Source organism: Eubalaena glacialis, chromosome 4 (assembly GCF_028564815.1).
Source record: "Eubalaena glacialis isolate mEubGla1 chromosome 4, mEubGla1.1.hap2.+ XY, whole genome shotgun sequence".
NCBI lineage: Eukaryota > Metazoa > Chordata > Mammalia > Artiodactyla > Balaenidae > Eubalaena > Eubalaena glacialis.
In genome coordinates, this window is record NC_083719.1 from 71302254 (window position 1) to 71446432 (window position 144179).

The following is a 144179-nucleotide window of genomic DNA, read 5'->3' on the forward strand; positions in this document are numbered from 1 at the left end:
CAAATGTGCCATGAAATGTCTTTGCTAAATAGGCAATTCCTTCCGTAGCAAGGTTTATTTGCAGTGATATAATTTAGAAGTGTCCCCGATGACAACCTTTTGAGCCATATTAGTTAAATGATAGAACATCTACAGTGTTAAATCTACAGCAATATATTATAATGGGAAAAAAATGCCTAAGCAGCAGGGAGCCTTTAATACAGAACTCCATAGGCCACTTAAATAGTGTAATCTGGCTTTCAAGTGGAGCATTCTAAAGAATCTCTATGAACCTTGCTTTGGGGTTTCAGAGGATTGGAATGATATTGAGGACAAAGCTCTGTTCTGGATCTACCTGTCATTGAAACGCTCATGCTGCTCTTCTACAAAGCCAGGTGGGATCATTTTTCTAGGAAACATCAATTACTTCTGCTTTTGCTCAGAAATGGCACAGTTATTTTTAGATATATTTTCCACTGGTCTACAAAGTATTACAATTGCCATAAAATATTGGGTAGTATCATAATGGTGTAAGGATCCCTGAGCAAAATATGCCTCCCCATGATATTACCTTACTTATCTTTGAAAAACAGCAGGATTATATGTTTTATAACTCCCTGTGCAACTAGCAAGGCGTCAATATGGATGGCAAATGAATGAGTTAGAATTTTACAGATTTCCAATGTACTTAATTCAAAGATATTTTCTTCTCTGAGGGTCAGTTTGTGGAATTTATGATTTGAAATAGCCTTATATGAATAAAATGAACCAGGTTCTTCTAGGGGCTAATCAAATTCTGGATAGTAAATGAGCTACCTTCAGAAGTTGCATTAACACAGCAGTAGCTTAATAAATTATACTCTGCTGATTTGACTTCCACTGGTACTTAATTTACAAGTGGAGATGATCCTGGTGTATGGAGAATCTAGCTTATCATGAACTAGTTACTTGTTCTGATGCACAGCATATATCCAGCCAAGGGATTTGAAATCTAGTTTTGTAAAAAATATAAACAGAGTTTTGTGAGGGTAAACTCTTGACTGAAAAATTAATACCTAGAATCATGACATCTTTTCTTTCTTGGAATTTCTTCAGTTTACCTTCCATGATAATGTCTATGATATACAGAAAATGAATTGTGTCATTATAGCCTCTTTTTTTTTTTTAATTAATTAAATTATTTATGGCTGTGTTGGGTCTTCGTTTCTGTGCGAGGGCTTTCTCTAGTTGTGGCAAGCGGGGGCCACTCTTCATCGCGGTGCGCGGGCCTCTCACTATCGCGGCCTCTCTTGTTGCGGAGCACAGGCTCCAGACGCGCAGGCTCAGTAGTTGTGGCTCACGGGCCTAGCCGCTCCGCGGCATGTGGGATCTTCCCAGACCAGGGCTCGAACCCGTGTCCCCTGCATTGGCAGGCAGATTCTCAACCACTGCGCCACCAGGGAAGCCCTATAGCCTCTTTTTTTTAAAAAAATTATTTATTTATCTATTTATTTTTGGCCGCGTTGGGTCTTCATTGCTGCGTGTGGGCTTTCTCTGGTTGCGGCGAGCGGGGGCTACTCTTTGTTGCGGGGCGCAGGTTTCTCATCGCAGTGGCTTCTCTTGTTGCGGAGCACGCGCTGTAGACGTGCGGGCTTCATGTGGCACACGGGCTCAGTAGTTGTGGGTGGTGGGCTCTAGAGCGCAGGCTCAGTAGTTGTGGCTCATGGGCTTAGTTGCTCCGCGGCATGTGGGATCTTCCCGGACCAGGGCTCGAACCCATGTCCCCTGCACTGGCAGGCAGATTCTTAACCACTGCACCACCAGGGAAGTCCCATGTCATTATAGCCTCTTAAGGAAAAGTTTCCCCAGTTGCTCCCTGAGCCGTCTTCCATATACTGGGTACAGTTTAAGACCATATACTATAATAAGAAGTAAAACATTTTGGTCTTTTATTTAAATAAAAACTATATTATAAATTACAGTCTTTGAAAGTTCATCTTATTCATCCATCTATACATTCAGTCTCCACCAATCTATTAATCAATTTATTGTTTTATTCATTAAATCAATAAAGAACTCTCACTTTAATATTTCTGTAGTCTCCTAGGCTTTGAAAATATTCAAACCAAAAGAGACATAGACCATAAAAACTACTAAATCTCATCTTCAACAGACATATTTGCTAATAGTAACTTGCCTCAGTCAGCTAGACTTGGCCAGCTGTCCCTGCTGAATGCCTAGCTAAGGTGGGTTACTATTCTTCCCTAAAGATTCCTGTTGGCAAGCTCATGTAGGTACTCTACATTTGTATGGTGGCTGAGTGCACTGTCCCTAACCTTTGGATAAACAGAGGATTTTGGTTTCCAAGGCTGTCAGTGTTTCACCTGTTAAGTACACACATATCCTCTCTTTCTGAAAACTGTAGAATTTATGTTTAGAATTCAACACCAACAAACAAGGATAGAGTTCTCATGTCAAACTGAAAATATCGCTAACACACTTTGGCAGAGAGATGGTGACATTTAAGTCACTTTTTATTAGTCTTTTTAATAAGGCCTTCTAACCTCTATCCCTAAATCACTCTGACTCTCTTGGTGTCTCCATTTTTAATAGGAAAAGACATTGCAAGAAATGTAAAATTAATTCTAATTCTCCAACTTAGGTTGTGAATTGCATTTAAGTGTATGGATGCAATTTACTATATCAATTCACTTATATACTTCAGTTCACTGAGTGGGGGATTTTAAAGTCCTTTTAGTTCTATTTAAGTGCACCAGGATACATGAGTCAAAAGTCTGAATCCAAGATTCTAAAGATGGTACTAGGAGAAAGCAGATGTTGATATCAATTGCTCTTTAATTTCAGGAGACAGTTTTCCTTTCAGCTGATGTGAAGCAGCTCATGTTCACTAATGGGTCTGGTTTAGACCCTTCAAGAGATGTTTATTATCATTGTCTGGGCTTAGGAAATGATTTGAGACAGTTGATTTCAAAGCTCCATCAAGTTCTCATGCTGCAGAGTAACATCTGATCATTTGATGTGGTCCTTTCAGGCAAAGGACAAATAAAGTGAAAAAAAGAGATTTTATTTCATCTACCCATATGATGTGTGAACTTCAACTTGCTATCATACTGAATTGTGTTCCTTCAGTATGAAGGAACTTGACAAAAGCTTTTAAATTCAGGTGACCTGAGGGGGGGATATGCCTTAATTTGCAAATTGGTTGAACAGATAGTGAATGAGAATCATGGAAGTGTTCTGGATATTTTATATGTTTTTAATTAAGGGGAATTCTTCATAGATGTAGATGTTACAAGCCAGCTGGTATAGTGTAGAATGGTGGATTTCTGTATTCGGCCTGGAACTTCATGTGTCAGTTTGTGCAAAACTCCAGGATATCCACCAGAAATGTTTAGCAATTCACTGCTTCTGGAGGCCAAATAATTTTCCAGAGGATTAATACCTCAAACATCTTGAATTGATGACTTGGACTTTTTAGAGATGAAGATCTTATTTCTTTTAGCTGTTGATTTTCAAAAGCACGTTCTTTCTGGCTCTGGATAATTTTTCAATAACAAGGAAGACTTACATATATGGAAGTCTATAGAAGACTTACACATAATCTTTAAAAAGTTGGGCCATTTAGAAACATGATCATTTGCATTTTTTCTTTTTTGAACGCTTAACCCCTAAATTATTGTTCTTCACAGAGAAGGGCTTTGGGATTTATGATTTTTTTCTTTTCCTTCGAAACTGAAACACACTCTTGTTTTTAGCATATAGCTTCTAAGGTAATGAAGAACACACCAGTACATTAAAGCAAATGTGTGTCAAACCCCAGGGAAAACAGATGTCATGCATGCAGTATTTCCTCGAGACATCTGAAATCCAGCATAATTGTTCTTCAGTCTGTTTTCTAAGTAAATGAAACAATGGGGAGTATACATAAATCCTTCTATATTAGAATTTAAGAAATATTTCAACTGGAGAAGTTCAAAGTTTGCATTTGATAAATCAAGATACCAAGAGCTTAAAATTAGGAAACCCAGAATTGTAAATGTGTATATTCCCACTGGTTATTCCACAACTCTACATTCCCCCACTGATTTTCATAATCTGTGATGAAGTATAAGCCTGAAGCTCATTTGTAAGTCAAGTCCATCATTTTGTGAACATTTTAAACAGTATGCTCAAATGTGAAAGATCATAAACTTAATGCAGCTTTTCTAATCTTAAGTAAAATTTATTAGCTGTTATCATAAATTAAGAAGGCTTGGCAGTCAGCAATAAATCTGGACCTGTGAAAGGTCCAAATATGAGAAAATCATTCATAGTATATTTACAAAAGTATGTTAGCATGTGTGCATATGTGTCAGTCCTTCTGTGTGTGTGTGTAGAATTTAGCATTTGTTGGATAGAAAAAAATATAAATGACCACGTGGAGGTAGATTCACAACTTCTCTAGCCTCATTTAAATTTAGATATTGAAAACCTTTAACTTGTAGGCTCATTTCTGTCCAGGTTTGAGCAGAGAGAACTAAGACTGAAAGAGAAATATGAGCTAGCTCTCTGCCATCAGGGGAACTTGACACTAGCCTTACTGTCCTGAGTCAGTCCCGTGCACTACCTACCAAGCTGCAGCCACATCTCCTGGTCTGGTTGTGCTGTTTCCATGACTGTGCTTACTTTCCCAGGTGTCACTCAGTTCTGTTTGCTGGAATAGGGGCCTGCCACAAACCCCAGGCCAATTGGCTGTAGGCTTACCTCTTGGATAGCTCTTACCATTCCTCTTCCTGTCTCTCCTGTTGAGCATAAGCTACGGCATGCTTCCCATGCATGGCCTCCTGTATATAAACACCAGTCCCGAATACATCTGAGATCGTGATGCTCTCCTAGGCATAACATTTTGGTTCCTCAAGGGCTTACAGCTAAATGAATCTTCGTAAGCTTGGCTCAACACAGTTCCCGTTTACATAACTTTTCATGTGAACCCATCATTGAGCTCCCAGCATGCCTTGTGGCAAGGCTGCACAGGTGTGACAAAACCCACATTAAATAGGAAAGCTTACAAACATTTGGCTTCCAAAGCAAAATTATTACTAGGGTTATTGGGATCAATATTCCTCTATCAAGCCTTTGTTCTGTGTATAAAATTTAGTTGAGATATACTACTCAGAAAGCCTTTTAGTAATGAACATTTGCTCTCCGCTCTTTGGGCACTGAAAAGATCAGATAATGGGTGAGAAGCAGGTGTTTTTCTAGCATCTGGAAAAAAAGCAAATAGTAAGTATTTCATGATGCAACGTCTCTAATTAAAACAGCAGAGATTTTAACAAGGTTTTGCTCTTTTTCTCTCTCAAGGTAAGTCAGGTGTTATCTAGTCTAAAATGCCTAGACCTGCATGTCTTCTACACGTCTCTTGTCTGGCCAAATACCAACTAGATAACTAATTATTTTTCATTATTAACCTGCTTACATTGTACCAGATTGACTTACATTTTAAGGTGCTAATAATGCTTAATACTTATAACTGGTTCATTTTTGTTTTGCATATATATATGAAAGAATGAATCATCTGATGCTGTAAAATTAGTTCCTTTTAATATAAGCTGCTAGTAATCAGTACATTTATTTAAATGGAGATACATCCCTTTCACTGTAGACATTTATGATATTTTATATGTAAAAATGAAAATCCAGCAAAAATGAAAAAGCATATCCTATGGTATTATAAGTGAAAGATACTTTTTGAAACCCATTTATATGGTTCTTTACCAGAAAAAAAAAAAGGGAAATACAAGTTTGAGGGATAATACTTTTATTTCAGTAAAACTGATTACTTTTTTTGTGGAAATAAAGCTGTAAAATAATTCTTCTAATTTAGGGTCATGTATTTGACACCTCTCAAATACTCTACTGGACAGTATTCAATTAACTTGGGTCCTCAAACTTGCTGTCTGATGAACATTGAGAACAAGTAATTTAATACTTTTTTTTTTCCCTGCAGAGGTTTTAGAAATTTATCACTAATGCTGGAGAGTGGGAATATATGCTCTTCGAAAGCAATGTCTTCTTTTTAAGTGTGGACAAAATTGGCTCAGGTAACATAAGAGCCCAAAGAGCAATACCCTAGAATTCAGAAGTTGGCCTGTGCTTGAAAAGTCCCAAGACATAAGTTTATGCTTCTTTTTACAAGCGTTCAGTGTTGCAATTTCGTCGTGAAATTGTGTATGTTCCCCCTGTCACTGACTGATGTTGAGGATCTGACTTACTGCAGAGAGATGCAATTTATGGATTCTCTTGGTATTCTGATGGTTTTCGATTCTTACTTATTATTTGTGAATTTTATCTTCCTTTAACTTGTCTGTAAACTCTGTTACTCTCTGTATAGTCCTGTTGCCAGTGTAGGGTAGAGAACATCATGTGTGAGTTGGCATTATGATTCTCCACACTGATGGTGTAAGTGATTTTCATATTCTAGGAGAATCGGATCAGAAAACGTGAATTCATTTGATCAAAGCAACAGACTTCCTTTCTCCTAAGTGTCCATCCCCTCCTTACTCCCCAGTCCCACACCAGAAGTTGAATGGCCTTAAGCAAAGTGGCGAGGAAGGTGGGAAGAGTGCCTTCTCAGTATCCAGTTATTACTCTCTTATATGTGACCTCTAGTTCTACTCAGTTTTCCACAGTTCTTTATACAGAAGTATATTTTACTTTATTTAAATTTTTTAAAAACTGTCAACATTGCTTAGCTTAATTCTTTCCTGAAGGACACCCTAGACAAATAGGACAATGGAAACCCCCTTTAATTTTCTTCTGAGGTTGCTATATTTGTATACAGTGACCTTGGAGGATGGCCCAGTTTGACTGAGGAAAGCTTTCTAAGAGGACTTTGTATGGAGAGGTGGCTGGCATAAAGAGTGGGGAGGGCAAAAGCAACATCGAACTCCCTATTTTCCCTTTTCTCCATTCTTGTGCCCCCTTGATGGTCTTTCCTGCCTGCAGAGCAGCCAGACACCTACAGATGTGTTCACGTTTGGGATTGGGCTTGGAGGAGGATGGGAGGTATGACATGAGAGAAGGTGAGTGAAAGGAGCACTTTTTTGAAAAATAAATTTATTTATTTATTTATTTTTGGGTGTGTTGGGTCTTCGTTTCTGTGCGAGGGCTTTCTCTAGTTGCGGCGAGCGGGGGCCACTCTTCATCGCGGTGCGCGGGCCTCTCACTATCGCGGCCTCTCTTGTTGCGGAGCACAGGCTCCAGACGCGCAGGCTCAGTAGTTGTGGCTCACGGGCCTAGCCGCTCCGCGGCATGTGGGATCTTCCCAGACCAGGGCTCGAACCCGTGTCCCCTGCATTGGCAGGCAGATTCTCAACCACTGCGCCACCAGGGAAGCCCAGGAGCACTTTTTAATATGCAGATTGCTTGAACGCCGTCATGCTAGCCTTTTTTACTGGCCTCTACCAAGTTTTCTGGTCAGCAAGTATATCGAGGAAAGCAGTTTAACAAATTAATCTGCAGAACATTTTTTTTTTTTTTTTTTGGTCACTGCCTCTAGATCAAGCCACACTCTAGCCTAGAAGCAAGAACGTGGAGTTACTTCTGATGAGGCCTGGAGATACCCTGGTGGGCTTTCTCTAGTTGCGGCGAGTGGGGGGCCACTCTTCGTTGCGGTGCGTGGGCTTCTCATTGCAGTGGCTTCTCTTGTTGTGGAGCACGGGCTCTAGGCACGCGGGCTTCATTAGTTGTGGCACGTGGGCTCAGCAGTTGTGGCTCGCGTGCTCCAGAGTACAGGCTCAGCAGTTGTGGCGCACGGGCTTAGTTGCTCCACGGCCCGTGGGATCTTCTCGGACCAGGGCTCGAACCCGTGTCTCCCGCATTGGCAGGTGGATTCCTAACCACTGCGCCACCAGAGAAGCCCCCCTGGTGGTCTCTTAACTCAGGCTGAATCTACATGAAGCCAGTGAATTAGCTATATAATGTGGTTGCCTTTCTTTCATATTTGTTATTTAAACATAGAGCAAAAACCATCCTGGGTAACATATATTTTAGTATCTGTGAAGAGCATATAGATATTTCAATCCATGCTCTAAAGACACTCACTCTTACAGTATTGCTGTCCTCTAAAATGAGGCCAAAAGTTACCCCAATAACAAGTTGCAGAGCACATATTCCTCTCATACTTATTCAGTTAGATTTTTGTTGGGGGTCATTTAAGGCAACCACAAAATTAGGCAAAGAAGAAAGAGGACCGTAGACAGAACAAGTGTTAGGAATTTTACGGTGACTTCAAAAGCCAGGAATCTTGGATGTTTGATTTTTAATTTGTTGAACATTTTATCACTTTGATTTAATGTGCCAATGCTTTGTATTATTTTCATTTAATAGTTTAGTGTGATTTCATAGTATAATTCTCTCAATGCATCTATTATAAGTTCTCATTCCTAATACAGAATTAAGTCTTTGTCATTAGTGTGGCTGTACACTTGGAGAGGGTCTCCTGATTCACTCACTGTGTAGGAAAGGTTTTGTTTTCAGTCTATTGGCTGCTTACAGGAACTGTCCAGGCTCATTGATATCCTAGCAAAACACACCCTGTTGGTTCTTATTGCTTAAATATTCCCACTTCTAAAATTACCACTACACCACTGGGGGGTGAATGAATACACGATTACAATTTCAATTTGACAGTTTTAAAGGAAATGGCATAGGGATTTAATTAGACCCTCCCCATGTGCTTCATTGATTCTCAGGTGGGTTTTCATTCTAGCATAAGCAGATGTGGGTTCTAACGTAGAACTTAGATTCTCTTGTACCTTATGGGTTATTCAAACCAGTAAAACAGCCAACAGTTAGTTGCCTGAATATGCAAAATCCAAAAGCAAACTGGTTTGGGAATGTTGAGGGGTAGTTTTCTTTCACTTCCTTTCCTTTATGAAATAGGAAGATTGAAGTCATCAGGAAAATAATGATTTTTGTGGCTCCTGATCTTTATGCTATATAATGAAGAAGGAAATTAGGCTACGGTGAAATATTTTCACTTGGGCAATAACAGAAACTTCTTGATATTATTAGAAAAGAAATACTATAATTATTTCTTTTTTTTTGAGCTAAACAAAATGCCCAACTGGAGAAAGATATGAAAGCCATTGTTAAAATTAGTTACTGGAGATTTTAAGAGGGAAACTTATTATAACCCTTTGAAGATTTTCTTTGAAATGTATTTTTTCTTAAAATGAGTATAATATGCATTCTCAGTTTAGAAATCCCAATGTTTCTCCCAACAGATGCATTGTTAAATTTTCTAAAAATTCAGTTTGGATAGAAATTTACAGTAGCAAGAAAATAATTGAAGTCGACCACAGATGTCTGAGAGGGCATGCCACCACCCATTGGCATGGCTGTATAGTAGAGAGTGCCATCATAGACTCCATGGTGTATCAGTTGAGAAATACATGTCGGTAACTGTCTAGTTTCCTATGTCATCAGGCACGCCACACCAGGACCCTCATAGAGGCAGGGCTGTGACTCCTTTGTGTAGTCTTGAACCTATTTTCACCAAGCCTTCCAGTCTTCATCCTTCCAGCCTCTGACCTTATGTTTAGTCTTCCTCATGTGGACCCCATTATCATTTTGTCTGCCTTTTCAAATCACTCCTCTTGCATCAACTTTTCTTCTCCATTTCCTTTGGCCTCACTGTGTTAGGTAACCCTGGGTCCTGTCAAGCTCTAGGCTACTACCAACCATGTATAATTCCTCACCCATGGTGCCCCACAGAGTTTGTCCATTAGTTTTATTCCCTGAGGGGAACCTAGTGAGAAAGTGGTGTCATTTATTTTCATATAGAAAGTGTCATGTCATATTGTGCTGAGGTGGAAGACACAGAGAGGAGAGAGAAAATTATCAGGCAGAAATGATATATACCTACTAGCAAGTTGTATATGTAGATATATGTTATATTTATTTAAATGTTTACAGCATTTAATGCTTAAACTTTTCTCTCTGTTTTTATTTTTTATTTATTTTTTAAAGTCTCTGTTGAATTTGTTACAATATTGCTTCTGTTTTATGTCTTGGTTTTTTGGCCGCAAGCCATGTGGGATCTTAGCTCCCCGACCAGAGATCGAACCAGCACCCCCTGCATTGGAAGGTGAAGTCTTAACCACTGGACCGCCAGGGAAGTCCCTTCTCTCTCTTTTTAAATTTCACTGGCATGCATGCAGTAATTGAGTTTTATAGAAAAAGTTTAAAATTATAATACTTATAGTAAGATCTCCAAATTTTAACTATTTGCTTCTTAATCTATCCATTAAAGCTTATGGTGTGCTTTCTGAAAACTATTAAAGAAATTTTGTCTCTTTGTATTCTATTTTCTAAAAAGTTGGACAACAATTAACAATTAAAAATGAACCTCTTGATTATAACTTGCGATCTGTGTTACATTTATTACCTTTAGATTAAATATATACATGTAAGGATGGGATAAAGTATATATGAATGAATATATGAAATGGGTATGTGAAACATTTCACTTGTTATCTGGAAGTCCTGTTTTTCTTTTTCTTTTTTTTTTATGAGTATTGGTTTTTATCACATCAAAAAAGTTGACATGCAGGTCAGAGTTGTTTCCCCATAGAAAGTGGGAAGCCATGTGTTAAAAGCCACAGAACTGGCTGCTCCTGCCAGGTGTCTCTGAAAAGGGTCTGCTGCATGAGAACACGTTTAAGTTAAAACAACCCTTCACGTATCAAAGAAATGTGTCAAAATAACCTCAAACAATTAAAATATAATATATATTTATAATTCCAGGCCCTCAGAAGCAATCATGGTAGTTAAGAACAAAGTTTTGAGTCATTATGCTAGAGGCCAACTCAACACATCTCTAGTGAGATGAAATTCGGAAACTGGCATTACAGCCCTGAGTTACTGCAGAATCTCTTCCACGTGCCGGACTGACGGGCGAGCATCCTCCGTGTGGCCGGCGGGGCCAGGCTAGCGTCCTGGGAGGCGGCAGCTGGGCGTCCTGGCTCCTTCCACGGGCCTGGCCCTGCCGACTCCGCCCCCGCCCCGGCCCCCGAGCCCACCTGGCTGTCCGCCCGGCCTTCGCCCTGCAAGGCCAGCGTCTGGATGCCTGACCGGCACTGGAAAATAAATCAACGCGATTCTGTTTAAATGTAAGTTTCTTCAAGAACCTGATATCTCAGTTACAAATAATTGAAGCTCCTTTTTAAAAAGAATAACTCCCTTGTAATCAACTACTTTATGTGAGGAAAGAAGGCGCCGTCACAGCAACTCGTGGCCGTCCAGGGCCCGCGGAGGGCGGCCGCGTCTAGCTGGCAAACGTCTTGCCCGTGTCCTCCTTCCCTTTGTGTGTCTTCTTGCCGTGCGTGAACGGGATGTACCGGTACTCGATCATGTGCTTTATTTGCCTCTTCATCGTGATAATGGAAGAGCATGATGAAGTACATCACCAGGATGGGCCAGAACACCCGGACGTTGAATGCCTCAAAGAAGGTGCAGACCATGGCCACCAGGATGCCCTTGGTCACCGCGTGCCAGGATCTAAACTCTGGGAAACTTCGAATGGAGGACTGGAACTCCTCATTCTGTTTGGTTGGTAACGAGGGGCCATCGTCTGAATCTTCCATTAAGGAAGGATCCACTTTTGGAGAAAGGAAAGCTATAAGGAGATTTAGATGGTGGATTCCCAAGGCGTAGGTCACGATGTACCAACCTGGCAGCAGGTAAACTCGGATCATGTAGATGAAGCTCAGGCCCAGCGTCACCACCCATCGCACAGCCGTGTATGGAGTAGACTTGTCCAGCCAGGCCTGATAGACCTGTCCAAGACTTGTGAAAAATCTGTACACCACGGAAGGTTTCCCATGGACGGAATCTGCCACACTGCCACCTTCGGACCTGCTGGCGGTCCACTGCCGCCAAGCGCGGTCTCCTGAGGGCTGCGGGAAGGAGGACGCGGGTGGCGGCCACGCGGGCGCTTCGCTCGGTCCGGGAAGAGGCAGCCGAGCACCTGGAAGTCCTGTTTTTCTTTTTTTAATAAATTTATTTATTTTATTTATTTATTTTTGGCCGTGTTGGGTCTTCATTGCTGGGCGTGGGCTTTCTCTAGTTGCGGCGAGCAGGGGCTACTCTCCGTTGCGGTGCCCGGGCTTCTCACTGCGGTGGCCTCTCCTGTTGCGGAGCACGGGCTCTAGGCACGCGGGCTTCAGTAGTTACGGCTCGCGGGCTCTAGAGCGCAGGCTCAGTAGTTGTGGCGCACGGGCTTAGTTGCTCCGCGGCATGTGGGATCTTCCCGGACCAGGGCTCGAACCCGTGTTCCCCGCATTGGCGGGCGGATTCTTAACCACTGTGCCACCAAAGAAGCCCCTGTTTTTCTTAATCCTTGATATATCTTATATATTGAGTAGTTCTAAGGTAGAAATTGCTGACATTATGTATTCTACTGTTTTAAACTTTTTTTCCTAGAAAATATTTTATTAAAAAATATATGTTATGTCCTATCGTGAGGTTTTCAGACTTATGCATTCATGTGTAGGTATGTTCTACCTTTGTTTGGTGGCATCTACTTGAAGTAGGTAGAAGGTATGATTCTATTTATATAGCAGTGGTCTTTGCAACTAATGTTAAACATAAGGAGGCATTAGGATATGTCACTGGGATAAGCCACTCTGACTTGTCACTTGTAAGGTGTGCCCTCCAAGTATCACAGTTTAGGGGAAAAAAAAGGAAAGAAGTAACAAAGGCCAAACAGTACAGTAGCACATTCATATTATAAAGCAATGATAACAATCACAGCTACAGAATATTTTACAATATAAAAGGCTTTTTTTTCTTTACATCCATCAAGTGAGGTGGGTCACACAACTATTAATCGTCATCAATATAAGTGAAAAGTTGAGGTACAAATATAGTGATTTGTCCAAGACCATTTGATCAGTAGTTAAATTCTGCAGAGCCTTGAACCTGGCTCTTTGACTCTTAGATGATGGACCATAGGTAATCTAAGAAGATGCAGAAAATGACATTAGAATGATCTAGAAGGCCTTCAGACCTTTGGATCCTTGAATGACTCACTTGAATTAACTTAAAAGAATGTGCCAGTCCTCCTCCTTTTCCCTCCCCTGTGAGCTTCTGTATTCTGGTCCTACCTCTCCCACCCCTCCTCTGCCACCTCACATAGACAGAACCACAGACGGGGAAGAACTTGATGAAGTCTTCAGGAACAGGGCTTGACTCCATGGCTAGGCCTCCCTGGAAATGCTTCGTAGAACCTAAAAGCCTTAGCCAAATCTAGGGAATTAACCCAAAGATATTGCAAATGAAATCTCTAAAACCTGCATTCTGGCTCTAGGTTTGCCCGCCCTGGTCTCCACTGGGCAACCACTGACCAGGACATTTTAAACCAACTTTTGTGACTATCCACCTCTGGCATTTGATGCTCTCTGAACTAACTGTTTGGAAACTGAGGGAAGGAACCACCCCTGGACTTCATGGAATATTCTGCCTGTGGTATTTGGGCAGAAACAGGGTTGATAATTTTCCTGCATCATGAAAAGTCCTCTCTGAAATAATCATAGAACTATTTTATCATGAGTTTGTAACTGCTAAGCTCTGAAAAGGCCAACATGGAATTTTAGGGCACCTTTATCTTCTTCTGCCAAATTTCTCACCCTGCTGGAAGATGCCTAAAATTCCAATTTATTTCTTCAGTTTAAGATTTTGTTTCCCGTTCACATGCAAACAGAAAGATAGCAAGTTCAAATGCTATTCATCACAACTTAGTCTTAATAGGTCTCTTCTCCCTCCCTCCCTCCCTCCCTCCCTCCTTCCTTCCTTCCTTCCTTCCTTCTTTCCTTCCTTCCTCCTTTATTTTCGTGTAGCTCACATTTATTGTACACATACTGTGTTCTAGATACAGTGCTGAATTAGCAATGTTTAAAGAAAAGTGCTAAAATCCTGACACTTCTGGGCTTGAATCCTTGCTTGCCACTTACAAAACTGTAGAGCCACGGAGAAGTAACTCAATCCTCAGGCACCTTTCACTTTCACATCTTAAAATGGCAATGTTAATACTAATGCCTACCAAATACAGTTGCTAAGAATATATAAGATAGCTTGTGAAACCTTTCCTAAAAAGTATATTTTGATAGCAAGAGAGGGGAGAACCCGTGAGGGAGGCCACTGACCACTGAGAGGGACAAGGATAGAGAATTAGCCAGGCCTGAGGACGAATATCACCAATTTCATCATTTGCTTGAGAAATCTCTCATAGAAAGCTGTCTTTGGTTATTTCACCTTTGCATCTTTCTATTTCCTGGGCATAATTCATGGTAAAGCTGTGTGGTGTCATGAAAAAGCAGTGAACAAGGAAATTTGTGTTCCAGTCCTGACCTTGCACACATCAGCATGGGATAGGCCATGTTACTTTCCCAGACGTTATCTTCCTCCTCTATAAATTGAGGGAATAGAATGAAATGTATTGCACAGAGCTCTTCCAATTCTCAAAATGATGTATGATTCTAACTTATTAAAGACTTCCTCGACCACTTAAAATACTGTTTGAATGCAAGCATTCCCAGGTCCACTACAAAAATCCTATAGACCTTATATCTCTGCATAGTGGCCAGAGAAGTACAGAGAACCACTTGAAATATTGTGATAGAATTGAGCTGTGCTTTCTCAAAACTTCTCTGAGACCTGGGCTCAATTTGTAGGTTCTGGCAGAGCCTCCCAGAACCACAGTATTCTATCATGTTTATGGAAGGAGATACTCTTCTCCACTGAAAAAAAGCATTACACTGGCAAAAAGAAGTACTGGGTTCTACCCATGGTTTTGGCACTAATTAATTAGGCAACCTTGGGCAAAGCAAATGACTCTGGACTTCATTTTTCTTGTTTGTGAAATGAGCTAAGTGTTCTAGATAATCTGTAAGTCTCCTTGTATTGACAAAATGCTCAATGACAGTCTCAGAACTACTTGATTGACTCATGAGTTAAGAAAAAATTTCAGATTGGAAGGCTCCCCTTAATGTGTCAAAACAGGTCAAACTACAACTTTTCAATGAAAACAATTTCTTTTGCTAACACCACTCTTAAATGTAATCATTTATCTTTCATGAAAACAATAATTGTCATTTTGTAGATAGGGTGTTAAGGTCTCTAGTGTGCTTTGAATTACTTGGAAACCACACACACACACACACACACACACACACAGTGCACTTATAAATAACAAGTAAATTCTCTCCCCCACAAGGATACTAAATTTAGGCTGGAGAAGCATTCCACATGCTTTTAAACATAGATCTGGTGTCTAATAGCAAAGATCCCTACCACAGTACAGAATTTTTCCTTTTCTGTTTTTCTTCATTTGCTGAGGTTTAACATATCAGGGCAAATATTGGTCCTCTCATAAGGTTTTACTCTTCTTATTCTTGATCTTGTATCTATTTGTTGGAATACCTATTTTCTTGAGTTTAAAGAACCACTGATCATTAGATTCACCATTGATTAAATAATGTTTCCAAAAAAGGAAAAAAATCACAATATTAAAAGTGTACCTTGATTAAAAGTTGCTTCCTGATTTTGAAAGCCATAGTTGTGAAAAATGGGTATCTTGAATCAAGGAAATATGATCAGTCATTCAAGTAAGGAGTAGGCATATTTGAACTATTATCCAGAAGTCCCTGACTTTTCTGGGAAGCCTTTTCTAGTGGATCTTCCCTTTGAACTCTCGATATCCTGGATACTAACAGGCAACACTGCATCATATGCAATGTCTTGACATTTGTATCCCAAGCTTCTGTGATAAGTTCTTCTGATTAAATACAGTTGTATGATCCTACCCTCTGAAAACTACTGGTGGATATATTGAAACAATTGCTCAGTTTCTCATGTTACAGATCCCCAGATCTTGTTGCATTGTGCAAACAAATTTCTCTTCTCCCCCAAGAAGTAAAAGCAGAGCTCCTAGAAACAGAGCTGGGTTGCAAAATTATTGAGAGGCAAAAAATAAATTAAGAAGAGTCATGATTTTGCCAATTCACTGGCAGAAACTTATTGATACCCTGTTGGAGAAAAATAAATGCTAATGGTTGTAAGTATAAAATTAAACTTTGGAATCTATGTTATCTTGGGTAAAAGGACCAGACAGTGAAACTAAAGATACATTCTGCCATTAGGACCATATTACAGATTTGAATTCACTGAAAAATGCAAAATTGGCTTAATCTTATACTTGGTGGTGATTGTTCAAGTTGCTAACCAATAGCTCTATTTTTTAGCTAAAGCCAATAGCTAAATTGTCCCATGGATTCATGATACAAAAGGGAAATTTTGTTATTCTGTTTTATTTAAATGATATGAAAGTTACACTTACAAGCTACCTAGATATGTGAAAAAATTTCTGTAAAGAATTCTAGATGTCAGTTTAACCTTCATGGGTTTCTAAAATGAATTATCAGCTATATAACAAGATTGAATTTTATACTTGTGGAAGGAGAGGCATATCTCTGGGTAGTACTTATACAACATCTCCTGTTTCCTCACCTCTACTTTGTTTCAAGTATCCAAACATGGATATGGGTACTCTCCTTACGTCTTTTTGCAGCCTCTGTTCATTTCCTTTCCCCTGGGCCTCAAACTTTCCCTTGAGTTTCAGCTACAAAGCGTTACCCTTTGACAGGGTCCCAGAGGTAAAGTCTGTTGCTCTCTGTTCAAGTTGATTCAACTCCACAGATATTCACTGGATTATTATTATGGCTGGGGTGTTTTAGTAGATGACTTTTCTTTTTCCTATCCTCTTTAAATCCAACTGCTCTGGCTCCTATTTTGCTAGGGACTCATTAGAAGGCCACAATTTATCTTTCAGAACTAATCTTATATGATAATGACTTTACTCATTACCCCTGCTGGATAACTTCTGCCTTTAAATGGTGGTTGCCAATGCCTTTAAAGTTAAGTCTTGAAGTCTTAGTCACCGGGATTAAGCAAGGCCAGTTGAAGGTGCTCAGTGCTTCTCAAATTACACCATGTAGAAATTTCTCTATTCACTCAATAGGAATGCAGAGGTAGGTCAGGAGCTAAAGCTGGCTTTGCTTTTATGTTTAAATATAATAAAAATCAATAAGAATGTGCTTTTAAAATGAGCTTTTTTTCCTATTAATAATTCTACCTTTTCTCTAGTCTGTTGAAATTATTATTTTTACCAAATGACCACAATAAACTTATCACAAATTTTTCAAAAATCACCCTTGGCACAATCAAAAAGTGTCTGGAAATGTTGCTTATCACGTCAAACTTCCAAATTAGACTTACATTTGTATAACCATATTAATCTTCTCAAGCTGGAAACAATATATACAGAAACATTTTTCTATAAGTATTTACCAACATGCTGTGTTGAAAATCAGATAGGGTGAAATATTGGCATTTGGTTGAATTGATCTAGTTAATATATGTACTCTAAAAAGTATGTCAATCCACTTACAGGCATTTAGTTGACACAACAAATTTTAAAATTGAGAATGAGAGATTCATCAATAAGAATTGGAGAAGTATAAAATACTTCTCTTTTAAACAACGTTGTCATTTAACTGATTGAAGATTTGTTTAAGGGGAAGAGTTTGAAGAATTCTCTTCCATGCATGAAGTGAGCTGATTGTTTGTTTCAACTGCTACTCTTAAAAAAGACTAGCTAGATAACCCAACAGTTCTTTTCTAAACCATGAATTATTGTATAGATTTGTAAAGTCTAAAATAATACAACTGCTCTCAAAAATCCCAATGTCTTGCTCTTTAGTGTTCAAACAACAAATGAGACAACCAGAGCTGATTTGTTTTTATTTATTTTCAAAAAGTACCTGGGGAAATCACTGACTTTGTTTATAGGATTGTTTACCTGTTTTTAAAATTAAATTTGAATTCCTATAGATGGATTTCTTCTCTGAACATAAATATTGCTTATAGCTTGCCCTTAAAAATGATATAAAATATTTTTATAGGCAAAGAAGCAAGTAAGCTGAAAGGAAACCCCAGAAAACTTATCAAAGCATTTTCCTTTCATTGTGAGAACTGAGTTTACCTTACAATTGCCTCAGTAAATCCTTGAAGATTTTCCTAAATCAACATGGTTATGAGTTGTCTTGCTGAGAATAATAACACTTTTTAGTACCCTTATTTTTTTTTAAGTCCCTTTACATTTTGTGAGAAATCTTAGCTTCTTGGTAAAAGATATTTTCATTAGAATAAAAATGGGACTTTCAGATACCTGTCATTTTCTAAAATGCTTTGAAGTTTGAATTTTTTATGTATATCAAGAGAGTAACTCTCTCTGAATAGAGTGTACTAATGATAAATTTAGGATTTCAAGAATCAACCTACATTACAGTTACAAAAACTATACCTGCTATTGACATCACAGTCAGCTTTTGTGCAAATTTCATGTGTGACAACTATTTATTATGCTTATCAAATGGCAGGAAAAAGCTCCAACACTGAAATTTTAAAACTAGAGACAGGCACTGAATATAGATGGGCATTGGACCAATCAGATAATGTGATAAGATAGTGCCAAGAGGTCAAAGCAGTTGTAGAAAATGAAAGGAAGTTAAAGTATTCATGACTATTCAGCAGCTCATTTTTTAAGAGTGCTATATTTCTGTGGGAAGCTTGAGAGAAGGGTAGGGTAGGCAGAATTCCAAGATGGCCACCAAGATCCCCCTCCCCCTTTTGCATTAATCCCCTCCAACTTGAGTAGGAAGGAGACTTGGGAAAGAGATGTATGTTACTCTGATGAGTATGTTACATTATGGGGCAGAAAGGATTATGCAGATGTAGTTAAGGTCACTAATCATTTCACTTTGACCTAATCAAGAGGGAGGTAGATAATCCTGGATGAACCTGACCTACTCAGCTGAGCTTCTAAAAGAGGTAAGAGAGATTTGAAGCATTAGATTCTCCTGCTAAGCTTGAAGAAGTAAGCTTTCTATGTGGTGAGAGGGTCTGTGGAGGAGGCTACAGGGCCAGGATGCGAGGGTAGCCTCTAGAAGCTGAGAATAGTCCCTAACAGCCAGCAAGAAAATAGGGTTGTTGGTCATACAACCACAAGAAAACAAATTGTACCATCGGTCAGTGAGTTTGGAAGAGGACTCTAGAGTCACAGATGTGATTATAGCGCCTGCCAACACCTCGAGTTTTGCCAGGTGACACCTGAGCACAGGACCCAGCCAACTCCAGTTCAACCTCCTGAGTTAAGAGAACAGTGAGGTAATGAATTTGTATTGTTTTAGGCTACTAAATTTGTGGTAATCTTTCATGTAACACTAGAAAATGAATATAGTTAAGAATGAAGCTTTTAAACTTCACTTAAAAATTTGGAAGAGCTCTCAGCATGGCAGTGGTGGGCCGGAGTTGAGAATCTCACTGAGATGGGATGTGAGCCTTCCAGCTGGCCAGTCCTGTCTCTCCCAATGTCCACCTGACACTGAGATGGAGTATCCTCTGCAATCATTGCTCTACTCTCATTCTCACAGAATGTTACAAATGTTATTATTAAATTTTTTTTTTTTCTGAACTCACTTCTCTATCAAAGTGGAAAATGAAAGATGGAGCTCTGAGGGCTCCTTGTTTCTCAAGCCCGATCTGTTCTCTTCATTTTTGAACTTGTTGGCATTTACGATTGTGACCCCTGGAGACTAAAGCAATAATTGATTGAAAGCACCTTGTATAACCCAGACCAGATGCTTAGCAAATGTTAGTTTCCCTCCATCCAGGCTTTCAGGTAGTTGTTTTGAAACGTTTGGACACAGAATAAAGTGACTGTAATATTCCTGGTGATTGTAAGTGGAGTACCACAACAAAATGTTGGAATCAAGCAGGAAAGACTAAGATTATATTTTGAGTAAGGTCGAGAATATAAAGAGGGAAGGCAGTATGATAACCATGTAGGTGACCCCAATTTTTCCTTTCCATCTCTACTAAAATCAATGAAATTTCTCCCCAGAGCCAGGAAGGGGAGAATATCATCCCCTGTTGCAGTGTTCGCTTTCAGTTGCCTATATATTCCTGGCCTCTGGGTGAGGTTAGCTGTGCAAAGGAAAGTCACACTTTCAGAACAGTTAGATATTTTTTCTCGCTAAACTACACTGAAGACACTAATTCCTTTTTTTCCCTGGCTGTGGATAGGTGAATTAGCAGGAAACCACTCCTGCATTGTCTTCTAGTCTTCAAATGAAGCCTAATTAAAGAAATATATAGTTTTTATTGAGCTGCAAGAAAAAGGGACATGGGGCACAATTAAGTTTGCATCAATAATTAAAGCCATAAAATTATTAATGTAGCAAATATTACACATTAGTAAGAAATATATTTTGTCACCAACTGCTGCATAAAATCCCTTTCATAATCTATAATCCAAAAGGAGAAATAGAGAAGGAATATACAAAAAACATTAGGCTTCAGCGTCAAGTTTATTGCTGCTGCAAGTAAGATGTTTGCCATATTTCAACACTACCATTTCTAAGATGCAATTGTTCTGAATCGATGTTTAAAAAGTGAGAAAAAGATATAATTGTGATAATAATAGCTTGTATGTAACATGAAGTTTTATTAGGGTAATGGAAATATTTATCAATCTTCCCAATATTTTCCTCTGATAAGGACTACAAGTTCAATATGCAGAGAGGGAAGGGTCTTCTTCTTGTCTTTGCCCCGTGTCTCTTGTCTGGCTGAACTTGAATCATTCTGCTCCCACCCTCTTTGGAGAGAGAGGGTTGGTGTCAAAGCCAGCTTTCTGATGCATGGATCACCTATTGAGAAAACTCTTTTTTTTAGTCATTAAATGTCCACTGGAGAGCATTAAGGAATGAGTTTGTATCTCCTCCCCGCCCCCAGGCGTCCCATCCTGTACTTCTTCTAGGAAAGCCCTATCATCTGCTTCCACAATCAGCTGTTTCCCTGCACGTATCCCATAGGCTTACATATCATAGGCGCCAATACCTATTTAAGGAGTAAGTGAACGAGGTAGCATGGAGTTGTTTTGTTCAAATCAAGATTAAGATTGCATGATTTATAAGCATCTCAATCAGGTTCCATTAGTAAATATAATTTTCAAAAAGTGAGTTAATACCTACTATGAACAAGTTGTTGGTGATACAAGGTGAAGGAGGTTAAGTTTTCTCTCTTATAATCCAAGAGGGAAAAGATAATGTGTAAGTAGACTGTACAGACTGCCACTAACAAAATGAAATGGGGGTTTCAAAAGTGGAAAATGAATATGTAGTTAATTTGAAGACTTAGGAAAGCTTCATGGAGAAAGTGACCATTAGGATGTGTGGTAATGAATGGAAGAGATTTAAAAAGGGGGAAAGATCCTGGGTAGCCGAGTGATTAGATGTGCAAAGAAAGAGCATGAGCAAACACAGGGAAAGTTCAGCACATGTTTGGGGATAGCTTGTGTTTCAACTTGGCTGAAGCAGTTCCCAAGCAAGACTTGAGAAATGAGGCTTTCCGAGGTGGCTTGGAGCTCTGTTGAGGTGGCCTTTGAGTGATAGCCCTGGGAGGTTAATGATCAAACTCTGTGTATCATCGCTCTGTACAGAATGTTCTGTGTTTTCACAGTTGGCACTATGTTCATTTAGTTTTGTGCCCTGTTTAAGTGAATTGCAGTCTCATTGGTGACTAGTTCTTCTTGATTGGGTTCTCTGGCTCCGATTTCTTTTGTGTCTTTCATGGTTCTTTGCTTATGGTAAACAACAAGTACCAATGCAGTATCCACTGATTTTTTTTTATTTGATTACTGAATTGTTTGGCTGATCAACTCCAAGGTATTGATGTTTTATAAACCATCTTGATTTTCTCAAGAGCATTGGGGAGTAGGTATGCCCATTTTACATTGGATCAAAACAAGGTGCAGAGGTTAAGATATTTGCTTACTTTCTTCCAATGAGACCAGAACCCACATATGCTTGTTTCAAATCCTGGGATCTTTCCTTTGTACCACATTGTTGTAATTTCTAGAACATGGAAGCTTTAATGCTTTATAAGATGTTAAAGGAAGGAAAAAAGATGCATTTCTGGGATAAGAGAGAAGTCAAAGAGTAGTCCTCTTCCTACACTGATCCAAATTTCACTTGGAGCCAAGTGCTCAGTGGGACCCAGTTAATCTTTCTCACAAATTTTAATTTTGCCTACAATTTTTTATGTCTCATTTCATCCAGTATTTGCAGGCAAAAATATATTAGAAGTCTTTTTTTTCAAGCAATACTGGGCCATCATAATAACAGCTATTATTTGCCAAGCACTTACTGTATGCTAGTCACTGTATAGCTGCTTTACACATATTACATTTATTCCTATTGGAATTCTGTGAGCCCATTTTACAGAGGAGTGATTGAACTAACTTCCAAATCTAGCTCTGCCTTCAGATTCTGAGATCTTTCCTCCTGTCTCTAAAATTACTGGTTTCTAACCAGGAATATGCTTAGTGGGTCTAGTCTGCTATTTCTTTCTGAATACATGATTCAGGTCAAGCTCTAGCCCTAGGCAAGAGGTCTTCTCCAAAAGTAGTTCCATTTGTTGCCTGATTCTAGTCTAACTACTTAGAAGCTATTAAGAGACAACAATGTAAGGTATGTTTTTTATCTTGAAGGGACTTATACTTCAGTTAAATCAATCAAATACAAAAACAGAGAGATGACAAGTCAATGGTACATATACATCAAAAACTATGCATTCTAGAAGGCTGGTAGAGGGAGAAAGGAGATGAGGGTAGAGTTCAGCCCTGAAAATTGGGTAAAATGTGAATAGAAAGAAGAAATGTATACTTGGTGGGGGTGATAGAAAGCACCATGAAAAAAGGTGCTGGCTTTTGAATGTGTTTGTTTATTAAAATGCTTCCCATTCATCTCTGAATTCTCTCTTGGTTCTTCCTAATGACCTATCACAGAACTATTTTTGAGCCACTTCACATGGCCATGGTATGGAAAACTGTATAGCTCAGAGTAAGACTTAGAACCATTTAAATGCAGTTTAATGTCAGAAATCAAGCAAACCACGAATAAGCCTAAAGGTAAAAGTGATAGTTATGGGCAATGCAAGGAAAGACTTTCTCCAGATAGTCATTATAACCTAAAACGCTAACCTCCATCTGGTTTGGACTACTAATTTAATATGTGGGTGGAGGTGTGAAATTTAAAATCTTTTGAAGAGTGTAGGGCAGTATTTAACCTCAAGAGAGTGTGATTTCTGTTGCATAATTTGAAAAAAATGTGGTAACACCACAAACACATACATCACCTCTGATTCGAATGTTGCTTGATGATGTTATCATGGATTTGTTTTCTGCCCTGATACAGATATCTAATGCTAAATCACCTGGGATAAATCTGCTATGAAAGTGTTGAATTGCTTTAAAATTTTTCGCTTCTATCAAGTGGTTTTCTCTAAGGCAGTGGAGCATCCAGAGACATTAGACTCACCAATCCTGAAAAACCCCAGCCTGCCCCCTTTTCTTAGCAGCTTGTATATTGTGCCTCTGAATCCTTTCTACTAATTTGTCTTACATTATTTACTTCAGCATTTAAAACAATGCCAGCAGGGTTAGGATTTCAACTTATTGTTCATTCAGGGTTGAGAACCATTGATTTAGAGTCTTCATATTCAAAAAGATGGATGTAGTGGGTTTTAGTCATAATATAAATATCATAATGGAAAACCTCATCAAGTTGAACCAGGCTCAACCCTTTTAGGGAGAATGAGAGATGTCCCCAGTGGGATACCAATTCTGTGCTAAAAGGTAGAAGGCTTTCAGGAACTTGCCTAAAGACTTTTAAGAAATTAGAACTTGAGTCTTCTGTCTCCAAATCCTGTGTCCTTTCTACTAGGTTATTTAGTATCTGTAATTGTGTATGATTTGCTCAAATATCACAGCCTTGAGAGAGGTTTTCTTTGACTGTTCAATCAAAAATAATCTTTCTCTAGCAAATTACCCTGTTTCATAATAATACACTATTTGAAATCATAGAAAGTAGTTCAATGGGAGCAGGGACCTTCGCCATCTTGTTCACTGCCACATCTCCAGCATCTAGAACAGTGATTTGTATACAGTTGTTGAATGAATGAATCAGTGAGAATTTTGCATTCCTACAAATATGTCAATTTCATCATGTGCCCTATGTCTAGATAGAGGTGGAACAAGGACACTTTTAATAGGATAGGAGGTTTCTCAGAGCAGCAGCTGCATTTGAGGCAGAAAATCAATTTCTACCCTGGATGACATTTTCAAAAGAGGTGTATCTGGTAGCATGGAATCTTCTATCTGACAGGGCTTATGTCAAAATACTAGGATGTCTGGATGAGTGGCCCACATTCTGTAGAGAGGGTGTGCCATTCAAAGATGCCCTGAACTGTGCATGCAGTTTAGCCCTTGTTCTAACAGACTTTCTGGCTGCACAAATAAGAGAGTGACAGCGACTTTGTGAGTATACTTACGTTCAGCAAGAAAGTTTGCATGCAAATGCAAATATGCACAGACATTTTATAAGCTTTGTGGGGAACAAATATGGGATGCAGATTCCCCAAGTTAGCTAGTATTTGTAATATTTTTGGTAACAGGGTGGAGGGTACCTGTCTGGTATGTTCTCAAATATTTAAAACACATCCATTGTTTAAGACTTGAAATTCACAATAAGATGGAGACAATATCAGGAAAAATGTAGACTATTTATCACAATTTATGCAAAGCATGTTAAGTAAATGAACCCAACCTGTTGTCATGTACACACCACTGTGCTAAGGAATGCTTTTCCTCCTGGTATTTGTTAGTGAGGAAAATCATTACCAAAGCGATTTAGCTAATTCATTCCCATGTTTGGAATTAAGCATTTTTAACAGTTATCTACTTCCCATTGTCTGCCTGGGACAAGCCTTGTCTTGTCAGTAAAGTACTTAGCTCTCTGCTGCCAGAATTGAGATAGGGTCATCAGAATCCTCTTGTAAACTCAGGAAGATAAAGACAGGGAAGCTGGCTCCTGCCCAGGAGTCAGGTTGGTGAGGGGTTGGAGGGGCTGGGGGCTGGGGGTCATGGAGGAGGGAGTGGGGAGAACAAAAGGGCAGGTTTGGTTTTATTTGGAGGCAGAATGAGGCAACTGCTTACTTTGTGCCATTCAGCATCCTAGGAAGTATTTGTATTTCTTTCATTCCACTTCTTCCTCTCCCACTTCTCATGCAAACACACACACACACACACACACACACACACACACACACACACTCCTTCTTTAATAAGGAGACATGGCTTTTATTTTATAACTAGAGAAGAGACAATACTGCAGGTAGAAGAAAATTATTGATTAGTGTTCTCAGGCATTTGGAAATAACTTTTAATAGGTCTTTCCCTGAGCTGGAAAAAGAAGGTGGCTATAAATTTGGGGCTTCTACTATGTACCTGGTTTCATCTTAGAAGAATTAAATACACTTTCAAAATTTCATTTAATGTAAAACTTAGATGAGACTTTGGTAGGAGGAAGATCTTAGGCTCTTAAAATTAGGTAAGCAATAGGAAACCTTCCTAAATGGGAAGCCAGCTTTTTTGCAGACAAGTGTGTCCACTTCAGAATTTTCCTTGGGGCTGGATTTTTTTTTAAATGGGAACACAGGAGTAAAAAGGGTATGGGTTTTTATCCTTGACTCCCAAGAAAGTTTACAGTTTAAAAACATTTAAAAAACTAAAACTGATAAAAATAAGCTAAAGTAATGAGAAGGCCATCAATAAGTTGACTATTGCAATTATAAATTAATAGAGGTGGCTCCTTTTGACCTGCCCCAGATGTCATGTCAATTGATTAAATGTTCTGAGACAACGAAATGGAAAAAGACAACTTTATTATAATGCTTCAGGCAGGGAATATTTTTATTTTGCTATTAGGAGCACATCCACATGTCAGTGACCAATTCCATTTGGAAAAAAGACACTTTGGGGGATATGCACGATTAGAAAAAATCTCCAAGGTGAATCTTAGGTCTGAACTAACCACCTCTGTTATTTTTAGTTGACATTAGGAATCATAAAAGATAGCATTTTAGGCTTTATTTTGACTCAGGGCAGAAGAATTGTTGGTTCCATCTCTCCTAGGTATCATGGGCTGGCAAGGCCCTGCTGGGCTGGTAACCTCAGCAGACATTGCCAGGGGCATGGCCTGCATTGGGGTCTCTGCATGGCCTGCACTGGGGTCTCTGCACATCTATGACAGGGACTACATTGGAAAAGGTGTCAAGGAACTAACAGATTTTCAGCTGCATTCTCCTACTAGCCATTCTGAATGTGCTGAGGATGCTATCTTTTTGTGGGTGATTTGGCAGCTATGGGTTTGCCTTCTGAGACATCTGTTTGAGCCTCAGCTTCTCTGTAGTGATAGGGTGAATCTGAGAGGAAAAAAGATCATTTCCCTTTTTTTTTTCTACTAGAAAAATGTCTTGCTGTAAAAAATAATAGAACCTATCTTTATAACTTCTCAATAGGAGATGAGAAACCCTGGTTGAAAGAGAGGTATATTTCATATTTGGGAATAGTTGATAAACTAAGATTGACCATGTGCCTGTAATTTGATCAGCTATACAAAAACTGGTTGTCTGGCAGGCAGAACTAAATCCCTAATCATTTGAAAAATGGTCTGTTGAGTGGACCCATAGACACATAATCTCACATCTCCTAGCCTCTTAGGTCAGGAAGCTGTTGCTTATGGGGGCCTAAACACCTTTGCAATGGGCCCTGGCTCTGTCCCTTCAAGAAACAGGCAGCAGTTCCTTTGTGTCCCCAGAGACCTTGATTAATGTAATATTTAGCACATCTGTTTCAGGTCAAACAATCATATGTCTCCGACCTTCTCCCCTGGATTTCTATTCTAGTCATTTCTTATTTTTACTGTTTTCGCTATTACGTTTTTTTATTGTAACATGTCCCTTTTAAAATGTGGAACATCTAAACAGAGCATAATGTTTAAAAGTACTTATAATGCTGGTCATAAGAAAGGAGTAGAGAAAGTCATGACTTTTGACTCTTCAACTTTTTAAAATACACACTTATTCACAGTCAATTTTAGTGACCAAATTTATTGCTGATTCATACAACTTGAATGATTTATTCTCGCTTACATTAACAACAGTCTCTGGAAACCAAGAACATCATTCAGTTACAAATACAATATGTCCCAGGCATTGTGTTCAACTCCAGAGTGAGAAAATGGTGGTCCTCACTGTGCTGGAGCTCATGGTCAATGAGGGGATGGAACGCTAATTAGGCAGTAGAATTTGTTACAACCCAGCAGTATTTGTTTTTGTGGTAAGAGGAAGAATAGGATGGTAAGAAGGCATATAAAAGGGATACCAGTGATCAGGGGAGCCTTCCTGGAGGAAGTGTTATCTAATTTGAGGACTTCAGGAACCCCTCTGTAGATCAATGGGTAAATGAAATGTAGCTGATCTGATGGCAGTATATATACAGTCACCCAGTTCTGTCCACCCAGTGTGCTGTATTTTGCTATAACTTGAAAGCAGAAACAGCAGTAAGACACCAAGTGGGAAGAGACAATATGATTTCCTGGGTCTCACCTGCTTTAAATTCTGTTCTTTAAGAAATTACATTTGGATATTAGCTTTTTTATCTTACTTGTAATTTTGAAAAAGTATTACTCTTTCAAAACTCATTACAATAGCTGCATTGTTCTTTTAGGGATAAATCAGTTTCTTTTCAACAAATACTTAGGATGGTTAATAAACAATTTGCTATTTTTTTATTCTCATTTGTGCTAGTATGAAGAATCCTTAGGAGATCTTTGAAAAATTATTTTTATCTAGAGATAACAATGCAGAAGAGTAAATTGTTTGGCAAAGAATATGAAGCATATGGGCAGAGATACAAGAATTTACTGCATTTATAAGTCTCATTATGACTCTATAAAATGCAGCATCATTTGTCAGTAAATCAAAGCTTATAAAAGTAGCAATTGTGAATGCAGTTGGTTGTAGTATCAAGAGAATGAGGATTAAGAGTGTAACTGAGATTCCTTTTATGATAAATTATCTAGCTCCTGGCTACCGTGTATGAGCTCTATTAACTGCCTATAAATTGTTCATCATAAAATCTAGTTCATTCTCGTTAATTAGGCCAAGGCTTTTATGAAGATTTTTCCTCTTCTCTCTGAAAGCCTAGGCTGACAGGAGAGTAGCTACACCAGAATACTGAGGAAGAAAAGGACCCTCTGCTAAGTATAATGCTGTGTTCTTTAAAAACTAATAATTAAAAGAGAAATTCCTGAATTAAAATTACTTTGGCTTCTTACTAGTGAAAATGGAATCGTTCTTTGTCGTCACAGAAGGTTAAATACAGCCAAAATAATTGCGTCTTCCAACTTTAAATTCTCTCAATCAATAATGCAAGAAAGGAAGGGTGTATGTATAACAAAGACTGGATATACCCATTACAAATGATTAATACCAAGCAAGTTCCAGAAAAACAAATAGACATAACAAATGTTTCTGGCATATCATTCCACGTCATTTTATTATGCATTTTTTCCCATGAAACTGAACTTTTATGCAAAATTATCTTGGAGGAAATCTTGTATTTGTTACTCATCTCCAATTTTTTTTCTGTTGTATTTTGCTTTTCATGGTGCTCACATAAGTGATCAACTGGCAGTGAATGTTATGTTTATATTATCTCATATTTTGCATTGCTAACTGGGTCCCTTGATACCATTTAAGGTGCATCCCTAATCAGCTCTCGCGTTTCACAATTCCCTTGCAATCTCTGGATTTTATGAAGAGTAGACACGCCGTGCCCCAGTTCTGGACGCCAAAGTGGTTGTGACTTAAGGAAGTCCCAATAGTCAGAGCCACAGGCTGAGTCAAGCCGTGTGATTGCTCCCCTGAGATGCAGTTAGCAAGCCTCTCTGACAGAGGCCAGAGGCAAGGAACAGTCAAAGACTAGAAAAGTCAAGTCTGTTTGCACACTCTCCTGTGCTTAACACCCATTATGGTGCAATTAAGAATGGTCAGAAGCACTGTTATATTTGGAAACCCCAAATAACAGCCTAACTTGGGGGGAAATGGGAAAATCAGTTCAAAGCAAAGAAAAGTAGTTCTTACATTTTTTTTTTTTTTTAAATGGGATTTTTGCTTAAGCTACTTCTCATTTAACTTTGTAAATGCTAATTAGCTAACAGTGAAAGAAATTGTAGGACTGTTAGGTAAACTGTGTTTCATTTCTAAGATCTTATGGACACTTAGGGTTTGTCTCACGCCTTTGCACTTCACAGGACCCTACTTTCTATTTTTCCTGGTCCAGCTTCTGGGTAGTGTTGCTGGCTCCACAAGACAACAGTGCAGATAAGAGCTCGTCTAAGTTCATTCTAAATTAGATGGTTAGGAAGACAATGTAGTTCCTTGCACTGAGTAATAGTAGGGGCTCTGCAGGGGGCTTACTTGGATGGACTGTGGTTTGAATCAGCTAACTTTAACACTACGGCTATAGTAATGCCCTAGAGGTCTTACCAATGAATACCTTGGGGGCAATAAATTGCAACAGGCTTAAACATAATTATAGAGAGACTTCTTAAGCTTTGACTAGGTCAGTTTTAATTGAAAGAAATTATTTTTCCCTTGAAAAGAAAAGCCTTTAGAACATGATATTTATTTTAACAAATTGTTGTAAAGAATCTTTTTTTTAAAAACAAACAAAAAACTGTTCACTTTTTATTATCATCATCACCATCATTATTTTTATTATAATCAAATATTGAATTATAATGCATGGACAGTGGTCCCAGTTTTCCCCAAATAATTGGGCTCTTTTCTGAACCTCTTTTCAAGCTTTGAATAGGTAAATAGAAATGAATAAATATCAGATTTGGGTGTAGAAATCTTACTCTTATGGACTGAATGTTTGTGTCCCCCCACCAACCCCGCAAATTCATATGTTGAAGTCCTAACCCCCAATGTGATGGTAGTAGGAGGTATTATTAGGGGTTTTTGGGAGGTGAGTTGGTTGAGATGAAGTCATGAGGGTGGAGCCCCTGTGATGGGATTAGTGTCCTTATAACAGGAGGAAGAGACATTAGAGCTTCCTCTCTCCACCATGTGAGGATACAGCAAGATGGTCGACTTCTGCAAGCCAGGAAGAAGACCTTTGCCAAGAGTTAAATCTGTGAGCACCTTGATCTTGGACTTCCTAACCTCCAGAACTGTGAAAAATAAATGTCTTTGTTTAACCCACCCAGTCTATGGTATTTTTTTGTTATAGCAGCCTGAGCTGACTAATACTCTTAGCTTATGGCAAATTTCTCCCAACCACAAGGACCAATATGTAGCAATGGTGAAAGCATGCAAAGAAGTGCGTGGGCAGATAGGGGAAGAGGAATCATGGTGAAGGCACAAATAGATTTTAGGAAATCATCCCCCAAATAGCCCATACCACTTAGGCTTTTTTTTTTTTTTTTGATGAGAACTAGTCAGATGGTTTCACCTAAATGCAAGGGGGCTGGGAAATGGAGTTTCTGGCAGAATAGGCACTTTCCAGTAACAACTCTACACTATGGAGAGGAGCACATGTCTTTGGCGGACAGCTGATGGTCTGCGACACCACATTTTGTATGTTACTTTAACCTTAGAAGATGCTTTTTACAGCTATATACTCTTTGAATTTTAAGGCCACTTTAGATACAAGCAAAGTTTTTTAATGCCTGCACATTCGATCAGTTCAGTTGACTGGCCAATTAACTGAGTGAAGTCAATCCACTTCGTTGTCTGACTGAATTTCCAATTGTTTGGCTGAATGGAATGGTTACTTTGGCATACAGTTTGTGCAGTAGTCCTATATAGATATAATCACACTGCAGCTGGTGTAAAATTTGTCTTTGTCACTACATTTATTTTTCTAGACACTGTCACCTTTCCTAATTTCCTTTCCCAAGTTCTTTTTAGAATGCTCCATTGTCCTAGCTTATTCAGAAGAGTGCTTCTTTCAGAGCTTAGCTGAGAGTATACAGACCAAGTTTGTCTCAGTATTTTCAACACAATCTAGTTTGTATGTTTTATTTTTGCTGTCAGTACCCGATGGGGTCGATCCTACAGACCTCTTGTTTTTGGAAAAAAAAACTCTCTTGTAGTACTGTGTTGATGGTCAGACTATTAGCTATGTTGAAAAGATATCTTAAAAACCAGAGCACGGGGGCTTCCCTGGTGGCGCAGTGGTTGAGAATCTGCCTGCCAATGCAGGGGACACGGGTTCGAGCCCTGGTCTGGGAAGATCCCACATGCCGCGGAGCAACTGGGCCCATGAGCCACAACTACTGAGCCTGCGCGCCTGGAGCCTGTGCTCCGCAACAAGAGAGGCCGCGATAGAGGCCCGCGCACCGCGATGAAGAGCGGCCCCTGCTTGCCGCAACTAGAGAAAGCCCTCGCACAGAAACGAAGACCCAACACAGCCAAAAATAAATAAAATAAATAAATAAATTTATAAAAAAAAAAACAAAAAACAAAACCAGAGCACGTTACTGCAGATTTTTAAAGGAAATTTTTTATTTTATCTTTACTTTACTTCTTAGGCTTTCAATCTGTATTTTTCTATCTTTGATTTTAGGGTGTTATCTCAGGCTTACATTAATGCCTAGCAATATGCTTTTATAAAGCCAGCCTCAACATGGCAAAAGTCTCTACAGTTGGAGAAATTTGGAGTCAAACACTTAACATCGATTATGCACTTATATTTAAAATGCAGGAATTCAATAAAATGATCCATTGACAAATCGTGAGTGCCTTTTCTAAGCCCTATGAAGGCTGCACATAGAAATGAGTGATTGCCTCCAAGGAACTTACACTCTGGGACTTAATCACAGCACCTGGCACAGAAGAATTTGGTGGAGAGGACAGGGCATGTGAAAAAAATGTTAACTAGTAACCAACGATAGCCTACAATAAAAGCCTAATGAGGATTGTGAGAGATCAGTTCTCTGGATGATCAGCAGAGAGAGGGAATCATCATGGTCTAGAGCAACTGGGAAGAGAACACAGCATGAGCCTTTAGGATGGATGTAAAGGGAGGATGTTGTTCAGATAAACTGAGAAGTGAGGCAGCCGTCTCAAAAAGGGATACGTGTAAACGAAATTGCAGCCCCTGGAATCCATACAATGTTTTTAAGTAACAGCGAATAGATTTTTCTACAGGGAACTGAGGGTTAGTGAATGAAAATAGCAGCTTAAATGTTGGAAAGATAGGTTGCTATCAGATTGTGGAGAGCTCTAAATGTCAGTTTGATAAGTGTGGCCTTTATTTTATATTCAGTTGGGAACCATTGGAGATTTGGGGATGATCTATTTATTGACAGCAACCTGGAGCCTAAATTTGTCCCTAGCTTCAGATTTATCTCCCAAGCCTGGATTTCGAAAGTTATTACAATTTAAAGCACAGTGATGTTGGTCACTCCCTGGACTCCACCTCCTGTTTCACCTCCAACACACAGAGTGAAGAAGAAATAAGCTGCCACAGGGACATTGCTTCCTCTACTTTATCAAGACAGAGTGATGTACATTCATTCACTTTTTCTTTTGGGGCATCTGTCTAAGAAGAAGCTGTGTCCTATTGCAAAATTGAGTCTGAGGGGTGTGAGGAGTATACATATATCTCTCCTTTGAACTTTGAAGGAGATTGTTTACTGTTAACATAAAAATAAGACTCCTCACAAGTCATTAGCTTTCAAGCAGAATGACCTACACGTTGTGAAGTACTCTGCCTCTTGGACAAAGACAGAAAGAATTGATTGTGGCATAGCCCTTGACTACAGAGCATCAACGAATAACCACCTGCATAGCTTTTTATACTTCTGAGTTTTGTATGTAATGGTTTGCAGTTGCGACCATGTGGCAAATGCAACAAGTTGACCATACTAGTACCGAGTTTATCTACACCATCTGCTGTCATATTGACATCTGCTTCCTTCAACATAGCACCCTCCTTTTTCTTAGATATGTTCTGTTATTTCTTCTTTTCCTTCTTTATTTCAAGTCATATTCACTGATATCTGTACCATTTCATGATATCAAAAAAGGAGGCTTTCAGTGAGGGAGTAGTGGAAGGCAGGGGCAGACAAGTGGTCAAAGGGCTCAGTAGGAAAAGAGTCATAATTCCTGGGCCCTGAAAACCGTGTAAAAAGGTGAGAAAGTATCCGGAGGAAGCATGAGAGAGAAATGAGGGTTTAATTTGGGATTAACAGAAGCACCAGAAATAGCTGAGGGGAGACAGGAGAATGAGGACCATGGGTGTACGGGGTGATGGCAGAGCATCTCACAGAGATTAAGGTGGAATTAATCTGTTCATTGGAAAGATACTTCAAATTTTTGACAACACATTCCAACAGCAGTAACTCCAAGTAGCCTTCTGAAATCAGGGATCAACAGGTGAAGGTTTCCTTTAACTTTATTCTTAAAATACAGTCAAGATTAACTTGTACAAGCCACTTTTTTTTTTTTTTTGGTGTTTTAGTTTGTTTCCAACACACTGCTCCACTTCATTTTTTCACTTATCCTCACAAGGTAGCTGTGAGTTAGCTTAGCATCATCAGGCAAATCTCCTGGCTCCCAACTCTTAGCTAATTCTATTAGAAAATACTGACTTTAATTGTGTATAGAAGGTGAAAATTTTTTCTATTAAACAGTCACCAGATTTTTAGAACGAAAGCTAAATTTCAGGAAGCGCTTGGAATTCCAAAGAATAGAAAGGTATAGAAAAGAGCAAGTGTGTAGTCAGTCTGAATCAACGGATTCACCTGGGCATTATTTGAGTTTTTGGCCCCTGAAGCCATGGGTCAATGGTACAAAAATAGACTCTCACCTCTGACAAAGAAAAGCATGGATGCTGGCATGGGAGGACATAGCTCCTTTTCTTTCAATCCCAGATCAAATTTAAACCTGCGATTTTGGAGCTTACTCATCAGAGGAGAAATATCATGAGCTATTTGCTCTCTCTGCTGTAACACAGCTCTGGCAAGCCTGGAAGTTATGTTGAGATCGTCAAATCTATAGTCAAGGACCATCTTTGTGAATCATGAAACCATATGCCACTGGTTGTCTGAATCGAAAAAAAAAAAAAAACAAAAAACCCAACAACAAAAACAAAAAACCCAACTCTACACCAAGGAAATCAGTGATGTGATCAGACAGTGCCAGCGCCCTTTGACCATCTTACACCTTCTCAATCTATACATTAAAAAAAAAAAAAAAAAATCTTTGCTACTGCCTGAACCATGTAAAATACCAGAACTCCTGTAGTGTTAACAAGGAATAAAGATCTTGCACCAGATGGTGCCTCTTGTCTCCATCTATCTCTAGCCCAAACAATCTGCCAGAGTTTTGAAGAAAAATGCAATGTGATCATGTTGCAAAGTATATGAAGAAACAGTATGAAAAGTAATCTGGCTCAAGCAATGGAACCCAGAAGGAAGGGGATTATTATGACTCTTTGAGCCTAGGAATCAGGGTACCGCTAGCTCTGCATTTTAGTCCATAATACAAATGGTATGCCCAGGCACAGCTGGAGGGCGAACATCGCACCTGAGATATCTCTGCATCTCTGCAACATATTGATATCAGTCAATATGGTTGAAATTTCAGGAATTCATCTGGATATTTTGTTTCTATAAAACAGAATAAACTGTTTGATGACTTTTAAAAAACTAACAAGCTAGGAAGGGAGAGTTCACAGGAGAACTTATTATTTAATGTTTATTTCTGTATTTGCCCTGCAGTTCTGAATTTGGCCATCTTGGTGATGAGATCTTGGGTACAGTTTGTGCATCTCCTTTGCAGAACATTCTTAAAAATGTTTAAAATAAGCTTGGATAGTTTTTCTTGGTTATTTCTCTGCTTCTCCATATGACTTTTGTGGCCACAATATTTTCAGGTATCTTCCTGCCCTCTTGTACTTTGATCGTGGTATTGTTACCTCTTTGCCATAAGATCTTTGATCTTTTATTATCTTTAGATTTTATCTAACACCTATAGAGTTCTAAAGTGTTTTATGATCAGAGATTATTTAATGGGAAAGAAAATAGCTTTTCAGGTCTTTTCTAGATACAACTCATTTGAACAGATAACTTTGTTTTTTTTTAAATAAATTTATTTTATTTATTTATTTTTGGCTGCGTTGGGTCTTCGTTGCTGCACGTGAGTTTTCTCTAGTTGCGGTCAGGGGGGCTGCTCTTCCTTGCGGTTCACGGGTTTCTCACTGCAGTGGCTTCTCTTGTTGCAGAGCATGGGCTCTAGGCACGCAGGCTTCAGTAGTTGTGGCTCACGGGCTCTAGAGCGCAGGCTCAGTAGTTGTGGCGCATGGGCTTAGTTGCTCCACAGCATGTGGCATCTTCCCGGTCCAGGGCTTGAACCTGTGTCCCCTGCATTGGCAGGTGGATTCTTAACCACTGCGCCACCAGGGAAGCCCTGAACAGATAACTTAGTTTTATATTTACTTTTGGTGCTTGGACTGGAAGTATCTAAATGGCAAGCCTAGAAAATAATGGTGATGTGATAGAAGGTAGCTCATTGTTGCTACTCAGAGTGTGGTCTGAAGACTGACTTAGATGAGCAAACTGGTAAAGGTCTATGATGAGACATACAGAAATTGAGTCATCATTTAGAAACTTCCATAGCAATTTGACATAGCTGTGACATCCAAGCATGTGATCACTTTTCCAGAAATTCCTTTTATTTTAGCTTACCAAAGTTTCAGTCCATTATGGATTGGAGGAAATAAGAACTGTGTTCACTACCACAGATAGTTTAAGAAGCACCACTTTTTTTTTTTTAATAAGTATTTTAATTAATTAATTTTATTTTTGGCTGTGTTGGGTCTTCGTTTCTGTGCTAGGGCTTTCCCTAGTTGCGGCAAGCGGGGACCACCCTTCACCGCGGTGCGCGGGCCTCTCACCATCGCGACCTCTCCTGCTACGGAGCACAGGCTCCAGACGCGCACGCTCAGCAGTTGTGGCCCACGGGCCCAGTTGCTCCGCGGCATGTGGGATCCTCCCAGACCAGGGCTCGAACCCGTGTCCCCTGCATTGGCAGGCAGACTCTCAACCACTGCCCCACCAGGGAAGCCCGAAGCACCACTTTTTTATTTATTTATTTTTTAATTGAAGTATAGTTGATTTACAATGTTGTGTAAGTTTCTGGTGTACAGCAAAGTGATTCAGTATCTATCTATCTATCTATTCTTTCTCATATTCTTTTCCATTATGGTTTATTACAGGATATTGAATATAGTTCCCTGTGCTATACAGTAGGTCCTAGTTGTTTATCTATTTTATATATAGTAGTTTGTATCTGCTAATCCCAAACTCCTAATATATCCCTCCCCCACTCCCTTTTCCGCTTTGGTAACCATAGTTTGTTTTCTATGTCTGTGAGAAGCACCACTTTAGAGTCTGTAATTCCATCATTTTATGTAAGATGGATCAAAATAGAGACAATGGATCCACCCACGACAAGGAGTTTAGAGCAGTCATCTAGTTATGTGTTAACCATTACTCAGGAGCTTTAATGGTAGTTGTGGAAGGAAAGGAATACATGCATCTTGGAAATACTATCCAGGAGAAGGAACAGGATGAAGTCCTGAATTGAACCGGCCGTGTGACAAGGAGGCACGTGCTGCCCCAATATTAGCCTGCATGGTGTTGCTCCCAATAGATATGGAAAAGCTTCATTGGCAATAGAGCCTTGAAAACACCAGGAATTCTGACTTTTTAGTTTTAAGTTAGTGATGGCAAAACATCTATTTAGAAATTTATAGTGAACCATGAAAGACTGTGGACCACAGCTGAAGAGTTCAATGTTAGAAACTTAGAACAGATGGGAAATTCTTCCTGATAGTTTTACTGAGAAAGAGAGGTTCCCACTTCACATTTTCTGATGTTTGAAATAACATTATTTGCAACTTTCCTTCTTTTTCCTTACAAGGTAGATGCAATACATGGGAGTGGATGAAGGACACATGCTCAGACCACTCCTGCCTTTGCAGGACGTGTTGGCATATTCCAAGCACTGAAAAATGCCATAGCTGATAGCTCATAATAAAAGTAGCAAAGCCTGCTTAATGATGATGTATCTCAATGATGTTCTAAGGAAAATATTTTTTGGTATCTCAGATTTGAATTTTGTCAAAGAAATAATATTAGAAATAAGTAATGGTTAACTCTCTCCAGGTTATTTCCATAAAACCTGTTCTTTTTTTCTTTAACCCTTGAATAGAGTTGAAATAATGTTATTAGTGCTAACAACAGTATTACTATGATTTCTGATTTCTAATTGTACTATTATTAATGATGTTAATTTATTTAAAACTTTTTGTAAGTTTATAGGGTTTTTATAGACTGTAATAATGATCCATATGGACAACCATTTATATTGTTTCTTCTGTGGAAATTCTATTTCAGAGTTGTGGCTAGAGGAATGAGTGGCACTTCATCTGATTCACAGTACACACACACACACACACACACACACACAACCCCAGACACACATAACTACCAGATAGTCTCTTTTGACTTTTTGGTGCTGGTAGCGAAGGAAATGTTGGGACTCATTTAAAGATTCATCCCTCTAGGTTTAGGAAATATAGGAGTTCACCCAAAATGTAATGTGGATTGTTTGTTTTTAAGGTATATATTATAGCTGTATTGGCTTCACATTTGGAAAGAAGTTCATGTCATTTTATGTTCTTTTATCAAATACCTAACCCACTCCCATTTCAGCTCTGCTACCCAAAGAAGAGGCACAATTCCACTTGCTACTGGGCTCCTAGGGGAATGAGGAGTAGAATGATATCTCTCCCTAAGCTTTGGGAGGCTTGCTGAGTGTGAACCTGACACTGAACAAATGGCAGAGGCCAAGACAGTGTCAGCTAAATAATCTCCCTTTCAGGTTATTAACGCATAGAAAATGTATAGGCAAAGTTATAATTTCTGTTTTTTCTGTTTTTCTTTCTTGACCATCCTTCTAAAACTTGCCATTACCTCTCCTTTTCATGTGTGTGTGTTCTCCCCTCTGTGTGGGCATCTTTGATGAGCAAGGAGGGCCTGCTTACACATCGCACATCATTCGGGCTGTCGTCTGGTGTGCCGGGTATTTCAATGCGATTGCATCTCTATTCATCTCCTGACAGAAGTGGCAATGGTGCAGACAGGGGTATTTGTTATTGAAACAAACAAAGCGTGTGGTGTTAGAGATTTGTATGCAAAACCTTCACAACAAAACTAAGTAGCTATTTACTTTAAATATGCCAATTAACTGTTACTAATGTACAGTGCACTTCTAGGTTAAGGATGATTGATAGTAACACGCAGTGAAATGTTCTTCAACTACAGTCAGGAAATGTAAATGTACAAAATGGAAAGAACCAGCGGGCTGACAGCACTAGTTACATGTTTCAAAACAACACTTTCAAATTGTTCCCTTATTGTTCTTTCATCCTTTCTGCACTTCCACAGCCTGGTAGCCAACAGTGTACTAAGAAAGTTTCGGGACAAAAAATGTTTTAGTGTGAAGTAAACATCACGGGCCTAATCTCATTTGTTTCACTCAGGCAGAACTCGTAGGAACCATGGTGGGAGTTTTGCTTGACTGAAGAGAATAGTCTTGTCTCTTTTAAATGTCTGACATTGAATCTGTTGCTATTACCAAACTAATTAAAAGGAGAGATGACTTCTCCTTTAGTTGCTATGTCCTGTCTCAGCAGTCACTTCTTCATTTGCTCTAGACCAGCACCACCCAAAAGTAATACAATGAAAGGCACAAATGCTAGCCACATATATATTTTTAAATTTTCGAGGGGCCAAATTTTAAAAAGTAAAAAGAAACAGGTGACATTAATTTTAATAACATTTTATTGAATGCAATCTATCTAGATTATCATTTTAACATGAAATTGATATAAAATAAGGTATTTTGCATTTTTTTTCTTCACACTAAGTCTTTGAAATTTGGTATATTTTATGCTTATTCAGAAGAATTGGCTTTTGCCATTTCAGAAGAACCACATCTCACGTTTCTGGTAGCTTTCCATGGTCAGTGTCTACTATATGGAAGAGCACAGCTCTAAATGTCACCATTTGAAGATCAGTGTAGTGTCCTTTATTAAAATGTTTACTTTGGACAGTCAGGAAAAGCTGGATATGCATCCTGAATCAACACAACGATGCAATTACTGTTCAATTCTGCCAATTACTGTTAAAGCCCATTGTTTTGTCGTGGAAAGATTAGTGAAATTCATAAATTCAGTCAGCTGACTGACGATTTTATAAAGCTACCTGGCTGTTAAAATGCTAAAATGTTTGTGCCATGGATACTGTGTATATATTTTTTTAGTAAAATTTCAAAAGAAAAAAGGGGATTACTTTAAAAATGAAAATATAATATCAAAGACCTTTTGATGTACATCATTTAAATGTCAGTTGAACACTTTTATGATACATTTTATGTTCCTCATAACAATGAAAGTTGGGTGTGTATTGTTAGAAAAACAATCAGTAAGTGCAGATGTTTTCAAGTGAGCCCTCCAAGAAAGAAAAATTAGATCGACTTAATTCCAGTTAGTTAGTTATTAATACCAGTTATAAACTAAAAAACGTAATGCAAACCTGATTAAGCAGAAATTGAACATCAAGCAAGAGACAAGATAATAAATGAGGAGCTATTTTGAGGGAATAATCGATTTTTCCAAAATCAGACAAATTGTATTAATTTCGTGTCTCCTGTGTGCTACACACTGGTAAATGCTGTGGAGGTAAATGACAACAACAATAACAACAATAGCAACACAGTTATGTCATACTTATTCAAAAGTACGGGAATATTCTTTAAGTATGTAGTTTTTGAAAAATCATGGAGAATGGTGGAAAGGCACCCATTTCTGCCCCTCCCCTGCTCGCTGCATTTCCCAGATTTCCATGTCAGCTGACTCCCCAGTGGGTTCAGCCAGTGGGAAACCCCAATGGGAGAGTAAAGGGCTGGAGGAAGGGGAAAGCCAGGTTATTTTCTCTGTGCCTCAGGTGATACTCCGGAAATGTCCCGTGGCTTCTCTGTATCTGCAACTCCGCTCTACCTTCCTGTCCCAGTTCCATCTTCCTCTGGGTGACCCTAAGTCCTGGCCCTGGTCTCATAGGCTCCTCCCTTTTCTCCTCTAGCCTAGAAGTCCCAGTGACTTCCTGCTATTTCTAATCTCTGGGCTGCCTCACCAATCCCTGTTCAGTGAGCCTTTCTGGTTCTCTGTAACCAGTTCCCTGTGTTAAATCTATCCCCTTCCTCCATTTCAAATACTTAGAGTCTACCCCTGCCTCCACCCCATGCCCACCAGTTGAATTGTGACAGAATGAAATAGAGATTCTGGAAACAAAATGAGCCAATTTCCAAATGATTTACTAAGCATATTGCTATGTGCACCCAAAAGTAGACAGTGATCATTAAGAGCCACCACGAGTTTCTTAAGAGCAATCGTGACCAATTCACTTTGCTTATTTAATTGGTGGTTGAAAAAAATACTGGCATTGGTACATGAGCAAGGCCTTTGAAGTGATCTCTCATGATGTCCTTGTGGTTAATAGACACATGTGTGCTGGATGATACAGATTTATTCAGATTTATAAGTTGTACTGGAAAATACCTAGAGGGAAGCATGGCTGCCTTTCAATATTTGAAGAGGGATTAGATTAGATCTTTGAAACACTAGAGGCTAGAGCCAGGATCAGTGTTTGAAGTTCAGGGAATCTGATTTTGGCTCAGTAAAGGGAAGTGCATTCTAAGAATCAGAGTTCTTCAGAAATGGAATAGCCTGTCGATGTGGAAGACAATTTCTGCCCCTGGTTATAGCCACAGATTTTAGTGGTGTGGAAGTGGGGGGAAGGGATTCTTGCATTGAACTTGAAACAGAGTATTCCTGAAGTCTCTTTCAACTGTGAAAGCTTAAGAAGTTATGGTATGGTCATCTATGCTTGATACTAACATGGCACCAAATGTAATTTTGTCACTTGATGAGACTACAGAAGGAGCCCCAAAACTTGCACTGCCTCTGGGTGACCATTGTTAATGTAAGTGATCACTGTTCTGGTGAAGAACCAATTAATCAAATTCCTGGTTTATAAAAGCATAAAAATATTAGTTTTTAGTTCAAAGAGAAAATGTTTTTCTCTAATTCTGAGAAAATCAGCATATTAAAAAAGGGCACCAAGTATCAGCAAATACTGTATAAGTATAATCATGATGATATATATTTAGAGTATAAAGATATACAAACAAGAAATATTAAAGGTTTTAGTAAGGAATGGCATCAGTCTTGTGTGGGTTAATAGTTAGGACAAAACTTTATAAGAAAGTTTTTGTAGAAGATGAGATTTTTAGCAGATGTTATTATCGCCTGTTTGGACAGAAAACAGTTGAACCTCAACTGTAATCAATTAATCCATCATTCAAAAAGCCTTCACCAAGCACATGCTATATGTTTAGTATCAGAGATAGCCATAAGCAAAATTGTTAATCAGAAGAGGTTGTATTCTTGTCTCTTTTTCTCTGCACTTGTCCACTGCATGATGTCATCCATTTGAAAGATTTCCAGGGACCTCCAGTTCTCTACCCTCTACTTTTCAGGAATGGATCTGAAAATATTTTGCAGTAAGACACAAAGTGTGTTCTAAGTAACACTACTTGTTGAATAGAGGTATGAATGAGTGAAAGCATGAGTATACTTCTATTAAGAGAATTTCATTCACTTGTTCTGATGAATATCTTTTGGGTACCTATTATAAACAAAGCACTAAATGAATAACATATTGTCCCCACTTTCAAAAATCTCCAGGATGGTGATGATAGATCCATGCACACAGAGCTAATTATAATACAACATGATAAGTGCTGTGCTACAGGTATTAACACAATGCTATGGTAACACAGAGGAGCACGTGATTGATCTATTAATTCAGCTGCAGTGGTGGTTGGGTGAAAGGAAGGAGCTGATGGGGAAAAAGCTTCAGATAAGGAATGTCCTTGAAATTGAGACTAAAGGAAAAAATATTTCTTCCCAAAGAAAGGAGTAAGGGGAAGGATCCTGTAAGCAGCAGAAAGAGTTTGCATGGAGCCTTAAAGGTGTTTGCTTTTTGACAGCTACAGGTTTCCATTTGCATTAACCAGGGACTGAAGCACCACTGTGGGAATTAAGGGAGACATTGTCTCTAACAGGCTTTTCACGGGAAGTTGCTTACTCTCCCGTGGGGGCCAGCCTGGTCCATTACTCTGCTATATACTTGTATATTAACAGGGCTTAATAATTACTCCTAATAAGTAATGCACATTGAGTTTTTAGGTTTCAAAAAGAAGTATTCAGTTGAAGCCTTCTGCATTAATTCTTCCTATCAAAAGTAATCTCTGCTGGCTCATTTTTTCAGCAAGGGGTTCACTTTGTAGAAGTAAACTCATCTACAGCATGACATACAATACTAATAATGTACTACTCACAAGATTTTTTTAAAACATGTATTTATAACTTTAGTGGTCTCCTAGCACTCCAGTCTCTTAGCACCTGCCAACTTTTATGGCAGCTCACAAAGCAGTGGTACCTCCCACCTCTCTAGATTTTCCTTTCCTCTCGTGGGGCAGGAAATATTGAAAGGAAAAACTTTTAGGCCAAAAGAAACAAGGCCAACAGACTGGATAGTCAGGCCCATGGGGATTTGCTACCCAAAATCTACTTGAAGGATCAACTGCAGATTTCAATAGCTATAGCCTGAAGAATTTCTCTAATAAACTAGAAACAATCAGTGAAAGCAAACACTTAGGAAAAGATCAGTTTCAGCTAGGAAGATGTTATAGTCAGAATCTTCCTAGGATTATTACGTTTGCAAATAATGTACACAAAGTTTTAATTTAGCTTTCAATTTTACTAGTGTTGAAATCTTGTTCTACTTTGGATTTACTGATTTTTCCATTCCAGAGTCAATGCCATTTTTAAAGCGTGGTTTAAAAACCAATAATTTAATCCACATTCTGCTAAAACTTTTAGTATAAGTTTCTTACTCATATGTATTTTTTTCTTGCTTAAAAAAATCTGATTTTAATTGTCAAACTCATTTAAAAAAATCAATTCAATGAAAAAATGCTATGATTTTCCACTGTTTTTTTTTCTTTCTTAAACCCAGGGGAAAACATGGATGAACAAAAGAAAAAGTGCCCTGTATAGAGTATTCTTTAATGTCTCACTTTGGTGATGTATGAAATCAAAACCAAATTGTTTGAGCCAGCTAAAAGGCTTCATTTGAATTATCCAGAGTGCTTGTGTTTTGCAGTCATTTCTTGTGATGATTTTATTTTGTTCCTCTGGTATGCACCATCATATTAACACATGCTAAGTAAGGGGCAGTTTTTAAATATACATGCTTTGGTTTCTAAATCTGCTTCTACTTTCGTCTGGGCCAAAAATTATTCTGGAGTTTCCAGTAAGAATGGTTAAGACAGGATGAGTAGGAGCTAAGTGAGATGAATAGGTGTTTGTTTGATAAATGAAGGCTTTTTTTTTTTTTTTTTTTGTGGTTTTGGGAAGAATGTGATATTTTCTCATTTGAATGTCTTTATGATGCAAAAATATTTAGACAATTTAATGAAACCCATCAAAGAACTTGAGTCAGTTATGTGCATATTGAGTGTATACATTACAATTTGGTTTAAATGGACTGGCTTCTAGAACTAACTGAAATCATCTCTAATATGGTCACTACCAGTAAATGATCAGAAGAAACTGAATGGTTCAAGGTTACTCAAAGGAAAATTTTTAAGGAGAAATTTCTTTCCAACATTGCGACTATATTACTTAACACCCTTTTGGTTATAATAACAGAGATCCATGTCAGACTAGCTTAATTGAAACATAAGAATTTATTGTAAGGATACTTCACAGAGCACAAGGGCAGGAGGGGCTCATGAGGGACTCACACTCCTTGAAATACTCTTCTTCATTCAAAATTTTCTAGCTAGAGGCCAAGTGTTAAATTTTCTGTTGTGTAATGTAGTCTCTTTCTCTGTCTCTCTCTCTCTCTCATCTCAAGGCCTTGTTCTCCAGTTCTAGGTACACCTCTGCTTCAGTCTTCCCTCTCTGCTTCTCTACACCCTCTACTGTTCACAGCTCCCCAATTTACATGTCCTCTGTTTAGCAAAGTAGTCCTCAGTCCAGATTTGCAGGAAAGAAAATCAATCAGAGCAACTTTGACTTAGGAAAGGTGTTGATTCCTAGCGGGCCAGGAACAGCTAGGGTCTCATATACGAATACAGTTGCCAGGTTTTGATCTCCATGGGAAGAACGGAGTGTTGGATTCATTGAAAAGGAGATACAATAAGGTGGCCGGCACTTTGGAAGTAACCCATTTACAAATATAATCAATTCAGTTCACTTAAAGACACATACAGATATAGCCTATAGTTCTTCTACAACTTCAGTATTCTCCCTGCAACTTTACTATGTAAGACATTTAAAATTATTTGGATGTATAGTTTAGGGGAAATTTAGTACAGAGAGGCAATGTGTATTAGGGAAAGAACAAAGACTTAAGGGAATGACAGATTTGAGTTCCATTTTTGCTTCCTACATTTAGCATGTTAGGGGGCTATAGGTAATTATTCACTTTCACAGTTTGCACACCTATAAATTGGGGATAATGATACCTACCCCACAGGAGTTCTGATAATTAACAACACTATATGTACAGTGACTAAACCAGTGTATAATTCTTGCTAATAGTCAATAAATGAAGCTATTATTACTATTTGTATTTAGTGTGATTTGGAATCACATAATCAGCTGCATAATTTCAAGTGAAGTACAGATATGTTGTTGGTTCAAGAGGGACTACTTTGAGGCAGCTGCTGAAGAACTTGAGAATAGAGAAACGAATATTTTTTCTTAAAGTTAAATTATAAAAGCAACTCAAAATGAAACAGAGAGGTATGCAAAGTCAATTTAAACCAGTCTTCTCCAAACTGCCCTTATTACTCCTTTCACAAGTTGGTGATATCTGCACAATACCTAAACTATTATTTAATGTTTTTCATTAAATTAACTTTATATCAACTCACCATTTAAAATTATTTAACCTCATCTTTGTAATACTATTTTTGAAATTAGGATTGGTATACTGGTTATACATTTTTTTCTAATAACCATATCATAAATACATAATTATTCATATAAAAAAGTGCTCATCTTTTTACCACATAATATGAACTTGTGGAAACACTGACTTTACAAGACGAAATAACTCCAAGGCTATAAAACTGACTTAAACCTGAATGAAGACTTTACCATATTTAAAGAAATAAATATCTCAATCAAAAAAAAAAAAAAATGGAGTTGGTCAGCCATAGAACAGAGCACAAGGCAGTCAGTTACTCAGTGACTGTTGGCAGCAGATTCATGGCTCTCTGGGTGCAGGATGCCCTGTCAGGCCCACGTGATCAGCCCAACCCTTTGATGGGTCTTTTCCTCTTGTGGAGACAGACAAATCAGGCTGTGATTTAGTTTATTCATTTGTAAAGTAGGGATATAATATAGTACTAAACGTATTGACATGAGAAAGCATTAAAATAATGTCCACAATAAAAGTTCTCTCTTTTTTTTTAAATTAAAACAAAATCTCCTTACTCTTAACTCTGATCCATTTTGGGTAGTCAGCCTGACTTGTCAGGCTACCTGAGTTATTTTTCTCTTGGAAAATTGAATAAATAGACAAGGAGGCCTTAAATGTCCACCTTAATAAGCTTTGTTAGACAGCAAACAACAGTTTAATTAATCAACTCTGATAGTTGATTAACCTTCAAATCCTAGGGACGACCCTGGTCCAAGGTAAATTCTACATTGATGTGGACTCCTCTTGGCTAATTAACTTCCTCTAAGTATCAGGGTGCAAATGCTTCCGAGTCTTGTGCTGTATAGTACATTAAACAACTATTTACTGAAATCCAGCTATAAATATGACATTACCAATAAGGAAAGTACAGTAAAGAGATTCCTGGGTCTCAAAGATTTTATCATCTAACTAGGGAATTCACAAGTACACGTGTGAATAATTTTTTATATCTATGAGTACTTTTGCATATACTATTTCACAATAATCCTATGTTACAGTTGAAAAAACTTGAGTCCAGAGATTAAATGACTGGCTGAAAGTCTACAGTGAATGGTGAATAGTGGAACTAAGACTATAGTTGGAGTCCAGGATTCTTTACACTGTGGATCCAAACCACAGGATTTTCTCTAACATTGCAGATACCCAGGCCTTTCGCATAGATGTTCCACATTCCAGGCAGGGGCTCAGGAATCTGCATTTTAAAAAAACGCCAGGTGGACTTCCCTGGTGGCACAGTGGTTAAGAATCTGCCTGCCAATGCAGGGGACACGGGTTTGAGCCCTGGTCCGAGAAGATCCCACATGCAGCAGAGCAACTAAGCCCACGAGCCACAACTACTGAGCCTGCGTGCCACAACTACTGAGCCTGCGTGCCACAACTACTGAAGCCCGTGCACCTAGAGCCCGTGCTCCACAACAAGAGAAGCCACCACAATAAGAAGCCCGCACACTGCAACAAATAATAGCCCCCCCACCACTGCAACTAGAGAAAGCCTGTGCGCAGCAAAGAAGACACAATGCAGTCAAAAATAAATAAATTTATTTAAAAAAATTAAAAATGCCAGGTCATTCTGTTGCAGATCATCTGCTTTGATAAGCATTGCATTCGATTATTAAATGTTCCCACGAAATAATGTGAGAGCAATTTCAAAATAACACACCAACATGTTTGAAGTGCTAGGGTACTGAAATATGTCAGAGTTCAAGGAGTGTGGATGCAGCTGGGGAAGGGGTGAGATCTTGTTTGCAGGCTGGGCACACAGAGGGAACATTTAGTTTATCTAGGGTTCCTGCAATGACTTAGACAATGTCTGCTCATCACTACGTTCAGCTCACGCAAGAAATCCCAGGAGCATTTGTCCTGGAATTTGTCTTATTCCTTTAAAAAAAAAATAAATAAAAACTGGACTCAAAATGTCTTAAATTAGGAAAGAATTCAGCATCAAATGTTTCTTTTTGTCCTTATATAGAGTTTTCTGAAAGCTCTGTCTAAAATATCATGTTCTTTCTATGTCATATTCATTGTGAACAACAGGCAACAGGATTCTGCCCTTGGATGGCTTTCAGGGGAAGAGACAGAACAAAACAACAAAACACTTTATGTTTCTTTTCAACGGCACAGATTTTTATCACGTTAGGGTCAGGGTTGAGTTCAAAATGTTGCTTATTTGGGAGTGAGGAATTTCTGTTTCTTAGATGGTATGAAAAATCATAGGGTCAACGAAGTATAGAAAAACACTCACGGCTACTTTGCAATGGTTGTGAATTGAAAATTGTACAGATTGCATTATGTTTGAGTGGACATTTAAGCATGAATACTTATCTTTAATTCATCTCTAAACCCCAAAGTAGAGGCCAGTGACTCTGGCAGGCAGGCATTTGTTCAGAAGCCTGGCTTTCAACATAGCCATCCCTGTGTACCAGAGCCAGCATGGGATTTCCCCTCAGGGATATGGAAAGTGGCAGGAAGTGACCTTTCAATCAGACCATTGTCTAAGGAAATGTTCCAACCATCTTTCCCTCAGCCTAGTTGGAGTCACATAATCAACACATTTGTGCAGGAAGGCGGGATCCCCAGTCAGGGCCCATTCTTCTCCAAACAGCATCTCTTCATTTGTTATTCCCTCTTGCCTAGCACTTGCCCAAGCTTGGGGAAATCTCTGTGATTCAGCACTTATGTGAATGGTTATTCCTGTCCTCCAAGTCATACTTTTATTCACCCGACTGGCAGCATATATAAGACTATTACTGGCTTGGTACAAGGCAGGGATATTTGCTATGTAGGGTCTATGCCATCTCTTGCTGTATTCCTTGATTTTAATAAACATGTGTTTTTTCTTCTAGGAAGGGTATATGGTTTTGGAGGCTATATGTCATTCCTATACTTTTGAAATTGTTTTTAATTCAGAGCTTCATATAGAGTGGTCCCTCAGTAAAATAACAAATAAATACATTTTTCAGTGTCAGTGATTATAAACAGTATTCCTTCTTTCCCTCTGCCCTATCCTCCAGGAGGCTTTAAGAGACTTGTCCTTAAAATGAGATCTGGCTTTACTTCTGGCATAACTGCCATGATGTAACCTTGTACAAGTGCACACAAGATGGAGAGACAAAAGTGGGTGACTAAGGCAGGGCCAGAGCTGCTGGTCAAAATTCTGAAGAAGGCTAGATTATGTTTAGTATCTTCCAACACCTCTGCCCAAGGTCATTGACTCCCTCTAGGTGGCCTCTGCTTCACCAGGAAAAAGCTTTTACCATATTTACCAAAATACTCACTGATGTTAGAAATACACCTCATCCAAATTTTTCCTTAGCTATTATTTGTCAGAATTCACCTGTACTGTATTTCAAATACCCTCTTACTTTGCTGTCTGCTAGGTGACAATGCTTGGTAATGGATGAATGAAATAAACAAATCTTTGCTATTGGAAGAACTAGACAAAAAATGATACCCTTCTCAAGAATCAAAACGCCTTAACTCTGCTCCACATCATATGTCATCAGGGAAATGCAAATTAAAACAACAATGAGAAACCACTACATGCCTATTAGAATGGCCAAAATCCAGAATACTGACCACAAATGCTGGAGAAGATGTGAAACAATAGGAACTTGCATTCATTACTGGTTGGAATGCAAAATGGTAGTCACTTTGGAAGATAAGTTGTCAGTTTCTTGCATAACTAAACATACTCTTACCATATAATCCAGCAATTGGGCTCCTTCATAATTTACCCCAAAGAGTTAAAAACTTATGTCCACACAAAAAATTGCACATGGATGTTTATAGCAGCTTTATTCATAACTGCCAAAACTTGGAAGCAACCAAGGTGTCCTTTAGTAAATGGATAAATAAATTTTTGTACACCCAGACAATGGATATTATTCAGCACTAAAAAAGAAATGAGCTATCAAGCTCATTCTAATGGAGAAAAATTAAGTGCATATTACTAAGTGAAAGAAGCCGACCTGAAAATCTATGTACTATATGACTGAAACTATATGACATTCTGGAAAAGGTGAAGCTGTGGAGACAGTGAAAAGATCAATGGTTGCCAGGGGCTAGTGGGGAGGGAATAGGCAGAGCACAGAGGAGTTTTAGGGCAGTGAAACTACACTGTATGATACTATAATGGTGGATACATGTCATTAAACATTTGTGCAAACGCATGGAATGTGTAGCTCCAAGAGTGAACCCTAATGTGCACTGTGGACTTTGGGTGACTGTGATGTGTCAGTGTAGGTTCATCAACTGTAACAAATGTGCCACTGTGGTAGGGGAAGTTGATAATGGGGAGGCTTATGCATGTGTTGGGGTCAAGAGGTGTGGGAAATCTCTGTACCTTCTGCGCCATATTACTGTGAACCCAAAACTGCTCTAAAACATCAAGTCTATTAAAAAATGCCCTCACTCAGTTTAAAGGCTCTGTAGAAGTCAGGCTAAGTATATCGATTTGTTCTTAAAGTCTCTTAAATGTATTCCTTCTTTTATGTTTGCACGGTTGCTGTCCTGGTTTCGGGAGAAGTTTCCAAAGTGGTTTCCTTGCCTCCTCTCTTCTCTCAGCAGCCTGTCCTATGATCTGTTGCCAAATTAATCTCTTTAAAACCTCTCTTTTATCATGTCACTCTTTGGCTAAAATCGCCCTCCTTGACCTCGATTGTTTACATTGCCTGGATGGCAGACATAAAGCATGCAGGCTAACTCTTTCTCCTTCCTCATGGCAGACATTAATAATCAGTCATGCTTTGTTTCCCTAAGAGCCAGTGGCCTCAGAATCCCCAACACAGAGTCCTAATGAACCATTGTCAATTGCTAGGAGACAGTTCTCCAGATGAAACTTCGTTGTTACACAGGGACCAAAACAGCAGATTCAAAGTGAAAGCCCACACCGTGGGAACCCAACGTAAGCTGATCCCGCTCTGTCTTCCATTAGGTGTAGGTATGAAATGTTCCTGCTCTGCTCTGGCAGAATTCAGAACCTAACTGTCTGCTGAATGTGCTCTAGTCTGTCCAGACTCTGGAGCCTCTGTTTCTGAAACTTCCCTGCTAGTTATGTTCACCTTACTTCTTTTATTTGGTCCCAATAGGCCCATGTTTCAAGGTTCAGCTTTAATTCTCCTCACTCCCTGCATCCTTCCTAGACCTTGTCAGGCAGGAGTTGTCTTAACTCTCAAAGAACTGTCTGTGCCACTCATTTAATCAATGACTAATATAGGTTTGTGACATGGCTCTTGTGTGGCTGTTAGTTTCTTGTAGAGTGTGTGTCCTCTCCTCCAGCTGGATTTCAGAGGGCAGGAACTATGTTTCCTACCTCTTCCTAGCTTTCACAGTGCTGGTTGACGGCATGTCATGAAAAGTAGGCATTTACTGCATGAGGCAGGTCAGTAAAAGAGAAGTTTAAAGAATACATGTACAAATATGTACATATATATGTGTATATATATACACACATACATATATGCATACCTTTCCATGTTCCTCATACTACAGAATAAAACGTTCCTGCAAATAGGGTGGTACAATAGGATAATAATTCTCAAACTGCAATTGGGGACTGATGTAACCTTCAGTTAAAACAATGTTGTATGTTTTTGTTTTGTAGTTAACATTTATGAAGAATTTATTTTCCACCCGGCACTGTGCTAAGGGTTTACACACAGGATCTCGTTTAATCTCTACAACTACCCTGTGAAGTAGAGACAATTCTACCTTCAGTTTGCAGGTGGGAAAAAAGGAGGCACCGAGAGCTTATACAATGTGCCCAAGGACACCCAGGTGGTACACAGCAGAACTGAGATTTCTACCTGGCTGTCTGCTGCTGACTTTGGGGCCTTTATTCCTCATCACCACAAGCATAGCCTTCTGCCTGGAAATGCTTTTTCTCCCCCCCCAAGACTGATTTGGTGACTGCTTTTAGACTTTCAGGAAGTAACATGAAACTGAAAGAAAGTGATAAATGTCAGGATGCTTCAGAAGAAGAAATGTGATTGTTTGTTTGTCATAAGCGAGCAGATCATGCTCAGTGATTGGATCGGTATTTTATCGCAGAAATATGAAGTAATAGCAACAGACTGAAGGGGTCCAGTATAGAAAGGAAGAGAGAGTCTTGGAGGCTCCAGTGTGGTAGATCTGAGGAAAATAAGGGGAAGGGGCTCAAAGCCTTCTAGAATATGCTATCAGAGAGAAAAAAAAGGAAGAAAGATAGAGTATATAGCCTGTTTTGAGTGAGAACATGCTAAAGAGAGCCCATGATGAGAAAATGGGTGATGTGAAGTGACCTCAGGTAGCTTACCTAAACAGAGTGTAGTTTATACCCCATGTCTCTTACACTAATAAAACTGCTATTCCCTAAACTGTGTTTGCTAAATGGCAATGACTAAGAAGCCAGGGAGAGTTGGGGGAAAATTGGAAGCCATGAGTACTTTCTTTGTGGGAGAGAGCCTTTCAGTTTTGATTTTTAGGCGTTTGCACTTATGAGAGAAACTTGAGATGAACCAGCCGTTGTCAAATGAGTGAGAGCTGGGTTGAACTTCCAAGTTTTGTCTCATACCATAAGCCCTCAAAAGTCCTCCTATATAGGATTGGTCCTGGAAACAGATCTTACTGGGGAGGAAAAGGTGAGGACATGCCTCTTCTTCTCTGTGCCCCGTAGTTTTAATTGAGCCTCAAGTGAATTTCCTTAGAAGTCAATGGCGGCTCCGTGTCCCAGAAGGGACAGGGGAAGTGTGTGAAACAAGATGAGAGGTGGGACCATTATTCCCAGAACTCTTCTGAGTTCTTTTTAGACCCTGGTCAAGGATAGAGCTGTTTGTTGTAATAAAATATCCAGTAGCAGGAAGTTGAAATGGAGGTTATACTAAAAAAAAACCCCAAAACAACAACAAAAATGCTAATTTTAGCTCCATTCAAAACCCAGGGAAAAAAATCAATGTTTACAAAATTAAGATTAATAGGCTGCCAAAATTCAGCTCATTAGTTAGCAACACTACAAAGTAGTGATGAAGTTTGTGCTGGTTGGACTTATAGGGAATTAAAACTATATAATTGGGAATGCGTGTCCCCTTGTATTTAGCTTAATGATTACGGACTTTTCCACTGAAATAGCTAGTAGGCAAGGAGTGAGTCTAAAAATCCCTACCTAAGAATTTACCCACTTCACTTGACATAGAGGGTGGTCTTGTCGGAATATATTGAGTGCTGAAGATCATGGTTTTTATAGCTTAAAAGCTTTTACAGATATTGATCCAGACACTAGAGTGTTCCTCCTTGCGTAGATAAAATACTCCCAGAAACTTGAAGGAAGTGCACCTGGAAAAGGCAGACAAACACCGAGACTTTTGTTTTTGACAAATATGGAGCTCTTTTCCTCCCACTAGGAAGTAATGCATTGAGATTAGGGCTGTGGAAGTTCTCAGGGTGGATTTGGACTGGTCTGGTGTGCTTGTGTATAAAGGTCTTGCCTTATTCCACATCTCTGTGCAGGAGGTGGGCATATGGCAGGCCGGCCTGGGGGGATAATTGGAGAACAGAATGAGCGGACAGAGCGTGTTTATAATGCTCAGCTGAGATAACACATGCAGAAATCCCTAGCTCAGTGTCTGGCAGAAAATAGGGACTAAAACGTTCATTTGGTGTTTCTATTGTTGTAGTCATATTTATTCATTTTAGTTCAACTTTTAGAGCTGTTTTCTTGCTTTACCAGGAAATCTCAGTTTAACCTTCTGACTGGTGATCAATGTATCAGAAAAAATGATATTTTGTTTCATGTAGGTCTTATAACCAGCATTGGCCTGTGAGCTCTCTGGATTTTAGAAAAGAGTGGTAAACATGTATCTTTAAAAATTCCCCTTAAGGTCCTATGATAAGTAAATCTGGGTTTCCTTGAGGCTGATTCCTCCACCTTGTATCTGCACAGAAGCTAGCAGTTGGCCTTCAAAAGGGCAGGTGGGAGCACACATCACAGAACCTTTACAGATGGAAGGCTTAAGATTCTGGGGAGCAAAGTGCGAGTTCTGGCAATACTCTTCCCTTTCTTTGCCTATCTTCTGTCTGCCCTTGCTTCTGAGATGCTAAATTCAGGATGTGAAAGAAAGATTATTCCCTACATGTACCCCCTCTGTGTATGTTTGCACATGTGTGGGGAGCAGAGGGGGTGATGCTGGTTTCATGAAATTCCTATGTTTTAAGCAGAGATTGGAGGATTTAAATGGGAGAAAGTGAAGAATACAAAAATGGAAGAATAAATAAGAACTAGAGCTAAAAATAACTTCGGGTTGTTAATCATTATAAAGCTGATTAATTTAAAAGAAGTTAAAAGAGCAGATAAGATCCTGAGTGGCTACATCATCACAGAATATTTGCGACCACAGTTTCTAGTCACTAGATGTTACCAGAAGAGTTAATTAGCCCAAACTGTGGTTTCTGGTTGCTTTAGCTGTCTTCGACTTGAAGTTTTTCTAAAATAAGTTTTAAAGCTAATTAGAAAGCACCTGGGATTCATGGATGAAGCCAATAGAGTTTCCCCCAGGGGATTATTTTTTTATATATCAAAATTTTAAAAAAGGAAAAATGTCAGAGGAAAAACATAATCTTTAGATTCAGAGAAAAAAAAAAAAATAGCATAACCATTTCAACTCAGCAGACCACAGGCCAAACAAGCTTTGGCTAGAATTGAATGCTGTGTGCTTCTGTTCAGAGAAGAGGATGCTTCCCAGATGTGTCTGGGGGACTACCTGCCTCACTCTTATTTATCATCAGCTCCAACACAGGATGTGGTGTCGCTGGCTGGTAATCTGGAAATGGCCTGTTTATTTTTACAGATCTGTAGAAGAGATTCAATAGTTGTAAAGGATGGAAAGGTGTAAAGCAGCTTGGAACTCACAACAAAGGAAACCAGGAGGGAAAAAATTAGATAAAATAACTTATGATCACGGGATCTTTTCCTTGTGTCTGTTGGACAAAGGTGGCAAATGGATTTTCTAGTTTCAAAGAAAAGCCAGTTCTTCCTCCCTACTCTGTAGCCCGTGGTCTTGGAACATCCAGAGGCCATTTTTTTTTTTTTTTAGTTTAAAAAACCTTAGTATTCTTTCAGATCCTAGGACTGATTCCTTTGTGAGTTTCATAAAGAAAAGAAACTCCCCCCAGAGCTGCATAGGCTCGTGGTTCTCTGTTTCTCCCAGGCTTTTCCAGATAATGTCCCTCAGATTAAAGCCCCATAACAGGCTGGAGAAAGAGGATTCTCCAATGCACGGCAGGGATAATGTCACTGCTCAGTTCCTGATTCCCCTGAAAAGTCATCCCAAGTGTAAAAACCTTCTGTTCTCTCTCCACAGAAGAGATATGCCTGAGGTGAGCTTAGGTCCTCCCTGAAACCTCCTGTCTGCTCTCTGAACGATGCGAAAGCTGATTTCCAGCTGAATTCTCTTGAGGACTGAAACTTGCTTGCTGCAAATCAGTGCTTTCCAGTAGAGTCAGGGGCTGAGGAAATTTGGGAGAAATATTTTGTATTTTTCCCATCGTCAGGAAACAAACTAATAAGCCCCACTGCCCAATACCCGGAGGAGTATCAGATGTGGGCATAGAACGCTGGGAATCTGGGCTTGTGAATGATAGCTGGAGTCAGAACTTGGGCCTCTTTGCTTCCAGTTTTATGATCTTCCCACCAATGAGTGCCACGTGGCCTCCCGTGTCGCCGCACGGTAGTCAGGAAGCAACACCCGGGGAGTGCGGGACAGTGCTGTACTGTGGAAAAGCTTTGCCTTGTGTGAGCACAGTCGGCTTGTATATAGTTGACCTTCCCCAAGGGGGAGTTGGGGGGAAGGCAGAGTGTATTTATCAGCTCTGTCTTTTTCTCCCCTGCCTTCCCCACCCCAGAACGACGCATGTGGTTGCTCTGCAGCTCGGCTTGGGGAATGCTTGGGTTGGGGGGACCACCCAGGCTGCGCGGCCTGTGACCACTGCAGAGTCACCGCAGCGGCAGCGGCAGTGGCGGCAGCAAGGAGAAGGGGCTGGCTTTGAAGTTCAGGGATGGGAGGACCAGGGCAATTTTGGGTTTGGCCTGAGGTAACTCACACAGTGTGTAACCCCTCCCCCAGTATTTGCATACAGGAGACCTCATACTCCATTGACTACATTAAAAAAGAAATTAAAAAATCACTAATCACAAAAAATAATCCGCAGTGTGGGTGTGCAGCAGTCCTAATTTTTTCTTGCTGCTGATGGAGGTGCTGGTGGCAGAGGGAGGGGGGTTAGTAACTGATTGCATGTTTGTGAACATTAGACCTCTGTACTAACTGAAGGTGAGCAGTTTATTTCCCAGACTCCCCAGGAAATGCTGGCCAGTCTTCACATGATGCAGCAATGTGAGGCTTTCCAAATTTCCAGAAGTGGCAATCCTAATTTGTCAGGAAATTTGCCTCAAAGTATAGCGGAACAACAGCCTGTGAACCTGCAGCAATTTGAATGTAATGGACGGAATCAAGGTCCCACCATTTGCGAACTCTGTGACCTTGGCAAAGTCTTAACCTCCCAGCCTCAATTCCCTTATCTGTTAAATGGGGCTAATGCTACCTACCTCAGCATCTTGTGAGGGTTAAGTGACACACTGTGGTAAGGCTCCATGCACGGTGCCTGGCTCACAGGACTAATTGGGAAATGCTGATTCTTATTAGTTGTTGGGTAGGTGGCTTCATTATTATATTAAGCCTTTTGTGAGAGTGGGCTCTTAATATGTGGAAGTCATTGAAAGTTCAGCCAAGCTTAAGACCAACCAAAGGGATATGGTTTGGCTCCACTATCTACGCTCTGAGCCAAGCCGTCAAAAAGGATTGAACACATTTTAGGAGAAAAAATATATTAAGTGATGAGGTGGGTGTGACTGAGACCATAAAGAATCAATGCCACAATATTATTATTGGTTTGGCTCTTCCTCATTTATAAACATTGAGCCTGGTTTGAGTGGTTCAATTTCAGCCTCATTGACAGGTTCTTCATTTTACTTTTAAAATCTTGAGCATATTAGGGAAAAGATATACATGTTTTGTGCTCTATTTTTGTCACTCTGCACTATGCTCATACATACTCTGTGTATCTTTGTCCTGTATTTTATGAATCATCCCCAGGTTTTTGATCTAATAAGCATTGTGTTTTTCAAATCAGATACAGCTTGAAATTGAATTAGACGACAAATAATGAAGTGGCTTTATCACCAAGTCTCGGGAACTCAGAGAATGGAAGCTTTGCCCTGTTCTTCTTTCTTTTCTCTAGATCTGCTCCCTGAGGTTAGTGGTGGCCACAAGCAAAGCTGTCCTCTGCACTCTTCTTTGAGAAAGCATAATATTCTGATGAAAGAAATCCCAAAACATTCCTTAGGGAAGAAGCACTGTGATTGTGTTATTCTAGGCTGTCTTCTTTGGGTCAATAGTTAGGAAGAAGAGAAGTAACAATGATCCTGACCTTGTAGGAAACTGAGGCAGTGTCTCTGACCAATGAAGCAATCTGACAAGGTGGAGAGCAGCAAGAAAGTGAAGACCCAGTATCACACTGAGAAATTTGAAAAAAATTTTTGAATGTTTCTCTAGGATATTTATTTTTCTTTTTTAATGCCTATAGTTTTTCTAATTTTCTTTAGTTTTTAGTGCTTATCTGTTGCTATCCAGAGGGTTTATACCTTATATCTGTGAATAGAGTTTTGTGGGGGCAGTCTCTTTTTATATTTGTGTTTGTTTAGTGCCTATGGTCTGTACCTGATATTTACTGAACTCTGTAATAAATTACTGGATAAGAGAAATTTTTGATTGGTTACAGATAAATGCTCTCTGGATTATTGTGGGAGTTTGTCCAGACCCCTCGGTCCTTGAATTCTAAACACACTAGAACACCTTAGGTGTTCACAATTCTATATTTTAGTCTCCTCTACTCGTGTGTCTCTCAACACGCTTTAAAATTATTTTTTTTTAATAGGCAAAGAGCTTGTCTAACCATCCTTCTCCTTTCATATGATTCACACCTTTCTTCAAATCTTTTGTTTTTATTTTTAGAGGTGATTTAACGTGTCATATAACTTGTAAGTATCAGGCCAAATCATCAGTCTTCTTTCAGTTTAGAAAAATGTTAGCACCAAGCTCCCTTGCCGCCAAAGCATAGATTTCATGCTGTTCCATAGTTGTTGCTACCAAGGGGAGAATATGCGCTCAATTGCCAACACTCCACCGGGACTCTTGATAAAGGAATTTTATTGTGCCCACTTCCAACTGGATGCAGTGACACTCTTGCCATGAGCATGGCAGTGGCTACTGCTCATGCTCCAGAGTTGCTGTGTGGTCAGCTCAGGACTTCTTTCTTAATACTTGCTGGGTCAGACTTTCTTGTGGGTTTGTGTGTGGGAGGCAAGGCAGACACCGTGTGTCAAGGAGAGGCCCTCTGCCTCTTGTGTAGGGAAATTACTGCCACATGAAGGTAGGGCAGGAAGCCAGGGGCTGTCCCCGGAGCCTTCACCATCAGATAACTTGCCCCCTCTCCTGTGTGCAGGTATGCTTGTGCTAGAGCAAGAGAATTGTGTTTCTGGAACACACGCTCCCAACTGCCCATTATATATTCACAAGTTCAAAGTCAGGCATCTTTGGATGCGGCATTAAGTCATGTATTGTAACCAGATTGCCTGAAGGAACCCAAACAGCGAAAAGACTGCTTAACTTACCTGTGTATTAAAGGTTACCAATTTAAGTTAGGAGTGAATGTTCCACCAAATCTACTCATCCTTTCATGGGCATACAGAATCATTTTAGTAGGAATTTTAATTAATACTACTAATTCAGTGTGAATTGCATGTTCCTGTCAAAACTGAAAAGAATCCAGTGCTACTGTTAGTGTCCTTCAAGGGATGGTAAAAGTGCAAATTCATGACAGAAATACCCCATACATGTGGTGAAGACTGACCAGATCAGAGGTCTTTGACTCCAATTTCGAAGGGCTAGCCATGTTAAATATAGGCTTAATACCTGAAAGTAGATTAAATACAGAGATAATTATACATAATAATTATAGCTGAGGGTTACATTTTACAGAATAGCTAGTTAATAAACTAAGCAGTTTAATTGGATCAAACTCGCCAACTATTTATATGTGAAAATAATTGCCTTCCTGGTTGGAAAATCAAAACTTTTAGTTTGGGAATTTATTTCTTCAGCAAAGAAATCAGACAATTCTCACTGTCCTTGTGACCAGTGCTTCCATCCTTAGGTGATTTGATTTTTAAAAGATAGAGTACTAATAATCAGACAGACTCTGCTTCACGAGAAGAATCTTGAAATTAAGAGGGAGCTGTGTAGAGGATTTCTGCTGCTAGTAGAGAATAATTTCCTCTGCCTTTGCATTATTCATTTCATGTAAATTTTGATAAAGTTCATCACTGTGATTATTATTTCATTTACCACATTTTAGGTGTTTATAGCACAATTTCCACAGTAGGATCTTTTTTTCTTTTCCATATTAACATAAATGTATGTATTCTTGATGGAAAAAGGAGCCTTTTAAGAAGTAGGTAATTGACACACATCACGCTAGCTCACTGCCTTCAGAACTTATTGCCATATGAGCATCCTCCCCCATGATGTCTAGAAGTGGGCTTTTTAGGCCACAATATTTATGTACCATATAATTATGCACCTGCAGCAATTAACACCTACTACATACACCAGGCAGTATACAGATGATTTTCTATTCTCACAACTACCCTTTGAGATGGGAATAATAATCCTCAGTTTTATGACTGAGATTCTTAGGTTCATTGCCTTCCTCCAATGTACACAACTAGTATAATGGAAGAGTCAAGATTCTCAATCAGGGAATCTCTGATTGTAGAACCCATGTTCTTTTTACAGTCACATTCACTGCAGGGAATTCATCCTCCTTGAAAGAAATCCTGGGCTTAGAAAAGACCAAAACAAGGACATGCCTAGTTGGTATGTGTTGGGCTGCACCCCACAGACCTGCAAGCCCTGTGCTTGCCCAGCCTTGAGAGCAAAGAAAGAGCCCAGAGACAGTGACAGAGACGTCAATGGTTTACTGGATAGGGTATCTGACACATCTGAAACAATGCGTCCTGGAGCAACACCCCACCGTGCACGGCAGACGGCAGGCAGGACATGACAATAACCTTCGCCACTCAAGAAAGGAGGAGACTACCATTTATAGTGGGAATTGACATCAGGTTGGCTCATCAGTTACCAGGAAACCAGCAGCTGGGGCACAGCCCATCAGATTAATGACCATCATGAGGGCAGATGTTTCCCTTTAATAAACTAGCAGGTGGAAGCGTTCTGGCCTAAGCATTAGAACAAGCACTAAGTGGGGCAGGTTGTAGGTGAAGCAGGTGCTGGTCGACTAGGGGATGACAATGAGCAAGAGGACAGCCATCTTGAATGGCCTGACCGTATCGCCTGACTCTCACATTATCCTCAAACTGCCCCATGAGCACCTTTGGACCTCCCACAAGTGGTTTGGTTTTGTAGATTCATACAACTTCAGCACTGGAAAGAGGCTGAAAGGTCAGTACCCAAATTTCCAAGGGGCCATCTAGCCTGTGCCTGGATGCTGCCTAAATTCTGCTGAGGCAGTGAGTCTTCCTTTTTGGGACAGGGCAACTCGTAGAAACTTCTATATATTCAGCCAGACTCTATCCCATGATGCTTCCATACAGAATAAGCCTAATGCACCTTCTGCATAGCAGAGATATTTGAAGGGGATTTCAAATTCCCTCTATTTTTTTCTAAGCAGTCCCAGTGTTTTTAGCTGAGCTCTATAAGATATGGTTGTATTTCCCCTATGAAGCTATATTCTCTTCCCTGAATGCTGTGCTGTCTTACAAGGTAGCATTAAGTTCTAAGCACAGTACATCCAGGACTGATTCAACAGTACAGACTAGAGCGGGACTGCCACCTAGGAATTTTAAAGACTGTATGTCTAAGATTACATTTGGCAGCCACGTGAAGCCTTGTGATTTAATTCTAGCTGAGCCCCCTTCACACTCTCCCTTCACCTCAACAAATGCTGGTCTCAGTTTCCAGCAAAACTTAAGAATTCTGAAATCTTGTCACAGTTTCAGGAAAGAACCCTCAGGGAAGAGAGTCAAAGTGCACATCTTTGTTTCCAGGAAAGCAGGCAAGGAGATGGGGCAATTTTTAGCATAGCAGGTGTTTGTCCTTCCTCTGGCACTCCATACTTGTGCCTGAGTCTTAGTGGGGATAAGGTGTAGAGTGACTGGTCAGAAGTAAATGAATAGAAGTCGTATTTCCCAAATGTCTGTGAGATATTAAGAGACAGAAGGCAGTGCTTCTTCTAACAGACTCAGATTCGAATGCGAGGGTCAGTGATTTTGCTCATCTGTTAGTTCTTGCAGTACCCTGGAACATCATTCACCATGGCCAGGATGAATTTGCTGTACACAGGAGTGATCCTTCTCACCTGCCATGTCCCTAGGTGTGTGAGGATCTACAGTGGAGCCGAAAGAATTACATCTTCCTGGTTCATACTCAGAAGGTGGGGAATATATTGTGTCCTTTGGAACATATGTGTGGGCATTATTCGCGTGACAGTGGATTTATTATTCCTTTTGTGAAAATGTAAGATGATAAAGAATAATTTTCAAAAGTGTAAACTGAATACACAAATAGTATGTTATGCTCCGTTTCAATTAGCAGAGTAGGTATAAAATTTGTATGGAAATATAATCAGATATTTATTTGTTGCATTCATTTTAGATACTCATAATAGACAGCTGTAGGGTATGCAGTATTCTCTGGATCACATCTGAATTCGTGACCTAGTTGCAAAACCCCTCGTTCCGTGTTCATCAAGCATATCATTGTATTTAAATTTCTAGTACATTCAAAGGTAAAACAAATCATAATTTTATTTTTAAAAGATTGTTTTAATCTTTTATAACAGGATGCATCTTTCAACATTTTGAGAATAAATGGAAGAAAAAGACTTAAAAGTAAAGTACCTTAAAACATCTGAATTTAAGAGGTAAACGTTTTCACACCTATTTTAAAAATATGTATATTATGTATATAAACTTTATCTCTTCCGAGCTGCATTTAGAGATGAGATAGGAAGGCATGTAAGCACCTGTTTTGCACTGACAAATTTCAACAGGCATTTTATGTGGGGGTAAAATAATTGGGCCCATTAAAAAATTTGTATGTTTCTATCCTGAAAAAAGCCTGCAATGTTTCCATATCTGAACTTGCCCAAAATGCCCACATTTCCCACCTCCTCAACATGAATCAAACTCATACATTCTGTGCACAGGCACCCATACACAGAAAGATCCTGAAAGAGAAAATTTTTGAAACATGTAGAACAAAGAGGAGTCTCCTTTAAATGCAAGGCTGTAATTTATTAAGTGTCTTTAGAATTCATATAAGGGGCTTCTCTCCTTTTGTTCTTCTCTTGTAGGTCTCTGAGTCCACTGATGACAGGAAAATCTTTAGTGGTTCCAGAGGCAAGCTGCTGGAAATCCTGCACATTTATTTTCTAGAAGGAAGTGAGCTGATGAGGAGAGTGATCTCTTCTGAGAGATCCTCCCTTTAAAAATCTGTAAAGGATTTCAAATTAAGCCATATCCATTTCTGGGACCCTAAAATGGCTCACAAAAGGTAATGTCAGTTGCGCAATGTTAGGTAATTTCAAAAGCCTTAATAAGGGGAGAGCAAATGTGGGGAGAAGGATAGTGAATAAATTGTGAGAACCTACCAAGTAACGAGACATCTCTTTAATTCCAAGCATCATGTGTTATTTCACTTGGTATTTCAATTAAAAAAGAAAAAAAGAAAAATGTGTCTTTTTAAAAAAGATATATTTTTGCTATTAATATTCAGTACTTAGTATCTGAGTACAGATCCATCCTTCATTAGGTCTAGGGTAGATCACAACCTAATTTACAAATTCAGAATCATAAGTCAGATCAACTCAATTGCTCAAGGCCATGTATTTGCAAGTTAGAGTATGCACTGAAAATTTCCTGTCCTTGAACTGGTGTACTGGGCAATGCTGTTTTTCTATAAGAATTTGATCATATCTTAGATTTAACACAGTTTTGCTTATGAGTTGAAAAATGTTTAACCTACATCCACTCATGTAATATAAAGTGTAAATTTAAGCAGTGAGCTAGAAAATTCAGGGCAAAGTAGTTTAAATCATTTGGATCTTCCTAGAGGTTCTGTTTTTGTTGGTTTTTTTTTTAACCTGAAAAAATAGGTAATTACTCGATAGCCTTAGCTCTAAAATATATCTGACAGGTTATTTTTATTTGTCTGGTTTTCAGAAATCATATCCATGTTTTCTACTCTCTGTAGTCTTTAGCAAAATGAATCAAAGCCACTCTGTACCCGAAGCTAACACCAGTGTTGTCTTTTTTTTTTTTTAACATCGCAAGGCTTTACCTCAAGTGCTATGCAGTAAATTTACAGGGAAAGGAAAATTTTATTAAATTATAACTGAGAGGAGATGATTTTTTTTACATAGCAAACAAAAAAATCCTTCATGAAAGGCTATAAAACCCATATTATTTACCAGAGAGACCGTTCCTGTCTCCCAGGTAAACACTTACAGTGTGTAGACTTGTGTAAATACATATTTAGGAGTGGCTAAATATGGCGAGGTATTTTTAAAGGCATATTTACAAAGCTGAATACATATATGGGCATTTTGGTATGTGTAAGCTGTGTCTGCTGCTCTGCTGTCTATTCAGAATCCTAGCAGGACACTGGTAGATACACCTCTGATATAGGGACCGAGTGTTAGAACATTCACCTTTAATCAAAATTACTAAGGACAGGTCCTTAAATCATTTAAAAAGGGTGAAATTTTTCAACTGATGGAGTTCAAGTCTTTCTCACCAGTTTGACTTGAGGAAAATTGTTTCAGAAATACAGGCATCATTCACGAAAGTAAATCTCCTTTCTGAACATCTTTGTGTATAATCTAATCATCATTTCACGTTCAGCTCAGAATATTAGAAAATATTCAAAGATACAGTCCATTCGATGAATGGATCAACTAGAAAATTTTAGTTAAGGCAGAAAATGCCATTAAGATATTTTAAAAAGTACTTTAGAAACACATGTGAATGTAAGTGATAAAATCTTTTGCTAATTCAATGGCCGGAAGCTTCCTATGATAATGTGGTGAAACTCCGCCTAGAGGATTACGATGTCTATGTGCTGCTTGGCTTCTTGGGAATGTGTTCTCTATGAGGAAAAGAATGAGATCGGAACAGAGAGGTTGTAGATGCATGAAAGAACACTAACTGTGCCTCCACTGTCTGCTGTCCCTCAGAGTGAATAAGGATCCCATTTGTGTAAAACCCCTTTTTAGGATGGAGAAGTTGAGAGTCTAAATAACTCCAGAGCTTGGGCTGTCTCGGGGGCCTTTTGCTAAGAAGTCTAAACAATGCTTCTATTTCATTTCTAATGCAATATGCAGCTATTTCTAAATACTCTCACCATCCTGCAGTGGGATTATTGAAAATCTTATTATGGCAAACCATATGGGGGACAAAGACTATTTATTCAGGAAAATCATTTCTCCAATGAAATTTGCACTGAGCTGAGTTTTTTAACTTTACAAAAATATACATCACATGTACATATTTTTTCCCAAGGTACAAACACCACAGAATTTTATTAAACATTCTGGGTTCTAAAACTTTAAATATCATTTTAATGTAAAATATTATCCCAGTGCTATAAGGCCTCTGCAATGTAGAAGCTTTTAATATAAGTGCTGACACAATTTTAGCTTTAACTCTATTCGTATTACTTATACCAGAATTTTAGACATGGAAAACAAGCTTTCCCGGCTAAAGACAATCCTCATTTAAAGATACGAGCAGGCACAAACACCTTTGCATTACAATTTTTATTAGTTTTATCCCATCTTTAATTTTATTCTGTGGCTAAGTATCTCATTTCCATGTAAACTTCCATTAGGAACACAAATTGCTGACACCACATCTACTGACAGAAATGCCACAACATAAATTATACCCAGAAAATGCCGCTTTGGGTGGGGGGGCATGGCAGAGGGAACTAAGCTAGATAAAAAGCCACTGTGCTTCTGCCCAGCCTGCAGTCCCGTCCCGCTGACCACTGATAAAATTTATCACAGGGCCACATACGGGAAGGCAGCTTAAAGAAGAGTCGTCTGTGGTAAAACGTGTAACAGCAAAACAGCTAATGGAGCATTATTACTTGATTGGAAAGCAATATCTCTGGATGCTTCACTTTTCTAGCTTTAGCAAGAGTATGAATTGTTCCTCCATACGCAGAAGAGCTGATATGAAAAAGAGGTTGACAGAACTCTGAATGTTGGCAACAGGCACCTCCTAGACTCTCCACTTCACCACTCTCTGCCCAGGACGCGTAACTAGCAGAGGGGCGAATGAGTTCCAACAAAGTTAAAACCAATCTGAATCTTCCTTCTTAAAAAAATGATGAGCTATAATGTTAACGGTCTCCTTGTAAAGACACAGTCTTGTAAATTCGGGCTAATTATTGTTGTCATAATTCAGTTCTGGCATTAGTAGAAGGTAGAAATACCCAAATTCCACCAATAAAGGGAATCTCATTTACCAAGAAATTTTAAAACTCTGTCATTGGATAGGGCTTATTTTGTAGGGGCTGAAAGGAAAGCAGCTGGGTAAAACTTGCACAAGCACTGGACAGCCACAGTCCATTGGATAGAATGGTTACAAATAAAAATGACCAGGTGGTGTGGTGTCTTAAATGCCAATGAAGACAGCATTTCAAACAAACGAAGGCGCTCGGTGTATCACCTGCAGCTGGGAGAGCCAGAGAGTGACGTCATCAAGATGGCGACGAGGTGGTTCCTGACTTGGCGTTCTGTCGCCGTAAGAGCTAACTATCCGTGAACAGGACATCGCTGAGAGAGTCCTAGAACACGGGGGTGAGGCTGAAGAACCCGCTGCACCACAGGCACCAAGACAGACTGCATTAGAAGGTAAGAGAAACGGCTCCGCGTCGCCGGGTTGCCCCTCCCCTGAGCCTCTGGGGCCTTCAGTGGGAACAATGATTAGCATACGGAGGATTTTGTTGTTCTTATCATCTTTGCTATCCATAAGCCGCGTCTTAAAACATATATAATTGGACATGCATGGTGCAGCTGTGTTCTGCCCCTGCTCCACCACATCATCCAGGTCTCTGAGCTCTGTCCCTTCCTACCTGTTCCTTAAAGAAGTCAGGGATTTTGAACCGGCGGCTTCTAGTTTATGGAAGAAAAACTGCATTGCTATCTAATGGAGTCACTTTAGGCTCAATCTGATAACTGCAAAGGACCTTATAAGAGAGTAAAGTTCTCATTTCTAACGCTCAATCTCAGAAGCCAGCTATTCCTCATCAACCTTCTTTCCTATTTGTCCGAACCAATTGTTAATGCCATATTATATAACACCTTTATGAAGCTGCTTGTGTACCTAGTCTCTACTATTCCTTAGGTTAGTATTTCATGTTTATTACCTGCAGTTTAAAGCGGTACCTTATCTTGTTTTTCCTAAATATATCTCATTCAAGCTGTTGGGGAAATTTAAATATCTAACTCACCAGGATTTAATGAATAATAATAGCTACTGTTTATATATGCTAGGCTGATTTCTATATGTTACCTTATTTAGTCCTCAAAGAACTCTATGAAAACGGTTATGATTTTCTTCATTTTATGAAAACAGAGCTTGAGGTTTAAAGAATTTGGTACAATTTAATCCAGGTCAGGTAGCTGGTAGATTTGTTCACTGGAATATAATATTTTGGGTTTTATGTGTAGATGATGGATTTTTTTTCAAGATTGGAAACTTACGGACAGTATGAAACAGGCCTTTTTACTTTGTCCTTCCTGGGCATAATGAACAGCATACAGTACCATGCATGAGAGTGCATGGAGGTGTGGGCTATATAGTGCCTTTTATTAACAGACATATTCAGCAAGTCCCTTAACCTCTTTGAGCCTCAATTACCTCAAATACAAATGTGAAAAATAATCCTTTAACAGTGTGAAGACAGGGGGATGGATCAGTTGGTCTTTACGGATTCCTTCTAGGTTTTAAGATGCTGCTGATACAATAACAGAAGAAAAAAAAGTCATATCTGTGTCAGGATGCAGAGCCAACCCACCAGAAATCTCCCTGTCTCTGGCATTGATCTTGGTACTGTAGTCAACAATATAATGTAATTGGTTGAAAAACAGCTGTTTTATATAAATTGACAAAGCAGCCTGGCCGGGGGCAGTGGGGGAAGAAACAGGTAATGAGCCTGCAAAGAACACCCATTAAGATAGAGTCAACATCAGCTGATTCTGGAGTCAGTCAGTGTGCTCACCAAGTATCTTTAAGAGTGTTTAAAAAATGGAAGAAGAAATTGTTGATGGAAGATTTAGCTTCTGTGAGCCAAAATGGATTATTGTCTTTAATGAGTGAAAAATGTAGACATCGGGGTACCTCGTTTCTAGTTGCGTATATCGTTCTGGGAAAAAAAAAAGAGTCTTCATGCCAACTTTTATTGCAAAAACTGAAGCTAATTTGGGACTCTGAAGAAAGGTTCTGATAGATAAGATTGATAGTTTTTACTGAGAAAGCAAAAAGGAGATAGCTCCTTCACTAACATAAAAAGAGGCAGATGAGACTAGAAGGCAAGAAAGCTAGATAGCAATTACTCATTCATCAAAAACTAACATGTACACATGTTTTTCCTTCTTTTTTCCCCATTCTCATATTCATTGTGTTCTTTTACATTCCTTGGCCTGAGACCCAGAACTTCAGTCTTTCTTTTATCAGCCACAAGAGAAAGAGAATGGGAGTAGAGTGGAAACATGTGTGTTCAGTGAGGATTCCTGATTGTAGAATGAAAATGATGTAGGAGGTAATTTTTCTCTAGTCCTAGTAATAACCCAGGAAGGGCAGTACGAGTAGATTCTCTGTGTGTCCTACGTAGGTGAGTGGTAGGAGTGATAGTTCAGATAAGGCAGATGTCCACTGGATCATTATGCTTGAATATAATGGTAATTGTTTGAATCAGAGTATTTATTACAGATATCACTGGATCATATAACCACAGTGGCAATTAGGAGTATTTTACATTTAAGAGGAGATAGATTAAGACAAATAGGAAGGCGGTTAAAAGCAACGAAAAAAGTACAAAAAAATACTTAGTAGTAGCAAAATAAAAAGAAATCACAGAGGTGTTTCCCAGTTGTTATATTCACACTTTTCTAATACTTCATGGCTTTATTTCTTTCTTTAGACCAGAATCTTGTGGGTATCCCAGTTATACTACATTCTGGAAATAGAAAGAAAGCAAGCCTCCCTCTCTCCCAACCTCCCTCCCACACTTTCAATATTCTGTGAATTTGACCCATTTATCACCTGGAAGTATGGTTTCTTATTGAGAAACTTAAAGGATCTTATGTAAGCAAACTGCAGTCAGCACAGGGGTGCCCTCACATTATCTGTCTCATTCTACCTTTAATTTGGGAAAGGTAACCTTTGAAAATCAGGTGTCCACTGCTAAAATAAGACCTGCAGCCAAGCGCAGGGCTCCAGCCCCTAATGTGTCTCTTGTCAGTTGAGGAGGGCACCATAACCTCTCTCTTAGGGGAATAACAGACCAGGTTTAGTAGAATGTGAGGTTTGGGGGGTGACTCTCAGGAATATCAGGGTTGTCCTAGGGACAAAGTAACCTCATTTTGACATGGCCAATGTAACATTTCAGAATATTGGAAAAGAACTTATTTTCTTCCAAAATTTTGGCCCAACTAAGTATTATTATGCCTTTCTGTGGTTAAAAACAAGTCATTGTCTTTCCCAATTTCATGTTAGTTGTGTTTAACATCCCTTAAATTCTTCATCTTGGGAGGGGAGAAGAGAGTGTTTTTGGCTAGTCAACCTGACAATAAAGTTCATGGGACTGTCATTGGGAAATTCAATTACGGAAAATAGGCAATTGTGGCCAAAGAAAAATCTTGAGGCAACTGAAAACGTTATTGATATTCCTTTTTGGAAATGAAACTTTCTTTTTTCAAATGAAGAGACAGAAAACAGACTACCAAATTGAAAATTGGAATTATAAGTATAATTGAATAGATGGTTTCCTAAATTTTCAAAAAATCGATGATCTGTCATAATTTTAACAATTTTACCTAAGTATCCTTTTTTGTATTTTCTTTACTACAGAGATGACTTCGTGTTTCTAAATCTGTTTAAAAATAGATTTTCTAATTATAAACATGCTCTCACTCATACCATTTAGAACTTACATACACTAGAGCAGTAAATCATGTAAATAGCAAATACTTTAGTATGGTTTCTCATCCAACAGTGGTTTATAATGAGGTACTAGTAGATGATGAGTGTGGTTACACAATAGTCTCAAAGTTTTTGGAAATGAAAAGAAAATTATTGAGGAATTTCTTCTTTTCTTCCTCACAAATCAGTGGTGTTTCACCCATACTAAAAAAACTCTCCTTGTTTGACAATTTATCAACTCATTTCTCATGGTGGAGCAGATTGGCCAGTCAGTTTAACATATCCTGGCTTCATAAAGATGTTTCTGGATGGACAGTGCTCTAAACAGACAATGCATACACATGGTAGATACTTCATAAAGACATACTAAGAATTGAAAACTCAGTGTTCAAGATTCTAGTTACTTTGGTGGATCCTTTTGGAGAACTTTGTTGGAATGATTCTTGAAGTAGCTTCAGGCAGGGTTACACTTAAATTTTTGGTTTAAGGAGCAACAATAGTGCATTGTTTTCATGGTACATTGGGAAAAAAATTCTGTGTTGTTACCACTGCCATTTGAACACACTGGATTTTTAAAAGGATTTCTCCATTTGCTACCCTTTAAGAGTTAGTCTGCTATTTGGGTAGTATTTACCAGATATGCAGACAGTCTTCCCAGGTGAAGCTGTATGAGAAAATCACAGTGATACTGCTGGAAAGAGTTATGTGCACTCCCAAATCTTTACTTCTTCCCCTCCCACTCAAGCCCTCAACCTATTTCAATTTCTGGCTCTACTGCTTACTGGCTGTGTGACCTTAGACAAATTGTCACTTCTTTGTGCCTCCGTTTTCTCATCTTGAAAAGAGCATAATAATAGTACGTACCCTATAATGTTGTTATGATGATCGAATGAGTGTGTGTATGTATGTGAAGACACACATACCTACATATATATGTATATACACATATATGTATTTGTGTATACACTAATAACGATAGTCCATCTTCTGTGTCACCCAGTGGCCTGTACAAGGAGAATGGACACCTCTTAGTCTTTGTATTGCTTGACTTCTCAGCCATAGTGGACACTGTTGAGTCTCTTTCTGAAACTCTCCCTACTCTTATTTTCATCAGGTTTTCTCTGTCATCTCTTCCACAGTTCTTTTTGACTGCTCCTCTTCCTCTTATTCCTTAAATAGTAGACTTTGTCAGAGCTCAGCCTTTGGCACTTTGCTCTTCTCACTCCATCCAGTCCCCTTGGCTAATCTCATTTAGTTTCAGAATTTGAATCACTGTTGTAAAATCTATAAGCTGATGACTTCCAGATTTCTATTCATAGCCTAGACCTCACTACTGAGCATCAGACCTCTATATCTGCTGGTCTGCTAGGCATTCCCTATCTGATGGCCCAAATGTACTCATGCTCAACACATTCGAAATTGTCCGCTTCCCTGTCCCACACCCCCCACTCCCATTAAATGGTACCACCATTTACCTAGTTTCTCATCAAACTGAGGTTTATATTTGTTTCTTCCATTCCTCTCCCTGACTCACCCACATGCAGTATGAATCCTGTATATTCTTCATCTTAAACATTTCCTTAATCTCATTTTATCCTAACTGTCCCTACTCTAATCGCCTCTTGCCTGATCTATTACAACAACCTTATAGTTGGTCTCCCCACCTCTAGTCCTGTCTTCGATTCTCTATATAGAAGATAAAAGATGGTTCTACAAAGCAAATCTAATTATGTTCTTCCCTAGCTTAAAAATATTCAGTCTTCTTGATGCAGCGTATAAGGCCCTGTGTGAACTGATCTTTGCTTATCTCTCCAATTTCCCCATCTGCACAGAATCCCTGCTTTCCTACCTCTGGCATTTTGCACATGCTGTTTCCTCTGGCTAAAACACTTCCCTGATTTCCCCACCCTTCTCTGGCTCAGTTGACAATTATACTTTAGGTCTCAGCTTAGACTTCACTTCCTCTAGGAAACCTTCCTAGGCATTGATTCCTCCAAGTCATCCCTCTTGACATTTCTCATGACCCCTTTAGTTTTTCCTTCATAAAATGTGTTATGTCGCTTTGCAATTGTCCACTTACCTCTTTGTCCTTATTAGACTTAAATTCCAACAGAGAAAAGTTCATGTCTGTATTTTTCAAGGTTAGATTCTCTGCATCTAGCTTAATGTTGATCATTTAGAATGTACAGGATAAAAATATTTTATATGAGCACATATATTGCTTTGGCCAAAAAGTTTGTTCGGGTTTTTCTATACCATCTTATGGAAAAACCCGAACGAACCTTTTGGCCAACCCAATATATTAGGCTGTGACTTTCAAACAAGAATAACTGAGAAATGGGCCAAAGCTCATAATTTGCTTTTTTTTTTATCCAAGGAAATACAGAATTTTATTAAAACATCAGTACAAATAAACTGAGGGTACTCTACTAGGAGTAAGATTTTAAAGCACAGAATTATGTGGCCTTGGGGTGATGTTCCATTTAACGACATACAACATAACTTAATCCTGGTGTCATTCTCAGCACAAATATCTAGACATTGGGAAGCAACCCAAGTCTTGTCTGGCCACAGTTATGCGTGTTGTGTTTTATTCAGCAAATTTATTTTAGTAAACATAGGTCTAAAGACTTCACATCATTATAGTTTGAAAAGGAGAGTTTTTCTCAGTTCTCTGTGCCTTTTTTCATATTAATTTTTTTGTACGTTATGGCTGAACTTTTTTCAGCCTGTATTTTAAAATACCTGTTCATCCTTTTTTTCTACTGCTTCATAAGGTGAACTCATTTATATGATAAACTCCCAATTCCATAATATTTCATTTCCATTTAGACCAAGAGTTCTCAGATGACAAAGCTTTGAACTAGTGATACCATTGTTCTGTTTGGTTGGTTTACCATTTTAGTTGGTTTAATTCTCAGTACCCCCGTTTCTAACCACTAACTAATGTAGAACAGCATCTTCATTTGAGCATTTTAAAAGATACTTAATTCAGAGACCCCTCTACCTAGCTATTTGTTTTATCTTCCCCTTCTATCAAACTAAGTTATTAAAGGAGACGGACTATTTTTAACACGGTAAATATTTTGAAGCGAACTACTTAAAAACAGTTACAGGGTAAATTCGCTCCCCCCCCCACTTTTATGGATTGTTTCACCTTCAAAGCTTTCTATTTAATCTTAAAAGCATTTTTTGGTCAAATTTTTGTCCAAATTTTTAAATGGAAAATATAGAATTTGGTCATTTTTTTGGTGGACATTTTCCACAATCTCAGAAGAAATTTTAAGGTTATGGACATAAAGTATGTATATAATCCCTGATTTCTTGGTTATATATATATGTATATATATATTTTGTTTAATTTATGCATATAATATATACGCACATCTACATACACAGAAATATACTCTGTATTAATATTTTTGTCTGTACTATATTTATGGTATATATACTATGCATACGTTATATAATGAATATTTGTACTGTATGTATCATATAAACTATAAATACTGTGTTTATATGTGCATATATATAGTATAGTCCTAAATAATTGATAAATACTTGTTGATGTTTTAATATTCTGAATTAAAGAGTGTAGTTAGTTCCTTTAGGAAAATTGGCAATAAAAATAGTGTCTGAAAAAAGAATATTAATTATCATTTGAATTATGCTTTAGGAAAAAACCAAGCCGTTATGTTCAGTAAATAAACAGAAACAGTATAATATATATTAAAATTGCCTTCAGATAAGGGAAAACATGTACCTTGAAAAGACATTGAATTGTAAGTAGTCTCCATCCTTATCTTCTTATCATGCTGCCAAAATATGCTTCCTAAGTCACACAATACTACTTGACAGTTCTTGGACATCACACATTTTTGTGGCTCAATAGCTTTGTAAATGATGGTTTTGTTACCTGGTGAGATCCTGCTTCTATCCCAAGGTTTTCCTCAAATTTCCTTTGTTCTGTGAAGTGATAACCTTTGGCTCCCATAACACTTTGCACATATCTCTATTATTACCACACTGTGTCACTTTCCTAGTTTTCTATCTTCCCCATTAGGCCCAATGTACTTTTAGGCATTATTGGCAGAGAACTTGGGCAAAAATATCTGAAACTCTGACAAATACATATTGGCTGTAAGTTATGAAAAAAATACATCAGTATCAATGAATATTAAAATGCCTATAAAATAATCACAAGCAAATGTAACTCAGCTTATATGTAGTTGTGTGAATTCTATTTAATGTGAGATGTGAGTGTATTTTAATGTTTTATATGACATCAGGTGGATCTAGAAAACTGAGTGACTAGAGCCTGATAAGGTCTTAAGTTGGCTCTGTGACCCCACTACATTTTGAGAGCAAGAATTGTGTTTTACTCACTTTTATAGTTCCAAAGGTCAATGGCAGTGACTGGGATATAGCATGTATGTAAATATGGTGATGAAATTCCTGGAAGTTATAAATAATCTGTAAGTATTACCTAGCTGAATAAAAGTCTGTATTAAATAAATATAATCCAAGAGGCAGTATATCATAGTGGTTAAGAGTGTGACTTTGAAGACCTGGATTTGAGATGCACTTCTGTCTCTTATTGGAGGGGTGACTCAAGGTGTCATGTATCTCCCTAAACATTAATTCTCTCCTCCATCAAAGGGTAATAGTAGTAACTATCTCTTAGGATTGTCATGAGGATTAAATGAGATAATACATGTTGAACACTTAGAATAGCATGGCATGAGGAAAGGTTCCAATAAAATTTGACTTATTGTTATTATTATTACCATAAACTAGGCAGAGGTAGCTTTAACATAAATGACTACATCTATAATATTTAAATCTTGAAATAGCTTTCAGTCTTAGCCAAATTTAAGGAGAGTAGAGATAAAAGAGGTCACAGTGTACAACTTTCTCTAAATTCTCAATTCTTAGAAGCAACAGATTGTAAAAAAATAAAAAATGCTGGAATAAGTCAGATTTTGAGGCTCTATGTAAATTTTAAAAAAGTGATGGTGATAAAAGCTTTCTTATTCTCAAGATAACATGCATGAAAACAATTTGTGATTCAGGATAGCAATACGGGTATGTCTTTAAGCCAACTAACTCTTTGTGACACATTGTCCTTGCTTTCTAAAGTAGGCCTCATCTCACTTTTAATGTGTGAAAGGAGAGATTATTCAACACAGTGGTAGACACATTTTTGTTCTCAAGAACACTGCGATATCATTAATCTTCTGGCACGCCTGCAAAGGCGGGTTATGTGAATGCTAGTCTTTTGCAAGGCTATAAATAAAGTTTAAAGACAGAAAGAGACAGAAAGAAAAGATGTTTTCCTGAAGCCTCTATTGCCACAGTACGGACCACATTAAGGGTGCAATAACTTACCAGTAATAACACTTTTAAAATTCTCTTTATGGGTTTTCAACATCTATCTAGAAAAATCCAACCTAAAAATAGAATCTGATCTTGTAACACAGCCTTCTCAAATTGGGTTATCCTAAACACTGTCCTCACAGAATAGTCACATATCATTATGTTAGAGCCATATTTCTGGGTATATCAATGCTTTATCATGTATATCACATGCTTAGCCCTCCTGGGGGATACTGCTACACACATTCATGTAATAGGGTGTGTGTGTGTGAATGAAATGTTTCCTCATAGATGGAAATGCTTCAGTAAAAATAATGGTTTTTGCCTCTTTGGCTTTTGAAATGTAAAGTAAAACAAAGAAAAATTTCCTTCATTTTTAATGTTAGGAATTTTATTCTACTCGATAGTCTAAATAGACCCAAGTTTCATAATTATCCATGTTTAAAAGTTGAGTCACATTTGTTTTTATTTGAAAGTACTCTCAGTAATAATGTTTGCATGCTAAATGATGGTAGAGCATCATGGATTATTATTACACATAATATGAACTTAATTTTCCCATCAAATTGGAATAGGTAGTAGCATTTTTTGGTCCTAGCAAAGGCCTCTTTCTGATGGTTCTTAAAACTCCTACTGGCTTCATGAGAACGTCAGGTAGAAATCAATTAACTTGCCAAAGATTGTTGTTTAGAGCTGTTTTTATTCTAACCTATAGAGCTAAAAGGAAAAAAACCTAATAAAAAATCCCAATTTGCTTGTACCCTAATTATCTCTTGCCATACACACTTGGAAGATTTTTTTTTCATAATGTTTTGGAACTTGGGCCTTCCAAACAGTTTGTATGTGACAAACTAAAGACACACACTTAGAACCTCTTTGCTATTCAGTTTTCAAGAGATATGTGTTGCTAATTAAGAATCAACATCTCTGGCAGTTTTTCAGGTTGAGTAAACCTTTAGATTCAGGACAGCCAGCTGACTCTGCACACTCATAACTGGGCTTCTTGTGGCTCTTTGCTCAGCCCTCTGAATTTTAGAGGCCTCATCTGGGGACTGGTGCTGGGAGTCATTTCTCTACTGGTCTTTGCATGTGGTTCCACTCTCACAGAACTCACATCTGGGGAGCTCATTACATTCTGTAACAGATTAGTATGTTCCGTGTTCCAGGAAGTTGGAATTAGTCATCCAAGAAGCATATAAGTGGAGTGTCCATGCCATTTTCTCAGAGAGCTAGAAAACAGAACTGGATCTTCTCAAGACAGAAAATAGAATCCTCAGGAACCAGCATGGCCTTTGGGGACCAAGTTTCGAACATCATGAGGGCAATGATGTTGTTAACTATCTTCAATAAGGTTTCAAAACTCATTGCAAATTTGGATTTAGGGGATGGTAATCAAATATTTTTTTATCGAAGTATAGTTGACTTACAATATTGTGTTAGTTTCAGGTGTACAGCAAAGTGATTCAGTTTTATACATATATTTTTTCAGATTATTTTCCATTATATGTTATTATAAGATATTGAATGTACTTCCCTGTGCTATACAGTAAATCCTTGTTTCTTATCTATTTTATGTAGAGTAGTTTGTATCTGTTAATCCCATACTCCTAATTTATCCCTCCCTTCCCCTTTTTCCCTTTGGTAATCATGAATTTCTTTTTTTTTTAAATTAATTTTTTATTGGAGTGTAGTTGCTTTACAATGTTGTGTTAGTTTCTACTGTGCAGCAAAACGAATCAGCTATGCATATACATATATCCCCTCTTTTGGATTTCCTTCCCACTTAGGTCACCACAGTGCATTAAGTAGGGTTCCCTGTGCTATATAGTATGTTCTCATTAGTTGCCTATTTTATACATAGTATCAATAGTGTATATGTGTCAATCCCAATCTCCCAGTTCCTCCCACCTCTCCCTCTTTCGCCCTTGGTATCCATACATTTGTTCTCTACGTCTGTGTATCTTTTTCTGCTTTGCAAATGAGATCATCTATACCATTTTTCTAGATTCCACATATATCCGTTAATATATGATATTTGTTTTTCTCTTTCTGACTTACTTCACTTTGTATGACACTCTCTAGGTCCATCAATGTCTCTGCAAATGACCCAATTTCATTCCTTTTTATGGCTGAGAAATATTCCATTGTATGTATGTATCACTTCTCCTTTATCCATTCCTCTGTTGATGGACATTTAGGTTGCTTCCATGTCCTGGCTATTGTAAATAGTCCTGCAATGAAGCTTGGGGTGCATGTGTTTTTTGAATTACGATTTTCTCTGGGTATTTGCCCAGTAGTGGGATTGCTGGGTCATATGGTAGTTCTATTTTTAGTTTTTTAAGGAACCTCCATACTGTTTTCAATAGTGGCTGTATCAATTTACATTCCCACCAACAGTGCATGAGGGTTTCCTTTTATGCACACCCTCTCCAGCATTTATTGTTTGTAGATTTTTTGGTGATTGCCATTCTGACTGGTTTGAGGTGATGCCTCATTGCAGATTTTTAAAAATAAATTTATTTATTTATATTTTATTTTTGGCTGCGTTGGGTCTTCATTGCTGTGCACAGGCTTTCTCTAGTTGCAGCGAGTGGGGGGCTACTCTTCGTTGCGGTGCACGGGCTTCTCACTGCAGTGGCATCTCTTGTTGTGGAACATGTGTTCTAGGCATGCGGGCTTCAGTAGTTGCAACATGCAGGCTCAGTAGTTGTGGCTTGCAGGCTCTAGAGTTCAGGCTTAGTAATTGTGGCGCACGGGCTTAGTTGCTCCGCGGCATGTGGGATCTTCCTGGACCAGGGCTCGAACCCGTGTCCCCTGCATTGGCAGGCGGATTCCTAACCACTGTGCCACCAGGGAAGTCCTCATTGTAGTTTTGATTTGCATTTCTGTAATAATTAGTGATGTTGAGCATCTTTTCATGTGTTTGTTGGCCCTATGTGTGTCTTCTTTGGAGAAATGTCTATTTAGGTCTTCCTCTCATTTTTTGATTGGGTTGTTTGTTCTTTTTGTTATTGAGCTGCATGAGCTGCTTGTATATTTTGGAGGTTAATCCTTTGTCAGTTGCTTCCTTTGCAAATATTTTCTGCTATTCTGAGGGCTGCCTTTTCATCTTCTTTATGGTTTCCTTTGCTGTGCAAAAACTTTTAAGTTTAATTAGCTCCCATTTGTTTATTTCTGTTTTTGTTTTCATTACTTTAGGTGGTGGGTCAAAAAAGATCTTGCTGCGATTTATGTCAAAGAGTGTTCTGCCTATGTTTTCCTCTAAGAGTTTTATAGTGTCTGGCCTTACATTTAGGTCTTTAATCCATTTTGAGTTTATTTTTGTGTATGGTGTTAGGGAGTGTTCTAATTTCATTCTTTTACATGTAGTGGTTCAGTTTTCGCAGCACCACTTAATGAAGACGCTGTCTTTTCTCCATTGTATATTTTTGCCTCTTTTGTCATAGATTAGGTGGCCATAGGTGCATGGGTTTATCTCTGGGCTTTTTATCCTGTTCCATTGATCTATATTTCTGTTTTTGTGTCAGTACCATACTGTCTTGATTACTGTAGATTTGTAGTATAGCCTGATTTCTCCAGCTCAGTTTTTCTTTCTGAAGATTGCTTTGGCTGTTCGGGGTCTTTTGTGTTTCCTTATACAAAATGTAAAATTTTTTGTTCTAGTTCTGTGAAAAATGCCATTGATAATTTGATAGGGATTGCATTGAATCTGTAGATTGCTTTGGGTAGTATAGTCATTTTCACAATGTTGATTCTTCCAATCCAAGAACGTGGTATATCTCTCCATCTGTTTGTGTCATCTTTGATTTCTTGCATCAGTATCTTATAGTTTTCTGCTTACAGGTCTTTTGCCTCCTTAGGTTGGTTTATTCCTAGGTATTTTAACTTTTTGTTGCATTGGTAGATGGGATGGTTTCCTTAATTTCTTTTTCTGATCTTTCATTGTTAGTGTATAGGAGTGCAAGAGATTTCTGTGTATTAATTTTGTATCCTGCAATTTTAAATTCAGTGATTAGCTCTAGTAGTTTTCTGGTGTCATTTTTAGGATTTTCTAGGTATAGTATCATGTCATCTGCAAACAGTGACAGTTTTACTTCTTTTCCAATTTGGATTCCTTTTATTTCTTTTTCTTCTCTGATTGCCATGGTTAGGACTTCCAAAACTATGTTGAATCAAAGTGGCAAGAGTGGATGCCCTTGTTTTGTTCCTGATCTTAGAAGAAATATTTTCAGTTTTTCACCATTGAGAATAATGTTTGCTGTGGGTTTGTCAAATATGGCCTTTATTATGTTGAGGTAGGTTCCCTCTTTGCCCACTCTCTGGAGAGTTTTTATCATAAATGGGTGTTGAACTTTCGTGAAAGCTTTTTCTGCATCTCTTGAGGTGATCATATGGTTTTTATTCTTCAGTTTGCTAATATGGTGTTTCACATTGATTGATTTGCGTATATTGAAGAATCCTTGCATCCCTGGGATAAATCCCACTTGATCATGGTGTATGATCCTTTTAATGTGTTGTTGGGTTCAGTTTGCTAGCATTTTGTTGAGGATTTTTGCGTCTATGTTCATTAGTGATATTGGCCTGTAATTTTCTTTTTTTGTGATATCTTTGTTTGGTTTTGGTATCAGGGTGATGGTCACCTCATAGACTGAGTTTGGGAGTGTTCCATGTCTGCAATTTTTGGAAGAGTTTGAGAAGGATAGGTGTTAGCTCTTCTCTAAATGTTTGATAGAGTTCACCTGTGAAGCCATCTGGTCCTGAACTTCTGTTTGTTGGAAGGTTTTTAATCACAGTTTCAATTTCATTACTTGTGATTGGTCTGTTCATATTTTCATTTCTTCCTGGTTTAGTCTTGGAAGGTTGTACTTTTCTAAGAATTTGTCCATTTCTTCCAGGTTGTCCATTTTATTGGCATAGAGTTGCTTGTAGTAGTCTCTTATGATCCTTTGTATTTCTGTGGTGTCAGTTCTAATTTCTCCTTTTTCATTTCTAATTTTATTGATTTGAGCCCTCTCCCTTTTTTGCTTGATGAGTCTGGCTAAAGGTTTATCAATTTTCTTTATCTTCTCAAAGAACCAACTTTTAGTTTTATTGATGTTTGCTATTGTTTTCTTTGTTTCTGTTTCTTTTATTTCTGCTCTGATGTTTATGATTTCTTTCCTTCTACTAACTTTGGGTTTTGTTTGTTCTTCTTTGTCTAGTTGCCTTAGGTGTAAGGTTAGATTGTTCATTTGAGATTTTTCTTGTTTCTTGAGGTAGGATTGTATTGCTATAAACTTCCCTCTTAGAACTGCTTTTGCTGCATCCCATAGGTTTTGGGTTGTTGTGTTTTCGTTGTCATTTGTTTCTAGATTTTTTTGATTTCCTCTTTGATTTCTTCAGTGATCTCTTGGTCATTTAGTAGTGTATTGTTTAGCCTCCATGTGTTTGTATTTTTATAGTTTTTTTTCCTGTAATTGAGTTCTAATCTCATAGTGTTGTGGGAAGCAACACTATGAGATTAGAAAAGATGCTTGATATGATTTCAATTTTTTAAAATTTACCAAGGCTTGATTTGTGATCCAAGATGTGATCTATCCTGGAGAGTGTTCTGTGAGCACTTGAGAAGAAAGTATATTCTTCTGCTTTCAGGTGGAATGTCCTATAAATATCAATTAAGTCTATTTGATCTGTTGTGTCATTTAAAGCTTGTGTTTCCTTATTTATTTTCTGTCTGGATGATCTGTCCATTGGTGTAAGTGGGGTGTTAAAGTCCCCCACTATTCTTGTGTTACTGTTGATTTCCCCTTTTATGGCTGTTAGCATTTGCCTTATGTATTGAGGTGCTCCTATTTTGGGTGCATAAATATTTACAATTGTTATATCTTCTTGGATTGATCCCTTGATCATTATGTAGTGTTCTTCCTTCTCTTTTTAATAGTCTTTATTTTAAAGTCTATCTTATCTGACATGAGTATTGCTACTTCAGCTTTCTTTTGATTTCCATTTGCATGGAATATCTTTTTCCATCCCCTCACTTTCAGTCTGTACATGTCCCTAGTTCTGAAGTGGGTCTCTCGTAGACAGCATATATACGCGTCTTGTTTCTGTATCCATTCAGCTAGTCTGTGCCTTTTGGTTGGAGCATTTAATCCATTTACATTTAAGGTAATTATAGATACGTGTGTTCCTATTACCATTTTCTTAATTGTTTTGGGTTTGTTATTGTAGGTCTTTTTCTTCTCTTGTGTTTCCCATCTAGAGAAGTTCCTTTAGCATTTGTTGTAAAGCTGGTTTGGTGATTCTGAATTCTCTTAGCTTTTGCTTGTCTGTAAAGCTTTTGATATCTCTGTCAAATCTGAATGAGATCCTCGCTGGGTAGAGTTATCTTGGTTGTAGGTTTTCCCCTTTCATCACTTTAAATATGTCCTGCCACTCCCTCTGGCCTGCAGAGTTTCTGCTGAAAAATCAGCTGATAACCTTATGGGGATTCCCTTGTAGGTTGTTTGTTGATTTTCCCTTGCTGCTTTTAATATTTTTTCTTTGTATTTAATTCCTGTTAGTTTAATTAATATGTGTCTCGGTGTGTTTCTCCTTGGGTTTATCCTGTATGGGACTCTCTGAGCTTTCTGGACTTGATTGACTATTTCCTTTCCCATGTTAAGGAAGTTTTTGACTATAATTTACTCAAATATTTTCTCAGGCCGTTTCCCTTTCTTTTCTTCTTCTGGGACCCCTATAATTCGAATGTTGGTCCCTTTAATGTTGTCCCAGAGGCCTCTGAGACTGTCCTCATTTCTTTTCTTTCTTTTTTCTTTTTTCTGCTCCTCGGCAGTTATTTCCACCATTCTATCTTCCAGCGCACTTATCCTTTCTTCTGCCTCAGTTATTTTGCTATTGATTACTTCTAGTGTATTCTTCATTTCAGTTATTGTGTTGTTCATCTCTGATTGTTTGTTCTTTAGTTCTTCTCGGCCCTTGTTAAGCATTTCTTATATCTTCTTGATCCGTGCCTCCATTCTTTGTCCAAGATCTTGGATCATCTTTACTCTCATTACTCTGAATTCTTTTTCAGGTAGATTGCCTATTTCCTCTTCATTTATTTGGTCTTGTGGGATTTTGCCCTACTCCTTCATCTGCAACATATTTCTCTGTCATCTAGTTTTGTCTAACCTGCTGTGTTTATGGTCTCCTTTCTGCAGGCTGCAGGGTCGTAGTTCCTCTTGCTTCTGTTGTCTTCCCCCTGGTGAGTGAGGTTGATACAGGGTCTTGTGTAGGCTTCCTGGTGGGAGGGACTGGTGCCTGTGCTCTGGTGGGTGGAGCTGAATCTTTTCCCTCTGGGGCAGGGACGTGTCAGGTGGTGTGTTTTGGGTGTCTGTGAGCTTAGTACAAGTTTATGCAGCCTGTCTGCTGATGGGTGGGGCTGTGTTTCTGTCTTGATGGTTATTTGGTGTCAGGTGTCCAGCACTGGAGCCTGCAGGCAGTTGTGTGGGGCCAGGTCTTGGTGTTGATATGGATACCTCTGGGAGTGTGCATGACAGTTAATATTCCCTGGGCCTGGGAATTCTCTGGAGGTCCAGTGTCCTGGCCTTGGCGCTCCCACCCCGGAGGCCCAGCCAGACCCCTGCCTGGGGAACCAAGAGCCTGCAAGCTGCACAGTGCAGCCAGAGAAAAAAGAAAGAAAAGAAAGAAAAAAAAAGAGAAAAGAAAACAAACAGACAAAATCCAAGACAAATAGCAAAAACAACAGCAAACAAACAGCAGCAACAGCACAGCACACACACACAGAAAAAAGAAAAAAAAACAAGGAAAAAAGAAAAAAACCAAGAGAACAAACAAAAGAATTTTAAAATGAGAACAGTCAATAAGGACTAAACTAACAAAGAAAAAAAGAAAAATAAAACAAAAACAGAAAGCAAACAAACAAAAAAAGAGAAGAAACCATAAAATATACACATAAAAACAATTAAAAAAGAAAAAACATAAAAACCAAAGAACAAAAACGAGAAAAAAAACCACAAAACAACAAAAAGCAAGTAAAAATAGAAAAATAAAAATATATATATTCAAAAATAAAAATAAATGAAAATTAAAAATAAAAGATAAAAAAACAGAGCAACAACACCAACAACTGAACAAAACAAAGCAAACAAAAAAAGAATAATAGTAATAAGAACATTTTCCGTGGCCTCTTCTGTCAGTGTCCTTGCTCCCCCAGTGAGCCAGAGCCAACTCCCGCCTCCCCAGGAGGCCTTCCAATACCTCTTGGTAGGTCTCTGGACCTACCTATCTGAGCGGATGGGCCCGCTCAGATGGGAGCCCCTCCCAGTGTCCAAAGAAGCTGGTGGGTGGGGAAAGGGGTTGTAATGGCGGCTCCACCCTTTGTGCACCACTCAGCAATGATGCCTTGCTTCTATGGTGTCCCGGGCTTTTTCTGCAGACTTTCTCGGTTGTGGAACTCCTTACTCCTGTCCCTTCTGGCTGTCTTTTCACAGCCAACAGCTGTCCCCTCCCTGGGTCCATGCTCCAAACCCCACTTTCCAGTACCCAGGCCCCCTTTGCAACAGGTGACTCACAACTCAGGCTGGAATGCAGAGAGCTATGGTGTAGACCCTGCATGCAGTTCTTACTTTGTCCTGCCTCCCACAGACTTTTGATCCCCCAAAGGTCATTTTTCTGTCCCAGATGATTTCCCCACCGTGAGGGAGTTTTTCTGAGTGTGGGAACCTCCCCTCACCTTCAGCTTCCCACCAGGGTTGCTGGTCCCTTTTTTGATTCCTGTTTTCTTTTTTTTCTTCTTTCTTTCATCCTACCCAGGTGTGAGGGGATCTTCTTGTGCTTTTAGGTGTCCGAAGTCTTCCACTAATGTTCAGCAGCTGCTCTATGAGAATTGTTCCATCTGTAGATGTATTCTTGGTGTACTTGTGAGGAGTGACAAATTCTGCATCCTCCTATTCCGCCATCTTGACTACTCTGCCCCATGAATTTGTTTTCTATGTCTGTGAGTCTGTTTCTCTTTTGTATATAGGTTCATTTGTATTATTTTTTAGATTTCACATATAAGTGATATCATATGATATCTGTCTGACTTACTTCACTCAGTATGATATTCTCTAGGTCCATCCATGTTGCTGAAAATGGCATTATTCATTCTTTTCTATGGCTGAGTAATATTCCATTGTGTGTGTGTGTATGTGTGTGTGTGTGTGTGTATACCACATAATCTTAAAGCAGTTGTCTGTTGATGGACACTTGGGTTGTTTTCATGTATTGGCTATTGTAAATAGTGCTGCTATGAACATTGGGATGCATGTATTTTTTCGAATTAGAGTTTTCATCTTTTCCAGATATATGTCCAGCGGTGGAATTGCTGGATCATATGGTAGATACTTTATTGTGGTTTTGATTTGCATTTGTTTAATAATTAGTGAAGTAGAGTGTCTTTTCATGTGCCTGTTGGACATCTGTATGTCTTCTTTGGAGAAATGTCTATTTAGGTCTTCCGCCTATTTTTTGATTGCATTGTTTGTATTTTTGAGTTATCTGAGCTGTTTGTATATTTTGGAAATAAACCCCTTGTCAGTTGCATTGTTTGCAAATATTTTCTCCCATTCTGTAGATTGTCTTTTCATTTTGGTTATGGTTTCTTTTGCTGTGTAAAAGCTTTTAAGTTTGATGAGGTTGCATTTGTTTATTTGTAATCAAATATTTTTAATGAAGTTTCAAAGCTCATTGCAAATATGGATTTAGGGAGCAAATCCCTAATTTGCAGAAGAAACTAAAAGGGAAAATAAAGTGGATAGTTATTAACATTTGTGAAGTTCTTATTTGATTATGGTTAAATACATAATTACCTCATTTATTACTTAAAATGTTTTCATGAAGGATATATTACTTTCCCTATTGGACAGTAAAGGAAGCACGCTACTGAGACAGGTTAGGTAACTTGTTTATGACCTCATGATTAGTAAGTGGTAGAGATGGGATTGAATCCAAGTTGGTCACATTCTTAAGCTCGCATTCTTACTCAACCAGGATCAACAGGATTGACCAAGGATCAAATGGTGAATGAAGCAAAATTTTATTTGTAGGGTTCTTTCCTTCCTTTTCTGTAAACTTCCTCTCCCTTTAGGTGGTCCCTATTCCTATCTACTGTCCCATTCTCACAGGTCTTATTTTGCCCATATCCTTGTCCATTCCCAAATTAATGTTAACTGAAAATGATGCCAGATAATTATAATTCTCTGATAGCTGCGTCTTAAAGCCCAATATGCCAAAATTCCTTCAGGATAAAAAAGAATGTACTTCTCACATCACGACAGTTGGAGAACATTGGGGCACATATATGGCTAAAGACTTGTCTTCTCAGTAAAGGGCTGGGAGCCTGGGGACACTCAGTGTTTCCCCCTTAAATATTTTTATACACGTAAAATAAGTAAAAAAATGAACCCCAAGAGCAGATCTGAAGGCAAAAGAAGTCACAAACTATAGCCTAAGGGGAGAAATGTGGTCACGGTGGGGCAAATCACTCCTTTGTTTGGTGACATCAGGGTGTTCTATGAAGTTGTGAACTGATTACATAAATTTTAGAGTCTTCCCATCTCCACTTTATACCATTCCACTGGAAGGTCTTGAGTACCAAGACAAAGCCTCAGAACACTTACCCAGGATTACATTTCTTCTCACTACCTTTGAGCTGCATCCTGCTCAAGAGGCTGGCACCTGCTGCCCACAATAGGGTAGTTGCAGGTTGGCTTGAGATGACATCTTCCCTGCTGGTGATGATACAGAACTCTTTTAAAGCTAATATTTGCTGACATAGAGTGTTCGGAAATCTTCATGTAAACTTGCTGAGCTTTCACACGTGTAGAGGAAAAAATACGTCAAGAAATAATAAAACAATTTTTGGAAACAATTCATAAGACAGAGCAGAAAAAGTTACTGTCCATAAACTCACTACTCTAACATGCCAATTGTTACACTTTATAAACTTTCAACCATTTTTCCTGTGAATATTTCACATAATTAGAGTCATAACTCATATTTTTAAATTTTGCTTTCTTTTCCTTAATATTATGACATGGTCATTTTCTTATGCTACTAAGCATTCTTCATTAGTTAGGCTGATTTTTTTGCAGGGAGGTTGGGGCTGCCTCTTCATTTTTGAATGGTGTAGATAATGTTCCATGGTACATCTAAGTGTGTGAATTACCTTCTTGGAGACATTGGATAAATTTCATTATAGTTCGGCCACAGATTTTAAATATTACTTAGTTATATAGGTGCTGCATTGTAGCTCTCAGGGGATTGTTAACATCGCCACGTTTTTAAATGCATCACAGTTTTGCCATTTAATTATACTTAAACATCGGTTTATCAACACTGGTGTTAGAAAGAAGAAAACATACGTAAAACATCCAAGTAAATAATCATTGAGTTTAGATTTTTTTGCAGGTTGCTTAGATTCTTGTTCTACATATTTTCTGAGACTTTTTTTTTTATGCTAAAGAATGTCTTTGGGCTATTTGCAGCTGTTGTGGCCTGGCCTTACCCCATTAGAGGCGATCTGTGGGAAGAGAAGGAGACAAATTGTGACACTGTCCCTTATCAAAGGACCACACAGTTGTTCGCCACTTTGACTCCATGATGGATAGTTATCTTGAGGTTTGACGGATGTAAGGCTAAAAGTTTAGAGGAAAACAGTGCAGAAGCCTAGTAGCTTCTTGCTATTGACACTTACTTGATAACATGGGGTTAATCAATCTTCTCTATTGTTTTTAGCTTCAATTTTGTTTTCTGTTCAGGCTTCATTTTTCCCACCTCATCAGATTGACGTGCCAAAAAAAATTCTTGAGGGAGAAAAGACAATAAGTAACTCTTTTCCATACTATTGATCTCATCAAACAAACTTCTGTTGCTCTGAGTGCATATACTGGGGACAAACACATACCTATTTTCTGTGCATAACATGTGCATATATATATATATATATATATATAAATTTTTTTTTAAGTTTTAATCTAGTGAATGGTTGGAGAAAGAAAATAGATTTTTATGATCAAAAGTTGAATAATAATTTTTATCTTGTAGAATGACATTATCCTCAAAGTATTTTGTTTGTTTTCTGAGAAGCAGCAACTTATTGATTATTAATCATTTCACTTTCCATGTTTCCTCAATATTTGCCTTAGTTCAGTGATGTGCAACTATTACATACTCCACTGAAATAATTGTTTATTGCAGTATCTAAATATGGTACGTTTTTATCTCATTGCAAAAGACTGATGAATTGTTATAAGACCAGCTGGTTCTGTTGTGCCTGAAACAGAGATGAATAGAGGGGGAAAGTCCTTGTGCTTTGCATGAAATTTTATCACTCCATTTAGTGCATGGGATGGCAGAATCAAAATTCTTACAAAAAAATTTTTTTTTAATATTTAAAAATTTGTTAGCTTTATTGAGATGTAACTTACATGCAATAAAATTTACCAATTTTAAGGCTGCAATTCGGTGAGTTTTGACAGATGTATACTGTTGTATTACCACTACTGCACTCATGATATAAAACATTATTATTCCTACTCAGAAGTTCCATTGTGGCCCTTTGTGGTCATTACCGCCACCCTCCCCTTACATTCCCTGGTCCCTGGTAATCACTGGAAAATACAGATCATTTCATAAGTTTAAATGTCCTCAGTGTGCACAGGCCACACTAATCTTTTCTATGTTGTCCCCATTGCAGTATGTGTGCTGCCAAAGTGAGCCCTTACACAGATTTCAGAGGTAAGGTATGACGATGTATTAGTTTGTAAACTTTTTACAGGATTCATTTACTAAACTTTTTAAGATATTATTTCTAATAGTGGATTAGAAATAAACTGTCAGCCCCTTGGAGAAGAAAAGTCAGCAATCCCCTGTTTTGTGCCATGCACAGCATAACACAATACTTGAGATCCTGTCCTGGTTTCATGTCCAACTTGTAACTGTTTTTGAAGCACTGAGGTGTTAATTGATAAGTAGCTTTCTTTAGTCATTTTGTGTTTTGTTACCTTAGGAATACTTTTGTTGCTGAGCTTTTGGAACAAGAAGTTGACTAATTCTGTGCCTTAGTTAACCAGTTTGTTATACGAAAGCAATAAAGTTCTAAGGCTCAAAGAATTGTTGAAGTACAGTTTTTAAGTGTGGAAGAGAAAAGCAAAGCAATTTAATATACCCTTTGGTTTGGCAAATGACTAAAAAGGAGGAAACGATAAGTGTGTGAAAATTTCTATATATACCCTCGGCTGACAATTCTTTTCCATTATATGTGAAGAGACATTAAGTGTAAGAACATTGTTCATTGTGTACGCATACAAAGCATTCTTATTGTTGGGCAGTATCAGTACACATACACTGTGTGGGTAATTTTAGCCATAATAGATAACCCATTTCAGTTATTAGATTGAGGTGTTTTTCTTTTTTTAACTAAAAATGGGTAAGCATAAATGAAGCTAGAATACATGTATGTGCCCAAAGAAGTTGGAGATGAATGAGAATCTGTTATAAATATTATGTTGTGCTCATGTCTTGAAGTCTAATATCATTTAGTTATTCACAATCATTTGTATTTGGTTGTTTTAAAGAGGTTTTCTACTAAGATAATGTTTTAATATTAATATATCAATATTAAAATATTAATAAGACATGGATATTTTACGGTATGGACTTCACAACAAATCTAAAAATGCATCACTTGCAAGACTCAAGTTATTTAGTTAAAGATGTGAAGGAGCTGCGGAGTAGAAGCAATGATTTTTGGAGAAAATATGTTTTTTAACTTCTATACATTTTAAATTTTATCTCTGCTTCTTTACCTCTCTCTATTTATAACTTACATCTTCCAAAGAACCCCTAGAAATCTACATTCTCTCCTTGGCAAGCACAAATAGAAGATGTCAGTTAAACAAGAGTGAAAATCTTTCCTGGAGTTATTTGGGAAGGGAATGAAATTTAATTTGCGTTACTTTTTATTTACCTATTTTAAAAAAGGTTGCTCCCTGAACCTTAAATCTCTAAACTCATGGTTCCTAGTGATTTGAGACTAAGAAGAAGCTCAAAGAGTGTTTGAGAACTCCAGAGAAAGCCTATTCCTATTATTTTCCCATTAAAATACACGAGCCCCAAGGGACATGGTTTTATGCAGATAAATGTTGGATAAATATCTGAACTTCTGGGCATATTTGAACCCATGTTATGAATCATGCACAGTTCTGTCAACCCTGTTAGCAACCAAAGTATTTAGCTTTTCATCCATATGCCTGTCTCTTCCAGAGTTTCTTTGTCTTTGCTTTAAGCTCATCTAAGCTCAGTGGCACACATTGTAATCAAGCTCAGTGTTGTAAGGGATGAAAAATCTTGAAAGGTGAACGTAACTGCTAATGTTTCATGCAACACTTGGCCTTTGTAGTAGCACTCAGCCATCCAGATCAGCAGGATGGGTGTGAACTGCATCTGTTCTGTCGCAGTGTCTTTCCTAAACCCAAGGGGTGTGCCTGTGGTTCACTGATACCACTTGGCTGGCATGGTTGTTTCGTAACCTAAAGCCCTTTCTTATTTCCCTCTTTGCTCCTGAAACCTTTGCTCCTGTGTATCTTCTTTCCTTTTACCCTGACTTTCTAACAGCTGAACTGCATAAATGCCAAGTAGCGACATGAATTCCTAAACAGAAGCTGCCATAAAACATTGCGGCTTCAACCAAGAAACACACATGTAGAGGCACATGACTGACAGGACTCAAAAGGCAGGTTTTAGTAAATGACAAGTGTGAAGTGCTTATTGTTGCTCCAGTCGATGGAAGCTCATATTTACACAAAAAAATCATTCACATTTCAGAACAATTCAGTGTAACTGGCAGCTTGGGAAAGAAAAGACTTAAAATCTCTTAAAGATGAAGAAGACAGGAGGAGTACAGAATCCAAAGCATTCTTTCACTTTGGAATATGTTGGCATCTTTTGATTGGGTTTTAAAACTGGGATTTTGGAGTAGCAGCAGGAAAAGTTGAAATTATAAATTATTTTTGTTAGGAACAAGAGAGAATAAGAGAATGGAAAGAAAGCTGTTCGTCTTTTATTTATTCTAAGCATAATTCCATTCAGTGTTAATTAAAGTCTAAAGAAACACATTATCCTTTTGTATGTACTCATTGTCATTACTACAGAAAGATCTATGGTTATCTAGAAATATAGGAAGGAAATATCGTGTGATATCAATCCATTGTGTGTGATCAGTGTTATGATAATTGCTAATAAGATGTCATAAATACATAATTTGAATATTGCTTTTATCAGTTAAAATGATGTTATAAGGTGTTGTCCTAAGAAAGGACATGACATTATTCTGTATATGTCTTATAATAAATTAAGAGTAGAAATATTCTGGCTTCTACTGTATTTTTTTCCACCACTTAAATAACAAAAAACTTAATAAAGATTGATAGGAATTGCAGAAAGTACAAATTTCAGACCTTTCTCTTTATAGTTGTAAAAATAGGCTCAAAGAGAATAAAGACCCATTCCTTTCGTCTGACAACTTGGTTAGTTATTTATCAAATTCCTTTCTTCTTTCTTTCTTGTAGTTGGTATGGCTTTGTGACTAAGTTCTACTCAGTAAAATGTGGGCAGGTGTGATGTGCTTTACTCCAAGACTAGGCCCATCAAAAACTTCCTGCTTGATTCTCCAGGCTCTTTACCTGTTTGCTGACTCAAAGTGAAGGATTCCGAGCCCCTGTGATGTGGTGTAGTTTTAATAGAGGGAAGTCTAGAGCTCTGAATCATTGTGGGAAAGGCAGCTGCCCCACAGCTGTATAGGACTGTTATGTGAGTGAGCAATGAACTTATTTCTTAGGCCATTGAAATTTTGAAGTATATCCATTATATTAATTAGTGTTACTTGCAACGCTACCAACAGCCTAATTGTCAACCTGTCTTGGAATGGCATGTTCCATTCTTCATCCTTTCTGTTACCACCACATCTTCAAGTGTTCCTTCCTTTTTGGTCTCACTATCATGACTCTGTACTGGACTTGCATCATTTGAACTTCGATTGTATCAAGAGCCTCTCTTAACTGGTCTCTGAGTCCTTAGTTTGACTCTCTTCTAATTCTCACCATGTGCTGACAGAAGGACAATCCTGTTCTGAAAACCTCTGTTGGCTCTTAATTGTCCAAAGCTGTGGTAAAGAATTGGCAGCCTTGGGATGCATATGACCTGTAGACAGATTTTGCTTGGCTGATGTGATGTGCTTTTTTTCCCCTTAAACTGTATTGTTAGTATTTAAAAATTGAGAGAATAAAAAACCCCCACATTCCTGTCTTCTCTTGGCAAATAAATGATACGGCAGTGTTGGGTCCCCATTTTCACATGGAAGCCATCAGCTGGAGCAAGTTATGCACTTTACAGTTTGCCCTCATCCCCACCTGTATTAGTCAAGATTATCCAAAGAAACAGAACCAGGAGGATATATATATATATATAAAACATATATATATATATATCCTATTGGTTATGTATATATACAGAGATTTATTATAAGGAATTGGCTCATGCAATTACAAAGACTGACAAGTCCCAAGATCTGCAGTTGGCACAGTGGAAACTCAGGAGAGCTGACGGTGTAGATCCATTCCCAAAACCAACAGGTTTGAGACCCAGGAAGAACCAGTGTTTCAGTTTGAATCTGAAGGCAGGAAAAAACCCATGTCCCAGTTCTAAGGCAGTCAAGCAGCAGGAGTTCCCTCTTACTCAGACTTTTTGTTCTATTCAGGTCCTCATCACCCACATTAGGAAGAACAGTCTACTCCGTCTATGGATTCAAATGTTAATCTCGTCAAGAAACAGCCTCACAGACACACCCAGAATGGTGTTTGACCAAATATTTGGCTACCCTGTGGCTCAGTCAAGTTGACACACAGAACTGACCATCACCTCGTGCCATGGTCCCTAGTGACTTATCCTGCCTGCTTTGCTTACTTCTGTTACCTGTTGCACCACGGGGCATTTGGGTGTGAGAATGGAAAGTAAATTTCATAAAGACAGGGATTTTTTTCACTGTTGTATCCCTAGCACTTAGAACAAAACATAGTAGGCACTTAATGTGTATTTATTGACTAAATCAATAAATGAATGTGACTGTTGTTCTATAATTTAATGTTTAAGTTCTTCAACCAGGCGCCCCAAGTTCTCTACCATGGAGCCTCAATGTACTTCTCCAACCTGATCTTCTAGTAGAGGAAGAATAATCAAATCAGGCCATAGAGTATTCTGGGAAAGGCCATACTCTCTCTGCCTTTGTCATTTGGTTCTGTTGTTTACCATGAAGGTTCTAGTTGTCTTGGCCATTGTCTAATTCATATCTTTCCTGCTAAGTTCAGCCCATTCTTTTTTCATCTTCAGTGAAAACTTTTTGACCATTCAGACCAGAGTGAGTTCTCCCTTCTCTGAAATCTCATGATACTTTCTATCTGGATCACTCTTACTGCATTTTAGTCATATACTCTTTTATATTGCTGTTTAACTTCCAAATGAGTGTTCAAGTTCCACCAAGAAAGAGTGACAATTATTTGTAATCCCTTGTATAAGGCAATGTCCTGAAGGAAAGAGGGAGGCATACTAATTAAGCCATAGCCATCAAGATAATAAGCGAATTTAGAAAGAATGTAATCCATTTACCATATTAATTTCATTGGGATAGTATTTACCACTCCATGTACTCTACACCAGGTAGTATGCTAAGAGCTTTGTGTACATTATCTCATTTAATTTCAAAGCAATCTCTGAAGAAGTTATTATCATTAGCCCCATTTTGCTGTTGAGAAAACAGAGGCTTAGAGAGGTTAAATGATTTGCCTAGGGTCCCAAAGCTAGGATATCACTGAGTTAAAATTCAAACTTCATAGCCAAGATCTTACTTAAACGTCATGAATATTTTTCAGCCAAAAATGAATGAAATCTTGCCATTTGTGACAATGTGGATGGACCTTGTGGGCATTGTGCTAAGTGAATTAAGTCAGATAGAGAAAAATCCTACATGATCTAACTTATATGTGGAATCAAATCAAAACAAAACAAGAAAACAGAGCTCATAGATATAGAGAGCAGATTGGTGGGGGCCAGAGGTGAGGAGTGAGGGGATAGGGAGTGAGTGAAATGGGTGGAGGCAGTCAAAAGATACAAATTTTCAGTTACAAAATAAGTCCTGGGGATGTAAATGTATAGCATGGTGATGATAGTAACAATATATAGTAATACCATACTGCATATTTGGAAGTTGCTAAGAGAGTAGGTCTTAAAAGTTCTCATCACAAGGAAAAAAAATTTTGTAACCATGTACGATTGTGGATGTTCACTAGATTTATTGTGATGATCATTTTGCAATATATATAAATATCAAATTATTATATTGTACACCTGAAACTAATATAATGTTATATGTTAATTATACCTCAATAAAAACCAAAAAAAATGAAACATCATGATAAACTATCTTCCCAGATTTATGTATAGTTTATAAGAATGGCAGTAGATAAGTAAGTCAAAATTTAAGTGACAGCAATAAAAACAGCAAAGCAAGAAAAAGTAAACTATTTGCAAAGTGAAGAGTCAGTGTTGTTAAATGAGTGGAATTGAGTGAAAGTTAGGAAATTACTCAATACAAAAATAGCATACAGTACAGGAGATATTAAAAAAATACAGCATACAATCATCAGTACAGAAATTGGGACACAATAGAAAAGATAGCGGAGACTGGGGGGAAGCTCCTAATTACAGGGAATCAGCTGTTACTGTCTTGGATAATTATATATTATAGGTGCAGTTTCTGTTGCATTGGTTCCCAAAGATTCTTTAGTCACTTCTATAGATTAAAAAAGTCAAACACATTGAGGCATAATACCATGCTATGAGATTCTACAGTACTCAGTATCTGGTACCTGGTAGTTACTCAAAAAATATTTGTGGAAAGAAGGAAGGAAAGAAAGAAGAAAAGCAAGCAAGCAAACAAGCAAGCAAGTCAGTGTGACTTCATAGAAAAACGAAGGTGGTAATATCAGTTTTTTTTTCATATAAATTTCCTCAAATATAAAAGGAAAAGTATGAGAAGAGCCTGAGTTTAAATTCATTGAGGTCCTATTACTGACAGTCTGAACATTAAAGAATCTAAATGTTGGCTGCTTGATATTTGGTAATATCTGGCTGGCTGGATGTGACTGATATTTTGCTCTTTCACAAATGTATTTTATGCATCCCGCTCCAAAATCCATACTTGACCTAATGTGGACATGTGCGGGAAGGAATTTTATTATGTTGGCTGGCAGATGAGAGCTAAAAAGTGCAGAGAGCTATGGTATATTTTAAAAGGGCACTTTTTTTTTTTTTCACCAGGAATGTTGTCTTTCTTTAGTCCCGGGGGAGGAGTAATGTCTCTAGCTAATTACGGTGTCTTTTTAAAACCTTTCTTGGCAAATATCCCTCCCCCTTAGCATCTGTCCCACAAAATGATGCACTTAAGAGATCGAAGAGTTAAATATCATAGTCCTGTCTTTCCTGAATAATACAGTGTAGTGGGATGCTCAGTGATAAGGTCAGAGATTGGGGTGGATGGAAATCTGGCCTCTGAGCTGTAAGAAACCAGAACTTGACTAGTTTTAGTGACTAAAGTTATATCACTATCTCACTAGAGAGAAAAACCAACTAAAGTTCTCAGTTCAAGACCATATTATACTCTATATTATTCAAAACCATGATGACGAAAGTCAAACTCTCTGTTTATCATGTATGTGTATATATACCTATATACATGTATGTGTATACATATGTATGTATGTATATTATAAAAATCTGTTTTGTTTCTGATTCAGATAATGGAAAATTATAGTCTTGATTTTCTATAAACAAACCAGGGTGAAAGTGGGTGGGCATTTTATCTCCTTCCTAAGACACTGGCTATATAGTAATAGCTTTTCTTAATTTATAGTTCCTTCAATATGCTGAATGATATTGAATTAATTAAATCAATTATTCTCTCTCTCTCTCTTTTTCTGTAGTTTTAATTGTGTGGTCTGTGGATCCCTGGGAATCCCATTTACCCTTTCAGCCAGATTGCAAAGTCTAAGCTATTTCCACAATAATAGTAAGATGTTATTGCCTTTTTCATAGTCTTGACATTTGCACTGATAAAATGATGGGAAAAACTGTTGAAATCTTAGCAGCAAGGCAGTAGCCTCCACCGTTGAGTATATATGTTTTTAATATTTTGTGTGACAAAATGGGAAGTGCACATAATGCACTTCTGCTACATCCTGAAGTATCATAATTGTCTTGAGGAAACGTACTTGTGCTATTTGAATTGCAGGTTAATGGGAGACCACTGTTACTTGAAAGAATGACTGACAAACACAATATAATTATTTAGACTTGGGTATTTTGCATATATTTTCTCATAAATAAATGACTGTTGATTCAAGGATAGCATTTGTTGCCAATAATAAAATTTGAAATTTCAAGTGAAAATTAGAATATTTGAAAATTTGCAGTTGCCACCATGAACTTGAAAGCTTCCCAATACATAAAGACTTTTCTGATGTCATCTGCAGTGGTATTAAATGTTAGGTAGTTCTTTAGATATCGTAGCTTCTTCTTTATCTTTTTCTTTTTTTTAAAATTAATTAATTAGTTTATTTTTCGGCTATGTTGGGTCTTCGTTGCTGGGCCTGGGCTTTCTCTGGTTGTGGCGAGCAAGGGCTACTCTTTGTTGCTGTGTGCGGGCTTCTGATTGTGGTGGCTTCTCTGTTGCAGAGCACAGGCTCTAGGCACGCGGGCTGCAGTAGTTGTGCCACGCGGACTCAGTATTTGTGGCTCATGGGTTCTAGAGCGCAGGCTCAGTAGTTGTGGCACACGGACTTAGTTGCTCTGTGGCATGTGGGATCTTCCTGGACCAGGGCTCGAACTTGTGTCCCCTGCATTGGCAGGCGGATTCTTAACCACTGTGCCACCAGGGAAGTCCCTTTATCTTTTTCAGTACTATCATCTTCAGAGGCCAGGTCTCCCTGGAAGATCACTTAGAATAACAGAACCTTTGCTGCCAGATAGCTCTTCTAATCCTCTGTCATTCAGAAGATGGTGTTGTCTGTGTAGTCATGACATGATTTTTTGATCTTGTGTTATGAAATGTGTCAATATTTGGAAGATCTACATAATTCAGCAAACCAAGATTTTCCATGTGACCAATGTACGATGTTACAAAATCATTCATAGTTAAAAGATGCATTCAAACTGCATCGCAGACCAATTGATTTTAATGAGACAGGGTACAAAAAAATCATTGATACTGCTTATGGTTCCACATTGCAACTAACCTTTAAGAAATTACCACTTGTTGAGTTTGGGTGTAGTATCAAAGAATATTCCCAACTATCTAAAAATATTATTAAAACGCTCCTCTTTCTAACTGCATATCTATAGTTAGAAACAGACGTACCTGAATGAGGCTAGGTTTTCTTCCTATCATTCAACCAAAACAGCACGTCACAAAAGATTGCATACAGAATAAGATTTGAAACTCCAACTGTTGTTTATTAAGCCAGACAAATTTCTTCTCCCTGTTAGGTTGTAGGTAGCATTATGGTTCTACTTCTCAGCCCACACTAAGATTTGATTTGACATCTAACCAACAGATGTGTCAATATTACTATTACACGATATAAACCACCATATTTATTAGGAAACGACCTTTAATCCTTACCTGCCCTTTCTCATAAAACATCATCCTGCTGATTTTGCAAACAATATTTTAGGTATATTGTCAAGATAGCAATAATAATTACTGCCAGGCCAATTATATTCATTCCTCTGCTAAAGTTTAAAGTTTAAAACTAAGTTTTGAAGTTTAGGAAACTGAAGTACTCTCAAACAAACATAAATAGAGAAGATGAATGTTGGAAGGATTCCTTAGGGTTATCTGGACTAATTTAGCTTACGGTGTCCCTAGCAAGTAGTCAACTTGATTATTCTTGATTATCTCCAGCAATGGGGAATTACCTCCTCATTCCATTTTGGAATATAAATGGAATCATACAATCTGTGATATTCTGTGTCTGGCATTTTTTCCTCAATGTGATGTCTGCAAGATTTAGTCGTGTTGTTGTGGTTATCAGTAATTGGTTTGTTTCTATTGCTGAGTAGTATTCCATTGTATAAACATATTACAGTGTGGTGATCCATTTTTATCTTAGACATTTGAGTTGTTTCTAGTTTTGGCTACACTTTTCTACAAGTATTTTTGTTGACATATGTTCTCATTCCTCTCAGATAAATACCTAGAAGTGGAAATGCTGGGCCAAAGGGTAGGTGTCTAACTTTGTAAGAAACAGTCAAACAGTTTTCCAAAGTGGTAGTACAATTTTACCTACCCACTGGCAGTGTATAGGTGTTTCTCCACCTTCACACCAACACTTGTTATGGTCATTTATTAATTTTAGCCATTCTAAGGGTATGTGCAGTTGTGATTTTAATTTACATTTCCCTGATGATACACTTTTTCATGTGTATGTTGGTCATTTATACATCTTTCTTTGTAAAGTATTTGTTCAAGCCTTTTGCTTATGTGGTAAACTTGGGTTGTTTGTCTTTTAATAAGTTGTAGGTAGCTCTTTGTATATTCTGGATGCAAATTATTTGTCAGATACGTATTTTTTGGGAATATTTTCTCCTTTTATCCCAATTGTGGTTGCTTATTCATTTTCTTAATGACCTCTTTTGATAAGATGTTTTTAATTTTGATAAAGTCTAATTTATAAATTTCTCTGTCTTTTATTGTTGCTTTTTGTGTCCTCTCCAAGAAATATTTTTCTGCCATTCAGATCACAAAGGTACTGTCATATGTTTTCTTTTAAAAGCTTTATAATTTTAGCTTCCTCATTTAAATCTATGATTCATTTCAAAATAATTTTATGCATGGTGTGAGGTAGGTGTCAAAGTTCATTTTTTTTTTTTTTTCCGTATGGATGGAAGTTCTAGCATAATTTGCTAGTTCTAGCATAATTTGTTAAAAAGACTTTCCTTGCCCGCATTGGGTTGCTTTGTGTGGTAGCTTTGTTGATATTTAAAATATTTAACCTTTGTTACTACAGGAGAGTATAACTGATAATCTTTCAAAACAGTCAGAATGATTCTAAAATGGCAACTCTGAAGGGGAAACTCTCATTTTGATCTTTTTAAAAATTATTAGTTTTACCCTCTTGTAGTAACAAAGGTTAAATATTTGGAAAAGCAAAAGAAGTTGTTGTCCCCAACAACTGGCTCAAAAAATACTTTTAAGAAATAGCGGTTCTCAAGAAGAATGTGTGTACACTTGAGAGTATACACATGCATATGTGCACACAAACTATTTGGCTGTTTTTTTCTCTCCATTTCAAGTAAAAAACGTCAATGTAATGCCGGTGAAATTTGCATATGACAAAGGTGGAAGAGACAGCTCATATGTTAGGTGTTAAGCAAACACCTCAAAGAATCCTGAGCTTAGTGCTGATAACAGTCGAAGTGAATGGGATCCGGCATATAAATTGTTGACCACTGTTACATTATGTCTATGTGGGACTTCCATGCTGAACTGTCATTAAAAGTTGAAATTAATTACGTTGGTCTAATGTGCTATCAAGTCTATATCTTTTATTTCTGAGTCTTAACTTTTGGTTCAATTAATAACTGCTAAATATTTAAAACAACATTTTTCTACTGCATTTTGTAGCACTGGAGGTGGATTAGATTAAAATAGAGATCTTTTTAAAAATACCAGTTTCCTTGTCTTAAAAATACTCAGCCTGCATGAGTAACCACAGTAAATATCTAGTATTTGGAGCATATCTTTCTGAACAAAGACAAGACAACTTGTAAGAAAGGTAAAGAGAAGAGTGTCTCAGTGGTGCTTTACATTGGATTGTGAAAACACGGGGAAGGGGAAAAAGAGAAAAACTAGGGCACTGATAGAGGTCACAATACAAATTTGCCTTCCATGTGGTGGTGGGGTGATCAGTTTGCTAGAATAATGGCCTAGGTGAGGAAGAGTCATGCTGTTTCCCAGCAGTTTCCTGCAGCCTTCGTCATGTTACCGGCCATATAATCTACGCCAGAGCTTATATGAAACTTTGAACTTTGTTTTCCTGGATGGATCATAGCACCGAAATCCTGACAAAGATAAAAATAATGTGGTCCTAAGTCCATCTTATGTATTAGCAACCATGAAAAGAAAGCTTTAGAACCCAGGCATGCTTCTCTCCTCTGAGTGATTTGATGATCTCTTTGGCAGTTGTGAATGTGACTTAAATATCACGATGTATACAGAAAATTCATCTAGTTATATCCAAGGGACATCAGAAAAATTTATATTAACTTAATGGAGACCTATAGAATAATGTAATGGATTCCCTTTACTGAAAAATTTAATTGAATTGTAACAACTAATCGCATTGATAATTTATTAATTAATTTTCAAAATAATATTCACCATATTAGTTGAGTCTTTTGGCTCTCTAGTTCAGGTTTTTTTTTAAGCTTGCTCTTTCTCAGGAGGAAAGAATACAATTGAAACAAGATGAGTTCATGTTTAATGGCATACCTACTAGAGTGCAGAGGGTAGTGCTTTACAGAAAGCATTTGCACTTTTTTCTTTAAAAAATTGATTTTTCAGTTATTCTATATATTAATAAAATCAAGAAAATACTATCATAAAATGGCACCAATGGAAATACTTTTTTTTGCCCCAGAAACCTTACATATCAAAACTGAAAAAGTGTTCCTTTGGTAAAAAGAACATCAAATAACGAGACGCGGTAATATGTATTTTCCTTTTTCATATGGTAGGACTTTCATTGATTCAGACTCTTATAGCACTATGAATTTGAGGTAGCAAAACATCTGTGGTGGCATTTAAGACTCATATTAACAATATCTACAAAGATTGTTCTCCATATGCTTTATGCTCATTCTGTGTATCACATGCCTAATTATACGGTGATTTATAATGGTGCAGTTCTTTAAAGTGATTTTTCAGCCATATTTTTCAGCCAAGCTAGCCTTTAATTTGTAGAGTCCCTCTCCTCCGTATATCAATAGCTCCTGCACAAAACACCATTTCTCATTAAAGGTTCCCATTCCCTTTGGCAGTCAGGATAAAATCTCTAATCAAGCTTGAGGAAAGAGACAGAGTTCAAAGATGTCATTGGGTCCCCAGGCTGGTCTTGTGTGGCTTGCTAAAAGTTCCCTGGCTTAACATTTGGTCTCTGAAGAGAACTGTCAGGGTCGAATACTCCAATCAGCAGTCAAATAAAGAACATTAAATGAGCAAAAAAAGAGAGTGAGTTTTATAAAAGAGAACATAAACTTCAGTACTTGTTTCAGAGTCTTACAATTTTAGCAACTGCTCCCCATGAACTTTCTGTTGCGTTCATCAGGATATGCTAACCTTGGAATCCCACTGCTTTTGGAAACATCCAGTATTTACGCCAAGTGACCTCTTCTTTTCATGATATTTTATTCTTCATCATCCTCCCCTCTTCATCTTCCTCCTTCTGCTTTCTTTTCCTATAAATTGTACAAAGTTTATGCGTGTATGTGTAGGGTTAAGTGATCTTAATTGGCATATTCCTACAGGATTAATGCTTTCAGAGGCTATCTTTCAGAAAATTCATATGTTTTTTGAGACTGTACAATGACAGACTTTCCTAAGAACTCAGGAGGACAATATACAACAACAGGCTTTTATTTTGTTTTGGGACAAAATTCAATAAAGATGTATATTGCAGATGTCAAATTCAATATTTTGCTCCTGATAACTATGTAGGACTCCTAGGAGCCTGTCTCGTAGGAGGAAAGAATAACAGGCTTAAGTCCCATGATGCAAATGTGAGAAAAGAATTTTGCCCATAATTTTAGCTTAACATTTGGGGAAGGAAGTTTCAATTTAATCTTAGAAAGTGGATTCTGTCTGCTGTCTTTTCACAAAACAGCAGTACCACTGTGAATTAACATTTGACTTCAGAATGTCCACAATGAAGTTTCTTGTTTTTGATATGCTCAAATAAAAAACAAAAGAAATACTTTGCATTTTAGCACATTTGAGTTTTACACTCCTGAATGACAGCTAATGCCCTTTTACAGATAACGTGTGGCCACAGTTCATGAGTGTATAATTCATTATAATGTTCACCATCAACACATACTTCGTCAGAGTGGTCTTGGCTGCATAAATTGGCCAGATTACACGTTTCTCAAAAGGTAAAATATCAAGGCTATCCTTGTCCACATGTTTCTTTGCTTTAGTAAATGGGCCAGAATTATTCATCCCAGAATGACATCAGGAAGCATTTGACCCTTGCTGTCATGATTTCTGACGTCAGAATCTTCAATGAAAGTATTCCTTTGTAAATCAGTAGTCCATCTATTACCCATAGTATTTGGATGAGTCAAATGGCTTGTTTATGACATGTTTAATGTTTTGCGAATCCTGCCTCCTGATTCACTTCAAGTACTTTATAATTATATTCCTTGAAAACAGATGCTTTTAATATTCAGCTTGAGTGTTTTATAAGCTATACAAATATTTTGTTTGTGGTATTTTCTGGTGCTCACAGCCAAAATATGCTAGTCAACTTTTCAGAAGATCATTTAATTATGCAGGAACCTGGGGCGATTCAGCTTCTGAAGATTTTCCCCCAAAATGGGATCTGTCAACTTCATATATGTTCTACTACAAAGGACCAGGTCCCAGCATTTTAATTCTGTGACTACATCATGAAAATATTTTGTCAGATCCTGACCAGCAATTTCATAAAGTGGTAATATGGCTCTTTTCCTTGTAGCTCTTGTCCTGGTTCCCCCTTCCTTCTGTTGTTGGGCTGAAGAGTTTTCCTCAAGCCTTCCGAGGAAGAAGCCCCAATTAAAACCACTCATTCTTGCACCACTAAAACCCCACACAATGATTTGAAAAAATACCCCTAATTTGAAGCTGTTAATACAACTGTAATTTTGTTTCTTGAACATTGCTTGTTGTGGGGTACTGCCAATCTATGAAAACAAACCAGTAATAGCACAATTTGAGAACCACCCAGGGTCAATTGTCCTCTTTTCTTTTTTCTAAATAACCTATTAAAAGACCCCTAGCAGCTACAACAATAACTAAAGAAACTGGCAGTGCCAATTATGCCTGGGTAGTAGTAGTGGTAGCACAGCACAAGTCCCAGAAATACTCCAAACCAATAGTCTAACAATTTTCCATGCCCAGGCTACTCAGTATGAGAAATAGGTTGGCTGTTCTTTTGAGGAAGAAGTGTAAGGTTTTCGTATCTATGATTTTTTAGGATGTGAAACCTTAAAGACCATGTCTGTATAATACAGTAAGCCTTATAGTTTTGTGCTGAAATTGAACTGAGTGAGTTTTAAAACATACTGGAGTGGCATGCATACATTTAGATGTCATTTGTGAGTTACCGCAATTTATAATAAGTATTGTTGATTTGAAAACAGTAATGCTGCTAGTTTTGAAACAATAAGATTCAACTTTTTTCCTCTTCTTCCTGGATCAAAGTCTCTATATGCTGATCTCTTACTGTTTATTTTGCCTAGGTGCCATGTTTTAGTCTTTAAGTGTACATTCTGTAGTATGTCTTTCTCTAGTCCTTCATGTGAAAATCTGATCTATGTTGTAAATTTCTTGAGGAAAGAAACAATGACTGCCATGTGTTGCTTGGATACCCTTTAATACTTGATATATTACAACACACATAGTAGACACCAGTTAAATGAATTAATTAAATTATTCCATATTTCTAAGGCTTTACATATTTTTTAAAATTCAAGTATAGTTGATTTATAATGTTATATTAGTTTCAAATGTACAACATAGTGATTTGATATTTTTACAGCTTATAATCCATTTAAAGTTATTATAAAATACGAGTTATATTCCTTGTGCTATACATTGCATTCTTGTATCTTATTTATTTTATACCTAGTAGTTGTACCCCTTAATCCACTTCCCCTTTCTCCTCCTCCTACCCCTCTCCCAACTGGTATAAGGTTTTACATATTAATGTCTGTGCACATAATTTTAGAATTTAGCTATTCTTGATTTTAGAATTCTTACACATTCTAATATTACCATCTGTCTTTTTAGTGCATTATTAGAGAAAAATGTATTGTCTAGAATGGTTGTGCTATGCATTATACTGTTTAATCAAGCATTCTGACTAATAAATATTTATTCTGAATATTATTCATGGATTAATAATTTTCAAGAAATTTTCCTGCTATGACATGTATTTTTTTTCTTTTACTTTTTAGCATCTTTATTGGAGTATAATTGCTTTACAATGGTGTGTTAGTTTCTGCTGTATACCAAAGTGAATCAGCTATATGTATACATATATCCCCATATCTCCTCCCTCTTGCGTCTCCCTCCCACTCTCTCTATCCCACCCCTCTAGGTGGTCACAAAGCACGGAGCTGATCTCCCTGTGCTATGGGGCTGCTTCCCACTAGCTATCTGTTTTACATTTGGTAGTGTATATATGTCCATGCCACTCTCTCACTTCGTCCCAGCTTACCCTTCCCCCTCCCTGTGTCCTCAAGTCCATTCTCTACGTCTGCGTCTTTATTCCTGTCCTACCTCTAGGTTCTTCAGAACCATTTTTTCTTTTTTTTTTTTTTTTTGGATTCCATATATATGTGTTAGCATACGGTATTTGTTTTTCTCTTTCTGACTTACTTCACTCTGTATGACAGACTCTAGGTCCATCCACCTCACTACAAATAACTCAATTTCTTTTTTTTTTTATGGCTGAGTAATATTCCATTGTATGTATGTGCCCCATCTTCTTTATCCATTCATCTGTCAATGGACACTTAGGTTGCTTCCATGTATGACATGTATTTTAATGCTAAACCTAAATTAAACTAAGTAAAACCTTAGTGGTTCAAGAGATACGTCTTAGGTCTAGGTCTACCAAACTAGAAAAAGCAAGAAATATCTGCTGATGGAAAGTTCTGGTTTGTAGAATAACAGATAAATAAGCTTCTAGTTGTATGACTTTATTAAAAAAGCTAAGATATCTAGAAGAGAAAACGTCTAAAGGAAGATGGTCATATTTGTGTTTATAGATGAATTTATTCTGGAAAATATTCTCAAGGCCAAGAATCTCAAACTGATCATCATTTTAAATACTGTTCTAGAGTAAACAAGTAGCCAAAACAAAATCTAGGAGTTGCTGCATCCTATTGTGGAAGATAAATCTTCATATATATATTTTTTAGTTTCTCCTCATATCACCCTCTATTTTACACAGCACATCACTCACCTATAATCTCTGCTTCATGCTTAATTTAAGAAGAGAAGGCAAGGGGTGGAAAAATATCATCTAGTAACTTAGTTCCCACGGACAGTCAGTAAGTCACTTTCTCCTCAAGTCTAGAAAGAGCCTTCCTCTGAATGTAGACATTCCCATTGAACCTGACCTCCTGTAAAATAGTTCACCCTCTGGGAAAAGAGGCTCCTGGGTCCCCTGCACATTCACTCTCCATCCACATTCAAACTGTCCTGAGTCTCCTGACTGACAAGGGAGAAGCAAACTGACTTGAGAAGTTGTCCAAAAGGGCTAAAAATTATCTTAAATATCTTTTCCTGACCATCCACCTTACTCCTATGGGAACCCTTTGTGAATGAAATTATCCCTGGAATTACTATCTCTGAAAGTGGATACAGCACGAGGGGTATTACAATGCAGACACACAGATTATTATCTATAACATTGGCAGGCTAAGTCAAGGTTTTCTTCCTTTAAAGCATAGAGGGGGATGGATGTGTAATCTCATTCTGTCAAAAAGGCTGAAAATTTTCATGCATCACTGTGTTTCAAAATAAATTACGTGCATAGTAGTGCTACATTAAACCAACTTCCAGCACTGAAATGTTTCTTCACCGAGTTATGATGCTTTTTTATCTCTTGAAATAAGAAACATATTTACTTGGTTTCTATGATCATCCTGAAAATAATGCTCTCTTGTTTTGGAATAAAGTAGAAACATACATTTTAAATCAAGAAGTATGCTTTTCATTGAGAGAGGGGGAAGCCGGCACCTCGTGCTGACTTTAAAGCGGTTTTGTAGAGTTGAGGAGGGCGGACATGGCCCACTTCATCCACAGCTCAGCATGCTCACTACTGACAATCAGGGCTGGTTCAGACGAATATTATGGAGTGAGGTTTCACTCACTTCTGTCAAGCCTCCTCTCCCATCTCAGGATGAAAAAGAGAAGTGGCATTTCTTTTAAGCTTGGATGCCATATTCAGACTTATCCCACAGGCTTTATTTTTGACTTTTACCTCCTTCACTGCTAGTGGGAAATTGCCAAGAGTGTGTTGACTCTCTTTCCTACCCCATCAAATTTTCTTTTTTAGCTAAATATGTACAAAAAGTTTTGTTGAAATGTGCCACACCTCAGCTCGGTATTCCCTGATATTATACAAAGTGAGTTGCAATACATTTTGCACTGAAAATCTGAAATTAGTGTATGCACCCATTTCTGTAGTTAAATACCATGGAAGTCATAAGGGAATTTACAGTATGCTTTAAAGGAGGTGGGGGACACCTCCTCCCAGTCTAATAAAATTTGGTAGCTCAGGGTTACTTCCTAATAGGTGCTATTTCCTCTATTTTAATAAAGGTATTTTAACACCTGAATTCTATGCCAGATACCATTGTCATTTTTTCCACTGACTGGTTCAACTAAATGCTGGTGGGGGCCAGACGCTCTTCAAACACTGCTGCTGAATGCCAAACACAACTAACATGCATATGGAAGAAGCCAGGGAAAGCAGCACCCCCCTAATTATAGCCAGAGGCGCGCAGTCCAGAAAGCTCACAGGAACTTCTGGGGTGGATGGGGGTCAGGAAGCTCCTCGACCGCGGATCCCTGAATTGGCAGCTCTCCGTTCCCACCCCATCAACACACAGTCATTTTTTGCCTGCCAAATCCTCGTCCAACCCCAATTCAAATCTATTTATACTCGCCTTTCCTATTTCTGGGCTCAGATGCTAGCCCATACGGTGTGTTGACCGGCACTAAATGTTACTGTGAGGGACCAGCGTTTGCCAGCTTCCTTGGTTGCTGACAGCAGGGAGACAAAAGTTCTGAATATCCGAAGGGACCTTAATCTTCCTAGCATAATCCATGCCTCAAAGTGGTGGCAGTGAGGTTCAACTTAAAAGCACCGAGTCTCCTAAAATGGAAGAATTTAACAGGTTAAGATGCCAGCTGGACTTCTTCAGCAACAATGATAAATCCCCAGCAGTGGTTCTCAAACTGTAGCCTGTGCAGGTATCACCTGGGGAACGTGTCAGAGATGCGGGTTTGGGGCCCCGTGTGCAAGGATTCTGATTTAGTTGGAGATGGAAGGGCCCAGGAATGTGTTTTCAGTAAACACCGCAGGTGATTGTGATGCAAATATTCTGAGGCCCCTACCTCTTTGAGAAGCAATATCAGGTCTACACTATTCTTCCCAAAACACTAGGCCTTGTTTCAAGAGTAAAGGATTAGCAATCTGATTTGAACACTTCAGTGTTGGAGTGCTGCTTTAATTCAGATTTATTTAAAGCTTTGGAACACTGAACTTTGTTGTAGAAGCTTTATTTAAAATTCTGAGGTAGAATAACCTTCTTTTCTCAGTTCAATTTTAACAAGGAATGCTATTTGAAGATTGTGGTCCTCGGTTTGTGAGGTCTGAGCATAAAAAGGAAATAAAACCCTACAAGTTGGACCTTCTTATGTAAAACTAGACCTCATTCTTTTTAAGAGGTGTGACCTTGGATCATTAAAATTTTTCTGAAGAGAAGAAATCTGGGATAGATAGCTTTCCTGATAAAATGTGCAGTAGAAATTGTAAGCAGCTTATATAGTGCTCTATCCTTTATGCTGTTTTAAGGGAGTACTTAAATGAAAAGGAATGTTTTAAAGTTAACTCAGCTGAATTCTATGTAGAACAGAGTAAGCAGTCCCCAAGGTGCATAGCTTTTGATGTGTTCTCTTACTTCACTATTTACGGATAATTTAAGAAAACATTGCCACCTTCCTTTTTTGGGAGAGTGGGGTAGGTGGGCTGGGCGATTCTGTGCTGTGCAGTCATGGGACAAAAGACACAGCACATTTAAATAAATATAAAGCAAGTTTTATTCATACAGCAGTGCCAAGGAAAGTGAGTTCAAGTTGTCAGTTTGTGGGTTTGGGTGTTCAGAGTAGAAAAACACAAAAATAAACACTTAAAAAAAGGAGGGAAATGTTGATCGGATTGAGAGGAAGATGTGTGAGGGTGCAAGCAGGGCAGTAAGTAATGAGATACTAAAGAAAATCCTGTGTTTGGATTAATAGTTAAACCTGATGGTTGCTTTAGGAGCTTTTGTGATTGTGGAAGACTGAGTAGGATTAAGTAAAATTATTTCTTTCCGAGAAAATAAGTGTCGCTATTAGTGGAGATATAAACTTACATGATGTGAATTTTCTTTTTCAGATATATGCAAAATGTTAGCTCTTAAGCAATTGTGTATTACAGGAAAAAGGGTTTTCAGAATAAACAATACTCAAGTGTCTATACCAATCCTTAACTCTGTGCAATTCCCCCATCTTATTCTTTACAGACTCACTGAGTTTACAAAACAATGGAAAGTACCAGTCTATCAATACATGTATTACCTTGTGTGATGAAATTTGGTCAGAGACCAAGGGGCATTTGGCTAAAGAAAGCTGTTGGATGAAACAATAATACATTTATTAGCCATAAAAATATTGTGTCTTTTCTTAGTATGGTTATATCGACTGGAGTTATTAAACTGAGGACTTCTAAATATATTTATTGACAGAAATGCCACCTACTCTCCACCCCGGGGTGTGGAAAGAAATGAAAATAAATGACCTCCAGACTTCTTAGTAGTTTCTAAGAAATATTTTTGGATGATATACTATATTATATGTGATAAAATCTTCTTATACTTGACTGTATAAGAAGGCAATACCAAAGGCAATATACGTATAGCCGTTAACAGGGTTTGTCCACCAGTTTATAGGTGTCAGTAAACTTTCCATTTTACGAAGGAGTTTATGAAGTCGGCAGTTCCTGGTCATTGCTGTGATGTTGTGTGTGGCACCTCGTATGCCATGTGCTTGCAGTAATGAGCCCATTCTGCAACTTACTCTGACAGAACTCTGTTATGGGCTATCACAGATATATCAAATATTTAAAGACACCCATTTCTTCCTCCATTTAGTGTGTATTATAAGATAGTTGGATACTCTACTAAAAACATATCTCTCTGCTTTCATAAAGAGTTCTGGAAAAAAAGCAAAAGACATTTAAAGCATCAAAGAGGCTGATGAATAGGGATGCCAGGATATTCAAATACATTTAGAGACAGTATTGTCAAGCTTGTTTTCTGAGCCATGATACTAAAGATAGTAGAAGCCAGCAAAGAAAAGAACTCTGTAGAAATGCAAATCTCTTCAATGTTGAATCTATTAATCCATTGCACACTTTCTTCCGAATCATACTTACTCAGATGTACAGGCAACAAAAAGTATTTAGAATATTTGCATAATTTCAAACACCCAGTTCATAAATTATTTATTGGTTGTGGTCAAATGAATGTTAGCTATTTCATAATTATCTTTTGTGTAAAAGGTTGCATGGTTTACAGAAATATTTCAATGGCAATTGAATATCTGTAGCTTGCTTAAACAGTGCAAAAAATAAATGGTACTTAATTATGTAGCACTGATGTACGTTTTTCTCATGTTCAAAAACTCTAAGAAAAATTACACTTAATTTGTAGATTTATTTTAAATGAACATTGTATATTTACAGTAAAAAAAAAAAAAATCATGTGTTACACTCTAGGATTAGGCCAAAGCATTAACAAATAACATGACAGTGTGTTTTATAAACCAAATAATCAGGCAACTGTATGTCCTGGGACTTAAGAGTTATAATGTCATAAAACCTTAGAACAAGAAATGGCTTCAGGAATCACTAGTTCAACATTTCACTTTGACAGTTGAGAAAATCATGGAAAATAGAATTTCATTGCTTTACCCAAGATTGAAGAGACAGGATTCTAACTATGGTGGCTGAGTTCCTAATGCAAACCATTTTCCCCTATACCACATCAGCTCTACCATTTGAACAATCGTATTCCTTTTCTTAATAATGATTAAATTCTTAGGAAAACCTTGAAGGCTAAACAGCCATATTTGAATCTACTAGGTAAATCGCTAAGACCAACATGCTGGAGGAAAAGGTTAGGTGGTAAGGTTTACAGAAAGGTAATGTAAAGTTAGGTTGTATCCCTAGAAGTTTGGTTCAGAAAAAGACGACAGTTCAAAACCCAAATACAAATTTAAATGAGTCCTTTAAGGGATATAATTTTCATTATATGACTAGTGGGCAGGTACGTTTTCTTTGCATGAGGGATTTTGGAATCTTATAAATATTACTTAAAGATAAGGTATACTTCATGCTGAGAGGAAAGATGGCAAGTTCTTATTTAACAAGCTCTGTGTGTGTTAAGTGTCATGCTAGGTATGTGTATTAGTTGACTAGAGTTGCCATAACAAAATACCACAGACTAGCTTATACAAAAGAAGTTTTTTGTTTTTTTTTTTCCCGCAGTTCTAGATCTTGAGGCAAGAAGTTCCACATCAGATACGAGAAAATTCAGTTTCTGGTAAGACCTCTCTTCCTGACTTGCAGACAGCCACCTTCTCGTACCTTAAATTTTAATCCCTAGACAGCTCACTTGTCTTAGTATAGTCCTAGCCCTGGTCTGGAGCCAAAGCTGGAAAGTCAGTAGCTAACCTGTAAAATGTTCTTCTCGTGGCAAAAGTCAGAAGCTGTTATAGGGATGAATAGAAATACAGGAGGCCCCTTAAAGCCTATGCTAGAACTAGCACTGTCATCTCTACACACATTAAGTTGGTCCAGCAAGACCATGGTAGGCATAGAAATATAAAGATGCAAGACACAGGGCCAAGTTGAAGACTGATGAGGTGGGAAAGCGTAGTTCTCTCATGGAGATGGTGCTTCAGTTATCCAGTGGTGTATAACAAACCATGGTGACTTATTGCTTACAATCCTGTGTTGACTGGGCTCAGCTGGGTAGTTTTGCTGCTCCTTGCTGTATAGCTGCAATCATGTATATGGCTACATTCAGCTGTGAGCTCACTAGGACTAAATCATCTAAGATGGTCTCTCGTCTTAACAGAACCTCTCACCACATGGTTCTCATATTCATGGTTCTCATAATTTAGCCTGAACTTCTTCCAAGAGGAAGTGTTCTAAGGTCACAAGCAGCAAAGGATAAGTGCCTATCAAATTTCTGCTTGCATCACACTTGGTAATGTCCCATTGGCCAAAGTAGGTCACGTGGCCAAGATGAGGGTCAGTATGGTAGAGGATTTTACAGGTGCATGAAGAAACGGAGAAAAAATGCAGTTGTGGTTTATAGGGGACCACCAATGTAATGGTGTACCACAGATTGCCCTCTGGCCCCTAATGATTCACATTCCTTCCACTTGTAAAACTCAATAACTTCTAAGACTCCTAAATCCTAATCCCATTTTGGCGTCAAACTCAGGCTTGAACTTCTGAATTTTATCATTTAAATCAGGTACAGGTATAATGAGGTATCTTGCTGTGGTTCCTCATATGTAGCTCCTTGGATGTTATTCCTCAGGCATGGCTTCTTGGGTAGCAAAGACTTGTAAACTAAGACAGGCTATCTGTTCCACACACACCCAATATTCAATGGTGAAACAGGGACAGGATAAACACAATAGAGGCTCCTATTTAAAAGGGGGAGGAATTGAAAGCACATAATAATTACTGTCCATTTTGTAATCCTTCTGGGCACATGCCCTCAATTCCCCTTGTTCTGGGTTCAGGGATTTTTCCTTGACTAGGGTCCAATTATGCTTCTTGGGACGCGGTCTTCAATCCATGGCTCATATCTGCACACTCTTGACTCTTAGATTTACCCATTCAGCTCTTGGCTTTGCTCTATGACTCATCCTTCTTTTTCCAAGAAATGGCATATGTTTGCAGCTGAGTAAATTTCCCAGCCTGTTTCCTGCCTGCAAAGGTGAGGGCCCAGGGACGTCTTTTAATTTTGAACTGTTTTTGCCTCAAGTTGATTCAACTCCTTTAAAAAAAAGTATGGGTTTTCTATATATCAAACTATAATTTACTCCATTTAGAAAAAAAACCACATTCATAAATCTCTTTAAGACCAATTCCTCTCTACTTGAGGCTGCCTGCTGTAGAACAATGCCCTGAGAATTCTTAGAAGTCATTTTTATCTAGCTGATAGGGTCTATAAAGCATTTCCTTAAATCTTTTAAGGTCTTAACAAAGGGTATTACACGTTCATCTTTTATTTGATCTTGACCCCAAAGTCATGTTTTGTGGTAGCACTCTGGATTTTATCTTTGCCTTGAGATCATTTCTTACTTGAGAATTTTTTGCTATCTGGAGAGACTGAAACTAAGAAGGAGTTTCATTTTCCCACCCATCAAGTTTTGGGTTGGAAATATCCTTTCTAAATTCTGCTTGGAAATTGACCAATTCTATCTATAGTTCATCTCTCTCTTGCACTACTTTATCAGGAGAGTCAACTGACATGTTCAACATTCTACGAAGAAATAGCCTCAAGTTCCTTCAGTACATTTTTTGTCTTCAAAGTTATCACAGGCAACAATTTCATTTACCTTTCCACCAATAAAAGGTACCCCTTTATCCAGCCTTCAATGGCAATTTTCTTAGTGCTTTTCAAGCTTCCACTAACAGTCTCTTTGCCATCCTTCAGGCCTCTGCTCACTTCCTATCCCCAAGGTCAATGCTATATATTTTAGGTGTTTGTTATGTAGAATTCTGTGTCTGGCACCAATTTCTGTGTCTGGCACCAATTTCTGTGTCAGCTATATATTGATACAAAACAAACTACCTGAATTTAGTAGCTTAAACAACTATGCTTTATTATTTCCCATGATTTTATGGATAGTTCTACTTCACATGGTATAACTGAATTACTTAAATTTCTGTTTTAAGAGGAGACTTCAGTTAGTGCCAGAAAATCTAAGATAGCTTCTTTTCCTCCAGGGTTTTGCATTTAGTAGTTTTGTCTGAGTTTCTTTGTGGCATGGTGTATGGTGTCTGCCTTTCATGGGATAGAATTCTAAAAGAATATGCCCCAATGTGCAAATGTTTATCCAGCTTTTGCTTGAATCATGGTTGGTAATGTCCCATTGGCCAAGGCAAGTTGCAGAGCCATTACACAGGAGTATTGAACATCTGAAAGTATGATTCATTAGAGGCTACTGATATAACAGTCTACCATAGGTGTGGAGAGAGAAGGGAGTAATTGCCAATCAATAATCTCATCTGTCACAATTTACAAGCTATCTTGGATTTTTTTCTAATTTCTCTCTGCTGTGTACATTTTGACCATTTTACTGCCTGTTATCATTTTCATTTGGGCTACTTTATCAAAGAAGACCAAATAGTTTCTAATCATTAATACCACCAGTCTATGCTCAGGGGCAAGAAGTCTTAGCTAATCCCTTCCTCTCCAACATAAATATAGTCAAGGATATCATTGCTTAATCACTTTTTGATCGAAGACTGAATTTAAAATTTTAACAACAGCAAAGCTTGTAAAAAAGTGTTTTTGAAAAATAACTTAATTCTTATCGCAGTGGCTATTTTTTGTCTCCCTTGTCACACCCCTCAGCTACCTGTGATTGAAGTTGCATTTGCATTGTGTGGTTCCTTGTGACTTCTCTCAGAATGGTGACATCCGCCTCAAGCACATGGTGTGCATCTTTCAGCTTTTATCCTCTGGGCTTTCACTGAGCTGTGGCCTGAAGTGAGCACTGTTGAGAAGTATGGGGTCTTTAAGGGTGGGGTGTGTGTTGCCCTTGGGGACAACCCTTAAACAATGGGAAGTAAGAGCTGTCAGTTCCTCTTCTTCGGGTAGATAGTGTTGGAAGGCATTCTGTATGCTTCCCAGAGGTCCCAGAAAAATTGAGTCATGACAGACGCAAACTCAATAATAAGCTCTTATATTTGCATTTTTTAACTTCCCTGCCGCTCCCCACTCCCTCACTTCTGCTTATTGGGCTGACCTTCCAATTAAGCTACATGCTCTCACATCCTTGTCTGAGGCTCTGCTTTCAGTGGAACCAAATTAAGATACGTATTTTCTCCAAATACATAAAAAGATTCAAATTAGGTGTTTTTTAGGTTTAATTTTTAAAACAATGCTATCCTTAATTCTGTTGCTATCATTTTTATCATCACCAACAAATCTTTTTCATTCATAGTAAAAGTGAATAAAATATATGAACATATTTAAGGGTCACATGTAAAGAATTTCATAAAAGTCTACAAATATAAGACTTACGGGTTTAGCAAAGTTACCTTTTATTTGGGAGAGAAATGAAGGAACAATATTGGGACATGAGATTGAAGCTGATGTCTGATTCTGGCTGGGAGAGATGAGGAAAAGGGAAACAATTATATAGAGACCATTTTCCCAGTTAATTGCTTTGTCTTCTGATTATGCATAGTCTCCTAGTATTTTAGGAAAAAATTAGGGCAATTCTAAAAGGATACCTAGATACTCAATATTTAAAGCTCACTAATCACAATACACTCATTTAAAAAACTGAACTCCTGGAAGTGTGATGGTAAAATGTATGTTATAGAATTCTCTCCCCTTATGTTGTGGCTAAATTTTTTCACCTAATTCTCACCCAGATAAATTACCAGATATACATCAAGATTTGGGCCTCTTTATAGTCTTTGCTTCTCCTGAGGCGAAAATAGCTCTGGAGTTGAAATCCTTTCTCTACTGTGGCCTATTGTTCATCTAGGATATGTGATCATATATGAATATAATATTATAAACTATCAAAGATTCATTGTGATCTGTCTTCAGTGTTAGAACCTGTGAATGAAAAGTACTGAGGTATAAATGGTTAATTTTGACTGATGTACTTCAAAATCAACCTTTGTGCTATAATGGAAGAATGTATGAGGTCTCAAGAATATTTTGTCAATAGATTTAATATTACATTTCTTTTGAACACCCCAACTGCTTTCTCATGGTAAATAGCTACTTGAACAAACATAGTTTCTGTTCCCCTTAAGGTATGAGTCATATCAAAATTTAATCAAGTAAGTGAAAGGTAAAAATGTCATTACACTTCTAAAACTTGCTGTCAATATTTCACACCTGTATGGAAAGCGGATAGATGTCTAAGCAGCAGCTTGATAACATTCCAAACTGCAACCCGTAATTAACTCACCTTTTGAATTATGAGCTAGGCTCCATTTTGACCCATGCAGCCTATTGGCAGGGAGCCTGACAACAAAATGCATGTTTAAAATACCAAGTAGGGAGAGAAATGCTATATTATTTGGCACAAATACTGCCATCCACCTGTGCAGAGGGAATACGCTTTTCCACTTCGCTCATTATAGATAATCTATTAGTTGTATGCTCTTGGCATCATCCCAATAAATTATATAGTAATCTCTTAGCCCAAGGAATAATAGTAAAGCTATATTGCAGTGGACTCAGTATAGTAAGTTAATTAAATTAGATTAAAAAATCAACAATATTTAAACGCTCTCAAGAGTCTGAATCTGAAATTTGTATAGAAAAGTCGTATAGTTTGTATCATGAGGTTAAAACTGACTTGGACACATTTCAGACTTGGAACAGAGAAAGCTCATGCCATGTAAGACTTGAATAATGCAAGTATTTGAGAATTTAGTCTGTCTCTTTGTAAATGAATGAGGAGGCTTCGCTATAAATACAGAGTGAGAAAGTGGTGGTCATTAAAGTTTTATGAGGCTGATTATTTTAAACAGCTTGGAATGATAAAATCACTCACTTGAGGCTGTGAACATCATGTAAGTCATCACATAGTAATAGTTTTTTTTTTTTTCCCCAAAAGCGACTAGAATTTATTTTTCTTTTTCTACCAGTACTTACTCTTATATTAATCAATCCATTAAAGGAAGTCTAACAGCATTTGTTGTATTGAGCAAATGTTTTCCATGAATATTGGAGATTCAGTCATTATATATCAGATACTCTAGTAGCAAAATGTTGTACTAATATAAATGAACGTGGTCAGAATGACACACTAGAGAACACTAGCAAGGTGTTTCTTTGATAAATTTTTCTGAGAGAAGGGAATGATGAAACATGATACATTTTGTAAGAAATGATACAAACTAAAATTATATTTTTCTTCCCTTTTCCCTACCCCTCTTTCATTTGGTTGTCTTTATAACAATAATAACTATTTCTCTTATTATTTCTGTCTCCTGGCTTCAGAAAAAGAAGAGAAAGTCCCTTTTTAGTTACATAATCAAACCAAAAATTAATGAATTGAGGGGAGGAGGGCAGGAGGATCACCAGAAAATATTGTACTGTGAGATGTGATTTCAAAGTTTCCTTTTAATGAAAACCTTTTTCCCCTAGCTCAGTCATAAGCTTCTATAGATACTTGTGGCATCTGCTCTAGGATAATCTCTTCGGAAGTCTCTCTCCCTGATCAGTCAAATCTACAGATACGTGGTTTTAATCCACTGCTTTGGACTGGGGCTGCCTGGCTTGGCCCTTGAATCTCTTTGGGTTCTTCCAGTTGCTCTATCATTTTCTCTCCATGGACCCAACACATTTCATGTAGCCTGTATTTCACTATTTCTTTTTCCAGAGCACTAGCAGATATCTGCCATTTCACACTGAAAAGATTGTCACAAATTCAAAAATGTCTGGTACGAACATGTCAGTTGAAGAACATGATTTATTTAACGATGTTTAAGAACATAGCATCTATTTTTATGGGCGAAAAAAGATTTTACTACCGGGTCTGTGTATTAATCTGGAATTTAAAAGCATTATACTTCATTGAGTTTTCCTCTTTTTCAGAAGAGAATTGACTGACTTTTCCCAAAGAGCCACATTGAGTTCTAAATCTTGTGCCTTTAAATGGCATTATACCCATGTTATGGCTTCTGAACCAAAGAATTTCTCTTTTCTGCTAACCTCTTGAGGTCACAGTGGTGGTTTGAAGTCTAAGCAGCAATTCTGTTCAAAGAGTCACTCACAGCAGGGTGTGTGCAGTAAGGATATTCGTGATTCCAGTCTTCTCATATATTCTACTTTACTTTTTAGAAGATTTGGTTCTGAGGCTACTACAAAGCAACACCCTTAAAACACGTCATTTTCTATATCTCCCTGAACCAGAAGCCTTATATAATGACATTGGAGATATATTACTAGAATTTTCATTGCACAAATGCCATTTTAAAAATACCCAGCAGAGTCCTTGATCCCTCATATGCTTTTTACTCTAGAGTGCTCTCCATTCACCCTTGAGGAAGGGTTCAAGGGTTACCCTCTGGAGCAAGCCAGAAGATGTTGTGCCCTTCAAGCCAGGGATCATCCCTTCTACTTGGGCCTTCTTCTGAGTGATGGGTGGGAATATGTATTTTGCTGAGTGACATTAAGAGCATGGACTCTGGGTCCTGACTGCATGGAGTTGAATCCTGACTCTGCCACTTACTAGCTATGTGAATTAGGGCAGATTCCTTAAGCTCTTTGTCCCTGAGTTTCTTCTTTTGTAATGACATCACAGGTGTGTTGTGAGAATTAAATGAGTTAGTGTATATAAAGATCAGTGTTGGGCACATCATAAGTGCTATGTATGTATAACTATTATTATTATCATCATCCAAATGTGTGTTTGCCTTTATTAGGATTTCCCAGATACTGGATGACAGATTTATTGCCATATCTGATTGGGTTCTTAGAAAGCTATGACAGGAATATATACAATTGGAAAGGGAGAGGAAGAATTACTTTGTTAAAGTTACATTTACTGCTGAGGTACCAGGTCATCAAAAAAATTTACATAAGCCATAGATTTAAAAAACTTAAAAAGTTTAAAATTTGTTATTTTAACAAACATGTATTGTGTTCATTGTGTACAAGACAACTGTTGTAGGAGAGGCATACTAAGGTGACATAGATAGAAATTGTCAAGAAACTGGCAGAAAAGTAGGAGGGTATGATGTATAAAAGCAACAATAATATAAGGGGGGAATTATTGAATAGTTCAGAAAGGGTTCTGTTTTACCTTGAACTTGCAAAGGAGAGAGGAGGAGGGAGGGAGGTTTTCTTCCTACTGAGGTGTGGGATTTCTTGGAGGAAATAGCATTCAAGATAGTCCATGAGGGCTGAGTATGACTTAGACATATAGAGAATTGAAAAAAATAATTTTGGTCACTGAGAAGAGTTCTAGGATAATGGCTGGAAACCTGAACTTTGTACTTGAAACATTAGTTAAGTTTTGCTGGAGCCAAGAATCTATGATGAGAAATAAGTTTGAAGCAGTAAACTGGAATTAGATCATGGAAAACCTGAATGTTAGGCTAAACAAAATAATGTTATTTTGTTTTGTTTTGTTTTGTCACCAACATAAAGGTATTGATTTTTTAAAACAACCCAGTGCTGTGTAAGATATAGCTATGGAAATGATCATCTTTGCTTTCAAGAATCCTATAGTTGGGAGTCATATCAAAGATATTCGCCAAATCATTCTCATGGGCACCACCCCTCCCAGTGTCAATTAAAGAGCAGCATCTCAGGGCAAAGCCAGATGTTTCCACAAGGCTGAAGAGAGAGATTTAGTTATAATAGCCCTGTCACTGAGGTTGGTTGCTCATCTCTTGCCCTCTGGTTGGCTCTAGCCTATGAAGCCTCTATGGTTTCCCGTCTCTTTCTTTCAAGGTGTTGAACCCTTGGCATTATCCTGAATCTGGCATTTGTCTTGACTCTGCCTTATTCCCTTAAAGTTCTACATTCTTTGTGTATGGCTTACTGCTTTTGGGCTGCATCAATAACACAGCTACCTCACAATTTGGATTGACTTAATGATGGCCAGCACCTCCAAATGGAGAAAGAAATTGGGCATATTTATTTGGTGGGAAATGTTTTCCATGGGCTATTGGTTATTCGTTTCTTTTCCTCTTAAGATCTTTGTATGACTTCTTCAGGAAAGTAATTCCAGAATCATAAGGAAAATGGATGAAGGGGAAGAGCATAGAATAAGATAAACCAGTTAGAAAGTTCTTAAAGTTCCTTAGCCAGAGGAAATTACCTGGGGCTTGAACCAAAGTGTGAATGACAGAGGAAGAGGGATGATGGAGGAGAGGGAACAGATGCCAGAGATGCTGCAGATGAAAATGTGCCAGGATTCACCAACCAATTGTGTATAAAAAGAGAGAAAGTGAAGAGTGAATGAGATTTTGAGTTGGGATAATCAGGATGGGAGTTTGTGTTATTTAACAGAATAAGGAAAATAAGACATGGTGTAGTTTTCAGAAGTAAAAATAGTTCAGTTTTGAACATATTGAGGTATCTGGTGAATAATCAGATGGAGATCACTATTAAGACCTTGGAAAGGAGGATCTGTTATTTCAGAGATATATATTTGAGAATCATTTGTAGGTACTAGTTCAAGTTGATGTGAAATGAAATCATCAAGAAAGAGAGTTTTACAAGGAAAGAATTCTTTGGTGAATATCATGAATTTAGGAACTAGGAGCACAGCCGGATAGCAGAGAGAGAGAGACAGAAACAGAGAGACAGAGATTGAATAACCCAAGAGTTAGGAGAAGGACCAAGAAAGACATGTTCATTTGGTCATGAAAAAAAAGTTAGTTTACCCAATATATTAGTCAGAATTCTCCAGAGAAACAGAATCAATAGGATGTGTGTGTGTATATGAAAAAAAAAAGAGATTTATTACAAGAAATTGGCTCACATAAATGTGGAGGCTGGCAAGTCCAAAACCTGCATAGTGGGCCAGTAGGCTGGACACCCAGAAGAGCTAATGTTCCAGTTTGAGTCTGAGGGCCATTTGATCTATTGATAGAATCAGAAAGGGCCAGTGTTGCAGGTGAAGTCTGCTGGCAGTCTGTTGGCAAAGTCTCTCTCGCTTGCAGGAGTCTGGTCTTTTTATTCTGTTCAAGCCTTCAACTGATTGGAAGAGGTCCACCCACATTATGGAGGACAGTCTGCTTTACTCAAAGTCCACCACTTTAAATGTTAATCTCATCCAAAAACACCCTCACAGAAATACCCAGAATAATGTTTGATCAAATATCTGGGCATCCCATGGCCCAGCCAAGTTAACACATAAAATTAACCATCACAAGTACACCCATTGTTGACTTGGCATCCATACACACCTCCTTAAACCATGCTTATCTCCAAATAAAGATGATAACAAAGTTATACTTCCACCAAACGTGATACAACCGTCCTGCATACAACCTAAAATGCACTAACCCTTTCCTCAGAAGAGGATGCAAAGTCCTTGAATGATGTTTACTCTTCTTCTTGAGATCCTATAACTTGAATACCATGATATAGAGTCCATACATCTTATGTTACAGTATGTATATACTATACACACACACAAACATATAACAATTAAAGAAGAACTGCTCATGACAATTACAGTACTCATTTCTGTAACTGCCTGTGTGGTTGTAACTGGTGTTTATAACTACCTTTTTTCTACCCATTTTGTATTCCCTTTGCCTTCGGCAAGCTCCTCAGCTGGTTATGGTACTTCACCTGGTGAGGTGGCCCAAACCTTCATTCCTGAAAGGTCTGGGCTGTTAGTAGTCCTGCCTGAATTGGGCTATAGTTTACCACTGACATTAATCACAGGGCATATGATTAAAATTCACATGGCTAAAATTCCATTGAGGAAATTTTGAACACTGGGTCATATAGGACTTGAGTATTAAAATTGATGTTAAATGTCCATATACTATAAAAACTAGGATGGAGCAGCCTTTGGGCAGTGACAATTGAATCCTGCCTGTGTTTTTGGCCAGATGATTTTTTATGTGTAGATTTTGAAGAACTGCATTCATATAGGGCTTTGTTTAAGCAATATCATGCGTTTGTATAAGATATGCAACTGGTATATTTGCATATTTAAAATTTGAAAGGACTTAGTGATTTTTTGATCACTGGTGGCTTTTAGTTAAGTGGCATGAGATACAAAAATAATACTAATTTTTAAAAACGCTAGAAAATTCTACACTAAAACCTGCCAACTCCTTCTGTACCCTTTTAGATAATAATAAAACTATAAATCATCTAGATCATAGTGGAAGATAAAGAAAATTTCCTGTTGCTTTTTTTATTTGTAAAGGAAAAAAAGCAAAAAAGGAAGGGGCCTGAGAATTCTTCTAAAGACATAAATGTATACTGCATACCTCCTGTCACTACCACCATTGCCCTTCTGAAGCTGAATAGTCTGGAAAATGTTTTCAAGCAAAGAATTCTTTTCACTAGTCCTTTTCCCACACCATGTTCTGTTTCAGTTTTGGGACTTGTTTGAGTCAGAGCTGGGAACAACTGTAATTAATTTGCATATCTTATAAAAGACAGCATAAGAAAATTAAAAATGACCCCCCACAAAAGAATATTTCAATTATCTCTTCCTGGCGACCTTTAGAGAATTTTGGAGCATGAGTAGGACCATTCTTACTCCGTATCCCTCACCAGGATCTATGTGATCTCCCATCTTTCCCCCAGCTGGTCTTCATCATATGTTTTAAAGTGTCTTCCTAGAGTGACATCTTTAAACAAACTCCTAAAGGCTACTTAAGTACTGACAGTTTCAACAAATGTCAAAGCTAGATTTCAAGGAACTCTGCTCTAAGCTGTCCTAAAGCAAGTTGTGAATTTTACTGATACTTGTGTTCACGATTAAAAAAAAATTAGATATTTCTATCAAGCATACTCATTTGTTTAATCATCCCTAATGACAAACAGAAGCTGTTTTTTTTCTTATTCCCAATCTCTGACTTTAAAAAGCTAATAAAACTTCCTTCACTAAAAGGTTAACTAATCACTAGGTAAAAAATGGTACCAAAATGAGTAAAATGACCATAACAACCGTGATCCAAAGCTTCAGAAAAGTATTCATATTATTTAATATACTGTTTAAGGTATTAACATAACTTGTCCTTTTAGATATTTGCTTATCATTTCAGTGCACAAAAGTATTTGAAATAGAAACTATTTAAAATAATTTTGAAAATGTTGTATTGCTATTGACCAGCTAGATGATGTAATAATCTATTAGGTATTCACATATATTACTTAATTTAGCTTCTGAGGAAATGATTTGATTATGATGATGATAATGATGATAGTAAATCATTTGTATAGTGACTACTATATGCCAGACTCCATTTTGAATGCTTTATACTTACCTGTTTCATCATCCCAAGACTTGTATTATGCCCAATTTATAGATAAAGAAACTGAAGATTATGTAACTTTTCCAGGGTTACTGGTGAAACTGATATTCTAACTGACGTAGTTAGTCTGATATAAAGTCTATGCTTTTATCTACTGTATTTTGCTGCCAGATTTTATAGATATGATCCTTACAGGCCCTCTTTGACTTTAGTGACTATGGTCTGCTTATAGTGATTTTTGAGAGTGGAAAAATAAGAAATCTGACCAACACACAAAAAATTGGCTAAAGCCTAGAAGTGCTCTGCCTCGTGAAGAAAACGTTGAAAAGTCTTGTACAAAGGTTGCATTTCTCCTCTCAAAGCAGGCATATTTTGGTGAATCATCCAAGCCACAAATGTCCATCTCTGAACCAGATGTAACACCTCCCCGGAGTGAAGATGTTACTGAGAACATCGAGCAAACTAGTTGTCACTCTCCACCCAGCTAAATGTTTTTTCAAAGCTCTCCTTTCTGATTTCTCCTATCAAAAAGAGGAATAGAAATTAGAGGAAGCAGCCAACATGTGTCCTATTTGTCATTTCTGACTAGGCAACACTTAGACCCATTTTCTTCTGCACCTCAAGCAAACCTTAAGTTGGAGTCATGTCTTTAAAAAATTTGGGGGACATTGTTTTTCTGACCAAATGAGTGTCTCTAAGCAGTACAATGACTACCACAGTCTGAGAGAATGAAAGTCGGCAAAGGAGCTATAAGTAATAACTAAATCCTAATGTCTTGCAGGACTGTAGCAGGAAGTAAATGAAGACATTTCTGACTATTCTGTCATAACTTCTACTTTTCTGAAGATATACTTACTATTCTGCCTTGAATGCCTGGCTGAAAATTACCCCTAACTCTGAAAAAATTTAAGGAATCCGTACCTGTTAGGGACTTCTCTAATTGAGAACCTCTAATCAGAGGTAGGACTTAAACTCATGCAGCTGACCCTTTCTAGATCTGAACCAGGTTCTGATACATGGATTTTTAGAGAAATGGATTAACTCAAGGGTCAAACTTCCCTTGGCCTTATATCTCAAAGTTCTAGGAAATGAAAAGTTCAAGTCCAATTCAAATTTAAATTATTTATACATTAAGTAATTAAATATGCAGTCTATAATGTGAAGTAGAAAGATGTTCATTCACATTGCTCTTTTATAAAATTCAACTGCTGAATAGAAATATAATTTCTTTTCCTATGTCTATGAAGAAGCATTACAACAAGTGGGTATGATGAATCATGTTTCTTAAATGAAGTGTGTTTACTGATTAGGATTTTATCTGCTGTTGTTTTATATTTTGACACAAATTTATTCTGGTCCATGTAATTTAAAAGTATTGTCTCGTAGGAGTCCTAAATCTTCATTCCTAAAAATTCAATATCTTGCTATGTTCCTTTCACATAACTACAAACACCTTATTAAAAATGTATACCAAATATTAAAAGATAGGCTGTCTTGGAATAATTTCATATCACACCGGATTGCAAACAAATGAGTCCTTGTACCAAGGTGCATTGGTAATTCCTGGATATGAATGACATTAAAATGAAAGTATTTATTGAGAAGGCAGACCCATTGAATTCTCAAGGCTGGATATACAGCTTGCTTCAGTGTTAATGGCACTTGTGTGTTCACACAGTTGGAGAAACAGACTTTGGTTCGTTTGTTGCTTTCAGTGTGGAATACTTTATACCAGTAAATTTTAAAATGTTTTTTATTTTGCCTACTTTGACAAAATTCTTTAAATGGACACTCTTTTATTATCTAAAGCATATAGTTATTTTCTGACAAAAGAGAGCACAATTTACATGTTAAAAACTTTATGTTGATAAATTTAACATTATAGCAAGCACCACCAAAATAGAGCAGATTTTGCTTTTTGATTGCAATGATTTTGTATTTCTGAAAAGGAAAGCAACAGGGATGACAGTAACGTTTAATGTTTGGAGACTGCTGAAGCATTCATATATTTTCATTGTTTATGGTCTCGAAAAATACATGTGCATGGGAAGTGATTCTTATCTTTACTTAGATTTGGAATATCTAAGTAATATATCTTTAGACAGCTTTAACTCCTAATGCTCAAAAGAAAGAAGTGCTTAATAAATATATATGCAGCACATAAGCCCATATGGTAGCTCAGAATAGTCATGTTATATTTCTTGGAGATGAAGTAGTTGAAATGAGAGGTTTTAGAGCCTTTCCAACGTGAACAATTTTTGCTAGTTTATTACTTGTCTTGAGCTTACATTTGTAAGATTCGGACTCTATTAATTCATGTGTATTGTCTTATTCCAAAAAGGTCTAAATTTGTTTTTATGGTCAATTCCTGTGTTATCGGTATTTTTCCGATAAAAATCTTGGATTTCTGTAAAGGAAAAAACAATATCTCGTGTAATATTATGAAACAGTAATTTGAAAGAAATTAATTCTCCCTGAGCATCATAAGAGATATATACTGTTGTTGCCAGTGTCTCATGAAGAGTAGTTTTGCTTCTTTATTTCTTTGCTTATTCCCCATGTTTTAAATATAATTTAAAAAATAATATTCAGATATTATATAATGGATATTTCTAAATTTCATATTTTAAAATTTCAGAATATTTATAAAACCCATTAATACTAATGAAACATAGTTAAGTTTGAGTAATACATACTTCCAGTTTGTATCATAAGTTGATTTTGATCCAACAGTATTCAAATTTGTCTTATTAGACCACCTTTGTAACTTTTCTGGAATCGCATCACAATTAGGTTTTATTTCAACCTAGAAGGCTAGATGTTATGAGTTCTTGTAGAGTTTGCAAGGAGGTTAAGTTCATCCTTCCTACAAACAATTTTAACAGACATTATTAGGGGTAAAGAGAGTTCTTTTGCTGTAGCAAAATACCTTTAAAGCTTAACTATATAAAAAACGGAACATTGGGCATGAGAAAAAATTGATTGTTTTACAAAGGTTGATCAAGTAGACAGTGTGCTCTAATGGATTTTACTGAGATAGAGATTATTAAACACTATTTTCTGGAGATCTGGGGTTATACTCTCCATTGACAGTGATACAATTTGATGCATAAGTAAAACATATTTTGGAACTGAAATCAGTGTGTAATGGAATAGCGATAGAAAAAAATTAATTGTCATGTGCCCTATGTAATCAAGCCTCAGATGAGGCCATGTTGTTGAAAAAATATTTTAAAACTTTTCCTGAACACATAACCTGTAAACATATATTGATCATAATAAAATTTTTACTTAATATGTCATAAATAATTTTGGCAAAAAAATACAGAGATATTTACCAAAAAATATAAAATCCATTGGTGCAAAAATTATTGATAAGTCCTGTTAAGTAATTGTTATTAAAGAGTTAGTGACCTTTGAGACATTAGCAAGTGATTTTTCTAAAATAGTAGCTATTCTGCTTGTTTTTTTGTATACTTTCCAAATTCTTACAACCAATTGGTAGAAATATATAAAAAGATTTGCAATGCAGTGCAGTCAACTATTATTTATTTAGAGAATGGTTTCCAATTTGTGAATTATTTACCCACCACTCTCTGGTTTGCCACCTTGTTGACATTTTACCCACCATAGAGAAAGTGAAGAAATAAAATCAGCCACGAATGGCTTAGTTTAGTTAATATTCAGTTGCTTTAAGAAAATGTTTGATTTGGTAAGATAGAAACTGAGATTTGGGGATTATTTCTGGATTTTAATTATCTCAGACTTTTGTTGATGTTATGGGGATAGTATAAGAAATTATTGATGGATTTTTTGTGTGTGTGTGTGTAACCCAAAACAGTGCCAAACAAATAAAGCTAAAATAGGAAAAATAATAGAGCATGAACAGGTACTCCTCTCAAAATTAACACATTAAAACTGATCAGCAACTGTAGTGATGGAAAGAGGCAGTCACTCTTCTCTATGACTTATAAGGAAAAGGAACCCAGATGGATTTATTGTCAGATTTAAAACACATTTTAAGACAGCAAGATCTTTTGAGTTTCTTTTCCTATCAGGTTAGCCTTGAGTAACAGGCTTGGCCTAGGGACTCAACTGTTATAGTCCCCATCTTTGTGTTGGAATTGTTTGGAACCTTTGGGAGGACCTTAGAAGAGAAGATCTGCAAAGTACACGTGTGTCCTTTACAGCAGCAGTCCCCAACCTTTTTGGCACCAGGGACCGGTTTTGTGGAAGACAATTTTTCCACTGATGGGGGGGGGAGGGGGCGGGGGATGGTTCAGGCGGTCATGTGAGCGATGGGGAGCGGCTCACCTGCCGCTCACCTCCTGCTCTGCGGCCCGGTTCCTAATAGACCACGGACCGGTAGCGGTCTGCAGCCCAGTAGCGGTCCGCGGCCCCGGGGGTTCAGCTCAACAGTGAATCATTAAGGTTTCACTATTTCACCTCTTTGTTATCACTCTTTTGATTTGAACATCGAGAGTAATTTGTTCTCCTAAATGAATTGTTCGTTTATTTTTAAAAATCTGTATCTTTTTCTTTTACTGATTCTCCTAAGATAGCTATAAAAGAAGAATTACAAAATACTTTAATTTTCTTGAATTGTTTGGACCTGAGTTATGCAACTTAGTTTACAAGAATGTCTGTAGGTTTTCAAAAGGATTCATGGTTTGTCTTTTTTACCTTCTAATAAAACTTTCAGCATGACATTTGGCTCTGTAAAGACATTGAACTAACAGGTTTAAATTGATCAGTACGTACATAGCTACCTCTGATTCATTCTGGGAAAAAGGAAAGAGTATAATCTTTGGCTTCAAAATCATGGCATATGAAATGATACTTTTAGACTTGATATAAAAGAGGCAAATGTTCTTAGACCCAAACTTTTCTAAAGTGCTTGGACTAAATATATACATATTTTTAAATTGATTGTCTGTATAGTGGGTATGAAGAATAAGGCATTGTAACAAAATTATTCATTAATTTTTTTTCTTTCCTGGAAAATTCTTTGTTTGGCAGGAACTACCAAAAAACAAAATTTGAGGTAAAATGAAAGAGGAAAAGAATTAATTTGATTTAGCTCACATCTGGGCACAGTTGTGTGTTCCTGTTGTAGGGACACAGCTCTTGTAAGATATATTTGTCTTGGCTAATTTCTCAATATTTTAATTGTGTTATTCATATTATTTATATAAATGGAAAAATAATCTACCTCTTCTAGAAAAACTATTCTTCACAGCAAAATATTATAATACCATTATTCAACTTTTATAAAACAATATTATGCTGTACAACTGTTTGTTTCAGTTAATGTCTAATTTATAAATCTCTTTGAAATATTTATGTTGCTTAATGAATAGATTACGGAAAGGTTTACTAAAACACCTTCCATTGATTTTTAACTTATTGCATATTTTGTTTTGGATAATCTCCAAGTACAAATTCATTTGTAAGTTATGTTTTATAAAAGAATTTAATCGTGGCATTTAACTTAATTCAGAGTTCAGTTAAGCTTATTCTATAATATGTGAAGGACAAAGCACATTGACATGACAACTACAACTTTTGCAGAAGATTTGAAGCATCTATCCTTAGGATAAATTCTAAATCTTTATAGATGTAGAAAATGAGAGCTGCTAAGAAATTCCTCTGGATCTTAAAAAACCAAAACACCTTCCTCTACTTATGACTGTTATGTATAAAATTTAGTACAGCATTTAGAAGAGTATGAAATCTAGTACAGCATTTGGAAGAGAAATGGCGTAACAGCAAATTGATCTTATTTTCAATCTCTTAATATTAAAGAAAGCAGAATTACAAACACACATAGCTGTACAACAACCAGGAAAAGAAAAGGAGACGTTTTCTTCTCTGTTATCCATTTACACATTCACCCAGTTTTATATGACTCAAGAAAAAGAAAAAGAAAAAGAAAGTAAAGCCTCATGGTAATTTGAGTTGCTGATCATAGTTTTAACTGCAGAGTGGTGGAAGGGTGTGGGGCCTGGGGGTGGATGGCATCTTGTGGTTGCCTTTACCACAGTCAGCTTCGGGGGCGGGGCAGGATGGTACATAGACCCTGGAAGCTAGCCAGTCGTGGCCATTAATTAACTTGAATGACTACGTTTCAGAATTTGTGAGGGACAAAGTACTTCAAGCCTCTGAGAAAATGAAGACTTCAAGTGAAAATCTTCTGTAGTTTTCCAATCAGCTCTTCAAGTATTCACATTTATAGGCATTTCAACCCTGTCCTTGAAAGGGGGGCATTTTCTAAAAATTGCAAAGTGGTTTGGTGTTAGTGAAACTGTAATACATAGTAAAGACCACATATGCATACTTTAAAATGACCGAAAAGAGAAATGAAAAAATTCAACCTCTGACTCTAACCAGATTGAGTGGATATTATCTTATAAGAAAGGAAATGAATTTGCATATGACTTTGAAACACACTGGATTATAGAGTGTCTGACAAATCTCTTACGCAGGTAAATGAGGTAAAGGGAGTGATTACAGTGACTGATATTTCTGTTTATCATTGAAGGAAGTTCTTCCTGAGTCGAAAACAAAATCATCTGGCAGAAGAGGGTGATGGTGTTGCTTTAAGACAACAGAATTCAATGTGGTGCTGCTATTTAAAAATGTAGAATGGACTTAATACCTCAAATGGAATGAATTGCACGGTATTAATTATCTTTGTATGTATTATATTAGAGCCTATGAGTAGAAATGGTCTCTTTAGACAGGCTGATTGGAATATGAAAAGAGAAGAAATCTAAAGCGATTAGGCTGCTGATTAATTGATATGACTCCTGCTATATGAAGTAAGTAAAACTGTCGAAGTCAAAGCCACTTTGGCTGCTTCTCCAGCTGTAAAAGTCATCAAAACAAAATCATCTCAAGACCAGATTACTACCTGGATGTTTTCTAATGGTTATTGTTTTGTTTAATTGGCTTATTGTAGTTAAAAGCTTGCCAAATAGCTCTTTTAAAAAGTGTCTTGACATTTTCCTTACACTGGGTGATTCCATAATAGAGGTTCTTTGTAGATAGATGCTTATCTACAAATGACCATTCTCTAGCTTATAGATCAATACCAATGGGGAGAAAAAGGTTCTATTTCTAATTTGTTTAGAAGGAAATTTTAAATACCAGTGAGAAATAGCAAATAATTAACATGCAGTTTACATCGTTATAGAGAAAGAAATCTCAGGGCAAAATAAAGGAAACTGGAAAATATTTCAGGACCTTGAGAATAGTATTCAGCTAGGAAAGCTTGGTGGTGGTGAAACATACTTCCAGGGGCCATGTTCTAGGAGAGGTGGAGAGACAGTTGGGGTGAGAGAGGTGAAGAGGGTGAGAATTTCAAAGATTAGTTTTCTTATGTACAAAAACATCATAATTCTTAAAAATGGATTTTATTTTCTATTTATTCCAAAATTTTTAATTTAACATTTACTACGTACCAGAGGTTCATAAGCAGTATAATCCAAAGTTGATTTAGACAGATGTTGTAACTTTGAAGAACTCTTCCTCTTGAGGGGGAATAAACAGTTATATGCAATTCAATAAATATAATAGTAGGTGTATGAATAAAGTAATAATTGATCAAATAAAGCAGTTTGAGGGAGGTGGGTGCATTTCAGACAATGGATAAAATAGAAGAGTGTGCTGTACATCTCTAGAAAGGGAAGAGAAAGGGTGAGGGGAGGGGCAGTGGGAGAGGAGTCTCACTAGATGTGGATCTGAAAAGATGTAAAGGCTGGATTGCTAAGGATGATGTTTCTGAGGAGATTCAATTTCTGAAGAGATTCAGTTGGCCCTATAGGCAATTGGAAACCATCAGAAAATTTTAACTTTGGGTGACATGATTAGAATTCTGTTTCAATAAAACCCCTCCCATAGCAGTATAGAATATGGGTAGAGGCTGGAACAAGGAATTCTGTTAGGAGTCTTTGCCAGGCCTGATGGAGAAGCATTGGAAAGAAATGAAAAGTTAAGAGTGAAATTATGGTGATAGACATAAAAATTTAACTGTTGCTTATAGGGTAGGGTTGAGAGTAGAGATAAAAGAGGGTCCCAAGGTTTTTAGCAAGGGAATTGGATGGGTAATGGTGACTAACTTTTTGCATGTACAAACAAAAAACTCTCTTCAGGTATGTATACCCCCTTTTGTTTCCTCTAGCCTGGATTATATCTCAAAGATATTCTAGAGCAGTATGTATTCTTGGAGAGATTTACTCTGATATATGTTTGAAAGACAGTTGTCAGAATAAAAAAAAAAAATTGCAGGCAAGTTATTGCAGCTATACTGTAGTTTATCAACTTTCTCCAATCTGCAAATCAACTCTCTCTCTCTCTCTTGCTCTCTCACTCTGTTATTTTCTTTCACTCTCTGGGAAATATAACTATGAGTACTTAATGGCACTATGCCTTTTGTGTCAGGGAAAAATACATTTAACTTGTTAAGGATTTTAGATGCCTTATGTGTCCTTAAGATGCTTTTTGGGAGAATAGAGCTGTGTAAACCTTATTATATTATTCCATTACAAATTATGAGTCAACAGGGCAGAATGTATTCTGTAATTTATGGCTTCCTGTGAACATTAGAACAAATCTCCCAGGTCAGGGTTTGGTGGTGGAGTGTGGGAATTTTCCTTGCCTTTTAGCATTGATGTCAATGACTTTTAGTCCAAGCTATCAGTTCAAAATGAATAGAGGCCATTTGCTATTCATTCTGCGAAGTGTGGACAGTGGTTTGATAAATGAACAAGGCTTTGGATAATTTGAGCAAAATCCTTCTCTAGGTAACACCTTGTGCACTACAGAGACTAAAGAGAATGACATTTTAGATAAAGGAAAAATGTGCACTTGAAGCCTATTGATGGAAATTCTTTCCTATATGTTCTGGATCTAAATCTCTAATCATGATCAGTTTAGGAAAGGAAGGAAGGAATCTGTAATCATGTAGGTCTAGGAAAGGGGGAAAGGAAAGACGAGAAAGCGGTGATGAATGCTACAGGCAGCATAGCAATTAGTTTACTGATGATAGATTTTTACAGAAAAGCAAGATGTTCCAACGAAAGTTATAAATATAACTATAGAAAAGAGAAGGAATACACACACACACACACACACACACACACACACATTTCCCCACTGTATCCCCTAAAGTCACTAAATATTAAAGAGGAAAATATAAGAGAAAGCTGGACTAAAACTTATTATTCTTTGCATGGGAAATATTTTATTTTAAAAACTAAAAGAAAATATGTCCAAAGAATCACCATTCCAGAAAACACTTATAGAATGGACGTGTTTAGAGATCTTCATTAAAGTTTAATATGCATAGATGTTTGGGGGAACACTAGGACTCTGAGTGTGTCCCTAGGATTTTATTTGCAGAAATGAAGAGAAATATGAATAGACTTTTCTCAAGTCTCTTAAATTCTGGATTTCAGACTGTATCTGGAAAACACACTCTGGGAGAACATCAACAGAGAATGTGAGATTTTACCCATAGTCAAGGGAGAGACAGGACTGAACTCTGACTTAGGGAATGGGAAAAGAGTGCTTGTTTCTCCAATGTGGCCATAAAGGATTTGGCCAAGTTCAGCTTGCTGGCAGAACTGTTACCCTGTAAAGAATTAGGTGGGTTCGATGGAGCCATGACTCTGAACAGCCTTTATGGCAAAATATCCCAAACTTACTTGACTGCTGAAACATGTTAAGTTATAATATAATATATGAATAGAATACCAATAGGAAGTTGTAAGATATATTGTATACCTTGATCCAAGAAGGCCTCAGAAATGGTCTCATATCTGATTTAAAAGCTGCAAAAATGACCAAAACTAATTCGTATGTGTGCTTTAACTTTGTAGTATCACAAAAAAATTAGATAATTTATTTTATTTCATTAATACCAAGAAACCCAACCATTTCAAGCTAAAGTAAAATATGAAAACGTATATTTTAAGATCGTGGGGCAAGCGAAATGAACCACCACCAACCACACCAAAGGCCGGGCTTCATCCAAAGAAGGTGATGTTGTGTATATACGGTGGGACTGGAAGGGAGTCCTCTATTATGAGCTCCTTCTGGAAAACGAAACGATTAATTCCAACAAGCACTGCTCCCAGTTAGACCAACTGAAAATAGCACTCAATGAAAAACATCCAGAATTAGTCTACAGAAAATGCATAATCTTCCATCGGAATAACGCAAGACCGCATGTTTCTTTGATGACCAGGCAAAAACTGTTACAGCTTGGCTGGGAAGTTCTGCTTCATCTGCCGTTTTCACCAGACATTGCACCTTTGGATTTCCATTTATTTTGGTCTTTACAAAATTCTCTTAATGGAAAAAATTTCAATTCTCTGGAAGACTGTAAAAGGTACCTGGAACAGTTCGTTGCTCAAAAAGATAAAAAGTTTTGGGAAGACAGAGTTATGAAGTTGCCTGAAAAATGGGAGAAGGTTGTGGAACAAAAGGGTGAATACGTTGTTCAATAAAGTTCTTGGTGAAAATGAAAAATGTGTCTTTTATTGTGACTTTAAAACCGAAGGAACTTTTTGGCCAACCCAATATATAAGATTAAATGCAGAGGCAGCAGTACTGCTGGCAGTGTGTGTGTGTGTGTGTGTGTGTGTGTGTGTATGTATGTGTGCACGCATGCATGTGTTAACCCTGAGGAAGAGTTTGGGAATCCGTGCTAGTAGTCATTGTAGAGAGCAGTATAAAACTGTCCATTATCCAGTGAATTAAAAAAGGTTTCAAGGATGCTATAAAGTAAGAATCAGATAGATTCTTTGGGAATAGACACTAGAAGTTGCTCCTGTTTCCTGAAGGCCCACCTGTTGGTGCTGCCTGTTCAAGGGTTGCTGCTGAAAGCCATCGTAGAGATAGAAGCAGCCACCATGGAGGGGGATAGTTCTTGGGCATTTCACACTAAGTGCATCATTTGGGGGCATAAGATAAAATTGTGGAGGGTCTCTGCTCTTCTTTCTTGAATCATGACAACTCCCTCAGGAGAGGTGCACTTAATATTTGCGTGGTATGGGGACATCAGGAGAAGGAGCAGTGAGATGATGATTATGTTGATGGCGACGATGATGATGTGATAATGATTTTATTGCTCCTTACTGAGGTGAAAGAATAAATATTTCACATTAAGAGATCCAGTGTGGGTAAAGACAAGATAACTCTGTGTAAAAATTTAATTTCTTTATAGCAACAATAACCCTGCTCTTAGATTCCTGCTAGAGTAGTACATGAAAAAAAGTTAATATTTACATAAACCAATAATGAATTTAATAGCAAGATATAGGTTGACTCAGTGAGTCTTCCAAGATTAGAATGTGTAAGTGGAATTAGTAATTTGAGTAGAAGCTAAGAACAACCATAGGTTTAGAGGCAAAATTAGCCTGTAGGTTTTAGTCATTCTTTTCCTGTCTCTTTAAGACTGGGAAGCCCACCTAGGTAAAAGTCCTTCTGGTTGTCAAGAACAGCTACTAATACAAATAACATTCTAGGCACTCCTACTTTCCTCACCTCATTCAGTGGCTCCCAAATCCAATAGTCACTTTCTCATCAAACTGACCTCTGCGTGCCTTACTTCTGGTCTCTGATGTCATTGTTTAAAAAACCTTTTGAACTTTTCTTCTAGCTTTTTTTTTTTACCTTACCTTTCCTATATGGCTTTTGGCTCTTTCCTCTTTCCTGATTCAGTGTGGAGTACAGCTTCTCAGAAGCTAACCCTGGTCCCTGGCCACCTAGTGAGCATCCAGATGGTTCGTCTTCAGCCCTAGTAGGCAGTGAGTGGGAAACTCATACAATATATTATTTGGCCTGGTCTAAAGGCATCTGAGTGGTAGAAACCAAACACATGAAAACTCAGCCATTTGTGAGAATCCCTGTAAAAGGGCTAAATGATACATGTGATCAATATGAAAATCTGAGAGATTACTGTAGAGACTCTGCTCATTGTATCACATAATTGCTGTATATTGAAACAAGCTATACACAGACTGTATTTAATTTTTGACCAGTAATGTTGCATTATATTGTTTAATCCTAAGAGCCTAATTTTTTTTTAGGTGTTTTGGTTAAGAAAAAAATATTGGAATGAAATTAACAGCTTTAGCTAAATGGCTTAGGAAGACAGTGTCCTCTGGTAGGGACAGGAGATACTTATTGTGGCTGTTTAAACTCAAAGGTTAGATGACTGATAACAGGGCACTGTGTGGGGACTTTTGCAGTTCAGGTTCATGCTATCAAACTCTCTAAATGACACCAATATGCAGCTGATAAGGAACCTTAATGGACCTTTCATATCTGTATGGTAACTAGGACATACACCATGTATGGTTATGAGATTATTACCTATAAGACTTCATTCTGATAACTTAACTTCCTGTCAAGTGATGTATTGCAGAGACTGCTTTCAGCTTCTCATCTCTTTTACTACAAGATTTTCCATGAAAAATATCACAGTTTAAAAAATTCACAATTTAAAACCTTCAGGGTTGTTTTAATGGAGGTTACATATCAGTATATTGATTATTTTTATCCTATAGATTATATGTACGCACATATACATATCTGCAATGATCTTATATATTATATATATATATATATATGCCTAATTACATTTATCCAATATTGGGGCTTCTCAGAAAAGTTACGATATAGATTGTAGAGAATGCAGGGGCTCACATATGAAACAAGAATTACTTTTAGAACAAATAGCTAGTATATCTTGAATGCGTTTGTAGTGCTGTTTTTCAAATATGTACACAAGCATTTGTGGTTACAAAACATACATTTTTTAAGGCAAATTAGATTTTATTTTTTTATGATCCTCTTGCTCTAAATAATGGTCTCGTCAATTTGAGGCCAAATAAAAGGACATACACAGACTTGCAGGTGATTGACTAAGTGTTCAGTTTGGCAAAGACATTTCCAAAAGGCATAAAGATCTAGTAGCAATGTGATACAATCTCAAGAATTCTTGTATATCCTTTGATTAAATAGATTTTTGGGGCCAAATTCTTCTTATATTTCTTTTGAATTTTAACTTGAGATTGAAAAAATCATTTAATGAAAAATAAGGCAAAACATAGTTGAAGTCTCCCTGTGCGTCCTTCAGGAGACCTCTCTAAGTGCCAGCTCTCTAACCTTGGGAGTCATCTGTGACTCCTTTACCTCATACCCTACATCCAATTCATCAGCAAATTCTGTTGGAAATACTGCATATCCAGTGCATCTATGTCACTTTCCTTCCTCACTTGACTATGTCAGTAGCCTCCTACCAGTTTCCCTGCTTCCATCCTTGCCCTGCTATGGTTTATTCTGTACGTAGCAGCCAGGGTGATTTTTTAACAACTTGCCTCACATATTCTAAAAACATATATTCTGTTAAAACTATTACTGGATTAATTATATTTTCTTATCATTGTGCTTTTTTCTAATCAATGAATAATGTACCATAAAGGTCTATTATCTTGTGGGCGGAGATGCTTGAATATTTTTGCCATTAAAATGGAGTCCTAGTAGTTGAAACACTTGGGAACAACGGCTGTACTACTCAGAAATCCGAAAGCAACCAGTCTTTAGTATTGGAAAAAAATTTATGAGCTATTTACGTATAATAAATGGATAAATCTGCTATTTTTTGTTACGAAAAGACTATAAAGTAAGCATTTACTTTCATAATGGTATATATGTCCCATGACCTCTAAAGTCAAGTTGAAATAATTCATTTCTCCAAAAAAAAAAAAACTTACAAAGTAAATATCCAAATAAAAGAAAAAATGCAATTAAAATCTCAGCCTCTATTGAATTACTTTAGAAATAAATGTTGGCTAAGAAACTGGTGCATTATAAGAAGCTGCTGGTCTGCACATGCAAAGGAAAAATTATTATATTAAAAGTTACAGTTTCTAACATTTGTTTCTCATCTGGCATCAAATAAAGTTTAATTGCAAGTTGTTTTATGTCATTTTCTCTTGGGGATATGTTTTCAAAAAGATACACAGGAGGTTCATATGTATACACATCTCATTATTTCTCAGTAGGATTCATGTTTGTGCCACCTACTCATGATTGGAAGCACATACTCTAATGTCTCTGATTTAGGCTTGTACTGGGCTTTTATAACAATATAATTCTTATTTTGCTACATGGTTCTGTAGGCTGTTTCAAAATGAGATTCCAAATTGCCAAAAAAACAAACCACCCAACCCAAAACCCCAATGACTCTCAACAGTTTCTTTGACATATTTAAGCAAAATATTCTGTTCCCTTCAACAAAAAGGCACAAAATTTTGGGTTTGGGTTCGAATTACATTTGGCCAGCAGCTGTTTATAAAATTGAGCAGCAGACAGTGCAATAAAAACAGATTATGTGTGGATTCTGTTTCTTTCCTGGACAGCCTGTCTTGTAAATATTTGCTTTTACCATCAGCATACGAGAGGAAAGCATTAGCCTCTCTCCACAACTTAGAAATGGCTTAAGAGAAATTGTAAAATAATCATGCAGGGACCCACACAAAGTGCCCCTTTTGGTTTCTCTGGTTATTGTTATGAAAAAAAATATTGAGAAATTCACTACATTTGGTGTTTAAAATAATCTTGTTTAGACCCTTTCTTAATGTGCTGAACAGAAGGCGAAATGAGCTCTGCTTCAGGTCCACTGGGCTGCAGGTCTCTGTTGAATTTTCTTTAATTGAGATCGGAACTTGAATTAGAGCAAAGAGTATCTGAAAATATGTATAATGCCATGATTCCTGAAAAAAAAAAAGGGGGGCGTTTTTGAAGTGTAGACAAAGGCGGCAACACGGAATCATATTTCCTGGGATTTTCCGATGAGTTGAAATATATCAGTGGCTTTCTATTGCTCTTTGGAGTTTCATCCTTAACAGAGCTTACAAGGCTGGGAAGCTCCGCTCCCTTCCCAGCTCTCCTCACCCACTTCCTGGGGGTACCCTGCCTGCTTCTCACCCTCTACCTGGGCAGGCTTTGGCAGGCTTCCTTTTGTTTAGTCTTCCTGCCAGAGCTGCTTTTCAACGTAGGACTAGTGCATAGGCCACGTCCTCTACTTGGAAGGCCTCCTCAACCTCTTCCTCTTCTCCTCAGCTGCCTCCTTCCTCACTTAGGCCTTCTCCTACCTTCCTATCTTAGTCAGTCCCCCGCATTACTCTCCTCTTATCACCGTGCACCTCTTTTGTAGCACTTACCACAATTGTAATACTTGGTCACCATATTTCTTTTCCAGTATACTGGAAGTTCATGAGGCTAGGAACTTTGTTATTGTTCACCATGGTAATATACCAACAGCATGCCTGGCACATGGCAGGCACCCAGATATTTGCTGAATGACTGAAAGGGCTCCCACTCCACCACTTTTTATTCCAGACCCCAGGAAATTTTTTTTTAAATTTGTTTATTTATTTTTTTGGCTGCATTGGGTCTTCATTGCTGCACGTGGGCTTTCTCTAGTTGTGGTGAGCGGGGGCTACTCTTTGTTGTGGTGCGCAGGCTTCTCATTGCGGTGGCTTCTCTTGTTGCGGAGCACGGGCTCTAGGCGCACGGGTTTCAGTAGTTGTGGTACACGGGCTCTAGAGTGCAGGTTCAGTAGTTGTGGCGCACGGGCTTAGTTGCTCCACGGCATGTGGGATCTTCCCGGACCAGGGCTCAAACCCGTGTCCCCTGCATTGGAAGGTGGATTCTTAACCACTGTGCCACCAGGGAAGTCCCAACCCCAGGAAATTTAACAAAAACAAATCTCACTTTCTGATCAACATTTCCCTTCCTTGCAACTCAGACTACATCAAGTTATTCTTGGATGTGTACTAGCCATTGTATTTGTCTACCCAGGACATACAAGAACAATATATTACTGATTTATAATGTCCTATAAATGTGCCTGTCTAACAAAGTTGGTATACAAAAATCAAATATTTTCTATTCTACTTCAATATTCCATTTTGTATAAAATAATCATAAACAGTCCCCTCTGAAGGTCATTTTTCCTCAAGGTGATTTGGCAAACAACGAGTCGGTAGCAACAGGAAAGCCCTGCCTCAGTTTTTTTAGGCGCCTTCCCTTCATTTCTCCAAGTAGCTATGTTGTCCTAAATTTTTGGTGCCTCAAGGGGCCCTCTGCCAGCTAGAAACCAGTGATTACAACCTGATACTGTGCAAATGCTATCAGAAAAGTTCTGTCAATCCACTTCTCCTAAGTACTTACCTTGGTTGCTTAGCAAAGGCCATCTATTTAAAATAAATAAATAAAGTGAAATGAAGCACGAATGCAATGATCTAATCTAGTTGAGAGATTACCTAAGTAATCATTATTTTGGAAAGGGCTCATTTTGTTCTGGCTTAGAATGGACTTGCATTTCCACATGTCACTCTATCAGCCTTCCTCATTATTGCCACTGCAGTTATCAGTGTGGTCCAAGCATTTCTATCTTATCTCTTACCTCCCCCTCCCTGTCCTTATCCATTTGGAACCACTACCTAGGAGCTCTGGCCCTAGAGTGGACTGAGTCCCTGCTTTTCTGAAACCAGCTGGATACAATCAAGAGAACAGAACAGGAGCCCTTTGCCTTTCTCACTTTGGAGAAGGCTCTTGGAAACTTCCCAAGTCCCAATTCTCAGGTTATTGTAAATTCCTTGTGTTGTCAAAGGGGCCAGTCCCAAACACAGAGACAAAATTGTCTGTTAAGATATTTGCAAAAATAAACATGGGCTGATAGCTTTTATTGCTAAGTAAACTGTAACATCTTTAATTTCATAGTCTAAGCAACAGAACCCTCCCCACTTAACAGGTATAAATGAGGTCAAATGGACTGTCATTAAATCACATTGAACTTCAGAGATGAATAATTCTTTTATTGTTTGATTTTGTTTTCACATTGCTTCTGTGCTTGCAGAAAATGGAAACAAAGCTGTTGGTATGTTTAGAAAATTTCAAGATGGCCACTGTCATCTAAATTAGAATTTTGGCGTGTTTCCAGTTCATGTAGAGCCCTGGTCCTTTCTATAATAACAATAATAACAAATGCAAACCTAAAACAGTTTTGGTCCTGAGTTTGCATTCCATCCATCTTCTTTGAAATGTTAAAACATCTGGTTTTAAGGAAAAAAAAAAATCAACTTCAACATGTTTGGAGAGAAAAAGGCAGCCCACAAAATAAATCAGGGTCAAGTGTTGTTATTTCATGGGTAATTATAAAGCAGTCCAATTTATTAGTAAATCTTGCATCATGCTTACTTATAGCCACAACCATTGAAATTGTTCTTAGATTCTTATTGGAAAGTGGCTAAATTACAGGTTTTAGGAATATATGGGGCCAACTATCATGGCAAAGAATGACATGTGGTCTTGTCATACCTTGCTTCCCTAAGTTTTCCATCCTGCAAGTGAAATTGTCTTTGTTTAGTTCATTTTCCCAATTAATTCATGAATTTTTACCAACAGTTACTTGGAAACAAAAAAGACGCCTACAATAAATTATTGAAAAGAAAATGCTTGCTAGTTTAATTGAGGAGCAGATGGTTGACTCAAAGGGTCTTCTTACTGTGTTTCAATAGCACAGCAAGGAAGAGGGGGACAGGTTGCAGTGGCCCTGTTATGCTAACACAAACAACTTGGAGGAGGGTGAGGCTCAGCATTTTGAGAAAGCCAGCTACTTGAGACTTTAATTACAGTTCAAGAAGACTCTGCAGCCTCTCTTTTCAAGCAAAAGGTCTGACAAGGTATCTTTAAGCAAGTCTTCAAGAGAACATAGACCCAGGGTCAAAAACATGGAGTCCAAAGGTTTTAGAACAGGCAATACCAAGACTTAAAGCAAAACCAGCTTCACGTTTTCTCTGACATCATTACAAACTAATAGTAGTCTTACACTGATTGCTGAATGTTTGTCTGCTTCTCCAAAGGACCAGAAATCTCAGTTTTTATGGACTATGAAACAGGTCCGTCTCCTAGTGCTCTAAGTTACTTTCTTCTCCTGTTTTTACCAGGTCACCCAGATTAAGGTTGAAGACTGATACCCAGATAAAACAGAATCAGCTTAATTGTGAAATTTAGCAATTAGATTAGGAAAGCACATTTAATGGTTTTTCTCTTTGGGAAATATGTGTGTGTGTTTGTGTGTGTGTGTGTGTGTGTGTGTGTGTGTGTATACGTATATGTATATTTTAACCTTTTTTCTCTCTGTCAGATACATTAAACTCAGCCTCAAATACTATTTAGTCCCACTATAATTTTTTAAAAAAAGGAATTTAGGCAGTGATGCCAAATATCTGGATGGGAATTAGAGTATTTGGTAAAATACAAAAACCAAACCAAACCTGGGTGCATTGTCCAACTCCAAACTTCTGATTATGTTAGAACAAATTATCTGACATTTATCTGGATAATTGCCAAAAAAATGTACAAGTGAGTAAAATCTGGATAGATACTACAAAATCCTTAAATAAAAAATGCGTATAGTTTTACTCATGGGTGTGGTCTCTGATCATCAACCAGAGCCTACATATTCTTATTTCACTTAGAATTCTAACAGACTTGGCTAACTTGGTTCCTACATTGCAGTAATTTATACATTGTGATTAGAAGGAAAAAAAAACTACTTGAGACAGGAATGTCAGTAGCAAAAAGAAGTGATAGTTGATAACAAGGAAAATGGCAGAAGAGCTCTTAAAGAACTCAAGAGACATTGTAAACTAGATCTATTTAATGTGAGATCAAAGACTACAAACCCTAAGGCTATTTATTGTTTCTCAGACATCCCTGGTAATAAGAATCACCAGGGAAGCTTGTTTAAACACTCAGCTTTTCCACTTCTTCTCTTGGAGATTCTGATTCAGTGTGTCTGGGATAGGACCCAGGAATCCATACTTAACAAATAATACAAACAGTTTTCAACAATGTTTGGCAAACACTGCTTCAAAAGTATCAGAGCTTATACAAGTGATAGCCCTAAGACATTAAGAAGAGGCTTAATCATATGCTTCATTCTCTGTTTAAATGGTTAGAGGATAGTTTAACCATATTATTTAAATATTTCTATTAACAATGGGATATTTAAAGGGGTAAGTTCTAGTATGTGTAAGATTCACTTCTCTGTTACTGATCATTCCTTGACAGATTGCTTGTTGAGACAAAGAAGTGTGTAGAGAGCCATCCTCAGTGAAGAGCCTGTGGGGATTGTGAATGATAGGATTTGGATTAAGCTTGAGCTCCTCATGAATAGCATTCTACATCGTTATCATCATCAAGTAGGAAACAAGTATCTGTAGAAAACGTATTATTTCATTATTTTCGTTGGAATTTCAGTTGAAATGGTGTTTATTTGTGTGACTGTGGAATTACTGAAAACATCTTTCAGGATTTTATTTCCTCTTTCAGTAAAGATTTTAGCACTGACTTCTCGCAATCTCAAATACTGCTATCCTTCTACGGGACTTCAGTATCCATTTGGATGACCTTCCTAACAACCTAGACTTTCAGTCCCTTGTCCTCAATGTCAGTATGATGTTTGTTTCTAAGGCATTTTAGCTGTCCTATTCCATTGCTGTACACCAGATTTTGTTATAAGCCCAGTCTTCTTCCAAAGCATAGAATTCAACCATCCTGCTCCATAGTGTTTGAGTTTTATGCATTCTGTTCTTACATTTACTTTTTTCTACCACACAGTTTCTGGGAAGTGTGGGAACTTCTGACTCCTTGTCTCTTCTTCCTGTCCCTCTAAACAAGTCTGCTTTTATCTTCACATCTTTCCCAACCCAACTTGGATATGCTGTCAATATCCTTAACTGTCTTGCCCCCCTTGTCCTTCTATCATAACTTTTCAGAAGTCCCAATGCTGGATAAATCTAATGGGGCCAATCTTAGATCAGTGCAGTTCCACAGCTTATGGAAATCAAACAAACTTGAAGATAGATGCCACTGTATATATATTACATGACCTCCAAAATCAATGTCCCTCAACAGGGCCCAGCTATACTTCTACGTATCCTTAGTTGGCTCCCTCCATTGTCTTCCATCGTGGTACTTTCAACACTTCTCTATGTTCCTTGAACCTCTTGTCTTTCCTTCTTCTCCCTTGCTCTCAACAGATAATCTTGTCTCTAACTTCAAAGAGAGAATGTGAGCCATCATAAACTCTGTCAACAATGTGCCATCTTTCAACTGTGACAGTACTTTCTTTTGTCTGTGATTAATGCTGCTACCCATGGCCTGGAACATTCTTATCTCTCTTTTCACTTCATTCTGTCCTTACTGATCAGTTTTCACAGTTCAAATATTTCTCAGTAAAAAAAAAAAAAACCTATGTACAAACCTTATTTCTCCCTCGGAGCCCCTCTACCTTGACATGTATCTCTTCTGCGATTCATGGTTAAAGTTATTTACTGAGTTGTATACTCAGCTGCCTTTATTTCTCACCTTCACTTACACTTGAACCTAAATAACTTGGCTTCTCCCTCTAGGACTCTGATGAATTTGTTCTTGCCAAGTTTACACATCTATGCCTTTATTATTAGGTCCAAAGAACCGTTCTTAATCCATACTTGACTTGATTTTTAAGAAACATTGGATACTGTAGACCATAAACTTTTTGAAATATTCTCTTTTCTTGGCTTTTGAAACCTCATATCCTTCTTGCTTTTCTATTACTTCTCTTTATCTCTTTTGCAGCATCTTTTAACTACCCGTTAAGTTTGGTTTTCCTATGGTCCAAATTATTGGTCCTTTACTTTTCTCACTTGGTATACTAATTTGTGCTATAGTTTCTGTAGCATCTATGTTTCGATGACTCTCAACTCAAATCTTCAAACCCTATCCGTCTGTTAAGATTTCTGAGTTGATTAAACCAGGCTGCATATCACTTCTAGGCTATTTTATATGGTGTATTCTTGGCCTGGGGTATTTTGATGACCCCAACTCCATCCCCCACCCCACACTCTTTAGGTCCTAGCCTGGGTGTCTCTTTCTCCAGAAAGTCTTCCTGATCACTCAAGTTGGGCTAGAGGACTGTGCTCTGTGCTCCCGTAGCAACTTATAGTTCTCCTCTTTTATTCATCATCCTATTTGTACTCCCCATTAAACCAGCTGCTCCTTGGGAAGAGGGTCTGTGTATCTTGGTCACCACTGGGGCAGAGTTCCTAGGGCAAAATATGTGCTCACTTAATAAGTTAGTGAGTGAGTATATGTCCAGATGTAGGAAACTTCATTATGCAAGATTGGAGTAAGACATGAGAAGTAAAAACTTTTTAAGATGAGATAGTAACAGATACAGTCTTTGTCAAAAAGGAAAGTACTGTTTCTTTCCTGGACTTTCTGCCCTGAGAGATTTTTCACAGGGCTTGTAAGCATAGCTGCATTTTACTAATATCGAGATAAAATAGTATCAAAATATTGAGTTCATTAAGCAGTTATTTTTTATTGGTCTCTGATGACACTTTTCTCTAGTTCCCTTTTCTGTAACTACCCTAAATTACAACATTTCTCCAACTTTAAACACCTTGATCATACCTCTCTCCATACCTTTCAATTCTTCCTCCCAAGGGGGAGGCTGGAACATGTGTTTGAAAGAATTTTATCCCTAACACAATCCATGTGACCTCCATGTCTTCTAAAATGATTTCTGGTGGGAATGCTAGTGATTGTGAGGATCACATGTAATTTCCTGCTGAGCTGTTTAGCATGTGCAAATTACCATTTGACCTCCATAGTGACATATTTGTCATAGCAATTTTCACTTCTAGTGAAACGAGTTAAACTGCCTCAGTAAAAGTGATTTTAAGCAGTAATTCTTCATACAAAACTTTCACATGGATCTGCCACTATGTGTTTTACAGATTGATACCTGGGCTTCAGATATTTCTTTTCATGTTGTTTTTAATAAGAAGCACAATATTTCCATAACTCATATTTGGAATGGTTCCTGGTTTTGAAAGCAGATTATTAAAACTGAGCATATGGAGGTCTTAAAGTAGAACCTTATGGAGGAAAAACAGTTGATCAAGTCTATTTTGCAGCATTGGAAAATTAAATGCTTGCAAAATCTTGGTAAAGCAAGGTTTATTCTTTGTAACTTTTATAAATCTTGAATTAATGAACTATCTGTGTTAGGGAAGTTAATAACCACATTGAAAACTCTTTTGTCCTGATTATTTTTAAACAATCAGATTGTTCCTTTGCCTACATTTTTTTCTCCAGATGATTGTATTGCTTGGAAGCAGTCAATGAACTTTTTTTTTTTTAATTTGTTGTATTTTATTTATTTACTTATTTATTTTTGGCTGTGTTGGGTCTTCGTTTCTGTGCGAGGGCTTTCTCTAGTTGCGGCGAGTGGGGACCACTTTTCATCGCAGTGCGCAGGCCTCTCACTGTCGCGGCCTCTCCTGTTGTGGAGCACAGGCTCCAGACGCGCAGGCTCAGTAGTTGTGGCTCACGGGCCCAGTTGCTCCGCGGCATGTGGGATCCTCCCAGACCAGGGCTCGAACCCGTGTCCCCTGCATTGGCAGGCAGATTCTCAACCACTGCGCCACCAGGGAAGCCCAGTCAATGAACTTTTAAGAGAGAATCTTGAAAAGGAAGTTGAATTTCCAGTGATAGACTTTGCAGATGAAATATTAGAGAATAAGGTGAGGTTAACCCCAAGTAAATAGAGTGATAAAATGAAAATCTAATTGAAAGAACTTGTTCCTTGCATGACAAAAATACAGTACCAAAGCAAAATTTGTTCTTGATTCAAATTCAGTACATACATACATTCACCTCTCTCCTCCATGGACTTGCTATTTTCTCAAAGGAATATAATCAGAATTTTATACTATCCAAATGTACATAGTGATTGCCTTTATTTCTTCACCAAAATTTCCTAAGTATCAAATGTCCACACTCTGCTATGCACTTGATACGCAAAGACAAATAAGATACTATGCCTTAAACAACTTTAGCAGGAAAAAAAAGGAAAATTGCAGTGGTATATGAGACATGTACCCCTGGAAGTGTATTTAAGGGGCAGTGGGAATACTGAACTAATTAGGTGTACATTAGATGGACACAGGTAGGAAGAAATAAGTGCATTTGCAAAAACAGGGAGCCATTAAGAATGTATGTGTTAAAAGAATTGTGCTTAGTTTAGTAGGGTTAGATTTCAGGATGCAAGTGAGGGAGTAGCAAATGATGGCTCTGCAAAGACAAGCAGAGCATATTTTTATGGCCAGTAGGAAGCTGATCACAGTTTTAAGCAGAGATGTACAACTGTTTTAGGCAGATTTGCTCTTGGAAAGATGTTTCTGGCATGGAACATGGATTGAAGGATGGTCAAATTGTATTGAGACATCTTAGAGGACGGTTGCACCCAAAGATGATGAGGGCTTTGAATGCCAACCATGCATTGAGAAAAGAAAGGTGGGGCATATTTTATAGATTTTGAAGGAAAGCATAACTGACGGGATTTAATGAGCTTTTGAATGTGGGAAAAGAGAAACCATAGATGGCTCTTGAGCTTCTGAGTGGGGTGGATGGGCTGATCTTGGTGCTGTTAACCAAGAGAGGATTTTAAGGGAGTGATCAGCTTGGGAAGAGAAGAAATTGGAATTCAGTTTTGGATTTGTTGATTTAAAGGAACCGGTAAGACATCTATGTAGACGTGTCTAGTAAACTTTTAAAAATATAAGCCCTAAAGGTCAAAGACAGAGGAAGTCTGAGGAATAGATTGTAAATCATCATCATTCAGAGATGATGTTTAGTAAGATTAGATTACATTTTGACTTGATTAGTTTGATGTTTCCGTTTTTACTCATGGGATACTTGGATGAAACCATTTTGTTGTATCCACTTGGTATTCAGGAGGATTAGAATTAGTAATTTTTAAAAAAG

General features: G+C 37.7%; 1 protein-coding gene across 1 annotated transcript; it reads right to left on the reverse strand.

Annotated features, from left to right (window-relative positions):
• Window positions 1-11287: 11287 nt before the first annotated feature.
• On the reverse strand, window positions 11288-65121 carry LOC133090537 (protein RER1-like). The gene is given in 3 exon segments (XM_061188956.1): window positions 11288-11404; window positions 11406-12006; window positions 64997-65121. Coding segments are annotated over 3 exon segments (843 nt in total).
• Between the last annotated feature and the right edge of the window lie 79058 nt (window positions 65122-144179).